The 144179-nt window shown below is 47.8% G+C and overlaps 1 protein-coding gene and 1 long non-coding RNA gene across 4 annotated transcripts; one reads left to right on the forward strand and one right to left on the reverse strand.

Moving 5' to 3' along the window:
- The first annotated feature begins 5558 nt into the window (after window positions 1-5558).
- On the forward strand, window positions 5559-16133 carry LOC142840909 (uncharacterized). Of its 3 annotated transcripts, none has more exons than XR_012908981.1 (7): window positions 5559-6362; window positions 7259-7388; window positions 7551-7834; window positions 9349-9431; window positions 9566-9686; window positions 10141-10713; window positions 15172-16133. It is a non-coding gene; the product is annotated as an uncharacterized LOC142840909 (long non-coding RNA). The 3 variants fall into 3 exon arrangements; XR_012908982.1 differs by having other exon boundaries at window positions 10401-10713; XR_012908980.1 differs by having other exon boundaries at window positions 9566-10713.
- A 1589-nt stretch (window positions 16134-17722) lies between these two features.
- On the reverse strand, window positions 17723-82875 carry Ccdc60 (coiled-coil domain containing 60). Its single transcript, XM_075976124.1, has 13 exons — window positions 82709-82875; window positions 67900-68070; window positions 63797-63904; window positions 57079-57186; window positions 44558-44648; window positions 38071-38290; window positions 34435-34519; window positions 30939-31010; window positions 28199-28261; window positions 27450-27572; window positions 25297-25428; window positions 21259-21448; window positions 17723-17824 (listed from the first exon to the last, which is right to left on the reverse strand). Exons 1-13 carry the CDS (start codon window positions 82873-82875, stop codon window positions 17723-17725), a joined length of 1632 nt encoding a protein of 543 aa, XP_075832239.1.
- Between the last annotated feature and the right edge of the window lie 61304 nt (window positions 82876-144179).

The following is a 144179-nucleotide window of genomic DNA, read 5'->3' on the forward strand; positions in this document are numbered from 1 at the left end:
CTCCCATTCAAATACCAACCAGGCCTGACTCTACTTAGATTGGGCGTGTTTAGAGTGGTATGGCTGTAAACACAAGAGATATTCTTTCTTTGTTTGTTTCTCTTCTCTCTCCTTCCTCCGTCCCTCCCTTCGTGTGTGTGTAGGTGTGTGTGTGTGCGTGTATGTGTGTGTGTGTATGTAGGTGCATGTGTGTGCGTGCGTGTGTATGTAGGTATGTGTATGTGTGTGCATGCATGTGTGTATGTAGGCGTGTGTAGATGTGTATGTGTGTGTAGGTGTGCGTGTGTGTATGTAGGCATGTGTAGGTGCATGTGTGTGCATGTGTGTGCATGTGCGTGCGTGTAAGTGTGCATGTGTGTACATACGTGTGCATGTAGGTGTTTGTGTAGGTGTGTGTGTGTGTGTGTGTGTGCACGCACACACGCCTGCAGGGGCCAGAGGAGGGCATCTATGTAGAAATAGGAGTGGCGGGCTCCTGATTATTACCTGAAATAATTACATGGAAACTGTATTCTTTTAAACACTGCCTGGCCCATTAGCTTTAGCCTCTTATTGGCAAATTCTCACATCTTGCTTTAACCCATATTTATTAATCTGTGTAGCACCACGAGGTGCTGGCTTACCAGGAAGGATCTTAACCTACGTCCATCTTGGAGAGGAGAGCTATATCGTCTGTCTGAATCTGCTTCTTTCTCCCAGAATTCTGTTCTGTCTACTCCATCTACCTAATTTTCTGCCCTATCAAAGGGCCAAGGCAGTTTCTTTATTAACCAATGAAAGTAACACATAGACAGATGACCCTCCTCCATCATTTCCCCTTTTTCTGTTTAAACAAAAAAGAAAGGCTTTAACTTTAACATAGTAAAATTACATATAATAAAACAGTTATCAAACAAGAATTACAGTTACAATATTTATATCTATTTTATCTTTTGTCATAACTAAGGAAAACTATAACTAAATAACTAACCATTCTTCAACTTCATCAAAGACTCTAGAAGGATATAATATTACCTAAGCAAACAAGAAATAAGCAACTTCCAAACTCTATAAATGACAGAGACATCTCACTTCCTGTACAGTCACCCAAAGTTCCTCTGTACCATTGGGGCATCCATCTTCGGCCTACAGGCCCATAGTTTCTAGCAGACATCTCCATGAAGCAGGAAATTTCAAAGGCAGTTCATTCACTTTCTGCTGTGTCCTGCAGAATGTCTCGCAGACTCTTTCATGAACCAGGAACCTCGAAAGACCATCTCACCTTTAGACAAGTTCAGCAGTCCTCTCTCTGGGGGTTCTTTATATCCAGTTTATGCATCAGTCCAGGTAAGGGCAGTTTTTTGCCCAAATGGATATCAAACTCCATAAGGAGCCTCTTCGGTGCCCATCTTCCTCTTGAAGTAGATGGTGCTGCCAGGAGCAGATGTGTCTCATTGTCATGAAAAGTCCTAAGTTATTAAAACATTTTAAATGCCATATTCTGCAGCCTTTGAAAAATATGAAGAATGCCTATCTAACTGAAATATATCTCTATATATCTAGAAAATCTAACTAACATAACTACAAGCTTTACTATTATAGATGATTATTCATTAGCAACCTATATTTCCTAATTATACATTACATTTTTAAATGAACTACACAATCACAATACCTTAATCAAGATCAGAAATACATATACATAAAACAAAATTGACCTTAAAATCCATACCAATGTAAATTATTCATATCTATATCACACCTAATGCCCTGGTGCTGGGTTACAGGTGGTTGTGAGCCGCCTGACAGGTGCTGGGAACCACACCTGCAAGAGCAGTAAATCGCCTTGACCACGGAGTCATCTCCCAGCGATAGGCGTGTTCTTAGAGAGCTGCACTCTGCTCTCAACGGAGACGTTCCCAGAAGAGCACTGGCTACACTTTTCCTGAATTCAAAGCCTTCTAGCAGTGATTTTCCCAGAACTAAACACCTCCTTCACCTCCTTCCTCCTCAGATTTCCTATAATGAACCCGACCTTTCTCCAAAGAGCAGCTGAGCAATACTTTGATGGCTTGAAGAATCTATTTGCATCTCGTGGTAAAAGTCTATTTGTTCCCCGTGATGAAAATCTATTTGCACCTCCTCCTTTAGTCTACAAAGTGGAATGAAATATCAGGGCCAAATTTTAAATCATAAAGCAATACATGAATGTGGGTTGTGCTTCTCCTCTATATACTACACATGCATAAGGCTTAATAATCTGTGTGACTTTAATATATACATATACATACACTTTTCTATACATAGCACATCAAGAAATAAAATGTATTTACCATTTAGTCAACTCTGTGCGAACTCACTGCAGGATCTTGGGTGGTTTTAAATCATTGGTGCTTTCTGCCTGAGAAACCTCAGAGGGCTTCTGGCTCCAGGGTGGGTCATCTTTGGTTTAAAAATGCTGGGCTCAGTGCTAGGTGCTAACACCCCAGACCGCAATGGCTTTCAAAGCATGCTACTTGTTGACTCCATTCTGCTTTTTCTAGAGACACAGCCTGGCATCCTTCTCTGGTATTAGCCCCCTGTAGTGTTTAAAGATAATGTCTATCTTGCCCCAGGACTAGGGCAAGGAGGACGGGAAGTGAAGGTGGGAGACAACCTTCTGACTAATGGCTTCTTTCTGGAGACGTCTCCCGGATGCAGCTGTAGCAGTGGGCAGGTTGTCTGGGAGCCAGGTCTATGCGGACATCAGCATGCTCTCCCAGGTGCACCTGTAGGTGTGCAGGTTACCTGGGAGCCAGGTCTAGGCGGGCATCAGCAAGTTCTTCCTATGTGGACTCTGCATAGAAGTGGTGGACACTCGGGGAGCTGGAGGAAGGGCACATTGGGAGGGCTCATGGAAGGAGAACATCTCAATGACATTTTACTAGTCATGGTTTCTGATGGAGGCCTGTGGCCTTGAGGTTCTTTTTGGGGACATAAAAGAACAACCAAAAGAGCCCATTAGTGTTGGTGGAGGTGGTGATGGTGGTGACAATAACCGCTGTCTGTCTCTCTTCTGCTACTTTTTCTTGTGACAAAACTCATAGACGCATATGCACACTTAAAACTATAGATACGGAAACAGAGTTCTGCCCTCCCCCGAGAGAGCCATCAGCCAAATCTGGGAAATGTCTCCTGCTCGGGGATGGTCCTGGAAATGTGGACAGAGGCAGCACAAATCCAACGAGTGGAATGTTTTCAGGCAATGACAATGCTGATAAAGAAAATAAAATAGAGCTCCCGAGTAACCTGATGGGAGGCGAGTTTAGCAAGACACGGCCATTCTTCACGGGGCAGGGCAGGCTGCTTTCAAGGTCCTCTACTCCTCCACACCCGCCCTCCTCTTCCATTCAGATCTAATTATGTGTCATCTGTCCTACGATGTGATTGTGATGGACGACCTGTGTTGTAACCTTATTTTTTTTCACTTAATATAGTGTGAGAAGCTTTCTGTTTCATGATTTATTCATCTGCATCATTAATTTTATAGCTGCAGAGCCATTTATCACATGGGCCGTAACATCCTTATGTGAGCCCCCTGTGATTTCAGGTAGCTGCTGCAGTGAGTTGAGGGGACAATGCCTCTGAGGGTCTCTTTTGTTAGTGATATTCTTGTCAGTTCATGCTTCAGTGGTCCCAAGCTTAGACCCTCACAATGAATTGGCTCTCTGGCTCCATCTTACATACTTCTGCTAAGGTTTTCTTTTTTACCTCTGGTCATATCCTCCTCTGGCTTCCTGCACAGCACAATCTTCACAACTTAGTTTGATCGCTTTGCCTGGGGCACCAACACCAAGGGGTGGCTTGAAGAAACCCACCCAGGAAAAATATTCAACGTCCCTAGTCACCACGGAAATGCAGATCAGAACCACAATGGAATGCCACCTCCCGCTGGTTAGGATAGGTGTCCAGACCAGCAACAATACAGAGGATAACACGTTGGTGAGGATGCAGAGAAACCGCTAGAAAAGTTGCTTATGCTTCAGTGCTGGGGAAAGCAGTGAGGTGCTACCTCAACAGGCTAAACACAGAATTCTGCCACACCCATCGACTCCATTCCTGCCTGGACACCCCGCAAGAACTGAAAATGATTCTGATAGGTACATGTTCACCACTGGTCCCTGACGCTTTGCTCAGAAGAGCAGAGAGGTGTTGCATCTGCAGATAAATGGACGAGCAAGATGTGGCTTATCTACATAAGGGGATACTGTTCAACAAAGGGATGGAGTTTGGTACAGTTCTTGAAAGCCCAGTGCCAAAGGATAGAAGCCAGTTTAAGGAGGTGGAAAGGAAACCAGGGGTTAACATGATCTTGGGGATGGAAAGTCATTGCCCAATAGGTAGAGCTTCTGTTCATGTGATGGAAGAGATTGAGGAAGCAGGTGGTGGTAATGGGTGTACAAAAACACGAATGTAATTAATGTCATCAAATTATGTACTTAACACGTCTAAAAGGAAGCCTGGTATAGTGCTGCATGCTGGTAATTCTAGCACTCAGGAGGCAGAGGCAGGTAGAGCTCCGAGTTCAAAGATAGCCTGGTCTACATAGTGAACTCCAGGTCAGTCAGGCTATATAGAGACCGTGTTTCAAAAGCAATGTTAAAAGGGAGAATTTTAAGTTACAGATATTTTACAAGAAGAAAACTGGGTGGCTTGACCACTGCCTCTGTGGTTTGCTGGTGTGGCTTTTTTCACTCTGGTCCCTTCCAGGAAACTCCCCTTCCCTCCCCTTCCCTCCCCTTCCCTCCCCTTCCCTTCCCTTTTCTGTCCTCTCCCCTCCTTTCCTTCCTTCCTGCAGAGGCCAGAAGAGAACAATTGGATAGTCTTCTCTATAGCTCTCCACCTGTCCTTTTGAGACAGGGTCCCTTCACTGAACCTGGAGCTAGGCTGGCAGCCAGTGAGTCCCAGTGATCCTCCCTCCTCCCTCTCCTCTCCCTCCTTCCCATCTCTTTTCCTCCCTCTGTTCCTCCTTCCTTCCTTTTAATAGGTTCTGAACATTCAACCCAGGCTAGCCTTGAATCCTTAAATCCTCCTGCTTCAGCCACGCGAGTGGTAGGTTTGCGGATTTGTGCCACTGTGCCTTGCCTTGTTTTTGTAGTGCTGTAGATATCCAGAACTAGAGTCTTGCACATCCAGAGCCAAGCAGTCTACCAGTGACCCACGCCCACATTTTTGGTACCCATCAGTCTTCCATTTCTTCCTACAAGTTGCATCTCCAATGGCAACTCCTTCCTCAGTGACTGTCCTGATTGCCACACTCAGTGTTCTTAGACACACAATCCTTCATTTATTTATCTGCCAGGGTCTGTGTTACTTGGATTGTTGGCTTGAGAGTGTTCAATGGACAGAAGGGCCTGACTTTGCTCATTTCTACACGATGCATTCAACAGATATTTATTGAGAGTATATTAGATGTCGTCCTGGAACACATACTGGTTCCCCATAACAGTGTGATTAAGTTAAGGGACTGGGGAGATGGTTCAGTGGTTAAAGCGCTTGCTGAAAGAGTTTGAGGATTAGAGTTCAGGCCCCCAGAATCCACATACATGCCGAGTGGACATCTCCATGTCTGCCTGTAATTCCTGACAGATCTTGAAGATGGGATCCCCAGAGTGAGCTGGCTGAGGAAACGAGTCATATCAGTGAGCTCTGGATTTGGTTGAGAGACCCTGTATCAGTGACTAAGGTGGAAGACTGACAGAGGAAGACTCCCAGCATCATCCTTGGGCCTCCACACACATGCTCACTGCACACATGTGTGCCCCCAAACATGAAAATACATGCATACCTACACACATGCGCATGATGAAAAGAGAGAGAGCGATGCCATTCCGTAAGAACTCCCTTCTTCTCTGCTTCCTGTGCTGATTTTTGGAAGCGGTGGGCTATGACAAGTACTTCTTCCTTCCTTCTGGGAAAAGGTGGCCTTCTATGTTTGGGAAATAGTTTCTAGCTTTAGTCCATGTGATCTGAACCACCTGACATGTTTGCTTATGGTCTTTCCCTGTTATTGACTGTTGATGGTGAAATACAGATGGCCCGAGCTGATCACCCAGATCTGCCCTGGGATATTTGAAATCAAATCAAACAGGAGTGGAGGGAACCTTCCCATCCTTGGCACTGAAGATCTATGAGCAGCTTTGCCCTTCACTGTCTTCGTTCAGGTGACACAGTCTTGTCACACTCTCTTCTCTCTGAAATTGCCCCGAGTTAGGATCCTGTTGCCGGCAGTCACGTTGTTGCATCTCTCGGAGCCACAGTCTCCTGGCTGGAAAGCTCCCATGCTGACTCCTCCCTCACAGGGTTGCCGGGGACGACAGCGCCCGGAAAGGCGCCTAACAAAGGTGGGTGCAGCATGGCAGTCTGGGTTTTCATTATTTTACTGGAGCGGAGGGGTTGGCCAACAGTTAGCACGTACTGCTCTTGCAGAGGGCCCAGGCCTGGTTCCCAGCACCCACGCAACCATGTTGAAAGCCTCATTTACAGTAGTATGTGTGTGTGTCCATGTATGTCCATGTCCATATGTGTGAAAGACACAGGGGGCAGGATGACCCTCTTTCATGTTCCATCTGTTTCCTTGCGGCAGGGTCTCTTACTGAGCCTGGAGCAAGGCTTATGACCAGAAACTCTCCTTTTTGCTGGGACCCTCCTGTTATTGGCCCATGTGTAGCCATGCCTACAGAGGACAGATGGGGACATCAATTCCCCCTTGGAGCTGAAGTCACAGGTGGTCGTGAGCCAGCTAAAGTGAATTCTGAGATTTGAACTCTGATCTTCTTCAAGAGCAATACATGATTTTAACCACTGAGCCCTTGTTCCAGGCCTTCCTCCTACTTTTTTTTTCAGATGTCTTGCTGGCCTGGAACTCACCAAGTAGGCTGGACTGGATGGCCAGCAAGCCACAAGAATCCTAGTAACTCCACCTTCCCAGCACTGGATTATAAGCACATGTTTGTTTGTGGGTCTGGGGCTGGAACTCAGGTCGTCCTCTTGGCAGAGCAAGTACTTTACCAGCTGAGCTATTGCATCTCAGGTAGCCCAGGCTAGCCTTGAACTAAGCTAAGGGTGATCTTGAATTTCCAATCCTCCTGCATCTGCCCCCTGAGTGCTGAGGTTAGAAATACAATCTTCTATGGTGTAATATCGCTATTTATAGTCATTGTGCAGTGCACCGGAGAACCAGGCCTCTCTCCACCTAACTACCTGCAATTTTGTGTTTTCTGACTGGCATCTCTTCCAGCCTTCCCTGATGTCTGGTGATCTTCCTTGAGCTTTTCTGATAGTCTACTTTCCACAGAAGAGAGGAGAGGGATCAAGTGGAGTTTGTCCTTCTGAGCCTGGTTATGTCCTCTTGATTCATGTATGTTATGGTACGGTAGGATTTCACCTTTCATGGATGGATCATATTCCATCATGTATACTTGTTACCTGTTCATCTGTTGGCAGACACATATGATATGATGTCATATCTCGGCTGCTGGGGAACAATACTGTAATAGGCATGAATGTGCCGATGTGTTTTTGATATGCAGATTGCACTTCATTCAGATACATCTCTGTAATGTGCCTGGTGAATCCCTGAAGGAAGCAAAGAGTCGGTTTATGATTAGACAACATGATGCCGGTACGGATACCCGCTGAGCCTGCTGAAACCAGGCTGCACCAGATGTCTGCAGGACCATGACGAGATCATTACGGCCGGTATCAACTGTCCAGGGAACCCAACTAGTTAGCGATGGAACTGGTTCTATAACTGTTTCTGCCAACATCCCACTGTTGTGTGGGCTTTATATGATATGGTCCTGAGGTCAGAGAGGTGAGTACCCTTGCCTTCACTTTCATAGCTTGTGTGCCAGCTGGGGTGCTTGTATGTGGCTCGTGTGTCAGTACACGCCTGGATGGCTGTGTGTGTTGGCCTTCCTACCAGCCTGTGCTGGCGGATCAACCATGTTTTATCCGCCCATGCCTCCTCTTCTACCTCCTGACCATCTATCACCGTCCTTTGTTCCTGGGCTCAGAGCTAGGACCTCATACACATGATAATTTCTATTTTTTTTTTGAGGAGCATCCATACTGTCTGCTGTAATGGCTCACATTAGTTCACACCCTGGGTAACTGCAGGATCTGTACTGTTTTCTGCAATGGCTTATGCTAGCTTACATCTGACTAACCCTGCAGGGATCTGCTTTTCTCCACACTCATTCCTACGCTGGCTTTTTTTTTTACACTAGCCATTTTGATAGTATCGTGATAACAGCTCCTCCCTGAATCAATGTCCATTGTGCACGAGACCATGTCTCTGGACTGTGGGACTCTAGTGCATCAAGACAGGTTTGCTCCTGTCAGCAGAACTGAAAAGAGAGATACCATTTATGTGTCTTTATGCTGGCATCCCTATCTGTCTGGTCGATGACAATTTGGGTTCTGAAGACCCCTTCTCGTTTTCAGTCACTTCTCACACAGTGTCTCCACTGTGGGGGTCGAGACACCGATGGGCTTGTCCCTCTGGCCGTGTTCCCACTACTCCAGCTGCTAGGTTTTCAGTGCGTATCTCCAAGGCTTAATTGAATCCAGCTTCTCTGTTACCAAATTCTGAAAACTAGTTGGGGTGAAGTGTTCGGGGAAATGGGCTCTACTGTTTCATCAGTTAAAGTTTCAAGAAATTGAAAGTACCGAATGAGCTGCCAGGCCTGAACCTGATTCCTAGGTGGCTCACCCGTGCTCGCTGGAGAAGGCACACTGATGTGTCTACTAGGCACTCTGGGAATACACTTGGAAGAAGTCTTGCCCCCGCTACAGTGTTTAGTGGCACCCAGTAGGTCTGGGTTGTGTATTTTAAATATACTGTGAAGTTTTCATGAGCGTAAGACTAGCAAACGCTGACATTACGGTTACTGTGTGCTACATGCTGTTGGTCCTGAACAGTCTACTCACTCCTAACGAAACGGTTAGGCTCTCCCGAGCAGTTAAAATGAGTCTTGATGCTCAGACAACACTCGGCACCACTGGAATCAGAATCTCTGGACTGGGGACGATTCTAAAGCTCTCTAAGGGATTCAAATGTAAAGTCGTGTGCAAGAATCATTTAATCCTCACAGTGAGTTCATTAACCAAGTGTTCGCCACTCCCAATGCGCAGGTGTGGAAACTTACAGCTGTGACTTGCCCAAGGTCACACAGACAGTAAATGTCAGAGGTATGATTGGAATCTGTCTGTCTGGTCCAAGGGCAAGCTTTAGTAGAGCCTGAGCCTGTGGGAGTACAAGGACATAAATGAGTCTTTCTTAGTCCCTCTGTCTCTGTCTCCCCATCTCTCCATCTCTCTCATTAGGCTGGAGGAGCTGGAGCCTTGGGGCAATGTTCTATCTCAGGGTATCTGCAGGGTGAGAAGCAGACAGAGCAGCGTGAACACAGGTGAGAGTTCCTTCTTCAGGAGGAAGATTCAGTCTCCCTTATCTCCAGGACAAAGAATTCAAGCCACAGGAGGTAAATTGCACCTGATTGGCTGTTGCTGGGGATTTTCAGTCTCTGGCATACTGTTTTCCTAGGCAACACAGCGTCTGTTGGAAGATAAGCTGGGATGCCCAGGAGGAGACAAAGGAGGAATGTAACTAGGAAGCCAGTGAATGAAGGACAAGCCAGGATCCCCCATCTGGCTGCGCTGCTCAGGTACAGAGGGAACAGGGCTGACGCCATAGGCACACTTTATGCTTTGGATAAACGGGAAAGGGACCTTAGAGGGATCGCAGACCTGTACAGTAAGACCCGCTTCCTGCACTGAGGATGAGAAGACAAGATGGCCCCACAATCCCCTTCATCCTGTGGCATGTACACCCACCCTTGGGTTTCCTGTTGGGATTGATACCAGCCAAGTGGTTCTGTTCTAAGTGCAGGATGAGTGGGGGGCACCAGAGTGCAAGGGTTTGAGTGGAAATGCTCCCCCACAGGCTCATATGTCTGGACACCTGGTCTCCAGATGGAGGCGCTGTTTTGAAAGACTGTGGAATCATTAAAAGGTTGAGCCTTGCTGGAGGAAGTACACTGTGGGGGGAGGCAGGGAGTGGATCTTGATGCTTTAGAGCCAGTTCCAAGCTCTGTCTATACTGCTTCCTCACTGCCCAAGCAATGGGACCAACCACTCAGACTCCTGCTACCACTGCCTTCCTAACCATGATGGACTGAACCCTCTCAAACTGGGACAGAACCCTCTCATACTGGGACGTTGCTTTGGTCCAGTGTTTTGTCACAGCTGGGAAACGTCACTAATGCACAGAGTCCATCACATCCAAGCCAGAACACCCTCTCACTAGGACAGCTGCGAATATGGTGTGGCGTTTGTTTCTGCTCCCTAACGAGCCATTTTGGGCGTCTCCTCTACTCCAGAGACCATTCAGCTAGGAAACTCAGACGCTGGAGCAGATCTTCGCAAGCAGACACACGGGTTGACTTTGACGGCAACTCCCGTCTTATGTGGGTTTCATGCTCTTTTACGTACAAATTGGCACCGTCACAGCTGCTGCAAGAGCGTGCAAGAGTGAGCAAAAGAATGTCCACATTCCTCTCCTTTCCCTTCTCTCTCGATTGATGTGGATTTAACTCAGGATTTTCTCTCAGCTTCACTTGCATGATCTGATGATGGCAGACTCCCCTCCTTCCTCAGGAGAGAGTCCTAGAATTCACCTGCGCCCGTACACAGGTTTGTTTGTTTTTCCTCTCTCTCTCTCTCTCTCTCTCTCTCTCTCTCTCTCTCTCTCTCTCTCTCTCTCCTATTGCACTCACTAGGCATCTTTTGTTGCGAGTGAAGAAAAACAGGTTGGATCTGGTTTAAGCAGAGACCAATTTGTTATCTCCTGTAGCTGAACAGTTTAAGGGTGTTCAAGGCAGCCCAGATTTGAAAATTTCTTGACTTTTTCTATGATGGTGTCCCTGTGTGGTAGCTCCCAGAAGCCTTAGGAGAGTTAATTTTTTGTTTTGTAGGGACGGGGTCTTGTTCTGTAGTCCAGGCCCATCTTGAATGAGAGATTCTCCTGTCTCTGCCTCCTGGGGGTGAGGAGGACACCACCCTGGCTTGCTCTGTCTGTGGTCAGAAGTTCCAGAAGACAGCAAATAGTCTTCTGGATTCAGGAAGTCCAGGGACTGGCTTGCACTGGTCCTTTGAGTGATCATTCCAGATGCACCCACAATGAGCAAAGAACTCTAATGCCTGGACTGACCAGGTCTGGGTCACATGACCATACCAAACCTGGGTTGGAAACACTTTCTGATTCACAGTGAAGGAGATTCCAGAGGTGGGAGGTTCAATACCTGTGATGGCTAATCTTGGTTGTTAATTTGACTTAATTAACCATCTGGAATTAACTAAAGAACACTTCTGGGCACTTCTTTGAGGGGTTTTCTTGATCGGTTTATCTGAAGTGGGAAGGCCCACCCTAAGTATGGGTGACACCTTCCACTGACAACCCAGGCAACAGGGAGACTGCAGAAGAAAGCCTTGCTTTTTGCCTGCTTGCCTTTACTCTTGTTGACAAGTTCATCTATCCTGTTTGTGTGGCTGCCACATTCCTATACTGATATTAGATGCTTCTCCAGGCTTCTAACCAAAGACCAGTAGCTTTCCAGGAACCCTCCAGACCGTTGGTGTCATACTGGCGCTGACACATCCAGTCCTGTGGACCTAACAGTGGATTCTCAACCTCTCCATTGTGAGTCAGCCATTGCTGGACTACCTAGGCCGTATTGTGTAAGCCAGACTAATAAATCCCCATTAATACGCTGACATGTTTTAGTTCTGTTTCAACTAAAGAAGACATGCCAGGTGGGGGCAAACTGTGTTCTTTCCTTTGGCTTACTTTTCTTGCCAGAGGCTCACCTGCAGAGTTGGAAGGGCATGAGCCTTTGAATGATAACTTTCTCCCGCCATGCACCTGTGTTGCTAAGTACCCAGAGGTAGGTTGTGCGTCACTGGCTTGTCCTCAAAATACAAGCTACAGCTTCAGGCATCCTTAGGCTACATACACTTTTGCCCAACTTTGGGGATTCCCACTAGTCACCCTCAGGTCTAAAAACATTTATTAGAACAACTTGGAACACTCAGCAGAGCATGGCAGCTATGTTGGTGGTTTGTTGTTATTACAGTAATTATCATTATTCTTATTATTATTATCATCATCATTATCATCATCATCATCATCATCATCATCGTCGTCGTCGTCGTCATTACCACACCACCATTGTCATCGTCATCAGCATGAAGGGTTCTCTCCCTGAATGGACACGATTGACTGGATCATTGATTCTGTGACTAAATTTGGTCTTACATGACTATTTGATGGCTAGAAGTTCCAACCTCCTAACACATAGCTGATCTTTCTTGAGTGACTAGCCCTCAATATAAAAGTAGGAGCCCAGTGTGGGTCACCAATCTGCAGGAACTTAAGGGTGATTTCTGCATCCTGTGAGGAACTAAGAAACATTTATCACTTGAGGAGATTGAAAGTTTGGATGTTCCTCTCAGGGACTGGGAATGAAGATGAGATAAAGAGGTTATTCCTTACTCTCTTCTGTGCTGTATGCCAACTTCTCTCCAGGCCTGGAGGTCAACTTTCCCTGTTGATGCCTCTGGGTGTAGAGCCAACTCTGGCACAGGCTTTCAGCCTCTTCACACGCCTCATCAGGGCCTCCTCTGGGTGCCCTCCTGAACACTGCCCTCATTCCTCTTCACACGCCTCATCAGGGCCTCCTCTGGGGTGCCCTCCTGAACACTGCCCTCATTCCCAGTCGTGGTTCTTCCCATGTCTGTGATCTTGGAAGCGTTAGCTCTGCATGCCTCAGTTTCTTCATCAGTGAAATATGGGTGCTTTCAGCTCGCCTAAGATGGTTCTTTGTCTAGGATGCCTTCTCTGGAGGGTGCTTTTGGGTATTTGTAACTGGGATTCCCATCCCTTCCTTTCCTTGGAAATATTTTACTCTGTGGGCTTAATTTTGTTCCCATCATAAAAGTGGTGCATATGAAATCTCAACAATGTGGTTGCCTAAATAACACCAGCATAACCAGTATGCCAACATGGATGGGGGACATTTCACAAGGCCCCGTCCCTAGGTGGAGAGCTATAGGTGATTGGTGGTTGCTGAGAGAGGAGAATCAGTCTTCTTCAGGGATGACAAACCCTTGCTGGGTTATCCAATCCAGTGGTCAGCCTTAAACACTCTACAAGCAACACCTGCTGGACTTGACAGATTATCTGTCTATCTACCTATGTATGTATCTATGTATGTATCTATTATCTATCTATCTATCTATCTATCTATCTATCTATCTATCTATCATCTATCTATCTATCTATCTATCTATCTATCTATCTACCTATCATCTATCTATCTATCTATTGGAGGTCATAGATTTGAGAGGGAGTAGGTGCCACAGAAGGTATTGGAGGGAGCAGAGGGATGGGTGGAAATAATGTAAATCCAGTACTCATGTGTGAAACTCTCAAAAAAAAACTTTAAGTTACAAAGTCCAGATAGATGTCTTTTTGGTCTCTGGGTTGGGATCATGTGACTTGAGCTTTATAATCAGTCTTTATGTTCTCAGAGGTAGTGATGAAGGGTTCAGAATCAGACACTAGTGCAGGCATGTGAGGACAGCGACTGATGAATTGTCCTTGACATGCGAGACTGGGGATGTGGGACTGTGTGCTCTACCCACACCCCATTCCCTGTCTCCACTGCCACTGTTGCCATCTCTAGTGTGCACTGAGTTCTTACTATGAGCTGGATGCTACACACAGGCATCCGCGTGGGCTCTGGAGTGTTCTCTGCACTTGTCAGATGCGATGCCCTTCAAGGCCATACAGGGAGTGGGAGCTGGAAGTTTAAGTAGTAATGAAAACAGTTTTCTGGTTGGGGTCACCACAGCATGAGGAATTGTATTAAAGGGCTGCAGCGTTATGGGGGTTGAGAACCGCCGGCTTAGGGCCATGCCTGGCATGCGGCACACAGAGACATCCTGCTCACTCCGTTGTTCATCACCGTCTCTTGCTGGTGCTCACACAGAATATCTCTGGGTTGACCCGAAGCTACTGGGTACAGTGTGGCTGCTACTGTCATTGAGGGTGGGCCCGCAATGTGGAGGGGATGGTTACTACCTGGTTGGCACTGTGAGGTTTTACCCTGTGCATATGTTCTTTTTCCATGAAAAAACAGTCAATGCCATCTAAACATCTAAGCAGATACTGAAATCATTCTAGTTTGTCAGTGCTCCCAGTGTGTTCTTTTGGAAACAATAGAAAGCGTGTCTTCTTTAAACTCACCCTGAAGCAGGGGTCCATAGACTATGACTTCTTGGCCTAAATCTGGCCTGTGGTTTGCTTTGATGTGATTTTGTTTTAATGTCTTTTAAAGACATATATAGAACTGGGCATACTGGTACACACTTGGGATCCCAATGTTTGAGATGCAGAGGCAGGAGGGTCAGGAGTTCAAGGTCAGCTTCAGATATGCAAGCAAACTGAAGATCCCCGTGGGCTTCACGAGACCCTGGTCTCACAACCAAATGAAGAACTGTATGTATAAACAGAAAATCCAGACAAAAGAGGCAGTTTTAGAAGCTATAATAGCAGATACACAGATGGCTCGGGCAATCTAGGGGGATAGTGACTTTGAGGACCAGACTATCGCTGCTCTCTCAGATTCTGTTAAAGCTTTTCACTCCAAAATTATTTCTCCCTGGGGCTCTTTGAGCCCGAGAGCTGGGGATATGATGCATTGGCTGCTGTCCCTTGTTCCTGCTATGTTTTAGTACCCCCTCCCCCTCATTCCTCTATGTGAGCTTGTTACTCCTAGTCTGAGCTTGTAGGTCTCGTAATTGCTAACAGTGGCTGCCTTCCTTTTTGGCAAGACAGTTACACTTTGCTCGAGGGCATAGTGAAAACAATCCTAACGGCTGAGCAGCTGCCACTAGATGGCGCTATAGCTCTGAGAACTAAGCTGAGAAGGCACCTAGCGTGGAGGAAGTTGGAAGTCCTGTGGTTTTAGGCTAATTCCTGTCACAGACAGACCTCATTCTAGACTAGACTCTGGCACAAACTATGTGTCGGTCTTCATGTGCTTAATTATAAAAATGGGTATTTTGGTGACTCCCTCTTTACCGCTGCAGAGTTGCCGTGAACGCCTGGGAGACGAGACTTTGAGGACTGCATGAGATAGTGCACCCGTGAACGCCTGGGAGGCTGCACGAGACAAGTGCATCCGTGTGCTCGCCAAAGCCATTCCTTGGGCACACTTCTTCAGACACAGCAACCTTTGTGACCTCCTTGTGTGACAACAATGAGGACCTGGGACAGGGGCGGCAGTGGGGAAACTGGGAGAATTAGCCAAGGACCAGCTTGACCAAAGGGGTTTGGAGGCACAGCTACGTAGAGGCAAAAAATTCTAGGGTGCCATAGTGCACTCAGGACAGCTGCAGCTGCAAATGCTGCACTTTTATTTCAAAAGACTACTGGGAAGGATTTGTTTTTTTTTTAAATTATTATTATAAATGATAATCATTTGAGGAGGAAGCTGATTGAACATGATACGATGTATGCAAGTTATAAGAAAATCTCCTGGTATAATATGTACAGTTCTAATGTTTTTATGGAATTACGTGTCAGCTACAAATAAGTTCAGAGGCTAGGGAGATGCTCCGTCAGTGAGGCGCTGCAAACCTGAGGCCCCACTCCAGACCCACAATGCCCATGTCCAGAAGCCAGGCAGGGAAGTAGGTGCTTAGAATCCCTGTGTTGGGAGCAGCTTGCCAGCCAGTCAGCCTAGGTGACTCAGCAAACCCCAGCTTCAGTGAGAGACCCTGCCTCAAAAATATAAACCTGAAGGATGTCAGTGTTTGCCAACCTGACACAAACCTGGGCATAGCTGGGAAGAGAGACTGAGCTGAGGAACTGCCCTCACCACTTTAACGGGTGGGCGGTGGGCGAGTCTGCGGGGGATTTTCTTGGTTGTTAATTGATGCAGGAGGCCCAATCCACTGTGAGTGGTGCCACTCCAGGCAGCCGCAAGCAGTGCTCTTTGTGGCCTTTGCTTCAGTTCCTGCCTTGAGTCAATGTCTTGGACTTTCTTAATGATGGACGATTCCTTGTAAACCAAATAAATCTTTTCCTTCCCAAGTGGCTTTTGGTCAGTGCTTTATTTATTATTAGTTTCTAATCTCTTCTGGATGGCCTGGAACTAAAGGTGTGTGCCACCTGGCCTGACAGAGTGTTTTATCTTAGCAATACAAAACAAACGAAGACAGAGAGTGCTGGAAAAACACACTCGGCATTGACTTCTGGCCTATGTGTATGCACACATATGCGTCAATATATGTACACACACACACACACACACACACACACACACACACACACACACACACAAACCCATACAAGCAAAAATAAATTTAAATAAAAAAAAGTGTAAGAATTCTTGTGAGCCTCTGCCTCACTGTCTGCAGAATAGGAAGGACGAAAGAGCCAGTCTGTAGTGGCTGTGCAGACTCCCATGGTCCACGTCAGGTGTTTGCACGCTGTGCAGAAGGAAGCAGCCCATTGGTAAAGGGCACACTGTAGCAGTGGCTCTGTGCTTTTGTGATTCTGTCCTCAGGCCCCTCTCTCCCTCATCTCATCTCTCCTCTCACACCTTACTTATCTGTCTCTACCCATGGGACAGGACAACATCCTGACATCAAGCTCTGACTTCTATATGTGTCATGCACAGCTGCATACACATGGGCATGTGTACATGCCACTTCTATATGAACATTGCAGTTACCCATCCATCATCATCCATCCACCCGTCCATCTACCCACCCACCCATGCACCCACCCATCCATCCACTCATCCATCCATCCATCCATCCATCCACTCATCCATCCATCCATAATCTACCCATCCATCCATCCATCCATCCATCCATCCACCCACCCATCCATCCATAATCTACCCATCCATCCATCCATCCATCCATCCATCCATCCATCCATCCACCCACCCACCTACCCATCCATCCCATCCATCCATCCACCCATCCATTTATCCATCTAGCCATTCATTCATTTATTCATCCATTTTCCATGCATTTATTAATCTCTTTACCAATCCATTTATTCATCTGCCTATATTTATATTTATTTGTCCATCCACCTATACATCTACCTATTTATCCAGCTCTCTACCCATTCATTTATTCATCCGTTTGTCCATCTATCCAAAACAATACAGGTGACTGAAATACCGAAAACAACATTCCAGCTCCAGTGGCATGGAATGGGTACATCATTTGTGTCTACTCAGGAAAGCTATCTTATATGCTAGTATACATAATTATACGATACAGCACTGGGCTGCCAATGCAAAACCTCAGCAAGTGATAACTTGTTCTCCTAAGATCTGACTGCCACAGCCTGAACTCTTCCGTAGGCAGATATGAAATATCCAACTCGATTTTATTAAATAGGATTTTCAGGTGTGGTGAGGGAGTCTGAAAGAGTAGGCAGAGTCAGAGTGGGACAGTGAGCAGAGGCGGGAAGATGGTGGGGAGGGTCCGGTCGGGTCACGTGGTGCCATCATCTCTTTTTAGATGTGTCTTCTGCTCATCTCACTGCTCCGTGGTGGCCCAGGCTGGACTCAGGAACACGGCGCTGGCTTGCCCTCCTCACGGGGCGTGGCCCCAGCTATGTGGGGAGAGTGTAATGCCGGAGAGGCGTATTAACCCGGGTCTGGAGCCAGCTGATGTAGTCCTCTAGCGGCATATGGATGATGTGTTCGCGCACAAACTGCGGAGTAAACAGAGCGGTACTCAGGGTCTGGATTGAAAGCTAGACTAGACTGCCCCTCCGCCAGTCTCTGTTTGACATTCCAGATGACTTCATCATTGGAATCCAAGATGACCCCAATGATTCAGACATTCATATTTAGGTTGCTGCAAAAGTAGTTGAGACTTTGTGCTGTTGAAATTTATCATTTGACACGAATACATTCTTAAATAAATGTGGTTATGTTATATACCATTTACTGACTAGTTCTTCATTTAATTGATGATGATTTATTGTCTATTTTAGACTACAGAAATGATGTTAGTCAGGAGACAAACTTGAGTTATTTTTTTTTCTGGAAAACATTATTATTTTATATGTATGAGTTGCATGTATGTGCCCATGAAGGTCAGAAGAAGTCATCAGATTCCTATGAACTGGAGTTACATGTGGATGGCCATGTGAGGGCTGGCAATTGAACCCAGGCCCTTGGAGAGAGCAGCCAGGGATCTTAACTGCTGAGCCATCTCTGCAATCATATGAGTGATGTTCTGATTTGAATTTAAAATAGGTCTTAAAGCAGCAGAGAGGAGGCATTTGGCCCAGGACCTTCTAATGAATGGCCCGCGAGGGGGTGGTTCAAGGAGACAAGGCAATGGCTGGTTGAGGGCATTCATTGCAGCTGACTCTCTACAAACAAATTGAGAAAGTTCTTGTTTGACCTGTTGATTTCTCTTATTATGCCCAGCAACAACACCCATTTCTCAGTTGGATTGTGATAACAGCCAAAAACAGGACAGGACAGGACAGGACAACTATGACCATTTCCGGGACGTGGCTGGAAAGACAGTCTGAAGAACGTCCCAAAGCTAGACTTGTCATGGCCACTGTTTGTTGGGCTGCTGCCAGCCTGGCCCACAACAGAATTCTGAACCCATTACACTTGAGAACCTTCCAGGGGATCTGGTGCCTTCTTCTGACTCTCGCAGGATCGAACATTCTTGTGGTGCTCATAGATACACATACACAAAACACACATGTACATAAGTAAAAATACATCTTGAACAAAGAGAACCCCTGAACTTTGCTGTGATGCCTGTTCTTGGCTGTCAATTTGACTACACCTGGAATTAACTAAAAGCTGAGCAGCTGGGTATACATGTGAGGGTTTTTTCATAATTAAAGCAGTTAAAGAGAGAAGACCCCCTTTTAAACTGGATCTTTTGAGGTGGTAAAATATATCTTTAATCCGGGCCACGCCTTCTGCTGGCCACCTGTGTAAAGGACATGGAGGAAGGAAGTACTCTGCCTGCTTGCTCTTGCTCTCACCGGCATTAGAGTCTACTTCTTGGAGATTTGAGCATATACTGAAAACCAGCCAAGACACCCAGCTTCATGGACTGAGAAATGACTGGAATGTTGTGCCTTCCATGGGTAGACAGTTACTGTTGCATTGGCTGGACTACAACATGTAAGTCATCCTATTCTCTCTCTCTCTCTCTCTCTCTCTCTCTCTCTCTCTCTCTCTCTCTCTCTCTCTCTCTCTCACACACACACACACACACACACACACACATTCTATAAATTAGGTTGTTTTGGAGAACCCTGGTTAATGCATTTGCTTTTTGCCAATAGACCAATGCTTCAAAAGTTGAAGGAGGCTGGGTGGTGGTGGCACTCGTCTTTAATCCCAGCACTCGGGAGGCAGAGGCAGGTGGATCTTTGTGAGTTCAAGGCCAGCCTGGTCTACAAGAGCTAGTTCCAGGACAGGTTCCAAAGCTACAGAGAAACCCTGTCTCAAAAAAAAAAAAAGTTGAATGAAGCGGGCTATGGAATTTGGGGCTCTGGAGTTTGGACTATGGAGTTTGGGGCTTGGAGTTTGGGCTATGGAGTTTGGGGCTATGGAGTTTGGGGGAATTGGAGTTTGGGTCTATGGGGTTTGGGGTTATGGAGTTTGGGGCTTGGGGTTTGGGCTATGGAGTTTGGGGCTATGGAGTTTGGGGCTATGGAGTTTGGGGCTATGGAGTTTGGGGCTATGGAGTTTGGGCTATGGAGTTTGGGCTATGGAGTTTGGGGCTATGGAGTTTGGGGCTATGGAGTTTGGGCTATGGAGTTTGGGCTATGGAGTTTGGGCTATGGAGTTTGGGCTATGGAATTTGGGCTATGGAGTTTGGGCTATGGAGATTGGGGCTATGGAGTTTGGGGCTATGGAGTTTGGGGCTATGGAGTTTGGGGCTATGGCACTATGGGGCATGTTCCCCCACTACATTTCCCTAACCTGCCAACTGATGACTGCTTCTTCAGTTGTCTGAAGAATCTTAGAATGAGACTGAGACTGAGGGCTGTCTCTTCCTGTTTTATAATCCTCTCTAGTTCTGGGATTAAGGGTGCTCACTACTACTGCCTGGTTTCTATGGCAAGCTAGCAGGGTTACTGAAATTAAAGGTGTGTGTCATTGCTGCTTGGTCTGCAAGGCTGGCCAGTATAGCTGTTTTACTTTTCTGATCTTCAGACAAGCTTTATTTATTAAAATACAAATGAAATGGCACTACAGATATGGCTAAGCTGTCAGGGATGACCTTGGGCTCGCCTGTAGCCCAGCAGGCACTGGACTGGTCATCCTTCTGCCAGCCTCCAGAGCAGCTGCGATTACAGACCTGGACCACCTCTGGCTCCATAAGCATCTTTAACCTTTTTTTGGCATCCTACTGCTGTTATCTTAGACGTCCTGTGCCTTCAGGGATGGCAGTGATGGGAAAGCTTCTCAGCGCCCTTGAAAAGAGCCCTGAAGCTCTCCCTTGACCTGCACAGGTCTTCTCGGGCTGACAGTCACCTCCTTGATCAATTTCTGCCACACCCAATGACTTGCAATGCATTTCTCCAACAAGTCAGGCTGTGTCTTGCTGGTGTGTGTGTGTGTGTGTGTGTGTTACATGTGCTGTCTTCTCCTTACTCTGCTCTTTTGCCTTCTCTTCACGATTCTGACTTCTCAGTGTTCAAGTCCAAGATTAAACCTTAGCTTTCCCATTTGCCCTGGTTAGTGAGGTCTTCTATAAGTTAAACCAGATTTCCTCAGTATCATCTCATTAACATGTCAATTCTGTGTTGGCAAATTTGGTCTGGTGCATGAGGTTTCTCATTCCCCACAAACACCAGTGAGGGCCACGCTGCTGGCCTGGCAACCATCTGCAGTTTCAGAAGCACACTCTGAGTTAATTTGGATGGCTTAACCCACTTGCATCCCTTCCTAACCTCCTAGTCTCCAGGGAGTACTGCTTACTCTGTTGAGCCTTGGAGCTGCCACTGAACAACCAAATAGAGCAGAGCTCACAGAGGGCAGGCTCTCGCTATTTCGGGATGGTTGGGTTCACTGCACTTAAGCAGTGCTTGGATGTTGGAAGATGACTGAAGGAAGGCACCTGAGGCATTGGGACGGAAGGGGCATTGGTTATTACCTCGATGGCCACCGCAAGGTCTGGAGAGCACAGCTCCCAGATCCGCAGGTCCTGGAGCACCTTCAGGAGGACATGCGGCCGGATCCTCAGGTCTAGGTTCTCTCCAAACTTCTGCAGTTTTGTCAGGACCTTCTTTGCAGGCCGGAAGTTCTTCAGATCCTCAGGGAGTTTGGATAACAGATCAAAGTACCTTCAAATCCAAGAGGAGAGAGCTGGTTAGAGAGGCCCTGGTGTGTGGATCTGGGTCCCCATTACCTTAGAGAGGCCCCGGGATGGGGTCTGGACCCCTTGGATCCTCCTTTATTTTCCTCTCTACTCTTGGGATTTTTTGAGGCATCATGACACTCTACATGGGCCCTGTCCTCTACACCCAGCTTTTGTAAGGTCATACACAAGGCAAGGATTTATGTTTAAGGGTAGCCAGCTTCTGTTTCACTTGCATGCTTTAAAAGACTGAATTCCAGAGATCCACAGACAAGCACTGCGCTGAGCTCCCAGAGTCTTGCTGACGAAAGGGAGGAGGGAGTGTACCAATTGGGGGGTCACGATGGGGGAACCTACCCACAGAGACAGCTGACCTGAGCTCGTGGGAGATCATAGACACTGGACCAACAGTTAGGGAGACTGCATGGAACTGACCTAGCTCTCTGAATGTGTGTGACAATTGTGTAGCTTGGCCTCTTAGTAAGGCTTCTAACGGTGAGAGCAGGATTTCTCCCTGGCACTTAGCTGACTTTTGGTAACCTATATCCTGATGGAGGAGGGTCATCTGTCTATGTGCTACTCTCATTTGTTAATAAAGAAACTGCTTTGGCTTTTTGATAGGGCAGGATTTAGTTAGGTGGAGTAGACAGAACAGAATGCTGGGAGAAAGAAAGCATAGTTGGTCAGATGCCATGGAGCCAGCTACCAGGTCAGACATGCTGAATCTTTCCCGGTAAGCCACCACCTCGTGGTGCTACACAGATTATTAGAAATGGGTTAATCAAGATGTGAGAATTAGCCAATAAGAGGCTGAAACTAATGGGCCAGGCAGTGTTTAAATGAATACAATTTCCATGTAATTATTCCGGGACATAAACTACAATTTCCCATGCCAGATTACCTCATCCCACTTAGATATAAGGGGAGGAGCTCAGTCCTGTCTCAACTTGATGTGCCATGCTTATTGCAAACCTGTGGGAGTCCTGCCCCTTTCTGAATGGAAATGATGGTGATGGAGATGAAGAAAATGATGGTGGTGGTGATGGAGATGATGGTGGTGATGGAGTTGATGGTGGTGCTGGAGATGATGGTGGTGATGGACATGATCGTGGTGATGTTGAAGATAATGGTGATGGAGATGATGGTGGTGGAGATGATGGTGCTGAAGATGATGGTAGTGATAGTGTTGATAGTGTTGATAGTGTTGATGGTGATGATGGTGTTGATGGAGTTGAAAGATGATAGAGATGATGATGATTGTGGGGATGCAGATAATGGTAGTGATAGAGATGATGATGGTGGTGATGGAGATGATGGAGATGATGGTGGTAATAGAGATGATGATGGTGGTGATGGAAATGATGGTGATGATAGAGATAATGATGGTCATGGTGGTGATGATGATGATGGAGATGATGGTGGAGATGATGGTGGTAATAGAGATGATGATGGTGGTGATGGAAATGATGGTGATGATAGAGATAATGATGATCATGGTGGTGATGATGATGATGGAGATGATGGTGGAGATGATGGTGGTAATAGAGATGATGATGGTGGTGATGGAAATGATGACCTGTGCATTTCCCATCTCCATGATAACAAGCTCAGCTGACAGGCTGTGTGTTTCACGCTACCACTGGGAATGCACTGTTGAGATGGCAGAGACAGTTGGGTCCTGGCCTATTTCTGTCTAACCTACTTACCCACCTTAGATCTATGAGCATGCTTTAACTGTGGTCAGGGCTTACTTAAGACAAATGGTGCATGTGTTTAGAAAGTGCTTGTCACACATGTCTGACAACCTGAGTTTGATCCCAGAGCCCACAAAAGGGTTGAAGGAGAGAAAAGAACCCACAAAGTTGTTCCCTTAACTCTGCACATGCCCCCATCTTTTTGTCTCTCTCAGTCTTCCACATGCACTAATAATAATAATAATAATTCAATTATAGAATTATGACATAATTTATAGTAATGGTGATGAAAAGTGCCTTCTTCCACCTCATATGTACCACTGTGCCTGTGTACTTATGTCAAGACTAGCTTGACCCAGCAAACATTCTTGGATACTCACCTTTGTACTTGTGGTATGCGTTTGTATATTTATTCATGTGTCTTTGTGTAGCATGAGTCCCCATGAAAGCATGAACTTTGTCTGAGCTACTCAGCACATAGCGCTGAACTAACTGTGCCGGGCAGATAGTAGGCGTCCAATAGTTATTATCAGAAAGAGTGGATGAGTGAGAAGCCTAGCTGAGCACACTTGTTGGCAGGCTGTGGTTCATTTGGCTTGATTTTAATGATGCTATGGAGGGTGCTTGTTTCCCCGTAATGATACCAAAAGCCCCATCATTAGAGACGCTGGCTGAGCCCCACTGTGGGAGGCTCAACACTAACTTCCCACTCCAATATCTTTGTGGGGGTTAGTTTATTACCCTTCCACTTTCCTTCCCAAAGGGGAGGCTATAAACTCACTCTCCCTCCCCCTTACATAAGGCACCTTTGGGAGCCCATGTAACTCCGGGGACAGTTGCTACTCATGAGACAGCAAAGACCTGGGCGTGTGAGGCACTGCGGGTGGTTCCCACATCTCCCCTACAGCTCAGGGTCTCTCTGGCAAGTTCCTACTTCATGTCAATAACAATGTGGGAGGGAATGTAGGTCCATCTTTCCATTTTCTCATCTTTTAAAAAAGATTTTGTTTTCCTCCATCCTGGCAGAATGGAGTTCATGACACACAATGTGTCAGCCTCTAGTTCAATATTACATGCGAATGGCAGTTCTGAGACCAGACCGAGGTTCGTGTCCTATGCTCGCCACTTACAGACAGTATGGCCTGGGACAAGTGAGCCGACTGCGCTGAGACTCAGTTTCGTATGTATCTTTAAGGATTTGGGGGATAAAATATGAAACATTAAATTTTCTTAGGGCAACCTCTGCCATTCACCAGCCACGCGGTTCATAGTGATTTCTTACGGTTGGTCAGTATTTCCTTTACATTTTGAAATATCTTATTTTAATTGAAGTCATCACTGAACTTTTTTCTAGGGTACTTGTGTAACATATCAGGACTTTTTTATTTGCTCTTTTGTCTTTTTGAGACAGAGCCTCACTATGTAGCTGGGTTACCGGGAACTTATCGTGGAGACCAGACCGGTCTTGATGCCTTCTGAGTGCTGAGATTAAAGCAGTGTGGCACTACACCCAGCAAGTGTCAGAACTTCTCCGCAGTGTATGCTGTCCCGACTGCATGCATTTGTGTACAGCGCCTAACGTCCCAATGTAGATGCTTAGTACATCCACCAAGTATTCATCTCGTCTCCATAGGGAGCGACTCAACATCCTCCCTCCAGTTATTCTGAAATACTCAGTGCCATCCCCTGCCATGCAGCGGACCCCAGCCCTCCCCTGCTGCTATCTGTCTGTCCTCTCGCATGTGCTGGGGCACAGTGTTCCCAGGGGTATGCAGTGATAACCTCAGAGAACTAAGGCTCTGTAGACATTTGGTTGACAGGTGTGTGTGTGTGAGTGTGCGGGTGTGTGTGTGTGAGTGTGCGAATGCTGGTGTGTGTGTGTGTGCGCGCGCGCGCGCGCGTGCACACGGGAGGGGTGGTAAATGAGCTCTCCTTATTTCTAAGCCTGGGTCAAAATCGCAGCAACTATGAAGACCAGGACAGGTTTTATGACACATGGTTGTGAAGCTGACAGGTTCTTTCCTGATTGTGTTTTGATTTGGGGGACCCAATTGGGGATACCTCTAAGCCACTGAAGAACCCTGGAATTGACCGTGATGTAATGCTAAGGGGCCATCTTGTCTGGTCCTCAGGGTCTTACCAGTGGTCCGCAATCTCTTCTGCATCGCCCTTTATCAAAGGGACCTGGTGCCTCATCTTTGATATATCCTTTTGGAAATTCGAGACGAGAACAAAAGAGTGGAACTTCTGGAGACTCCGTTCTTCTTGGCGCCTATGGAGTGGTGTGAAGAAGTGGGAGAGGAATTAGAGACACAGACACCCCCCCCCCCCCCCGACTTTAGCTACGGGGCGGGTGAGCACTTTCAGAAGCCATAGCTCTCTCCAATGTGCTGAAGTGATTTCATCGTCTCTGAATTCTGTGTGCAGAGCATTGAGCGTTCTGCCGGGCACACAGGGGTGCTGAACGCATGCTGGTTGTTCTCTTCCATTTTGCACACAGCCCTCTCTCCAAAGAGAATCCAGGTTGTGATGATGCTCATGCCTAATGCCCCTCATCCAGCATCCAGTGCTTTCCATCTCACTTGGAATAAGGAACTTAGAGGAACTTATTCCTAAAAGTCCCAGCTAATCCAGTTTCTACACTTTCCAACTGCATCATCATGCTCAGAATTCTGAGCCTCTTCCTCACAATCAGGGCCTTTGGGACAAAGTGTGATCTCCACACTAGGAGGGGGCAGGCCAGTGAAGCCTTTTGGATCTGGACTCTGTCTAGCTCTCTGATCTCTCCGTAAGCATCCCAAGAGCCAGTCACAGCTGATACCAGGCAGTTCCATCCTATGCTCTGGGACTGCTTTTCCTTGGAGTTCCTCTTAATTTTCTAGCCAGATTCTCTGGGTTTGGATCCCACCTTTATTGTTTTGTAACGACACAATTCATTGTGTTGTCATGTACAGGGCCTTTGGTACAAGACTTCTCTGAGTGTGCTTATAGCATCTGTAGGGGGATTAAAGCCCCTCACCTGTGGGGCTGTTGGGAACCATAAATGGTGCATAACTAACTGCAAAGCTCTCAGCTCACTGAGTGGAGGACGCTGCCTTACATGGTACCCTGGAGATGGCACTGTCATTAGTTAACCTGAGAATCTCTCCTTCGTTAAGATGATCAGGTGACTTTCCCAGGTCAGGAAGTGTATGTGATTCTCCTCTGTATGCTATGAATATGTTTTATTACCATTGGTTAATAAAGAAGCTGATTTGGCCTATGGTAGGGCAGAATAGAGCTGCATGCAGGGGTGGGGGGGGACTAAATTGAATGCAGGGGAAAGAAGGTGGAGTCAGGGAGAAGCCACTTAGCTGCCGAAGGAGAGACGCCAGAACCTTACTGGTAAGTCACTGCCTGGTTGTAATACACAGATTATTAGAAATGGGTTCATTTAAGATACAAGAGATAGCTAGAAATACGTCTGAGCCATCAGTCAAGCAGTGTTGTAATTAATATAGTTTTGTGTGATTATTCAGGTCTGGATGGCCGGCAAACGAATGTTCACTCTTTGATTACAAGGAAGGACACCCACTCTCCATGTTTCTGAGTCTTCTGCTCATCCCCACCATCGCTGGCCCTCACTGCCCTAGGTGGTAGATTTTCGTGTACTCACCTGTCTCTGTAGATGGTGAGTTCTGAGCAGGAAGGGGGTGTGAGTTCCCTGGGCCCATGGTCACCTTAGTTTGGGGAGGGCTTTAGTGGGGACAAGGAGGGTTCCTGTGGCCTGTTAATGTTGAACTCCACTGACAGCATTCTGACTGTATGTGATGTGGTGGTTCCTATCAGAGTTCCCGGGGGCCTGCCACCTGGAACACTTCTCTTCCTAGTTTCTTCTCTTCTGGGTTCCTCTGCTTCCTTCATGGTCATCGTAAAGCCACCTTGTCAGAAAGGACTTCCCTGATTACCCAACCTGAATCGGGGTCCCTAGTTTCTGGCCTTCTTCCCTTCTCCTCTCTCTTCCTCTTCCTCATCTTCCTCCTCATCCCCTCTTGCTTCCCTCTCCCTCTTTCTCCTTTGCTGCCCCCCCCCATCCATCCATCTTCCTCAGACATAACATCTGTTTTCTTCCCACATGGGGTGAATCTAAGTTGTGTCTCTCTGTGGATGCAGTGATTTTGTTTCTGTTTCTCCCCAAGGGTGGCGAAGGCGTCTCCCTGTCACTCCAGCTCCAGCTCCAGCACTGGATACATGCTGAACATGCAGTACCAGGTACAAGCCCTTGCAATGGGCTGGACATGTGTCTGCCCTTACTTTATGAGGATTTCCATCTTGTCTTGTAGGCAGAAGCCGGCCTCCTGGGCTACGCTGTAAAACTTGGCCCGCATACTGCTACACACGCCAGTCTTGCATTGGATGATGTCCCGGTTAGCACGGCTGTGGACAAGAGAAACCACTGAGAAATGGGGTCCAATGCACACTCCTGGTAGCCTCATGGGTCTCACTGGCCTCTGTGAGCCCAATAAACCCTCAAGTGGGAACTGCTAGTGTCCAACTGTGCTCTCTGTTTCCAGCTGACACCTCCCCCAGCATCCTTTGGAGGTTGGAAGAATGGGCAGTGACTCAGGCCTTATACACAAGCCACAGTGAGCTAGCTTCAGCTGGATCCCAGCGGATGCCAAGGATAGCGAGCCTCCAACTCCAGATTCTCCACTTCTCAGCTGTGTGACCTCAATCGGGACATTGCGTGTGGCCAACTCTCAACCTGTTACTCTGTAAAATGAGATGAGGCTGTGGCCTGTCAGGGTTGGGCTTGAGGAATAAACAATGCTGCAAATGTAGGACGCAGCCTGGGGTGCTTGGTGCTGCAGAGGGATTTCATGTCGTATTCCACAGGGCTGCTCAGGATCTGGTTTGTGAGACCCTTGTCCCTCTTTCCTGTCTATGGATTGGGGAATCTGGTCTGTACTGAGCTTTTCCCATAAGCCTGGGAGACCAAGGATGCAGTTACCATGGTGAGGTCTCCCTCCTGCCCACGATGTGCCGCTCCCCACCTGACTTACCCCTTTGACTTCTTCTGCGTCACCATGATGTGGCTTTCTCCACTGGTAGTGCTGGATCTCTCACTGAAACACCAAGGGACAATTTCCGATTGTTTTTCATCAGGGGTTCCTCTGAGGCCCCCAGAACTCAGGCGCAGAGAACACTCTCACCTGGGGACCAGGACTCAGTGCCCCTCATCTCCAATCTTGGACTTTGCTTCTGTCATCTTTCTGCCTGGAGTGTCTTTCTTGTCTCTCTCTCACCATCCCTACTGCTATTTCGTCTCATGGTCCATAGTGAGTCCTATATCCTTAGACTCTTTGACCTTTTGTGTCCGTGTAGTGTGGGGATCACATGCTATCTTCAATAGCGACAGGTGCATGCCGGGACAGGGGTGGCTGAGTCTTCCCGTGTTATGTCTGGTGTTCCTCACTCCAGACCGACACTTCACTCGAGGAGACACTTTGCTAAACTGGGTCCCTGTGACAGCTAATTTTACTACACCTGGAACTAAACTAAACCCAAGTGGCTGGGCACACCTGTGAGGGGATTTCTTAATTGCATCATTTAAGATGGGAAGACCCACACTAAATCTTGATTGTTTGAGGTGGGAAGACTCACCTCAAATCTGGGCCCACTCCTGTTGCCATCACACAGAGAAGGAAATGCAGGGAGGAAGTCTGCTTTTCCTCCCTCTTGGTCATCTCTCCCGCTGCTGAGTCATTCCTTCACTGCTGTGAGAACCCCTTTCTTCGGGATGCCAACATAGGCTGAGGGTCAGCCGAGATGTCCGGCCTCGTGGACTGTACAAGTACTAGATTCCTGGCCTTTCCTTAGGGGGGCAGCTGTTGTTGGACGAGCCAGGCCACCGCCTTAGCCAGTCTACAAAACTCCCCTTTAGAGAAGCAGATTCTGCCATCAGTTCTGTTCCTAAGACCTTTGACTGACATCTGCATTGAGCTGAAGACCCAGGTGATAAGAATCCAGAGTCTAGATTCAGAGTCCGGCCTGGCTGTCAGTCACCTCTGGAATCACTCAGCTTATCACATCCTTGGAGCCATTCTAGGTATGGACCAATTAGACCCCTTGCACGACTGTTCCACCCCATGACTGTAGCCAGACCAGCTTCCGCAAAGAGATGGCCACTCCAGATCAGATCCAACACTCCATGCTGCCTTTCTGCCTTTCTCCCAGGACATTTGTGTGTGTGTGTGTGTGTGTGTGTGTGTGTGTGTACGTACATGCACATACACGCACATGTGTGTATGTCTGTGTTATAAACACATGCCGCCACACTCTGCTTTTAATGTGGGTCCTGGGGATTAAGATTCAGGCCTTGATGCTTGCATGACAAGTACTTTTTATCAACCAAGTCATGTCCCGACCCATGAGCACCAGTTTTGCTTTTGAGACAGGGCCCTGCTATGTAGCTTTGGCTGGCTGGGAACTCCCTACGTTAACCAGGCTGGCCTTTAGCTCACAGATACCCGCCCATCTCTATCTCCTGAGCGTTAGGGTCAAAGGTGTGCGTCAACCCCACCTGGCACACTGAGTGACATTTGTTTCATTAGCGTTTGCTTACTGTATTATAAATTCTCAAAAATGGGGATAATTCAGGGGACCCCTGGAGGCAAACAGAGGAAAACATCTTCATCTCTGTTTTAACTGATTTCTTTTTTTTTCTCTTTTTAAAAATTTATTTATTTATTTTTTAATTTATTTATTTATTAAAGATTTCTGTCTCTTCCCCGCCACCGCCTCCCATTTCCCTCCCCCTTCCCCAATTAAGTCCCCCCACCAGCCCGAAAAGCAATCAGGGTTCCCTGTCCTGTGGGAAGTCCAAGGAACCCCCACCTCCATCCAGGTCTAGTAAGTTGAGCATCCAAACTGCCTAGGCTCCCACAAAGCCAGTGCGTGCAGTAGGATCAGAAACCCATTGCCATTGTTCTTGAGTTCTCAGTAGTCCTAACTGATTTCTAACTGAGATGGAAATGACGGGCATTTAGATGTCACATGGCAATCGTGGGATAGTCTCAAGAATCATTTGCACTAATGCTAATCCAAAGTCACAGTGTTTGCCAGCCCTCCTGTGAAGTCTTACTCTGTAATGCATCAGTGAGCTCCTAGAAGACTATGCCTCAAACTGGGAAGTGATCTAGTGACCTCACCACTGTAGATGCCTTCAGAATCCTCACAGTTTATAACGTGCATTTATAACATCCTTCTGGAAGGATTATCTAAGGCCCCAAAGCACAAGGATGCTCCAGTCAGGTGTTTGGGTGTGCAATGTATTTGTTTCATTTGCTTATTGAAGCTTCCGGACCTGGGCACAGCTCCTGGGCCACAGAGGGGACTGACTCCATGTCATGTGACAGGCTACTCAAAGGGAAGGAGGGAAGCTGATTCAGAGTGGGGTCCTCCAGGCCCGTGCATATGTGGCACGCAGTGTCAGGCTGCGGATCTCAAACAGGCAAAACAGAATTGGACCTTAAAATAGACGAGAAGGGGGTCCTGGGCCACGTTTCGTCATGGATGGAAGAGTTTAGTGGAAAGCATGGAATATAAACGTTGAAGAGAAGTGTCTGGGTATTTGCTGCCAGCCCAACATCAAAAGGATCTTACTTGTAGAGAGGTCAAAAGAAGGAGAGGTGCCCCTCTCAGCCCTTCTGTCCCAGCATCTGTGTGCTGGCCCTGGGTCAGGACCAGCTTCCCTGCCTCTCCACCCTGTTTCTAGTTGCTGGAGGTTTTAGAATTCCCTACCTGGACTTGTAGACGGTCGGCAATTCCTTCCAGCCAGAATCGCTCTTGATTTGCTTGACTGCGTTCAGGATGCTACAAAACAAGAGGAGTCTTGTAACAAAGGCTCAGGTTCCAGCAGGTGTCTGTGCTAGGACCAGTTGTCTCCTCCCAGAATAAGCTACAGAGTCACAGTGGAGGGAACACCTGGGGAAGTCTGCTGAGAACACAGATTCTGGGCCACATGTATGTTCAGAGACTTGGCTGTCCTGGGCGAAATTGTGCTCAGAAACCATATGTAGAAGCCCTCATTTTCCTAGACTCAGACACACTGACAGACGCCAGCATGATCCACCTACTCTGGAGAATTGTAGAACCCCAGAATTGTACACAGACACTATAGAATTGCACCATACTCAAAAACTCACAATTTAATACACACATACACACACACACACACACGGGCACACATATGCATGCGTGCACACACACCACAATTATATACACATTTTTAGAATTAAAAACACCCAGAATTTCACAATACACAACAATTGCACACACATGTACAGACAGATGGGGAATTTGAAAAGCATACCTAGAATTCCACACTTGCCTTGAGTTACATCCTTCTCTAGAGTTCCACACTCATCTAGAATTTCACCCTCACCTAGACTTCCACACTTGCCTAGACTTCCACACTCACCTAGACTTCATCTACAATTTCACACCTCTAGAATCACAGTTCTCCTAGAATCCCCCCATCACACTCCACACAAAAGCCAGAACTACATACTGACTGATGTGGGAGAGCCAACATTGTGGGTGGTGCCATCCTCCAGGCAGATGGTCCTGGGTGGTCTAAGAAAGCAAAGCAAGCAAGCCGTGGGAGCAAGCCAGTAGGCAGCGTTCTTCCTCGGCCTCTTCTTTAGCTTTAGCCTCCAGGTTTCTGCCTTGACTTCTCTCAGCACTGGGCTGTGGCCTGGGGTTGTAAGCCGATTTTGGTCAGTGTTTCATCATGGCAGGAGAAAGCCACCTAGAACATGTGACCATGGTGACAGCTGATCCACCTGCCTCAGCAAATGCTGTAAATGCTCCTGTATAAAGAGCAGAAGTCATGACTGTGCTCACTGCTCCTGCTGCAACTATTGGCTGCTAACTGAATGCCAGGAAAAAGCTGGAGTATTAGTAAGTGCATTATATCCCTAGATGCTCTGAGGACTCATGGAGATAGACGCGACTTCCGGAAAATTCCTAGGATTTTGCACGAACAGTATGACTTAATTCTCACTACGGCCATTTTGGGTAAGTTGCTGAGGTGCTTCTTTTTACAGTTGTGACAAGACTCGGGAAGCAACTTGATCACACAGAAACTGAGTAATGGGATGGAGATACTCACTAGTCTATGGGGTCCCAAAGCTGTGCCTTGGTGCTTAGGACTGAGACATCAGTCCTCAGCATCAGGCTTCATCTGACTCAAAAGCTCTACTCAAGCCTTTGAGCTTGTCACCTTTGTCTGTCGCTACTGCTGATGGGGCGAGTGCCTTACAGGTCAACTGTCTCAGAATGCCTCCACATGCATTCTGAGGGGGTGGGTCCGAGTTGAGGCTGCAGCGGACAGATTCATCATTAACACGCGGAGGTGGGGTGTGATGTATTCGAAAACACCGGAGAAGGGTAATTACAGCACTAACGAGAACCAATAAGTCATGGCTGGTGTCCCAGTCGGCTGAGGCTAGTGATAAACCTCTTCTTGGGCTCCGTTTATTTTCTGTAAATAATTTGCTTGCTCGGGGGGATTTACACTGGAGACGGGATCTCTGACTCTACCTGCATTTTCTCTGGAGAATTTATAGAGGCCGCAGGTCCATGGGCAGGACTTTCCCCCAGAAGACGGACACCTCAGCTTCAAGTTCAACACTATTCTCTTATGAGCCAGCTATTCTAGTAGCTGCTGGGAGCATCAAGGTTGCCCATGCTTTTTAGGGTGAGACTACAAACCCTCCAGGTGAGGGTTTCCAAGATGAAGCTCACCAATGTATGCTTTTCTCTGCCCCATTCTGGCCGTGTCCCGCTCCCTGATGATGCTGCACACAGCTGACTGTACATGGCTGACTGAATGTTCCACCCTCCCTGCCCCGTGGGTCTATCACCTTTGATAGGCAGGCCTTTCCCTGGCTGACTTCATCTCAAATCTCAGCTTAAAGTTTCCCCCAGAGAAAGAAGAAACTCTCATGAGTTTCTAGATCAATGACCCCTTTTGTGTTAGGGTCTTGCTATGTAACCCAGGCTGGCTTCAAACTCAAGATCTTTCCACCTCCCACTTCTGAGTAATGAGATCACAGGCATGTGCCACCATGCTCGTATTATATTTTGTTTCTCTGTCTTTTTTTTTCTCTCCCTACAGTACTGGGGATGGAGCCCAAGGCTTTACACACTGAGTGATTTCTAACTCAAAGCTCTTTTGCTTATTTTTGTCAACTCCATCCCTGGAGACAATTTATCTTGACCATATTCTTCCAAACTCCCTCCTCCTAACCCCCCTCCCCCTACTGGACACCCCTCAACACATGCCTTCCAACCTCCATGCCCCCCCTCTCTTTATAAAGATTTATTTATTATGTATCCAATGTTCTGTCTGCATACCAGAAGAGGACACCAGATCTTATTACAGGTGGTTGTGAGCCACCACGTGGCTGCTGGGAATTGAACTCAGGACCTCTCTGTAAGAGCAGTCAGTGCTCTTAACCTCTAAGCCATCTCTCCAGCACCCCCTCTCTTTTTGTGTAACCCACTGAGTCTATTTAATACTGCCAGCTGGAATGCTGACTGATCACGATGGCTTGATCTTGTTCGGATCTTATGCATGTCACCATAGCTACAGGACGTTTATGAATGCCACAGCCATGCCTTTTCCTGAAGACTGCACTCCAGGGCACCCCTCCCCACCCTCCAGCTCTTACCCTCTTCCCACCCCCTCTTTGGTAATGTTCCACGAGCCTTGCAGGAAGTTGATAGACGCGTCTGATTTAGAGCAAGCAATCCAAAGTACAATCACTTGTGCTCGTCGCTGTGACTAGTTCTGAGTCTCTGTGTTAACTACTGCCCACTGCAGAAGCAGCTTCTCTGGCCAACATTGACAGCAGTATTGTTTTATGTAAAAACCCTAGGTTTTTAAATTCTAAGTTTCCAAGTTCTTCCTTGCGCACATAGTTTACACATAGTCATAAATACTCATGAGAAGGGTGAGTACCAGCCCACAGGGTCCCAGACAGACAGAGTGGTCAAGACATCAGAAATTTCTAGATTTACATCACCACCCACCAGCTGTGTAGCCATTAGAAAGTAGTTTAGCCTCTCTGCCTCCTTTGTACAGATGGTTGCTTCCTCCTCTAGGGGTTCTTGTAAGAATCCAGGGCAGTCCACACATGCACAGTTCACAGCTCAGTGGACTGGCTGAATCACGAGCTGGTGATAGCTACTGTGGCTCTCATGGCTATTTGACTGAGTTAAGGGAACGTACCTGGGATCTTTCTTCTGCAGCTCAGACATCAGCACGATCGCTCTTCGGGCGTCTTCCCGGACCATCTCCAGGAGCTTCTGCAGGTCTGATGGAAAAGGAGACAGGATGGTGCAAGAGTCAGGGGGTCAGACAGGGACCCCATTCTTCCCCAAAAGGGGCAGCTTATAGGGTCTAGGAGGTCACACTCCCTGACTTAAAACTATCCCATGATTCTTGGCTAAAGAGATCTACCTGATTTGATAAACTTTGAAGGGTTTTTTAAATTAATTTATTTTTGCTTGTGATGTATACCTGTTTCTTTCTCTCTCTCTCTCTCTCTCTCTCTCTCTCTCTCTCTCTCTCTCTCTCTCTCTCTCTCTCTGTAATACATACTTACATGTGGGGGGCATGCATGAGGCCAGAGGCCAATATGGGGTGTCTTTGATCTCTACCCCATGTTTTGAGACAAGAATCTGTTACTGAACCTGGAGTTTCCTGACTGACTAGACCGCCTGACCAGCAAAGCCTAGAGAGCCTCTTGTCTCTCTCTGCTGGGCACTGAAATTGCTGGCTTTTTCAGTGGCTGAGGGGAATGAACTGATACCTCATGCTTGCTTGGCACGCGGTTAACCGACTGAGCCGTCTTTCCAGCTCCTCTGCTGCAGCCAGAGAAAACTGTCTCAGATTCTGACAATCAATATTGTCTGGGAAACCCCGACTATTTTCCAAACTGGCCGAATCCAGATCACAATTGTATTTTGCCTGATTTGAGGAGAGTGTCAGCTTTTGAAAACAAAGTTTTTGCGTCAACATTCAGATCCCTATAGTTCTTTTGGAAAGAATCTAAGTCATGACCTCATTGTCCTCATTCCTGCCTCTCACTGGCTGATTTTTTTCAGCAGGCTTGGGGCTTCCACACCCTTCCCCATGCCAGTGGACCCTTGTCATGATTTTGAAGTGAAATAACCCTTCGTGTGTTGAAGGCTTGGCTCCAGTGCATGGCGCTGTTGAGGACGGCAGGAGTCACGGGGGGTGCAGGCGTTGCCAGTGTGCTAATCCAACGGCAACTCACGCTGAACGAGCTTCTAGGAGCCCCGGTGGAGTCGGAGGAAGTAGGTTAGTGGGAGCGTACATCTCACAGGACTCACCTTGGTCCAGCCCCTTCCTTTCCACTCACTCAGCTCCCTGTCACTGCGAGGTGGGAACCTCTGAGTGATGCTCTCATTTGCCATATTCCTGAAGCAATGGTGTCGGTGCCCGTGAAACGAAACCCTTGCAGCACAACAGACCCCACCTCTGTCAAGCAGTTCCTTCAGGTTTCTTAGTGATGGAAAGTGGTGGAAGCCCCCTCTCTTCAGGTCTCAGCCCAATGATCGGGATGCGAGACGCTTCTGTGAACCATCCTAGCTGGGCTAGTACCACTCCAACTCGATGGGAAGACAGAGGTGTCTCTCCAGCTCAGCCCTCACGGCCATTGTCTTCCTCTTCCCTGCGACCTTAGTCATCCTCCCACTCAGAGCTTCCCTGTTTACTGCCGTCCTTGTTTTCCTTACGTGCACCACCACCCATTCCTTCCACATCCTGTGCTTGCAACACACAGACATTGAAGGAAGAAGGTTCCAGAAATTCAGAGGAATCAGTCTCTCACTCACTTCCATCCAGAGTGGCTCTGAGAGCTCTGAGTCCTCCTTGGGCCCTTGTTGACAGGTCCTGACTCTCTGAACTTCTGGAGTTTGCACTTTGGCTCTGATAAGCCAGGGACTGTCCAGACCCTAGGTCAACTCTGATCTCCCTGAATCTAAACAGCACCCAGTCTTTGCCAGTTCTTCCCAGGCCACCCTGCCTCAGATGTCAAACTTCTTCTTCCACCTGTTTGGGACAGGCTCCCTTTGCCATTTTCCTGCCGTGTGTATGAGGCAAGCTAGCCCATGAGGTCCCAGGAATAATTTTGCCTTGGTCTCCTGTCTTTCTGTGGGGATGCTGGGATTACAGAGATTTGAGCTATGCATCCGACTTTTGTATGGCTCTGGGGATTTGAACTCAAATCTTTGTTCTTGCAGGGACGGTACTTCTACCCACTGAGGTCCCTCTACATATCTGATTGAGCATATACTTGCTTAGTGCAGGAAATCCTGAGGTCGGAGGTCTCCTTACCCTTGGATAGTATTCATGGTTTTGGATTTCTTCCTTAAACAAAGACCCATAGCTTTCAGTAGACTCCCAAGGACTCTAAGTCCAAATGTGAATTACTAAAGATCACGGATACGAGAAAACACATCTTTGTGCAGATTTGTGCCTCTGAGGTTTAGACTGGGGAGGGACAATGATGGGCATGTCTTCTGATGGGTTGATAGAAGCATTTTAAAGTTGTTATAGAATATTATTTTAAGATGTGTTACATTTGTTTATGCTGTAGAATATTTGTTTAATGATGCAAAGATGTGTGGTGTTCCTTTATGTTGCATTTGTTTAATTCTGTGAAGCTGTGTTACTTTGACAGCCTAAAGCACCTGATTGGTCTAATAAGAGATGAACAGCCAATAGGGAGCCAGGAGAAAGGATAGGTGGAGCTGGCAGGCAGAGAGAATAAATAGAGGGAGAAATCTGGGAGGAGGGGAGGAAGGAGTAAGAAAAGAAGGGGCCAGCCCCCCAGCCCCTCAGCTCCCCAGCCCCTCAGTTCCCCAGCCCCCCAGCTCCCCAGCCCCCCAACCCCCCAGTCCCCAGCCGTCCACCCAGCCCTCTAGCCCCCAACCCCCCAGACCCCAGCCCACAGCCACACAGCCAGCCATGGGGTAGGAGTGGAAGGAAGATTGGCAGAAGTAAGAAAAGGGAAAAGCCTGGAGGCCAAAGATAGATGGGAGAATTTAAACTAAGAAAAACTGGTGAGAAACAAGTCAAGCTAGGCCAGGCATTTGTAAGTAAGAGTTACGTCTCTCTGTATTTATTTGGGAGCTGGGTTGTGGGTTCCCCAAAAGAGCAAAAGCAAAGAACCAAAAGAGTAAAAAAGTAAAAACAAACCAACAGAAAGCAATGACACAAGCCAGACTGTGACGATGGATGCAGAGATGTTTTGTCAGCTTGGGACATTGCTGCCGCGTACATCTGACAATGTATGGCTAAGATGAGCGGTGTCTTTAGCTGGGCGGGGTGGCCTATATACACCTTTCCAGTGTCCGGGAGACTGAGGCCGGAAGACTGGGAGCCACAGCTCACCCTGGGCTTTGTAAGCAGTTGTAGCTCTCTGACACAAAAGGGCCCAAGCCAAGCAGAAAACAACACATCTGTAAACCTGTGGAAAACCATGGGCTGAATGTGAAGAATGTGGGAAAATAATTTCTATACGTATGAAATGTGGAAAGAATAAACCTTTACAGAAAAACAAGATAAATAAGAATAGAGTTTCAAGTGTTAGGAAAGCAAATGGTGATTGTGTCTGTGGGGGAATGGCTCAGTGTAACACAATTTAAAGGGGACATTTTCAGCCTTTTGGGGCAGGCAGGGCTGTCAAGGAAAGGGACTCAAAGATACTGAACAAGGCAGGTGGTCGAGACTTTTGACCTCTGTGTCTCTGCTGAGAAGGGCTGTGGGTAAGGCAGGAGAAGTTCAAAGACTACAAATAAAAAGGCAGACAGTGGTGGGATCTTAGGTAGGACTTACTGACGTGGAGAGCTTCTTCGTCTTGCTTAGTTGACCATGATTCAGTGTCTTCAATGTCTTTGCTGGCCACACTTGGGGGTTCATCAGAGCCGGGGTTCACAGATATCATGCTGCTCTGGGGAGAAGAACCCCCACTGGTCCGGGTCAGACTGAGAGTGGAGCCCCGTCGGCTGGGTTTGCGGCTGGCTGTGCGAATTGTGGGGATTTTGAATTTCTTGGTCTGAAGGAAAGAGAGAAAAGAGAGGATGTCAGAGAGGATGGGGGAATAAAGGAAGGGGAAAGAAAGGGGGACAGGAAGGAGGAAGGAAGCAAGGAAAGAAAAGGAAAGTGGTATTTCTTTTTTTATATTTCATATTTTTGGTTTTTTTTTATTGAGTTATTTTTTCACTTTTTATTGATTTTATTGAGCTCTACATTTTTCTCTGCTCCCCTCCCTTTCTCTCTCCTCCCCTTCAACCCTCTCCCATGGTCCCCACGCTCCCAATTTACTCAGGAGATCTTGTCTTTTTCTATTTCCCATATAGATTAGATCTATGTATGTCTCTCTTAGGGTCCTCATTGTTGTCTAGGTTCTCTGGGATTGTGATTTATTGGCTGGCTTTCTTTGCTTTATGTCTAAAAGCCACTTATGAGTGAGTACATATGATATTTGTCTTTCTGGGTCTGGGTTACCTCACTCAAGTGATGTTTTTAGGCTCCATCCTTTTTCCTGCAGATTTCAAGATGCCTTTTTTTCCTGCTGTGTAGTACTCCATTGTGTAAATGTACCACATTTTCCTTATCAATTCTTCCATCAAGGGGCATTTAGGTTGTTTCCAGGTTCTGGCTATGACAAACAAAGCTTCTACGAACATAGTTGAGCACATGTCCTTGTAACACGATTGAGCATCCTTTGGATATATACCCAAAAGTGGTATTGCTGGGTCCTGAGGAAGCTTGTTTCCTAATTTTCTGAGAAATCACCACACTGACATCCAAAGGGGCTGTACCATCTTGTACTCCCACCAGCAATGCAGAAGTGTTTCCTTTACCCCACATCCTCTCCAGCATAAGTTGTCATCAGTGTTTTTGACCTTGGCTATTCTTACAGGTGTAAGATGGAATCTCAGAGTTGTTTTGATTTGCATTTCTCTGATGGCTAAGGATTTTGAGCATTTCCTTAAGTGTCTTTTAGCCATTTTAGAGTCCTCTGTTGAGAGTTCTCTGTTTAGGTCTGTACCCCATTTTTTTATTGGATTATTGTTTTTTTTTTGGCTGACCAGTTTCTTGAATTCTTTGTATATTTTGGAGATCAGCCCTCTGTCCGATGTGGGGTTAGTTAATATCTTTTCCTATTCTGTAGGCTGCCATTTTGTCTTGTTGACTGTGTTCTTTGCTTTACAGAAGCTTTTCAGTTTCTGGAGGTCCCATTTATTAATTGTTTCTCTCAGTGTCTGTGCTGCTGGGGTTATTATTTAGGAAGTGGTTCCTTGTGCCATGTGTACTTCCCACTTTCTCTTCTAATAGGTTCAGTGTGGCTGGCTTTATGTTGAGGTCTTTGATCCATTTGGACTTAAGTTTTGTGCATGGTGATAGATATGAATCTATTTGCATTCTTCTGCATGTTGATATCCAGTTATGCCAGCACCATTTGTTAAGTATGCTTTCTTTTTTCCATTTTATATTTTTTGCTTCTTTGTCAAAAATTAGGTGTTCATGGGTGTGTGGATTAATATCTGGGTCTTTGGTTCTATTGGCCCTCCTGTCTGTTCTTATGCCAGTACCAGGCTGTGGGAAGTGGTATTTCCAATCCCTGATGAGGTCAAGGTGAGGGGGTCAAAGGACTCAATTCCTCCTGGCTCCTTGAAAGCACCATGGACAGAGACTGGACCTGGAGCGACCAGTGTCACCAACCAAGATGATCAGAATATGTTCTTTTTTTGTGTGTGTCACTGCAAGTCCCCTTAACCCTGTACTAATGATTGTTAATGTCACCTAAGATGCCATGGAGATTGTAGAGAGGTGACAGAGCTTAGTGTGTGTGCATGCTTGTGTGTATGTGTGCATGTGTGTATGCATGTCTGTTAGTGAAAGAAGAGGGCAGAGAAAGACAAGCAGAGTCCTGCTCTATTGTCCTCCATCTTATTCCCTTGAGGAAGGGTCTTTCCTTGGTCCTGGAGCCAAGCAGGCAGCCAGCAAGTCCCAGTGATCCTCCTGTCTCCACCACTCTCTCCACAGTGCTGGGAATGCAAGCACCATACCTGGTGGTTAATCTAAGTGGTGGGGATCCGAACTCAGGTCGTTATGCTTGTGCGTCATGCCTTCTTACTTAGCGAGCCATCTCCCCAGCCCCAGAAATAATTTTCCTTGAGAGCTTTTAAAATGAAGGTGCTTTGGAGATTCAGGTTGGTGCCATATTTGTATGAAACTCCTAATATTTAATGTTCTGGGAATGAAGGCAGCAGGGAGCAGAGGGGATCCTGAAGGCCACACCAAGATTTAACACCATGACACTAGGTGAGAATTACACTCAACACGTTTGCTTCCAGCGATTAATGGCACTGAAGCACAAGTGTTGTTGGTAATGTTTTAGGACCTTGAATATAGGCGGAACTTCCCTGTATTAGAAGCGGGGAGGGATTTCTTGGTTGCACAGAGGAAGGGAAAAGGTGCGGGAAGAGGAGGGGGTAGGGTTGTGGGCCTTCTCCTCCCATTCCTTCCTTTGCTTTGCTTCTTTCCCCATGTTTTCTGGAAAAAATTTGCACAGTCAGAAGGCGACTTCAGCATGCAACAGGTTGGGGGTGGGGGTGGAGTTTGGACTGGTTTTATCCTGTTCTCCAAGTCAGTTTCAGGGTTACAAAATGATGGTGCTGGGGAATTCCACCTCGAGAGCTTTTGGCACTTAGGAGGCTTCCCTGGTCCTGACCCTGCTGCTTGGCCAGGACCTGGTCAGCCTGACAGGACACTCTACACCCCTGCCACCCTGTGAGAGAGGATGTTAGAGCTCAGGGATAGCAGGGACACGCAGAGGTCACCTTCCTGCTTCAGCAGCCACTTCTGAGTCCCAGGTGCTGGGGGACAACACCGTTGTGGAAGGTTTAACAGATTGTGTCTCAGGGAGGTGGGATTTCATCTTGTGCTCTTGCGGTTGCCCCTATTTAACATTCAGTTAGCCGACCCAGCCAGGGACCCAAGTGAAGGGCTGACTCTTCTGACTGAGAGTGAGGGAAAGAGAATGGTGGGGGGATGTGATGGGCTTCAGTCTGTCATTTGCCCTTTATCGAACTGACTTTCCCGGACTTCAGGCCCAGATGCTTTTCTGGCTTTCACAGTTTGCTCAGGAGTGATGTGATGTGACCCAGCTGCCACATTCTGTCTCAGGGGGACTGGCTTTTTCTCTTCTCTTCTCTTCTCTTCTCTTCTCTTCTCTTCTCTTCTCTTCTCTTCTCTTCTCTTCTCTTCTCTTCTCTTCTCTCTCCCTCCCTCCCTCCCTCCCTCCCTCCCTCCCTCCCTCCCTCCCTCCCTCCTTCCCTCCCTCCCTCCCTTTCGGGGGAGGATGTTTCTTTTTCTTTTTTTTAAAGGGGAAGTTTCCCCTGAGTGAATTTCTATGAAGCAGGGATTGGGTGCAATGGGGAGACATATTTAGCTCCCCAAGGTTTTATTTGTTTGTTTTTTTGTTTTGTTTTACAAATTTGGAGACTTTTATAGAAAAAAAAACCTAGTGTTTGGCTTTTGTAGAAAATAATGCAGCCTGCCTGGGCTCCCATTTGCATGCCCTGATGAGAGTCTCTCAGCCCAATGGGGGACTGCCCGCTAGGGTGTCTTTCCAGGGCTCCACTTTACAGAGGGATAAACTGAGGTCCGGTGAGGAAAAGAAAGGGCTTGTCCAAAGTCACGAAGTGGGACGAGCCAGAGTAGGTGCTCCAGTGTCCTGCCACCCCCAGACTGGACTACACCACCGCCAGGGCCTGACCCACACACTCTGCAGGAGACTTGATTGGGAGAATTCTACAGTAGTGGTACTGAACATTCTGGAAGGACACTTTTTAAATTTTTTTAACCAAAGGCTCATGGCGCCTGTTCCTTTGTGGTCTCTAGAGACAGATGCACACAGTGTCTCCATAGCAACTTTGTGTGAGAAAACAAAGGCTGGTGCTTTTCGGGTCCTCGAGGATGCTGACAACAGAGCAGGAAACAACAGAACAGTCCTATCATGGGAGTGTGACCCTGAAAAACCTGATGTTTAACACACAGGGGCAAGGTGACCCTCGCTAAGAATGGGGCCCTGTGGGATGTTAGGACGGTAGCATGGAGTAACATTTAAAGAAACTGGCCTTTTTGTCAGTATGCTGAGAAGTGTTTCCCAAAACATGCACATATTAGGTGTGTGTGTGTTTGTGTGTGTGTGTATGCGTGCGCGTGCGCATGGTCAGAAGGCAAACTTGCTGGAGTTGGTTCTTTTATTCTATCATGCAGGTCCTAGAGATCAAATTCAGGGCATCTGCCTTCACGGCAAGAGCCTCTACTGTTGAGTCTTCTTGTCTGCTCCTTCTTCAGTGAATTTGCATATCCTTTCCCTGAGCTACTCACTAATGCTGTGGTAGGTGGTGTGGGCACTGTGTGTGAGGTGGTGTGGGCACTGTGTGTGAGGTGGTGTGGGCACTGTGTGTGAGGTGGGCACTGTGTGTGAGGTGAAGTGGGTACTGTGTGTGAGGTGGACACTGTGTGTTTGGTGAGGTGGGCACTGTGTGTGAGGTGGTGTGGGCACTGTGTGTTTGGTGAGGTGGACACTGTGTGTGAGGTGGTGTGGGCACTGTGTGTGAGGTGAAGTGGGCACTGTGTGTGAGGTGAAGTGGGTACTGTGTGTGAGGTGGGGTGGGCTCTGTATGTTAGGTGGGGTGGGCTCTGTGTGTGAGGTGAGGTGGGCTCTGTGTGTGAGGTGAGGTGGACACTGTGTGTGAGGTGAGGTGGGCACTGTGTGTGAGGTGGGCACTGTGTGGTAGGTGAGGTGGGTACTGTGTGTGAGGTGGGGTGGGCTCTGTATGTTAGGTGGGGTGGGCTCTGTGTGGTAGGTGGGGTGGGCACTGTGTCTGAGGTGGGATGGGCTCTGTATGTTAGGTGAAGTGGGTACTGTGTGTGAGGTGGGCACTGTGTGTTTGGTGAGGTGGGCACTGTGTGTTTGGTGAGGTGGGCACTGTGTGTGAGGTGGGCACTGTGTGTTTGGTGAGGTGGGCACTGTGTGTTTGGTGAGGTGGGCACTGTGTGTTTGGTGAGGTGGGCACTGTGTGTGGGGTGGGCACTGTGTGTTTGGTGAGGTGGGCACTGTGTGTTTGGTGAGGTGGGCACTGTGTGTTTGGTGAGGTGGGCACTGTGTGTTTGGTGAGGTGGGCACTGTGTGTTTGGTGAGGTGGGCACTGTGTGTTTGGTGAGGTGGGCACTGTGTGTTTGGTGAGGTGGGCACTGTGTGTTTGGTGAGGTGGGCACTGTGTGTTTGGTGAGGTGGGCACTGTGTGTGAGGTGGGCACTGTGTGTGGGGTGGGATGGGCTCTGTATGTTAGGTGGTGTGGGCACTGTGTGTGAGGTGAAGTGGGCACTGTGTGTGGGGTGGGCACTGTGTCTGAGGTGGGATGGGCTCTGTATGTTAGGTGGTGTGGGCACTGTGTGTGAGGTGAAGTGGGTACTGTGTGTGAGGTGGGCACTGTGTGTTTGGTGAGGTGGACACTGTGTGTGAGGTGGGGTGGGCTCTGTATGTTAGGTGGGGTGGGCTCTGTGTGGTAGGTGGGGTGGGCTCTGTATGTTAGGTGGGGTGGGCACTGTGTGCGGTAGGTGGGGTGGGCACTGTGTGCGGTAGGTGGGGTGGTACTGTATTGTTTCTATGCGTGAGGGACAGGATCTATATCCACCCCAGCTGCATAGCTATGTTTTCCATAAGCAGACAAAGGTCTGTTTGTTGTCTCTATTATCTGGGTGCTCATTTACTGAGTAGATGTCCTTGGGCATTGGGGATGGGCAAAGCTTGGGTTGAAGGTAACAGACTTCAAAATACCTTCTTAATAGTGAAGACACATGTGACTTGGAAGAATATCCTACATAGTGAGTGGATGGGGAGAGAGAACGAGAGAGAGAGAGAGAGAGAGAGAGAGAGAGAGAGAGAGAGAGAGAGAGAGAGAGAGACAGAGAGACAGAGAAACAGAAAGAGAGACAGACAGAGAGACTACTGACTAAAAGCTAGAGTTGTGTCCGTTTCTTTCTAGTAACATGTGTCCATCCCCGCCTTTCCTCTCTTTTTCTATTGTGTCTGGCCAAATGTCATTTTCCCTATAATCCCCAGATAACTATTTTAATTAAAATTTACAAAAAATATCCAGTAGCATGTGGTTTTTCCTCTGCTTGGGAAATCACCTAGACTTTTATAAATAACCTTTCCCACGGTAGACTGTCTGTGGGATGCATGCTTCTCCCCCTGGCTGGGGCTTGGGCTCTCAAGGTAGAGTGGGCTCCTGGTTACCTTTGGCGCGGTGACAAAGTGATCCCACCTCTGCCCCATGGACTTGTCCTTGTTGTGCTTCTTTATTGTGCTCTTGCTGCCACCCGGGTCCCTGTGTGACAAACAGCTTTAATGAGTTTTCAGTTCGCAGTCTTGGCTTATTACAAGCCCCACCCCCCCCCCATCCTACAGGAACACAATAAATTCAGGCTGAAAGAACGGTCTCTAGTATGATTTTTCTCCCCCTACTGCTTTGTTTTGGGAGGGGGAGCAGTTCTGCAATGGTGGGGTTTTTAGGCTAAGAGAGACCACCTTTTCCTGGGTGAGGACTGTGGGAGGCAAGGTATATTTGCATGAGCTCTGGACTTGGGCCCTTTTATGGAGTGAGTCCAGGGTGAGGCTGTGGTTATGGTGGTGGTGGACAGGAAAGTGACCTCCTTTCTGCATCTGTGCCTTGCCCGCTCATCACTGGCACCAGCATCAGGAACACTGAAGAGTATCTGAGAGCGCAGTGAGGCCGGATGTCCCGGGAGGATGGGTGTGGGCGTGCAGAGTCACACAGTGACCAGAGTCACTGAAGCACTCTGTACCAGATGCTTCTGGGCTCTCAGGGAATCATCTCCATTGCTGCCACCTTGAGCCAGAGTCGTTAGCACTGCCCTCTGCAGCTCAGGAAAGGACCCGAACTTCAGGCCCCTCCCTCACCCAGGTCCCTGCCACGGGGTTCTGTACATCTCTTAATCTGTGATCTTGAATTATTTTTATTAGAGTGCCCTCCTCCTCAGCATCATATTCTTCCCTCATGGTCTGGGAACTTTCTGGATAAAGACTAAAGCTCAACAGGCTTTGTGGGTGACTCCCTTCCTCACAGAGTGCCACCAAATTTATCATGTTGGCATTTTTGAATGCGCTATGTTGCGTGTGTTTCCATAACCCTTCCAATGGTCAGATGAACGGAACTTAAGGTCCGTGTCTCATGATGTGGAGCTCCGAGAAGCAGACCCACAGGCTGTCACCAATAAGAAAAGGGACTCTTCTGCCCCTCGAGGCAGAGCCTGTTGGGTATGTAGCAGTTCACAACCGTAACACAAGAAACAGACCCTAAGGTAGGAGCCAGGCTGGGGTGGGGGTCGGATGTGCCTCCAAGCTTTTTGTAAGACTTGGTGTTTGATTACACAATAAAAAGCTCTGAATAATTAACAGAGAAGTTCATTTGAGTTGGTTCTGCTTGCTTGTCCCCTGAGTAATCAAATTAGGGAATATTTAAAATCCAGCCGGAGGAAGGAGCGGAGCTCCAGCCGTATACACAGTGTTTAAACAGTGCTGCTTCTGAAGCCTGATTTCAGGCTAACCAACAGGCAGCTTTGCTGTTCCACGGTATCTTTCATGACCACGGGGCTTTTGGCTTTCTCCTTTGCTAAGGCAGCCCCTGCTGAGCTGCCAATGCCTTCTTGAAGTTCAAAAGCAACCTCCTTCTCCTTTCAAAATTAAATCTGGGCCCAGACAAGCTTTTGAAATCTTAAATATTCAGGTCCAATCAGGAAGATAGAAGCCTTCCGCTAATGCTGACTTCCAAGGCGACCTGAAGTCTATTGCGACTTCAAGCAGCAGGCTAAAGGAACTAAAGCGGCATCTGGATCCCTGCAGACCTTGGGAAGCCCTCCACGCTCCCTCTGCAAAGCTATTGGTAAAGGAGAGGCCGGGTTAGGCAGGACCGGTCTCTCTGATGCCTCATTTTCAGTAGCAAATAAACCCCACCGGAGGATCAACAGATGGGAGGAAAGATCAAAGGCAGCTGGAACAGGGAAGTACACCCTGCACCTTGCCCCGGAGGCTAAAAGCGAGTTGGTGAACCCTCCCTATGAGCGCTGTTCACCAAATGAAACCCCACTTCCCTGTCCCCTGAATTTGGGTGTCTCTCTGTGACTTGCTTTGTTAAAAAAATACGTGGCCATAGAATGACAGTGGCTCTTGAGGCAGATGGGTTCTCAGCCTGTCCCGAAGGAGCAGATTCCTTGTTTTGTTGATAGTGAGAGCTGAGTTAGACAGGATCTCTATCTTCCTGGTTCCCTGCATGGCCATAGTGAGAAAGGCCCTGGTGTCGGGTGTGGAGGCTGAGCCAAAAGCCAGTTTCAGAGGTGGGGAGGACGAAGGGATGACTGCTCATTTAGCACATTTGACTGATTTGTTCTGAGACTTTGGGTGTCTGTCCTTGAGTATCAGAAACTGCTGTTCTGCTGGAGTTTACCTGACCCGGCCTTCTGTGTGTGTGTGTGTGTGTGTGTGAGAGAGAGAGAGAGAGAGAGAGACAGAGAGAGAGAGAGAGAGACAGAGAGACAGAGAGAGAGACAGAGAGACAGAGAGAGAGACAGAGAGACAGAGAGAGAGAGAGAGATTTGTGCAGGGTTATTTAGCTTCTCCAAGCCTCAGGCCCAATTTGTACCAACTATAAGATGGGGCTAAGGGCCTGAGCTGGGCCGATAGATCGTGTGGGTGTGAAAAGAAATGAGTCTCAAATGGGCAAATCCAGTTCAGCTATTACAAAGATAACACACTTTCATCAGAGGAGATCCTGGCATGGCTTTGAGAAGGAGCTGGCAATGGTGGGAAGCGAGGTGGGGCAGGCAGCTCTTAAGGGGAGAAAGCTATGATTTTCAGACCATCATTTTTTCCCTGCTGATGCTTTCTGGGGGTGATCATTTCCCAGAAATCAAGGGGAGAGAGCCCTGGCTCATCTCTTTAAACGGTATCCTCCAAGCACATTTTGTTCTCGGAGGTCACTTGACGATGTCTATCTGTCGGGGCAATCAGAACAATTTTCGCACACACTTACTCTCACTTTCTCAGCTCCAATTTAGGGTAAAGTGTGTTCTTCTCAAGATGAAAATCTCGTGGGCTGGTTAGAATGTGCTCCAGGCTCTGTGGCTGAGGGGAGAAAGTGCTGATTACATGCCAGGGAGGCCGCAGTGGTCCAACCTCTTGGGATCTTCCAGGCCTGGTAGCCCTGTCCTACTTTCCTCGGAAATAAGGTAACTGGATGACTGTGCTGTGTTCTTCCACTCCTGAGATCTGAGACTTGAGTATCAGAGCCAGGAGGGATGCTCTCGTGTTGGCTGGGAGGAGGAGAGTGGGAGGCAAAGCAGGTGTTTCACTCAGAATGCCCATGCTAAGAGCATCTTCCTTGATGATCAAACTGAAAGCAAGCCTTTCTCCTCACTGAAATATCACCCACCAGATTCCTTGGAATTGTGCTTGTTGCTACTGCAGATTTTTTTTAAATTCCACTTATTTTATGTATATGAGTGTTTGCCTGTGGTCTGTGCACCACATGCATGCCAGGTTCCCACGGAGGTCAGAATCAGGCATTGGGTCCCCTGGAACTGGAGTTACAGATGGCTTTGAACCACCACGCGGTTGCTAGGAACCAAACTCTGGTCCTCTGCAAGGATACGTGCTCTTTGTCTGTGGGTCGTCCCTCTAGACTGGCAGATTATCTTGGTCTTTGCATGTTTATTATTGATTGCATCCTTCAGCCCCTTCCCTGGGATGGAAGGTCCAGTGGGCAGTGGTGTGGCCCACTTCCTTTACCGTGATAGTCCCAGCAGTGATTGGGAATGGCCCCACATGACAAAAGAGCCTCATTTAAATATAGAAATAGTTAAATTAGAGAATTGCTTATTATGTGGGCTGTTCAGAATACTGCTGCTTGTTTTCACAGGGATGAAAACCTAATCTCTGGAGTGTAGTCATTGATAACCTCCGAGGCAGGGAGGGTTCAGATGATGGAGGAAGGTCATTGGCTAATAAAGGAACTGCCTTGGTCCATTTTATTGGTTAGAACATAGGTAGGTGGAGTAAACAGAACAGAATGCTGGGAGGAAGAGGAAGTGAGCTCAGACTCCACAGTTCTCCTCTCGGGAGCAGACGCTTCAGAGAGATGCCATGCTCTCCGCTCCCGGAAAGATGCATGCGATGAAGCTCCGACCCAGGATGGACGTAGGCTAGAATCTTCCCGGTAAGACCAGTGCTACACAGATGATAAGAAATAGGCTAGTCCAGGTGCGAGAGTTAGCCTAGAAGAGGCTAGATAGAAATGGGCCAAGCAGTGTTTAAATGAATACAGTTTGTGTGTTGTTATTTCAGGCATAAGCTAGCCAAGCGGCTGGGGTGCTGGGGACGCAGCCCCACCACTCCTATTACAACATTCAGATGCAGAAGGGTTCTTCTTCTGTTAAGTCAAAGAGCACGCATTTACACAGTCTGCAACTGCAAAATTACATGTTCAGCACAACTCTGAAACTATTTTATAGGAGAAAACTTACTCTATATGTAAGGTTCGATCAGATCCAGCAGTGTCACATTCTAGAAGCCTGTCCCAGATGGTGGTGGTGTTTTAGATTTGGAACCTTTAGGAGGAGGCACCACTGGTAGCAAGAGGTCACTGGACCTGAGTGTCTGGACTCAAAGTTAGGATTAGCGGGAGCTTGCTAGAATGCAGATTCTCAGGCCCCACCCAGATCTACGAGCTCAGCAGTTTCACTGCACCAAGATCTTCAGTTACTTTGCTATACTGCATAGATCGAGAAGCCTTGCACTCACGGGAATGTTGTCTACAGTATAAAGCAAGCAGCATATACTTGGCTCATAAAAGCCGGTCTTCCACCCACCTGGTTCTCTGACAAGGCCCATGCTGTCTGTCTGGGACAGCCTGAGCTAACAAGACTTAGATAACCACACTGCTTTTGTGTTCTTCCTGCATGGTAAACCAGTGACTGTTGACTGCCCTCTCTGCTCCTTGAGGCTTGCCACCATTGGTGAGAGCTGCCATGACCTTATTCCCCAGCCTTTGTGTCTTGAGTTCCCAGTAACCATGGATATCATCTATTGGTAGTAGAACTCTCTTCATACCTCTTTCTTTCTTTCTTTCTTTCTTTCTTTCTTTCTTTCTTTCTTTCTTTCTTTCTTACTATTTCTGGGTCTTGAGGCAGATTGATTCCCAATTTTCTGAGAAACCGCCATATTGATTTTCAAAGTGGCTATATAAGATTGCACTTCCACCAGCAATGGAGGAGTATTTCCCTTACTCCACATCCTTTCCAGCACAAGTTGTTATCAGTGTTTTTTCTCTTGGCCATTCTTACAGGTGCAAGATGGAATCTCAGAGTTGTTTGATTTGCATTTCTCTAATAACTAAGAATGCTGAACATTTTCTTGAGTGTCTTTCAGCCTTTTTAGATTCCTCTGTTGAAAGTTCTCTGTTTAGATCTGTGCCCCATTTTTATTGGATCATTTGGTCTTTTGATATTTAGTTTCTTTGTATAATTTGGAGATCAATCCTCTGTCTGATGTGGGGTTGGTGAAGATCTTTTCCCATTCTGTAAGTTGTCATTTTGTCTTGTTGACTGTATCCTTTGCTTTACAGAAGTTTTTCAGTTTCAAGAGGTCCCATTTATTGTTTCTCTAAGTGTCTGTGCTACCAGGGTTATATTTAGGAAGTGGTCTTCTGTGCCAATGTATTCAAGGCCATTTCCCACTTTCTTTTTTATGAGGCTCAGTGTGGTGGATTTTATATTGAGATCCTTGATCCATTTAGACTTGAGTTTTATGCATGGGGATAGATATGGATCTATTTTCATTCTTCTATTTGTTGACATCCAGTTATGCCAGCACCATTTGTTGAAGAAGCTTTCTTTTACCCACTTTATAGTCTTAACTTCTTTGTAAAAAAAAAGTCAGGTGTTCATAGGTGTATCATAGGGTTGATATCAGGGCTTCAATTTGATTCCTTTGGTCCACCTGTCTGTTTTTAATGCCAATATCAAATTATTTTCATTACTATAGCTCTAGAGTAGAGCTTGAAGTCAGGAAGGTTGATGCCTCCAGAAACTCCTTTATTGTACAGGATTGTTTTGGCTGTTCTGAGTTTTTTTTTCTGTTTTTCCTTATGAAGTTGAGTATTGACCTTTTGAGGACTATGAACAATTTTTTGGAGGGATTTTGATGAGTATTTCATTGAATCTGTGGATTACTTTTGGTAAGATTGCCATTTTTCTATGTTAATTCTACCTATTCAAGAGCATAGGAGATTGTTCCATTTTTGATGAGTTCTTCAATTTCTTTCTTCAAAGACTTAAAGTTCTTATCAGAGTTACCCCAAGATATTTTATATTATTCATGGCTATTGTAAAGGGCGATGTTTCTCTGATTTCTTTCTCAGCCCCTTTGTCATCTGTATATAGGAAGGCTACTGACTTTTTTGAGTTAATCTTGTATCCTGCTACTACTATACTGACGGTGTTTATCAACTGTAGTAGTTCCCTGGTAGAATTTTTGGGGTCACTTATGTATACTATCATATCATCAGCAAATAGAGAAAGTTTGACTTCTTTTTTTTCCAATTTGTATCCCCTTGGTCTCCTTTTGTTGTCTCGTTGCTCTAGCTAGAACTTCAAGTACCATATTGAATAGTTATGGAGAGAGTGGACAGCCTTTCCTTGTTCCTGATTTCAGTGGGATCACTTTGAGTTTCTCTCCATTTAGTTTGATGTTGGTTGTTGGCTTGCTGTATATTGCCTTTATTATGCTTAGGTATGTTCCTTGTATCCCTGCTCTCTCCACAACCTTTATCATGAAGGAGTGTTGAATCTTGTTGAAGACTTTTTCAGCATCTAATGAGATGATCATGTGGTTTATTTTCTTTCAGTTTGTTCATATGATGAATTACTTTGACGGATTATTTTATGTTGAACCATCCCTGCATCTCTGGGATGAAGCCTACTCGATCATGGTGGATGATTTTTCTATGTTCTTGGATTTGGTTTGCCAGTATTTTATTGAGTATTTTTGCATCAATGTTCATGAGGGAGATTGGCTTGTAATTATCTATCTTAGTTATTATGTCTTTGTGTGGTTTGGGTGTCAGGTAACTATAGCCTCATAAAAAGAGTTTGGCAATGTTCCTTTTGTTTCTATTGTGTGGAACAATCTGAGAAGTATTGGTGTTAGCTCTTTGAAGTTCTAGTAGAATTCTGCGCTGAAACCATCTGGCCATGGACTTTTTTTTGCTTGGGAGACTTTTGATGGCTGTTTTTATTTCCATAAGGGTTATATGTCTATTTAATTTGTTTATCTGGTCTTGATTTAATTTTGGTATGTGGTACTTATCCAGAAAATCATCCATTTCCTTTAAATTTTTCAATTTTGTGGAGTACAAGTTTTAAAAGTATGATCTGATAATTCTCTGGATTTCCTCAATGTCTATAGTTATATATCTTCTTTTCATTTCTGATTTTGTTAATTTGCATATTATCAGTCTTTTGGTTAGTTTGGATAAAGGTTTGTCTATCTTGTTGATTTTCTCAAAGAACCAACTCTTTGGTTCATTGATTCTTTGTATTGTTTTCTTTGTTTCTATTTTACTGATTTCAGCTCTCAATTTGATTATTTCCTGTCATTTATTCCTCCTGGATGAGTCTGCTTTTTTTTTGTTCTAGAGTTTTCAGTTTTTCTGTTAATTTGCTAGTGTGGGATTTCTCTAGTTTCTTCATGTAGACATTTAGTGCTATGAACTTTCCTCTTAACACTGCTTTCATTGTGTTCAATAGATTTGGGCATGCTGAGCTGTTATTTTCATTGAATTTTAGGAAGTCTTTAAATTATTTATTTCTTCCTTGACACAATAGTGATTCAGTTGAGCACTGTTCAATTTCTATAAGTTTATGGGCTTTCTGCAATTAGTGTTGTTGTTGAATTCTAACTTTAAGCCATGGTGAGCCGATAAGATACAGGAGGCTATTTAATTTTTTTTTTGTATCTGTTAAGGTTTGCTTTGTTACTATGTGGTTGATTTTAGAGAAGATTCCATGGGGTGCTAAGAAGGTATATTCTTTTGCATTTGAGTGGAATGTCTTATAGATGTCTGTTAGGCTCATTTGAGTTAGGTCTTTTATTTCTCTGTTAAGTTTCTGTCTGGAAGACCTGTCCAGTGATGAGAGTGGGTGTTGAAGTCTCCCACTATTAGTGTGTAGTGCTTGATGTGTGATTTAAACTTTAGTAATTTTTTTTTACATATGAGGGTGCCCTTGTATTTAGGGCACAGATGTTCAGAATTGGAACTTCATCTTGATTGATTTTTCCTGTGATGAATATGAAATGACCTTCTTCATCTCTTTTGATTGATTTTAGTTTGAAGTCCATTTTGTTAGATATTAAGATAGCAACAACAGCTTGTTTCTTAGGTCCATTTGACTGGAAAATTTTTTTCCCAACCCTTTATTCTGAGGTAATGTCTATCTTTGTAGTTGAAGTGTGTTTCTTGCCTGCAGCAGAAGGATGGATTTTGTTTTTGCATCTAATCTGTTAGCCTATATAACTTATAGGTGAATTGAGTCCATTTATATTAAGGGATAATAATGACCAGAGATTGTTAGTTTGTGTTATTTTTGTTTTTGTTGTTGCTGGTGGTATTGTGTGTGTGTGTGTTTCTCTTTTTAAGTATTTGCTTGTGTGATATTATTTATTGCCTGTGTTTTTTGTGAATGTAGCTAAACTAACTTCCTTGGGCTGGAGTTTACCTTCTAGTACTTTCTGTAGGACTGGATTTGTGGATAGGTATTGTTTAAATCTCATTTTTTCATGGAATATTTTGTTTTCTCTGTCTATGAATTGACAGCAGTGCTGGTATAGTAGTCTGGGCTGGTGCCCATGGTCTCTTAATGTCTGCATAATGCCTGACCAGGACCTTCTAACTTTCATTGTTTCCATTGAGAAGTCAGATGTAATTCTAATCGGTCTGCCTTTATATGTTACTTGGCCTTTTTCCTTTGCAGCTTTTAATAATCTTTCTTTATTCTTTATGTTTAGTGTTTTGATTATTATGAGGCAAGGGGACTTTTTTTTTGGCCAGTCTATTTGTGTTCTGTAAACTTCTTGTATTTTTATAGCTAGGAAAGTTTTCTTCTATGATTTTGTTGGGAAAGTTTTCGTCTATGATTTTGTTGAATATATTTTTTATGTTTTTGAACTGGGCTTCTTCTCTTTTCATGGTGTCCCAGATTTTCTGGATATATATTGTGTTAAAAATTTGTTGGACTTAACATTTTCTTTGACCGCTGAATCTATTTCTTCTATCATACCTTCAACACCTGAGATTCTCTCTTCTCTCACTTATATCCTGTTATTTATGCTTGCATCTGTAGTTCCTAATCTTTTACCGAGATTTTCCATTTCCAGAGTTCCCTTGGTTTGTGTGTTTTTTAAATTGCCTCTACTTTGGTTTTTAAGTCTTGAACTGTTTCCTTCATCTGTTCGTTTGCTTTTTCTTGGTTTTCTTTAAGAGATTTGTTGATCTCTTCCATTTTTTTTTGTCTTTTCTTCCATTTCTTTAAGGGAATTTTTCATTTTCCCTTTAATAGCCTTAATCATCTTCATATAGCCATATTTAGTGCCATTTTCTTCTGCTTCATCTGCGTTGGGGTGTTCAGGTCTTCTTGCTATAGAACCACTAGTTTCTGGTGTTGTATTGCTCTTTGTGTTGTTTAGTGTATTCTTACCGTTTTGTCTACCCATCTCTTCCTCCGATTAGTATGGGTGGAGTCTGTGCTTCAGGGCGTCCCTCTTCCTTCAGTTGGAGTGGCTGGGGGCTGGGACTCCACTGAAATGTCCTTCAGGTGCAGGCAGGGCTGAGCCTCTGGTGATCGCTTCTCCAGGTGTAGAGGGGCCCTCTAGGTGCAAGTAATGTGGCTTTTTCGGTGATTGTTGCTCTGGGTATAGGTGGGGCTGAGGCTGAGGCTTCTGTGGTTGGATAGTTTCTGGAGGCCTCTGCTGTTGCCAAGGTCCAAGGTGGACAGGGACGCTCTCTCCCGGCATGGCCCTACTGGATTGAGGTCTCAGGGCATTAACGAGCACAGCTCTATCTGCTCTCTAGAGATTTTTTTTTCTTTTTGGATTTTTGAGACAGGGTTTCTCCGTAGCTTTTGATTCCTGTCCTGGAACTAGCTCTTGTAGACCAGGCTGGCCTCGAACTCACAGAGATCCGCCTGCCTCTGCCTCCCGAGTGCTGGGATTAAAGGCATGTACCACCACCGCCTGGCTCTCTCTAGAGATTTTTTATCTTCAATGACGTCACAGAATGAACATTCACTGTGTTTCTAGACATAAACTTGTCTGATTTTAGGAATAACTCTTTTGGGTCCGCAATGCATTTGGTAGGTACTGAAACACAGGCTAAGAGGTCAAGTGACGTGCCTGTGATCACACAGGTAGCAGGTGGCAGGGTGTGGACTTGTCTATGTTGAGTCCAAACTCTCAACTTTCTCCTCCAGAATTGGATGTTGAAGCTAGGGCTTTTGCACCAAGGTGTTACTCATGATTGACAAAGGCATTGGTGAAGATGGATACTCAAGGGCTCTTTCCAGTCTTCTGTTTTCAGACACAGTCATGTTAAGCTGCCCAGGCAGTCCTTGAACTTGAAATTTTCCTGCCTCAACTGCTCTAATTAGCTGTAGTAATGGGTCTAGGATAGAAGGTCGAACTGATGCCCAAACTCTTGATCCCAGTCACTCAAATCCACCTGGTTTTAGTCTTGGGAAGTTGATGTAATGGCATCAGGGTGAGACCTCAAAGATACACTAAATATCCAAGAGAAGACGTTCTGCTTTCTGACTAACTCAAAAGATGTTTTCATGTACTTTCTAGGGAACTTAACCCCATAATTAACAAAAATAACAACATCTATATTTATGAATCCTATATGTTGGTGTGCTGGGGCCAGTTCATACTGGTTATCACTGGCTATTAATAGTTCATGCACAAGGCTTCCAGCAGAAGGTATGGCCCAGATTACAGACTGGTTTTCCCAGCTCAAAAGATCTGGATTAAAGGTGTGTCTTCCTGCCTCATAGATCCAGATTAGAAGTAGTAGATCCCTCACAGGTATGAACCTCCATTTTGGAGTTTTATTTAATTCCAGATGTAGCCATATTGACAACTAAGGATAGCCATCACAGCTTCTCAGCTCTAAGTTCAACCACACACACCATAGTCATGAGGTTGAGATCAGCCATGGTGGGGTCCTCACATATTTAAATTACACAGATTGGCACTGTTATAAATCATGATCTCTGGGCCTTGAGAACAGGTAACTTAAGCCTTTAGAAGCATGTCTCCAACAACAAGTTAAAACATCCCACACGGAGAGCAGGCTCTATTGGAATACACCAACTCTAGCAAATACCCTGACTTCTCGTTGAGATCTTTCTGGGTGGCATTACCTCATCTGGTGGCCAGGTCTGGTCCTGGTTCCGTCTGCCAGGAGCCAGGAATGCTTAGATCTTCAGTGGGTTCTGCCTGATGCGTCCTGGTAAAATATTGCCTCCTAGTGTGATCTTACTTTTTTTTTTTAAATTGAAATTAGCAGCTTGCGCCCCCATTCTGAGGCATGGAGAAAGATGGATCCCAGGGACTCACCGCTGGCGAACTGTTCTATTCAACTCAGCCTGGGTATTCAGCGTACAAATCCAATTCCTCAAGGCAGGATTCTCTACCCTCTTTCACTGCTGTTGTTTCATTCGGGCAAACATCTGGGCCTCCCAAAGATGGCGTCTCTACAAGCCGAAAGCTATCTCTACAGCTCCTGAAACAGTGACTTCAAAGCTCTGGTGTGAGCCATCCCTGTGATGACACCACTTACATTTTCATGGATTAGTCAGCATTCTCCAGAGTTTCCATCTGGGTTTACCTAGCTGCTCCAGAACCTGGAACAAGTACCTTAGGTCTAAGTGGAGAAATAACCTTCAACATATATTTAAAAACCAACAGAACAAAATTCAAGCCAGTCAGCCAAACAATGACCCAGCCAATCAACCAACCCACCCACCAACCAATAACTAACTAACCAATTTACTTATTTAACCAGCCAATGAACCAACCCAACCAACCAACTTGCCCACCAATGAACCAATAAACCAACCAATAACTTACTCACCAACCAACCAGTGAACAAACCCCAACAGCGCACTCACTAATGAGACAGTGAACTGAGGAACTAACTCAAGCAAGCAAGCAAGCAAACAAAATCCCCCTGGACTAAAGGAGGAAAAAAAAGAACAAAGAACAAAGGTGTATGTGTGGGGGAGCAGTGGTGGCAGAGGTAGGGGGACATTCAGAAACAAGGTTGAGGGGACACAGGGAGATCAGGAGGAGCCTGAAATCTGCTTGTCGGTCCACAGTATGCTGGTGTAGCTTGCCCAGTTCTGTGGTGAAACTTTTCCCTCTGTGCCCCATTTTAAGCTACCGGTGCATTGCCACACGGCATCAGGAAGAGATGCTTATAAAGAAGTGTGTACAATGGACTCTGGAGAAAGTGTAGGAGCTGGCTCCAACTTACCTGGGTCTGGATTCATAGAGAGAGCACGCCAACTTCTAAAGCCATTCACCCACCAAAAGCACCAAAGTGAGGGAGCGGGTGGGAAGGGTGAGGTTCCCACCCCTTACCATCCAGGCGAATGCTAGTTTACAGTAGGATGCAGGGCCGCTGGCCTTACTTGGGATTCCAACAGGAAATCAAGGGCTTCATGGTGTGGTGGGTGTGGTCGATAGTCAGGGCCTCGAGGAGCCAGTGGAGAGCACACAGCTGGCGGTAGAGGGAATCCCTGCAGAGACAAGGGAGGAACACACTATAGAGACTGCAGCTGTGTTCGCTTCAGTGAGCACGCTGGCTTCAGTGAGCACGCTGGCACATGGGTAAGTATTTGGCCTCATTGCACACGAGGACCCTGGAGTTCAGGGGGGTTAGGGAAGCCACACAGTCATGTCATCGAGCCATGACTGAAGCTGAGCATCCTATTCCAGTTCCTCTGAATTTGTGTGTAGTGGGTAGCGTTTCCCCTGGCTGGAGACCATGACTCAGGCAAATAAAATGAGAACTGAAGGCAATTAATACTCCACTGATGTCCAGCCATTTATCTTATAAAAATGTAATAAATAGCTTGAGGGCATAAGAAAGCCTGGAAATGGGAAACAGCATTAGCTGGGTTGAAACGTAGCTGGCTACTGGAGAAAAACACACTGAGTGCATTATTTGAAAATGAAACAAAAACCACTGCCTAACAATATGTCTGACGGACATTTCTCATCGCTTGGAGACCTTACACTGTCCACAGCAAGCCAGACACCGACTGCTGTGCTTTTTCCGTATTATTTAATGTTTCCAACAACCTGGTGGGGTATGAATTATTATCTCCATTTTAGAGAAGGGGTTTTAGAGTACAACCAATTTTGCTCAAGATCATGCTACGCATTATGTTATGCAGAGATGGTGTTGGGGTGTTTGACTTAATGTTCAGGCAACCATTGTACCTGGGAGAGAGCTGAGACTCAGAGAGGGGCAGTGAGTCACCTGAGGTCACACAGCCAGCATTGGTGAGGATCTGAACTGCAGAGTGATTGCCCTAGAGACAGTGCCTTAGGGAGCTGAGCTCTGACTAGGAACTGATGAAACCAGTGTGTGGTGGTCCCTCTGCTGTGAGTGAGGCCAGGAGAGGGTCACCCCGCTGTCTGTGGTGTTCTCAGAAACAAGGTGCATTCCTGCAAGTTGCCTCTCCACCCCGCTTTCTTATCCTGCACTAATGGAATGGAGGCCTCCATTACCGAGCTTCATGGTAGCTCTTTCCTGAAAGTGTGCTGTGCCCAGACGCTGCTCCCCAGGGTGCTCCCCAGGGTTCCCAGGCCCCACTGCTCTCAGGAGCAGGAAGGGATGGTTTCACAGTGTCCAGGGAGATCTCTCCTCTCTTACAGTTTCCCCTGAGAGCCATCTGTCCGTGGACCCAGATTGGATTAGAGCAGTGCCCTCCTCCAGCCTCTCCTGCTAGGGAGGGTGTAGCTACCATGTTTGAGAACGACTAGCCACCTCATCCCATGTGTGTCTTCCACACTCCCCTCTGGATGAAGAAAAAGATTTCCCTTCTCCTATTTCCTAGGTAGGACTCTCCCACCTTCGGCATTATCTTGGGTCGCACTGCAGGTGACAGCATCGGTTTGTAGCTCTGTGTCTGGCAGTTAAACAATGAACTCCCTCCTCCCATTCTTCTCTGTTCTTCTCTCCTTTCCTTCTCCCTTCTTCCGTCTCTTCATTTCTCAGTTCCTTTGACTTGTTCCTTCTATCCTCCTCCTTCCTTCCCTTCCTCCTCCCCCTCCCTCCCTTCCTTTTTCCACCCCCTTTCCTTCTCCTTCCACCTCCAGTCTCTCAATCCATCCCTTTTTATTTTTGCCACCTCCATCCTAGTGATTTCTGAAAGTGCCCCAAACAAGTCAAAGCCGACCATCTCTACCCTTGCTCTCCAAACTCCCTAACCCACCTGTCACAGGCTTCATTGTGGGCCTTGGCGTTCTTACGTCAAAAATGTAAACCCAGCCTTTCTAAGCATGAGCGTATTTGAGATGTGACCTCTGAAGAGGCACTTCATTTTAGATGAGGCCATTTTAGAAGGCTCTAACCCAGTGCACCCATTGTTCTTAGTGCAAAGGGGAATATGGACACCTAAAGATTCTCCACGGCTACCACACAGAGAAAGGCACTGTGAACACACAGAGAGAGGACTGCTGTGTGGCCACAGGGAGATCAACCTCTTAGACTTCCAGTCCCCAGAACTGGGGGACAGTAAACCCCATTGTGTAAGGTTAGGCTATTCATGGGTGTGCCTACACCGTGTCCCCTTGTCTCTACACCTCAGGTGCCTGGCTTTATCACTGCTGCCTGCTGGTTTACTGTCCCTGCATGCACACCAATGGGCTCAGCATCTTTCTGGTTACTGGATGGAAGCTGGTGGGAGTCTCATGTTCGGGACGACTGAGACAATGTGTAGGGACAGCAGTTGCCCACAGGCACTGTAAACACCCTGAAGAGCGCTGCTATGAATGCTCACTCTCCGTGGATCACTCTCGTCCTCATGAATCTGGGAGGAGGGCACCATTAGCATCTGTTTTGTAGATTAAAAAAACCAAGGCACAAAGGACCATGAAACTCATCTACGGTCGGTCAGAACGTCAGCAGACAGCGGGGCTGGAAACTGAGTCCAGCCTCCTGAATCCCTGCTGTGAATAAAATGCTGATGTTTCCTGCTGGGGGTTGAGTCATTTGGTGGGGGGCTGTCAGGATCTGATAGATCTAGATAACTTACATAGAGTCGCAAACTCGGCACTCTGTCACCTAACCTTTAATGAACAACCTGGGAAATTAACAAAATCAAAGCCTTGAAGCCCACTTGATAGAAATCTGCTTTCCTCTCCAGGTTACAGAACTATAGCTCAGGTTTAAAGAGAAAACACTTGAACGCAAGGCACAGTAGGCAAAAGCTCCATGCGGGCTTACGCAAAGCTCACGTCTGCGTGCCCAGCGGTCACACACCTGAACAACTCCAGTAGGAATAGGTGCATGTGTGTGTGTGTGTATGTGTATATGTGTATGTGTGTATACGTATGTATGTGTATATGTGTGTATCTGTGTGTATGGGTATGTGTTTGTGTGTGTATGTGTGTGTGTTTGCGTGTGTGTATGTGTGTATACATGTGTGTATGTGTATCTGTGTGTATGTGTGTTTATGTGTGTATGTGTGTGTATATGTGTGTATGTGTGTGTATATGTGTGTGTGTGTGTGTGTGTGTATGTGTGTGTGTATGTGTGTGTGTGTGAACATCCCAGGGGTTGTGGACAGGGAGACAATAGTTTCCTCTCACCGGCTGCCAGACCGCATGTACAGTGCCGTCACAGCCATCTATGCCAGTATTCAATGGCAGATCTGGACACGGGGTGTGGGCACGCTTTACTGAGCGGGTATTTAGAAAGGCTGCTAGGGACAGCCTCATCATTTTAAAGAGATGGCAGGAATCTGTGTCTCAGTCTTCTAGACTGCCCCTCCCATTTGGAAAGGTAAAAGCCAAGTCTCCCCTGAGGTGATGGGATCGATCTCCACAGTTAATTCAGGAGTAGGAGCCAGCATTGGCATCAGTTGCACTGGGATGTGAGGCTAACCAGGCTCTGATCTACACCGCTGATGCGGCGGCTGACAGCTGAAGAGAAGACAAGCAGAACCTGCCCTCTTGTTCCCCACGGGCTCAGGGCTTGAGCTGATCTGGGAAAACTGTGAAACCTCTGGGACACGACTAGATGGCAGACAAAGGGCCCTGCGAGCTGTACCTTGGCTTGGCTCAGCCCGCACTCTTTGTTTTGTGATCAGCTCAGACATAAGCCATCTGCACGACACACCTACTGCCCTGCCTTCCCTCTAGGGTGGGCCGAATTCCTTCAGACTCAAGCAGAGTGATTTCTTCTTCCCTTCATTTTTTAATATTTTACAATGTTTTGATTATTACATTAGAGAATAACTAAATAATTAATCACTTAAAAGTAATTAACTAAATAATTCTTACAATTATTTAATGTGCTGGGGAAGGGAACAAGTGTCGTGCTGCATTTGTAGGGTCAGAGGACAAACTGCAAAGTCAGTCCTCCCCTTCCACCTTGCAACTTGTAGGAATCACACTCGGGCCATCAGACATGGCAGCAAGTGACTTTGCCTGTGGGCTGCCTGTGTTACTTTTGGTTAAGTATTCTGTCACGGGGGAAGAAAAATGAGTAATACAATTGATTACAAAAATGCTCTAGTTCATCGAGAGGGGGCTCAGTGGCTAAGAGCACTGACTGCTCTTCCAGAGGACCCAGGTTCGGTTCCCAGCACCCACAAGGGACTCCTGTAACTCCAGTTCCAGGGGATCTGCTGCCCTCTTCTGAGTCCTGAGGACACTGCACTCATGCACATGCGTGCACACACACAGATACTCTTATGTTCACAGTTCAAGAGTAATAAAAATAAATCTTTAAAACAGTCCAGTTCCTCCCCACTCTTCACTTTGCATGTTCTGTACTGTGATTTTGCTGCTTCATTTTATCTTTCCCTTGTGCCTTGTGTCTGCTCTGGCCTTTTGATTGGCTTGGCCAACAGAATGGTTGAGGACCACTGTGTCTTTTGTGAGCTTTGGCCTTAGGAAGCCTTGTGTTTAGGACCTTGTTCTTAGACTTCCTCTCGGATACAGTGAGAACAAGCCTATACCAGCCTGCACTAAATGCTGAGAGATGCATCTGTCTTCCTAGTCACCAAGGCAACCAGTCAAAGTGAAGACTGGTCCTGCCAAAGCCAGCCAGCTTCCAGTTTATCCAAGAAATGAACACAAACACGGAAGTATAACCAGCTGGAAGCAGCCAAGGTGGGTTCACCCAGCAATCTGTAGACGTGGAATCAATGAGAGGGGGTCCAAGACACTTCAAGCTGAGAAATACATTTATGCCCTTTCTATTCAATATGGCTAGAACCTTTCATGAGTCAAGGAAAAGAAATGGCCATCTTTAGTTTTGGGCAAGAGTTGTCAAGCTATAGCCCAGGAGTGGATTTATCCCTTGTTTCTATAAAGAAAGCCTTATTGGAACACAAACTATACAACCCATCCTTTTGCCTTTCATACTACAACTGTAAAGTAGTTCTGAGAGAGACCATGTGATGTGCAAAACCTAAGACCTTTACAACATACCTTATAGAGTAGCAATAAATATATACTATAGCATCCACTGTGGGTTCACAGCCACAATGGTAGTTTATCTAATATACCTGAGCTTGGAGCCAGGAATTAGAGTCCTATTGTGAGACCTCTGGCAGGGTTCACCTACCCCTGAAGTTTGCTTTCCCCATTTGGCATTGAAGGAAACTTTCTTCTCACTATACTGAAGCCTCATTGTTCAGATCAGATGAATGGGGAGTGTGGCCCATTTCTCTAGGCATGTCTTCCCATCTCCGGATGTATCCGTGGGAATGGTGGGGAGATGGGGGAATGCTTCCAACAGACACTGAGTGAGCATCACAAGGCCTGTTTTCCCAAGGGGATGCTTTAAGGGCTTCCAACTGAGGCTGCCACTGGAGTGCTCATCATAGATAGGGCACCAAGAAACCAGATAATGTCAATCAAAGGTGGGCAGGGGGTCAGTGGGATAAGGTGGGGTTAACCTGGACTATTGAGAAGGGATGAGGGTGTGTTCAGTGTTTGGTGCTGATGACAGTGATGATGGGAAATGATGATGATGGACGATGATGGTGATGGTGGTGGTGGTAACAGCCGCCTGGATCTTTTACCCATCAACTGAGTGCTTTTATTAATAATTTTAATATCTATTCCTGTGACTTTGCTCCTGGGTTACTCTGTGTGCAGGAGCCTTGACTTTCAAAATATGACATGAACTCCCCAAAGGCAAGGCCTTGGGATTTCCTTCCTACAGTGCACATGAAGAGAACTCGGAGTGTGACATCAGACAGACCTGACCTAAAGCCACAGAGGGTGACATGCTGTGTGTGCTTCTGCAGGGGGGTGAGGAAACACCTACGCAGCAGGGATCCCGAGGGCTGAGTGCACGTGGTGTCTACAGAGTGGTAGTTACTGCTGCAAAGGCTGTGGGAGAGTAATAAATCAGAGCGCGCCTGTGCCTTACCCTGAGGCTTGGAGGGACTGTGTAGTTTTGGACTGAGGGGCCATCTGTTCGTGTCTGCAGACATCTGTGGTCGTCACAGCTTGCGGGGTGAGGAGTGCTATTGACATCTGCGGGCAGAGGCCCGGGACGCTGCTTTTAAATATCTGGAGAGCCCTTTATAGCAAGGACTTCGCAGTCTCCAGATGCCAATAGTGCTGAAGTAAGAAGGTTATGCCTCTGCCTGAACTTTTCCAGGTGGAAAGCTGTGGACTTGTAGCTCTCAGAACAGACAGGAGAAGAACCAGATGACAAGGTTTCAGAAAGCGAGTGTGTGCTTAGGAAGTGTGACTAAGTCTCCGTGTGCTATAAGATGAGGAGGCCAGGCCATTAGGCCACAGACCACAGAGACTTTCCTGGGAAACAACTCTCTGAGTCTTCGGGGGGGGGGGTAATCGTGTCCCCCGAGCCTCAGCTGAGATGTGTTTTTGTGCAAGTTCTGCAGCGAGAGCTCAAGACGGATTTTTATCAAGCTTTGCAAACTATTTGTCATTCGAGGGTCTGCCTGGTGAGGGAAGGGGTGACTCTGGCCACATCTGATTTGCCACTGGGGTCTAATCCACCCAATTTATGGTATCTGTTTTCTGTTGGTTTTTATGAGCCAGGTTTGCTGGCTCCAGGTTCCTGGTCCCTTTCAAGAGGACAAAGGAGCAGCTAGGTGGCTCCTGACACGTTAACCCGTGGGGCCTGCTTACACGTGTGACTCAGGCAAGAAGGGAGCGATGATGCAGTTGTGGATGGGTGTGTACGGGCGGATAATGATGCCGGCCTCCAACTTCTTCAGCTTCTCACGCTCATAGGCCCTGAGGGAAGAGCAGAGGGGGGAGCTGAGTGAGCCAGAGGGAGCAGCTTTAGACCGCATCTAGCCAGAGCTTTTCACCTACAGTGTGCCTGGCAACCATGCCAGCTTTCTGGGTGACAATTCTAGAGGCAGTCCATGAACAGAGCATGTTAAGAGAAAACTACGCTTGCCCCACTAGAGGAGCCAAGAAAATAAACAAGGAGGTGAATCCTTTGTTCCAGAAACACCATGCTCGGTGCTGGAAACACTTCCTCAAGATTAAGACATGAAATACTTTTGTATTGGTTCCCACTGTTGTGACAAAGTACGCAAGCGAGGTAGATTGCCGGAGAAAGGATTTGCCTTGCTTGCCTCAGAGTTTCAGTGTATTGTGGCAGGGAGGGGTGGTGCATCATCTTCCCCTGCAGAGGCTCAGGAAGGAGGGAGAGGGAGAGAAACCTGTGGTGACTTGCTCTCTCAGTCTCCCCCTTTTATTCCATCTGGGCCCCCAGCCTGTGGGATGGTGTGGCCCACACCCAGGGAAGATCTCTGGGGAAACCCCCCTCCCAGACACACCCAGAGGTGGGCGCTGCAAATCTCCTAGGTGTTTCTCAACTCAGTCACGCTGCTAGCTGCTAATCCAGGACTGACTGGCACGCTCTTTGGCCGTGTTCTAGGAAGGGTGTTTTGAAACCATGGTTTAGTGTTTTTTTTTTTCCTTTGACCCTCGCAGAACTGGTTATCTCAGTTATAGAAAATGATTTTCTTTCAAATATTCCTGCATCACAGACATTTGTTTCTTATAACTGAATTTAGCTTGCAGGTGTGTTTTAATCAGACTTACGTGTGTGTGTGTGTGTGTGTGTGTGTGTGTGTATGTACACATGCAACTTAACCAACCATCCACATTTTAAATTTGAGAAACTTCATGTTAAACTTGTAAAGCTTTAGTTCTTGAAACCTTACAAGAAGCCTTCACTCTGGGCCGTCACCACCGAGCGTCAGCAGCAACGGAAGACTGGGGTGGGGGTCACTGCTTGTTTGGTTGGGTCATGCACCCCAGGCTTGAGCATCACTGTTTTCCCAGGCAGCTGTTCCCTTGAAGGGTTAATTGTTCAGGATTCTCATCTAAGTGCTTCCCTTACAGGATGGCTGATGGACTCTGGCTTCACTGCTAGCGATAGCTACTGACTGTCTTCTCTATGCAGGGGCAGGCAGCAGATGCAACATCAAAAGAGCCCGACACACCCCTTGCCTCCTGAGGTTTAGAGTCTTGTGGGGATGGGGGGAGTGGGAGTAACCCAGCACACAGTGGGACTCAGGGTGCATAGGGAGAGTACAACATTGGCTGTAGTGCCCTGAGGGAGTCATGACAGTTACAGAGAACAACACCCAGGTTTGTGGATAAACCTCCAATTGAGAGGTGGGTTCCCATGCTTTTCCCCTGTCCTTAGATCGTGGCTCCGGGGTGGGTTGACTCAACAGAAGTTGCCAGGAGTGATGTCATGTCAGATTCAAGGGTGAGAGGCCTCCCCTCCCTGCATCCTGTTGTTAGCCTGCTCTGTGATGAGGCCCACAGAGAGAGGCAGCAGGCCTGTGGGAGGGAGCCATCTCCTTGAGCCTAGCTCACCCTAGCTGGCGCCCAGTGAAGCAGCGACAGCCCTTTGATTGCAGACCTGTGAAAGTAGTATGTATTGCCCTGAGTTGGTAAGTTCTGGAGCTGGCACTTCATGGCTATAGCAGTGGGAACAGAAATAACTACTGAACAGAGATCTGAGGTTGAATGGAATTTAACTAGGTAAATAGAGGAGAGGATGGAGTTAGAATGGGAGGCAGCAGCAGGGGGCACGTGGCCAGAGGGGCTGGAGGAGGCTGTGTGCCACGGAGGCAGAAGCAGCCATCCGCTAACAAGATTGCCTGGGTGGGCCTGTAAGCTCCGCCCATACATTTGCCTTTGTCCACTGAGGAATGGACACCCTCGAGAGGGTGCTGTTGAGTTAAATTTCTCTTTGAAAAAGATCACCTCAGCTTCGTGTGAGGTCATGTTGGCACACACGTGAGAACCGAGCACCTTCCTCTAGGGAATTTGAGGACAATCTTGGGGTCACAGAGATAATTAAAAGAAAATCCCAGAATCTAGGTGCCCCATTTTTCTTGTCCATTGACTCTTGTTTGACCCTAGAGCTGGAAAACAAACAAACTAGAAAAAAAATCTCACTGGCTGTGTTCTGTTTTTCCGGCCTAACCATGTCTCCCGGAGTAAACAGAAATTAAGCCAGTCCTCATATTTCTGAATCTGTGGTTTGATGCCTTCTCTTGGCTCCAGTGATAGACAAATTCCACTCCCCCACCACCTTTTCGAACTGAATCTACGGCTGAAAACCCAGGTCACTGAGCGCAGCGGAGCCGAGCTTGCAGGAAGTGCTTCATTCTCCCATCTCCTGGCTTACTTTGTCAGGCTTGAAACTTTTGAGGGGAATTGCTTAGATCCCAAAGTGTGTGTGTGTGGGGGGGGGGTCGGGATGGGGCAAAAATAATCCCTTTCACTTTGTAAAAGCAAAAGATCAAACACTTGGTTAGAAAACATTGAGGAAGGAACACTTGTATTCTTGCGACTTCTGTATTGGAGTCATATTTGTAGAAGGGGGGGGTTCTTAGATGTAGGCTACCTTCATGGAAAATAAGATTTTTATGCAAAAAATATAAGGTTAACAGAAGCCCAGAGAGATGAAAATCACTTTGTTGTATTAGAGTCGCTGACAGGCGCTGAGCGGTCTTCACACGCTGTGATCTGGGTTGAGCTGCGCATCATTTCATGTAATCCTCAGAGGAAGGTTTTTCAGAATATCACCATTAGTTGTACAGTAAGTAAGCAGCTACCAGGTGATTCTGCTGGGCTGTTCGGGCGAGCGTTGCTAACTGGTTACGGTTGCAGCCGGTTTCTATTGCGTGCCTCCCCTGTTTGCTTTAGTGTTCCCTTTTCATCCCCAGAGTGTGCTCTGTCTTCACAGGATAAGTTTCCTGGAGCATTGTCTGTGATGACTGTTGAAGCCCATAGGCTTTGGGACCACTGGGTTTGTGGCTAAGGATGCTTCTAACCAGTGATGTCAGGGAAAATCTAACAGGTACCATTCAGACCATGTTTCTATCTCAAATGGCTAATGACTTCCCATTTTGTAGGAATATTGCACAGCAGACACTTGCCATGACTTCTGTGTTGGTGCTATGGTTCCTCTTACTGTCTTATCTATGTGAGCACCTCATCACAATGGAGCTGTTTGAGGATGGTCCTCCCCCAGCTGGGAGAAAGGCTTCCTGAAAGGGAAGGGGCTTTGCTCAGAAAACAGACCCTCTTCTGTGTACTGGCTTTGTGTGAGACCAGGGGCTGTAACCGGGGGGTGTAGGGCAGAGATGCTGACGTGGGGTAAAGTGATAAACGCAGGAGTGTGCGTTATGAGTGCCTGGAGAACAGACGGCACAGCAGGTGGTCGTCTGAAAGCTAAAGTACCAGGAGGAGCAGTACTGAAATGGGTGTTGAGCTGGGTGGTGGTGGCACAAGCGTTAATCCCAGCACTCAGGAGGCAAAGGCAGGTGGATCTCAGGTGAATTTGAGGCCAGCCTGGTCTACAGAGCAAGTTCCAAAACTACATGTAGAAACCCTGTCTCAAAAAATAAACAAAACAAACAAACAATAAAACAAAACAAAGAAGAAAAAAAAAAGGAAAATGGGAAGTACTGAGCTTTGGTTGGAAGGGGATATGGAGTGGGATCAGGAAAGGAGATGGAAAAGATGGGGGAGGTGTATTTGGGAACAAGCAAGATTCTTCTGTCGACCTTAGTATCATCAGATAGAAGGGTGGAAAGTGTGTTAGAAGATTCTTCACTTAATGTCAGAGAGTGAGGATGGCCAGGCAGGTTGGACAAGGCTGAAGAAGGAACTGAGTACCAGCCTAGGAAAGGGAAGCCACCCTGACTGAGCCATCAATGCTCAGGGTTCCTGAGGCTGCAGTCACTTACGTCAGCAGAGTGTCCCTGAACTGGAGATCTGAGAACTTCTTGGCTGGTTGGAATTTATTTAATTCTTCCTCCTGCAGCTTCTGGAGTAGCTGTTGCCTCTTTTTAACGGCGCTTTCCTCTTGCAGTATGCTAAAATACCCACGGCCTATCTTCACACACTGCATCAGGAAGCTGGAGAAAGAAGCAGAGGTGGGAGGTGGAGGAGAGAGACAGAGTCAGACAGACATGCAGGTGGATATAAAATGAGGGAGAATAACAGGTGGATGGATAAACAGATGGACAGAGATGAAGAGGCATACAGAGAGGAGGGGGCATAGAAAAGACAAGCTCTTAAATATATTAGGACAACATCCTTCAGTCTTAGGATCAACCATTTCTGAGGTCACCCTCATGCCCACAGAACAGGACCCTTATTAACAGATTGAGTGTGACATGTTCCTCACAGGCTCTTGCTTTTAGTATTTGGCTCTCCAGCTGGTGGTGCTACTTTGGGAGACTGTGGGGCTTTTGAGATGTGGGGGAGTAGCTGGTAAAAGTGGAGTAGCTGGCAGAAGTGGATTGTGGAGGACCTTTGAAGGTCCTGGTTCAGTTTCCTCTCACTGTGCTTCTTGGTTGCCTGAGATGTGAGTGGACTCTCTCACCTGCTCCTGCCACCAGCAACTGAGCTGCACTGTGTCCAGCCATCCCTGCCATGATGGATTGACACTATGAGCCTAAGGAGACCTTTCCTTCCTCAGATGGTTCCTGTCGGCTGTTTGTCATGGCCACATGGAAGAAACGAAGATCCCCTCTGCATTTCCAGAGTCAGGCAGACCTCAGCTTGGGTGCTGCATCCGTCTTTTACTAAGATCAGGGGCAGGGCATTTCATCCCTGGGAAGCTGTGTTCTGCCTCCCAACTGGTGTTTACGGGGTATGTTTCCTCTAGTGAGCTGCTAATGGATGCTGTGAGGAGACATAGAGATCCACAGCCTGGGCTAGGGAGGTGACTCAGTGAGCAAGGTGCCCACCATGCAAGTGTGAGGACCGGAGTTCAGGTCTCTGGAACCATGTAAGACCAGGGATGGCAGCATGCTCCCGGGTGTGCCAGAGACAGGCAGGGCCCTGAAGCTCACTAACCAGCCAGTCAAGCTGGATCGATACACACAGCTGCAGTGAGAGACCCTGCCTCAAAAACTAAAGATGAAGAATGATCAAAGAATATACCCAATGTTGACCTCAGGCCTCCCCATGAATGGAACTCATGAGCACACACCCCAGCATGCAAATGTGTAGAATGTGCACACACCCACAGTACCCATCACACACACACCAGCATGTGAATGTGCACACGCTCACAGTACCCATCACACACACACCAGCATGCAAATGTGCACACACCCACAGTACCCATCACACACACACCAGCATGTGAATGTGCACACACTCCCAGTACCCATCACACACACACCAGCATGCAAATGTGCACACACCCACAGTACCCATCACACACACACCAGCATGTGAATGTGCACACGCCCACAGTACCCATCACACACACACCAGCATGTGAATGTGCACACACCCACAGTACCCATCACACACACCAGCATGCAAATGTGCACACACCCACAGTACCCATCACACACACACCAGCATGCAAATGTGCACACGCTCACAGTACCCATCACACACACACCAGCATGCAAATGTGCACACACCCACAGTACCCATCACACACACACCAGCATGTGAATGTGCACACGCTCACAGTACCCATCACACACACACCAGCATGTGAATGTGCACACACCCACAGTACCCATCACACACACACCAGCATGTGAATGTGCACACGCTCACAGTACCCATCACACACACATTAGCATGTGAATGTGCACACGCTCACAGTACCCATCACACACACATTAGCATGCGAATGTGCACACGCTCACAGTACCCATCACACACATTAGCATGTGAATGTGCACACGCTCACAGTACCCATCACACACACATTAGCATGCAAATGTGCACACACCCACAGTACCCATCACACACACACCAGCATGCGAATGTGCACACACCCACAGTACCCATCACACACACACCAGCATGCGAATGTGCACACACCCACAGTACCCATCACACACACACCAGCATGCGAATGTGCACACACCCACAGTACCAATGACACACACACATTTTGCAAGCAACAGGATTAGAGATTTTCATATATCAGAAGAACAGCGGGTGCCAGGTCCTCAGAGGGGCTTGTCCGTGATCATCGATGGCTGAGCAGGTAGCACTAAGCGTCTGGGGTCTGGCCAAGGCTTCCTTCTTTTCAATTTGTAGACATACTCACATCTGTGAGCTGCTTAGACATCTAAGTTGTTACGTGTAGATGCCTGCTGTACCATGTGACCTGTGTTGGCATTATCAACCACAGTCCATTGATTATCCCTGATGCATATGGCCGCCCTCCTGTCTCTGACCCATCTTTACCAGAGGTAGGATTTGACAGCAATGAGCTGCATAGGAAGGGGTACGTGGGTGTCTGCCTGAGGCACTGTCGGGCAACACAGTGAACTACTGCCATGTTTCCTATATTTACACTTTGGGTCTGAAATTTAATTTGTTCTTCAAATCTTGATAAGCAACCTATATGTGGTTACTTGGGGATACAGTGTGAACAAGACACTAGGGCCTTTTGTACTCATGGCCTCTTACGAGAAAGACACAGAAAGTCAACAATAGCCCAGAGTCACGGGGAGAGAAGATTCCAGGTTTTCAGGGAGGGGCACCTAATTCAGACTAGAGGGCATTGGGAAACCTCTTTCAGGAGAAAGTGATATTTGACTTCCTTCTTCTTCCTGGTGTCTCACTGTGTAGACCACACTGGCCCCAAACTCAAAATTGTCTTGACTCAGCCTCTGAGTCCTGGGATCGCAAGAATACACCGCCATTTCTGGAACTGTTTAATTTCAGATGGAAATCTCAAGCACTGTTACATTTTGCTGTGACAAAGCATTGGGCAAAAGCAATTTATTATTATTATTATTATTGTTTGGTTCTCCGAGACAGGGTTTCTCTGTATGGTTCTGGCTGCCCTGGAACTCGCACTGGAGACAGAGTATTTCAGGTGGCAGCCAGGTGATTATTGTCATTGTGTCATTAATTGTCATTGTGCCAGAGTCTCTGGCTGGCCTTGACTGAAAACCTATTTCAGACATCAGTGTTGGGGACGGGCTGTACCAAGCATCAAGCATCGGCGTATGGAAGGTTCAGATAGGTGGGAAAGAATTGCACACAAACAAACGCGCTCCCCACAATTGCCAAAGGCTGTTGGGGGGTTTACCCAGAGAAACTGGGAGGAGGGCCTTCCTGGAGGAGGTGACAGGTATGGCTAGCAGGAGCTCACCAGGAGGAAGTGGGATCGGAGCGCTGATGATGAACTGGCCAGCTTACATGCAGAGCCCAGTCCACAGGTGGCTTGCTGTGGGGGAGCTGAAGCCCAGACCTTGCTTCCTGAAGTGAGCCTGGATTTCGGAGCTTCGGGGACTGTGCCTTCTAAAGATGTTTCGGGAATCTGCGAACATCTCACTGAGTGTTTGTGGGTGACTTTCTAAGCTAGTGAGTTCCACAGACAGGCTGGAGCTGGAAAACTTGAGGAAACCACTGAGTTTTCAGCCCTTCTCCAGCCAAGGCAGTCTGAATCCCAGATACTCTGCCTTCTGGAAGGGCCCAAGAGACAGGTGAACAGGGTTGGTGCGGGGATAGTCTAGACCGGATGCCAGACATCCCAGTCTATTCCGGGAACTTCAGACTGTGGGATCATTGAATGAGGTGTTCCCCAGATACCGCGGAGGCCCATTTAAAAATGCTTAATTTTATCTTGCAGATTCTCATTTAATTCCCTGTATGTTTCCTCCATCCTCCTCCTCATTATTGCTGATTGCTGATTACCAGGCTGTAAGCAGGATGAGAGCTATTTGCGGGGAAGAACAGCTTTTGGCTTTAAATCCGTTCTGGGTGGTGGTGGGGCTTTTGCTCACTGCTTCACAGGGTGGAAAGCTCCTTTAGCTGACATCAAAGAGAAGTGACACGCAGGGGGTGATTGTAGGCACCAGGGAAGGAGGCAGCTTACACAATGTAAAGTGTCCTCTGCCAGACACAACTTCCTCACTGTTGCATGGGGCGGTGCTTGCATTTTCATGTTCTCTGTAGGGGAGCTCACGAGTCCATTGGAAGCCAGTGGGAGGATGGCTTGCTGTGCTTACGGAAGACTCTGCATGGCTCAGGAGGATGGGGCAGAGGAACAGAAGCATGCCTTGAGAAGACAGAGGAAGGGATAGGTTCAAGTGCGAGTTTTGCTTTGTTACTTTTTGGGGTGTTGTGTGTGTTGTGTGCGTATGTGTGTGCAGTGTATGCATGTGTGTGTGCACGTGCCTGTGTGCAGAGGCCAAGGGAGGATGCCCTGTGTCCCGCTCTCTATCAATTTGTATCTTATTTCCTTGGCATAGATTCTCTCACTGATCCTGGAGCTAGGCTGGTGACCAGGGAACCCCAGTAGTCCCCCTGCCTCCTCCACGATGGTGGTGTTGGTGTCACAGGCAGGAGACTACCCTGGCTTCTTATGTGGGTTCCCGGATTTTAACTTGGGCCCTCACACTTATGCAGCGCACGACGGAACCTGCTGAGCTTTCTCTCTGTCCCTTGGATGGGTTTCAAAATAGCATTTGTTTTTATTTTTAATTGACATAATGATTGCACATGTTTTTGGGGTGCAGTGTGGTATCTCTGCACAAGTATGAATGGGTCATGACCATTCAGGGTAGGTGGCATGACCATCACCCCAGATGCTGCCTAGTTTTTGTGTTGGGAACATTCCAGCTCTCCTCTATGAGCTGTTTGCAAACACTCGGTTAGTGGTTGGCAATCAGCTACATCCTTCAGTGCTGTGGAGCCCCTGCAGTCCCAAGGCACCCCTGCGCCATTAGCCATCCTCTCCCCATCTTCCCTCGCTCATTCCCAGCCTCAGGTAATCACCATCTTGCTCCCTAATTCTAAGCCACTGACAGTTTTAGCTTCTGCTTATTTTAGGGCACCCCGCATTTGCTGTCCTGCACCTGATCCACTTGGCCCAACACAATCCCCTGCGCTTTCCCTGGGGTAATTATAAATAGTAAGTTCAGCACTTGGTTTAATTGTCAATTTGACCTTGTAGAATGAAGGGGAGCTGGCCCTCTGGGCACGCCTGTGGGGAATGATCTTGATTATGGTAACTGAGATGAGACAAGCTATCCCAATGACGGGTGAGATCATTTCATGGGCCGTGTCCTGTGCTGTATAAAAGTGGAGAGATCTGATTTAGTACTAGCATGCTCAGTGTATGCAGTCAAGCTGTCTTCTTCCTGGCTGAGGGTGTGGCCAACTGAAGAGCTGTCACTGTAACTTCCCCCGCCATGGTGGACTATAACCCGAAGCCATGAGCTGAGATCAATCCCCTTTTCCCTTGCGTTGCTTTGGTCAGTGTATTTCATCACAGCTGCAGGGGAAGACTACGAGAGACACATGTGTACGTATTCATTTGAAAGCATCTCACAGTGGAATCCTGGCTGGCCCCTCCATCTTGGGATCCTGCTGCATCCAATTTCCAAGTGCTAGGATTACAGGCTTGGCCACCTCAGCTGGCTTACGGAGCAGGTGAGCTTCAACTGTTTCAGTTCCAAATAGGACAGGCATTCATTAGCTCATGCCTCAAGAGGCTGTTGGGGGGATTCAGTGAGCCCTTGAATGTAGTGAGTTTAGTTTAACACCTATGACATAGGACCCAGTCATGGGGAGGGATGCTTTTTTTTTTAAAGATTTATTTATTTGTTTTATGCATGAGTGCTCTATCGGCATGCCTGACTTTATGCCAGATGGAGCGTCAGATCCCACTAGAGATGGTTGGGAGCCACCGTGTGGTTGCTGGGAATTGAACTCAGGACCTCTGGAAGAACAGGTGCGCCATCTCTCCAGCCCCGGGGAGGGATGCTTATTATGGTCAACCTGCTTAATGGTCCAGAGAGGCCAGTGTGATTGACAGACGAGAAAACAGAGGGGGAGGGTCATAGCAGGTGAAAAGTACAAGAGAAGGCATTAGAAAACCCAGGCCTTTAATGAAACCAGATCCCAAGCAGACCGGGCTGAGAGCAGGGTTGGAGCAACATCCACCCCAGCTGCCCACTCACTGTCAAGATAACTCAACTTTGGATACACAGTATCCAAGACTCACATCCTTACCCAGTGACTTTGTGGCTTCTGCTACTTAGTCTAAAGTTATGCTCCCAGAACTCTGTCATGTGGCACAGGTCACACATGAACCAAGCTTGCTTCCTGGGGGTGCAGGACTGCGCCTTCCTCTGAGGGCTTTGAAGAATAAACATTTGCTTGGTCTCTTGCGTCTGAAATTCTCTGCTTCAGACCTCTTCTGTAGTCAGTGCTTTAAAGACCCTAAAAGGATGGTCTGATTTCTTTGCTTCTCTCTCCTTCTCCCCCTCCCTCTCCCCCCTCTTGCCCCAGTGCCAAATCTACAGAGAAAACAGTAGGGTTGTTTCCTAAACATCATCTCCATCTCCAGGCTCCAGGCTCACATATTCAGTCGAAAGCGCTGGGTTTTTGTATCTCTTGCTGCTTGGTAAGCTGGCTTACCCTTGGGTCTGTGCTGTAGAATATATTTTAACACGTGGTGTGTTTGTTTATGCTGCTTTTGTTTAACTCCATGAAGCTGTGATTCTTTGCCTGTCTACAACACCTGATGGTCTAACAAAGAGCTGAATGGCCAATAGTGGGGCAGGAGAAAGGACAGGCGGGGCCAGCAGGCAGGCAGAGAGGATAAATAGGAGGAGAAATCTAGGAGAGGGAGGAGCAAGAGAAGAGAAGGAGAGGAGGATGTCAGGGGCCAACCACCCAGCCAGCTAGGGAGTAAGAGCGGAAGTTAAGACATACAGAAGAACTGCTAATAAGCCCAGAGGCGAAAGATAGGATAATTCAAGAAATGCTGGCCAAGAACAAGTCAAGCTAAGGCCAGGCATTCATAAGTAACAATAAGACTCCATGTGTGTGATTTATTTGGGAGCTGGGCGGTGGACCCGCAAAAGGGTCAAAAAAGTCCAAAGAGCAAAAGGCTAAGAGTAAAACAACCAACACCTGGTGTGCAGTCAGCCTTCTTCTCCTGGGGTCACGTTCTGCCCATCTAAGACCAAGCCGTAGCTCAGCAAATGTTCTCCTTGTCTGTCCTGTGTATTCAAGGTGGGGTATCCTTCCCAGTGGGGGCTCCTGGGTTGATTAGACGTGAACACGATGCTGTGCATGTGTGTGGAGGGAATCTTCTCGCTCGGGCCTATGAGAAGAGTGATAGCCACAATTATCTCACTAGACCCAGAAGAATGAGAAAGGCGGGAGCATATGCACAGGAGCCCAAGAACCCCAATGAGGTCACCTGATCCTAGAAACAAAGGGAGCATGTGCACAGGAGCCCGAGAACCCCAGTGAGGTCACCTGATCCTAGAAACAAAGGGAGCATGTGCACAGGAGCCCGAGAACCCCAGTGAGGTCACCTGATCCTAGAAACAAAGGGAGCATATGCACAGGAGCCGGAGAACCCCAGTGAGGTCACCTGATCCTAGAAACAAAGGGAGCATGTGCACAAGGAGCCCGAGAACTCCAGCCGAGATCACCTGACCCCAGAAACCTACATCTTACAAAAAATATGTATTGAAGATACTGAATTTTGGGAAGGCAGCTGATTACACAGCCCCAGGGTGAAACGGATGATTAAAACATCCACTGTAAAAATGAAATATTGTCTTATTGAAAAAAAAAAGAAAAAGAGGTGATGTGGGAAGTCTTTCTGTGTATGTGTTGCTCTTATTGATTAATGAATAAAGGTACTTTGGCCTATGGCAGGGCAGAATATAGCCAGGCTGGAAGAGATATAGAGAGAGTAGGCAGAGTCAGGGAGATCCCATTTGGCTGCTGAAGGAGGAGGACACGCTGGAACCTTACCAGTAGGCCACAGCCTCATGGCATTACACAGATTTATAGAAGTGGGTTAATTTAAGATGTAAGAGTTAGTTAATAAGAAGCCTGAGCTAATACACCAAACACTGTTGTAATTAATATAGTTTCTGTGTGGTTATTTGGGTCTGGGCTGCTGGGAACAAAAGAGCAGTCTCTGTTTACAAAGAGGAAAACATCTCTTATTTAATATTTAATCTTATTAGATTAAATATGATTATATGTTGATTCCATGTTAGAGGTGTTAAAATGTGGGAAAAATAAGCTTTTTTGACATGATAAGACATGTTAGGAAGAAAGCAGTTAACCTGGGCCATAGTAAAAGGGGGCCAGTAGTGAAGGGTGGGGCTATCAGGTAAAATGTCTGCTCTTCTCTGTAGGATAAAAGTCCCTCCACCCTGTGGTGTTGTGTTTATCAAACAGCTAGGTTGGACATAACAAGGGCATTTATTTCTGTTGGTTACTTTGCTTTCAGGACACAGAGTCTCAGGTTTCCCAGGCTGGCTTTGAACTTGCTGTGTAGCTGAGGATGGCCTGGAACCTCTGACCCTCCTTCCTCCACCTCCTGAACGCTGGCTAGAGCACAGACCACCATGTCCTGTTTCATGCTGTGCTGGTCATACCCACTAAGGTCACATAAGGTCATACCAACTAGGCTGCATCCCAGCCCATGGCTGCTAGCTTTTTTAACCAGCTTCACCTACTGGGAATGCTGCTGTTTGCTTTCCTGGTCCACAGAGTGTTCTGGTAGCATCAGCAGCTCCCAGGAACTAGTTAGGATGGAAGGCCTCCTCAGAATGGTTTGACTTACCACAATTTCCCCTGGGATGATGTTTTGAATGCCTGGTCCCAAGCTGGTGGCACTATTTTGGAAGGTTCTAGAAACTTTGTGAGGTGAGGAGGTCCAGGAGGCAGGAAAATGTCCTTAAAGGTTAAACACACCCTGCTTCCTGGTCCACTGTGATGGGATCAGCCTCTGCCACACACTCCCACACACTGCCAGGACTAAGTCAATCCACCAAGCCCTCCTGCCACAACAGACTGGAACCTTCTGAGATGATGAAGCACGATAACCCTTTCTTCCCGTGTGTGATCTTCGTCAGGTCGCAGCAATACAACAGTGACACCTGAATTTAGATGCACCCCTGGGTGATCAGTGAGCGCCCTGCAATTTTAGGAACCTCCGTCCAGCCATCCTCTTTTGCTTCTTATGAAAGAACTCTCTAAAAGGTAGTAGTCTGTCTGACTCATTGGTACCTGCTCTCCTTTCTCAGGTTTGAAAAGTAAGATTTTGACACACGCTGGCCATCGGGTCATCTTGGAAGCTCTTTCCGGGTCCTTGGATTGGATGGTTCCATCCTAGGAGGGCGCTCTGTGAGTTCTAAGCCTCCTGTGAGCTGAATCAGACTCCAGCCCCAGAAGCACTGGATGTCTCTGTATTTCTTCTGTTCCTGCTGCGGGAGGCCTGTGCTCCTGTAAACTAATTGCAGTCTGCATCCTGTATCAAGTCTCTAAACTCACCGTCTGCCTGCAGAGGTGCACCCTTTTATGTGGCTATGCATTTCCGCTTTCTCCTTGTTCCTCACAGCCCCCTCCCCATCCTGTTACCCCCGATTTCCCTTTAGATTCTGCATAGACATGGTATGACGCAATTTTTTTTGTGACTGACTTAGGTCACTCCACACAAACACCTTCTGGAATTGAAGGGAACCAGGACTGGGAGCACCCGGCATGCAGCTGGTTCTCATAGGAGGTTCCAGAGTGCTGTAGAGCTGAGGCAGGGTGTGTTGGGAACGAACAAGTGTGTGTGTGTGTGTGATGTGTGTGCCGTGTGTGTACATATGTGTCCAGTCTTTCTGTTAAGGAGGGAAGAAGACTAGCTGGGTCACTTTGTTGAGGACTAACAGCCCAAATGCACCTAAAAAAAAAAAAAAAAACCAATCCGACTTTTAATGGTGCTTTGGTTCTGCACCCAGCTATGGTTCTGCACCCAACTTTTAATGGTGCTATGGTTCTGCACCCAGCTATGGTTCTGCACCCAACTTTTAATGGTGCTATGGTTCTGCACCCAGCCAGTTTTCACTCATATTTCCCGTCTCCACCTACAAGAAATATGAGGCTATAAAGCCAGGAGTGCTTTGATGGGGAAGGCTGAATGACATTAAGATGGACAAACACTCCTGGCAATTGGATTTCAGGGTGTCCTGCTCTTGCAGAAGGTTATTGCCTACATGGGAAATTTTCACTTAACAAATTTTACTGTTTTCAAATAATAGCAGATAAATCAGTGTATTCCCAGCGTGCGGAGGCTGGAAGCTTAGAGAGCCTGCTTCATCTGGCTGGCTTACGCCTTGCTCTGTCGATCCACCCAGACGTATTGATTTTTGAGGAGAGCGGGGCAAGTGTGATGGAGAGTGGGCAGGATCTAAAACACCATCCTCCGCTTCTTGACTACTCAGGCAAGCTCGATGGGGCGGATTAATAACACAGCCCTGGTTTGGAGACATCAGAGTATATATTTTACATTTAAATTCCCTCCATTAGAATGCCCTGTTTATACAATAACTTAATAAATCTGGTCTGGCTGCCAAATTGACAAGAAGGTGAGAATCATTCATTAAAATGCAAATGCAATTGAGATGAAATTTGGGATATATTTATTACAGTAATTGAACCTCACTCATCTGTAATCATAACAGAGTTGGAACTGCCTTTCAGACAAAGGGACGGTGTGTATGAGCCCCTCCTGAGTTAACATCTTTGTCAGCGTGCAGATCAAAGCCCTCTCATATGTGCTAACGCTTCGCAGGGCGGCATTGCCCTCTTCTCGCTAGGACAAGACCCCCCCAGACACAGGTCAACTACACACACAAAGGGTTGCCCTGGCGGCATATTGTGTGAACAGCAAATTGGCTAAAAGCAAATCTGAGTGCTTATCGCGACCCTCTTCTGATTAAGCCAAACCCCTGGGTTGTTTGCTGATCGTCGAACATAAGCATGCAGGTGGGGGGTGCCAGGTGGGGGATTCCTGGAGTCAGGACTTCACCACTCAGACCACATCCAAGATGGATCTCCTTCCTGAATGACTGAACGATGGGCAAGCAGTTGGCATGTGAGACCTGGAGGACTTGAGCTCGAAGAAGGTGGTTGCCATTGGATACAAACAGGCATCTTCTGCAGCAGCTGTAGGAGGTGCCTCATGATGGCTCAAGTGAGACTCTGATCCAGGCACAGTAGTCACCTCAGTGTCCCCTCCCGTGCTCTGTGATGTCACAGTTTTCCATCCTCTGCTTATGAGGAAAAAAACCACAAAGAGGTCCAGTAGGTGAGGCATGGAGCGAGCAACCAGGGCAGTCTGAATTCAAACCTCCACAGCCTGACTCCAAGGAATGGCACCGAACAGCACAAGGAAGTGGTGTTGGCTTTGGACCAGTTAGTTGCTTCCTTGTTACCAAAGCTTGTGACCTTGGGTGAGTCATATCACCCCTTTGAGGTCTGTCTTTCTCACTGTAAAGCTGGGACTAATGGATACCAATCTCTTATGGTTTGAATGTGAGTTTCCCCTCCCCAGCCCCTGCCCCAGGCACATGAGTGAAGGCTTAGTCTCCAACTACTGTGCTGTTTGGGGAGGGTTTGGAGGCCTTGGGAGGTGGGACCTAGCAGGAGGAAGTATGGGGGAGAGGTTTTGGTGGTTATACCAGAAGCCCTATGTCTCTGCTTCCTGTCAGCCTAGAAGTGAAGGACAGACTCTGGCTCACACTGCTGCCTCTGAGGTGATCTGCTCAGTACACGAGGTCAAGAAGCCATGGGCATAACCCTCTGAGAACATGACACAAAATTCATCTCCCTGGCTGGGGGTTGACCCAACAGCAAAGTGTGTGCCATGCAAGACTGAGGAACTGAGTTCAGATCCCTGGTAACTGGGTGAAAAGTCAATGAGGCATCATTCACCTTTAACCCAAGCTCTGGGGAAGCAAAGAGAGTGAGACCCAGAAAGACATCCAACATTGACCTCTGGCTTCATCCTGTGTGTGTACATACATGAAACACCCCACAGTGCACATGGACACAACACTTACACACTAAAATATCTTTCCTCCTCTAAGCTTTTTGGTCAAATATTCGGTCAACACCCCATCCTAGGGTGTTGCTGAAGATTATATATGACAAGCAATTGTGAGACTGGATGGGTTTGATTGACAGCATCAGCTACTGCTTTTTTCTTCACCGCCATCATTCATCGCCGACTGGCACAATCGTTGATGCCTCGGGCGCTGTTAAGACTCTTGACTTGTTTGTCGCCAGGGCGATGGTTTGACTGCAAGCCCTGCAAGGCTTCTGGGCAGTGACACTTGTGCTGAGTGGCAAGCTTAGGAGGTTACCTTCCAGGAGGGATGGCAGGAACAGTCTAACCAGACCACAATGACTTGGGGATTTGGCGAATTGCGTTATGAAACGATCCACAAAGGTCTGTGAATCTGCTGTGTAGAGCGGTGGTGGGATTGAATGCTTGGTTCTCAAGTAGTAATGAAATTTATTAAACTAAAGGGCCGGGGAATTAACCCTGCTCCACTGAAGAAGGAGCTGTATGCAGACGCCATCTCATTATTTTAAGTGGTTTTCTTTTCTGGGTTTTAATTTAACCTCAATCGCTGGTTGTCACTAAAGAAAATAAAGAAAGAGAGGAATGAGGAGAAAAGAATAAAGGGTGGAAGGATGGAAGGAAGAGCCTGAGAGGCTCGTGCCAGCGCCTGGGAGGTTTTTCACAGGGGCCAGATGATCAGCGACTCAAACCTATTGGTTTAGACTGAGCAGACAGAGGTCACAGGTCACGGACTCTGTTAGACCTGGGAGTCCCACTTAAGGGGAGTTCATAGCTAGCCATGCATCATATCTGATTGTGCATTCAGCCCCTGTAAGTGTTTCTTGGTTTTCACTGGGGCAGCATAGGTGTCGAAGGCCCAGGGAACACTGCAGAAGAGGGATGGGAAGGTGGCCATAACTGGAAGACAGAGAAGAGTCCTGTGAATTGTTGCCTTAGGGACAAGACATGGTTTTGCAATTGTGAACACGCAAACAGCAGTTGTGGCTACCCACACTCGTTTGTGCACAAGACACATGCACACACATATACATCCATATACACAATACACACATATACATATACAAATATATATACATGCACAAACACATACATATATATACATACACACACCACATACATATACAGATGTGCACATATACACATACATATACTTACACAGACACAGACACACACACAACAAGGAAGTTAGGAAGTAGCAAGGTGATTAGTAGGGAAGGAGGGATGAATATGAGTTGGGGATAAGAAAGACTAGTGGGGTGACTTTGATCCCAATACACACATAAACTGTCAAAATGATAAAGGAAAAACCTCCTGACAAGTGAGGTTTTAGTGTTAAAGAGGCCGCCTATGATGTTGTTTGTAGGTATTCTGTAGTCTTTAGACCAGAAAAGTTCCTATAGGAGTTCTTTAAACAAAGTCAGATCAAAACTGCAAGTTAGAGGCTGGGGAGATAGCTCAGTGGTTAGGAGTGGCCTGCTGCTCTTGCAGAGGACCCAGGTTCAATTCCCAGCACCCATGTCTGGCATTCAGTTCCAGGGGATCTGAAAACCCTCTTCTGGCTTCCACAGGCACCTATACACTTGTGGCACACATTCATACACACACATACACACACACTCACACACACACACACACACTCACACACACACCCCTTTACAAAATAAAACCCCTAAAATCAAGGGGGAATTTGAAATTTGAGTCTCTGTCCCTGTTCTGTGACCACTCAAAATACAAATTTACTGCACAACAGTCCCCAGAGCCCACAAACTTTACCTGAAGGTCAGCCACCAAACCCAAGCGTGTGTGAGGAGGCAGCATACACTCAGGGGAGGTTCAGCTGGGATGTCCAGGCTCTGATTATAATTATTAACAACTAGCTGTGTGATAGAAACAGAACTGATCACTCTGCTTTGCCAGCTGGGGATACAAACCATGACCACTAGAATCTCTACACCACCACCGTCAGCAGCTCTTCTTGCACACTGCACACATCAGCACCACCAGCATCCTCACCACACACATCAGCACCTGTATCATCACCTCCACCAGAGTCCTCACCTCACACGTCAGCAATGTATCATCACCTCCACCAGAGTCCTCACCTCACACGTCAGCAATGTATCATCACCTCCACCAGAGTCCTGACCACACACATCACCTCCACCAGCATCCTCACCACACACATCACCTCCACCAGCATCCTCACCACACACATCACCTCCACCAGCATCCTCATCACAGACATCACCTCCACCAGCATCCTCATCACACACATCACCACCTGCATCATCACCTCCACCAGCATCCTCATCACACACATCACCACCTGCATCATCACCTCCACCAGCATCCTCATCACATACATCACCACCTGCATCATCACCTGTATCAGCATCCTCATCACACACATCACCACCTGCATCATCACCTCCACCAGCATCCTCATCACACACATCACCACCTGCATCATCACCTCCACCAGCATCCTCATCACACACATCACCACCTGCATCATCACCTCCACCAGCATCCTCATCACACACATCACCACCTGCATCATCACCTCCACCAGCATCCTCATCACACACATCACCACCTGCATCATCACCTCCACCAGCATCCTCATCACACACATCACCTCCACCAGCATCCTCATCACACACATCACCACCTGCATCATCACCTCCACCCGCATCCTCATCACACACATCACCACCTGCATCATCAACTCCACCAGCATCCTCATCACAAACATCACCACCTGCATCATCACCTCCACCAGCATCCTCATCACACACATCACCACCTGCATCATCACCTCCACCAGCATCCTTATCACAAACATCACCACCTGTATTGGCTCCAAGCCTGATTTCTTAGTGATTCTGCAAGACTGTATTATCATATCTGGCTTGTGAAAGATAGATACGGTACATTGGAAGGATTTTTTATTTTACTTTAGTTTTTATTTATTTATTATTTTTATTTTTTGGTTTTTCGAGACAGGGTTTCTCTGTGGTTTTGGAGCCTGTCCTGGAACTAGCTCTTGTAGACCAGGCTGGCCTTGAACTCACAGAGATCCGCCTGCCTCTGCCTCCCGAGTACTGGGATTAAAGGTGTGCGCCACCACCGCCCGGCTTGGAAGGATTTTTTAAAACTACCAAATGAATCCAATGCAGAATTCTCAGTTGAATATTTAAGCACCTTTAGAATGAAGAAAGATTGGTCCTTGCTACCTAAGCACTTTATGGCTAGTCATCGGGTCCACAGCAAGACCACTCATCATGCAGGAGGCAAACCCTGATGAGGAGAGGGTGGGAAAAATAAGATGCAAAAATTGTGAATGTCTATGAAAAACAGGAATCCTTTGGAGGCAGACACACGCTTGACTCCTCACACCATCTTCTCCCTCACTGTCTGGTGCATAGTAGGAACCTCAGAGGAGACACATGTTAGACCCCCTACATCCTCTTCTCCCTCACTGTCTGGCACACAGTAGGGACCTCAGAGGAGACACACATTAGACCCCTACACCTCCTTCTCCCTCACTGTCTGGCACACAGTAGGGACCTCAGAGAAGACACATGCTAGATAGACTTCTACGTCCCCTTCTCCCTCACTGTTTGGCACACAGTGGGGACCTCATATTATTTTCATCACCAATGAACAAAACAACCAATTTACTAAGCAAAGAAAAGAAAGGAAGATTAGGTCGGCAATTTCATTTCCTGTTTATGGTCCGTTTTATATTTCATTCGATTGTAACCCCAAGGCTGAGTATCGACAGTTCTGTTATTATCTATTGCCATAATTAGAGGCCAGCACCTCTGGCCACACTTCTCATGATTCACTGGTTCACACAAGACACCCGGCTTTCTCTGCGGATCGTACAAATCTCTCCCCTTTTACAAATTTACTGTCACTGAGTAAACGTGACCTAACCGCTTGCTGTTTGCACGCTTCCTGCCTGGTGCTCAGTGCAGTTTATCCCCCCCCCATCCTCCCTCCATCCCAGATAACTTTAGCAGGCACAGCTACTTTGCACAACTCAGGACAGACACAAACACTGACACTGGTCCTTCCCTTCAAAACTGTCCACTGTAGATAGATGCTGTCTGGCCTGGAGCCCTCACATCCTCCCTCCGTGTGCTCCTGGCTTGCTGTTGGGCACTGCTGTCCCTGAACCACATCGGAGGCTGAACAAAGGATCTGTGGAAGACTCTGGTTTTCAAAGGTGCAGAGAGAGGGGCATCCTAGAGACAGTTAGAGACAGAACCTGGACTGTTGTAAGGGGAGTGGGAAGCCCCTGGGTTCTCAACATCGTGTGCCAACGTAGGCACTGCTCAAGGACGTGTGTAGACTGGTGCATCTACCCAGAGACTGACAGCTTTACAAACGGCAGAGAGTAGCCAGAATGGTCCTGGGTCTCTATCCTGTTCCACTGGTATGTAGTCTTTCTACCTTACACCAATGATAACTCCTAAACACAAGGACTTCCTGCTTCCATGCTGGCTGGATCCCTTTGGTGTCAGTTCCCAAAGTGTCTCACCCAGGGCCAGGCTTCTGTGCCACAACCTTAGCTGTTATTTCCTCTCCCTCCTAATAGACCTTCTTACCCCTTTCTCTGTCCTCTCTCCTATCTTTCTGTGACTGGATTTGGACTCTCCTGAGAGATACACCTCTGGGTGTGTTTGTGAAGCGATTTCTGGAGAGACTTAACTAAGGGAGGGGACACCTACCTTGAATGTGGGCACCACACCCTGTGAGACAGGGAGGACACACGCTGAGCATTGGCACTCATGTCTCCTGACTGAGAGCAGAAAGTGACTCTTCAGATGTGACTGCTTCCCTCGCATTCTTGCTGTGTGTCCTATGTTCCCCATTACACTGTGAGCCACCTCAAATTCTTGTTCCCTTAGGCTGCTCCTGTCACAGCAGTGAAACAGGTGACAGGTTGCTTTCCTGTCTGCACAGTCCCTGTCTTCCAGTCTGCAGTTCAGCCCAGGCTTGTCCCTCCTTAACCTCTTCATTGCCCCCAGCTTTCCTAGCACCAGCAAGCACTGTGCCCTGCAGCCCTGCCTTTCCATATGTCCCCGTGCTTTGGTCATACCGTAACCCATGACACTTTTCCGGATTGTCGTCACCCCTCAGATTTTGCTTACTCACAAGCCCTACCACCCATGCTCACTGGCAGCGGCCCAGTGGGGTGAGCTGCCCCTGGGCCTGTGTACCTGTGGACTGCCAGCTGCCTTGCGTGGCCACAGGGTTCCCCGTCCCACTCCAGTGCTAGAGTGAGCTCTTGGGGAACCAGCACTTTGTAAACTCTGCTCTGTGTGCTGGCGTGGGGATTTTCACGTGGGGTGTGCTCCACAGAACACTGCTGCATGGCTAATGAGGCCGCTTGGGATTCTTGAATTTATAATAACAATTAAGCCCACGCCGACTTTGCCTGGCGTATAATGAGGGCATTTCTGGGCACACTCCCTTGCTCTTTGGGTGGAGCAGGCTGTAGAATTGTTTGTGCAGGAGCAGAGTGTTGGAAACAGTATCGAGAGGAATGGCTTACATACGTATATGTACATATAGATACACACACACACAAACATATATAAGGTATAAAAACAAATACACAAATATATATACACATACACACATAAATAATTTCTTTTCATTTACTGGGAGAAATGATCAAATGGAATGGCCCTCTGCATGACACTGAGGAACTTATTTCTTTTTTTTTTTTTTTTTGAGGAACTTATTTCTTTACACCATGATACAGCCTCTGACCTACTGCCCCATGGGAGATATATGTGGTGCCTAAACCCCCAAAGGAAGGGCAGATCCAGTGTTGATACCAGGTCACACAGCATGTGTGCATCCTCTCTCTGTCCACAGAGATACCACAGTCCCTGGAAATACTCCACAGTGGTTGTAGTGGAAGAAACTTATGGTTATCTTGTTGGAGGAGGATGCTGACCATGACTGCAACCTCCCTCCCACTCTCCTCCCCTCCCCTCCCCTCCCCCTCCTACCCAACACACTTCTCAGGTGAGCAGGTGCCTCGGCTCAGGGCTCCTCTTTAATTAATGTGAGTCAGCATTTGTACAAGAAGACCCGGATCTCTTCTGGAAGAAGAGGAAAAAAAAACCCCGCTGAGCGTCAACAAACAGTTCTCTGCGCATCCCAATTAGGGAGATTGCTGGAAGGCAGCTGGAGCCCCACCGTGGCTCTGTTTCTAAGCAACTGCCACTAGAAGTTCTCAACCTCATCCGAGAGGGAACATCACCAAGCCTAACTTGTTAACGAGCATATCGCATATCGTATTCTGCCTCTTCCTGCCCCCTCCCTCCCTCCCTCTGTTCTTGTCTATTTTACCCTCATCACATTTAGAAGCAGACTATGGCTTCGGGAGGTGTGTGTTGATGAAGCTGAGTATCCTCGAGGGTAGAGGCCCTGGCAGAGAGCTCAGGCTCGCAGGATCCCCTGATGAGAGCCATCATTTATGGTGCATGTTCTCTGTGTCCTGTGGGACTCCTGTCTTTTGCATTAATCCACTGAATTCCCGCAATGACCTCATCATTTGCGGGTACTATCATTTCAGAGATGGGAGGAGGGAAACCACTTGCCTAGCCTCACATAACGGGAAGACGACCACGCCAAGATTTCGACTCTGTCTGTTTGAATCCCAGAGCCACTTCCTCTCCCCATCCCTCTTCCTGTACTCCCCTTTCTTCTCCTCCTCCCATTGTATATATTTAAGATGAATAACTTCATGGCCCTATATTTGCACACAGGAAATAGTCACCATTGTCAAGATAATTAGCACATCCACATTTCCCCCCTCCCCCTCCCTTCAGTGGTGAGAACAGTTGGGATCTAACTGGTTAGTCGATTTCAAGCATTCAATGCAGCATAGGATCTGGACCCCAGCACGTCCTGCTACCTGTCAGCATCCAGCCAGGCACCTGCCACTGGCAAGCAGAAGTGCTGTATCGCGGGTGGAGGCAGAGTAGACATCACCTTTCAGCTCTGGGATGAGCTAGTGCCATGTATGAGCCATGCAGATAGGGATGCAAACCTCACCCCACAAGAGCCATCATTTTTCATTGGGTTCCAAGTGCTTAATGACTAAATGGAATGGGAGGGGTTGCTCTTCCCAGACCCACCAGGGTGGGCATTTAAAAATGCATTAGGAGGAGAGAGTAGCATTCCCCCGGACACACAAAGTCTGAAGCACCACTGGTTTATAATTTCAGGACAGACAACAGAACAAGGCATGGGACCACCAGCCGGAATTCTGCCCGGCTGACAGTTTGATGGCTGTCTGGAGACAGTCATGTCCTTAGGAATCTGCAGTGGCTTTCCCCTAAATAATATTCATAGAGGGGGAAGTGGGAAGGGGTATGATCAATTGCTTCTGTTAATAATTCACAATATCACTTTGTCTGTCACCACGAGAAAGCTTCTGATGGCCTCCAAAACACAGGGTGGATACTGGTCACTCTTTGTCCTAGCCAGGGTTCATTTCTAGGGACCCCAAAGAAGGCCACACTTCTCCCTAGGACCACAGGCAGTTCTCCCCGTTCACCTGGAGTCTGTTGGCCACTGTTCATCTGAAGATGTTCCCTAACTTCCTGACCCAGACGACTGAGCTGCCATTTGTTATCTTCCTTTGAGTGCTCATACATCAAGTCCTACCCCAGGGTCCAGCACGGAGCAGTAATGTACTAGAGCCCTCAGCCTCCCAGAGCCTTTCCTCAGCAGTCCCGAGAACGCTGCCTTCTCTGCCTGGGGTGTCTCTTCCACCTCCTCGTGCCCCTTTGCTCAGCCACAGCTTAGTATTAACTAGTCCAAAGGCAAATTTCCAAAAGGCAAATTAAAAATAAAAGACAAATTTACAAGGGCACCAGAGGAAGAAGTGAATGAGCCCAAACATGTGCCAGTGTGCATATGTACACATATACCTTCTCTGTAGTTTGCACACGGAGGGTGTGGAAGCCGGAGGGTGTGGAAGCCAGATAGCAGTCACCAGCTCAGGGTCAGGTGTCTTCCTTAGTCACTCTGCAATTCATCTGTTTGCTTTTAAAGTTGAACTTAAAGTATGTCTGTGTGCACATGCATGCGCATGTGTACATGCGTGCATGCTCATGCATGCATGTTTGCATTTGGGTGCCACAGATGAATACAGAATTCAGAAGACAGCTTAAGGAATTAGTTCCCTCCTTCAACCATGTGGATCCTGGGGACCACTAGGCCGTCAGGTTTGCCAGCAGGTGCTTTTATCAATCTGGATGGCCCTCTTAATGACCCTGGAATCAGTTCTATATTACAGGCATTTTTAAACATTGAATACTGAAGATTCAAACACAGGTCCTCTTGTTGTGCAGCTGGTATGCCATCAAACAGACGGAGCTACCTCCCAGGTCTCCCTTTGAGAGCTGTACCTAGTGACTCCCCCTTGCCCCCCATCTTTGTAAGCTCCCTCTTCTGCACCTAGTAACTTCCCCTTGCTCCCCAGCTTTGTAAGCTCTCCTCTTCTGCACCTGGTGACTCCCCCTTGCTCCCCATCTTTGTAAGTTCTCCTCTTCTGCACCTAGAGACTCCCCTTTGCCCCCCAGCTTTGTACACTCTTCCCTTTATCTTTCTATAACTGTTTTTTAGTAAAATGATGTCCAAGTGTGCAGCCTCTTGGATCCCGTGACACTGTGTTGTTCACTCTGTGACGCTTGCCCTAGCACATACACTGTGAGTGACATCTCAGCACACAGGCTACCCCGCCTGCTCAGCCCTTGGGCTTGGGTGATGGGAAGGCCTTCATGCACACCTCCTGGGCACTCAGGGCTGCTTTGCAGTAAACGTACATCTTGAGATGTCTCGAGACAAGGATAAGTTAAGTTCCTCGTTGGTGTGTAGCTACCACTTGGCTTTGTTAAAGTTCTTGGGAAACAGTTCTTATTCAAAGGCTATTGTATAAGACACCTCCTAGTTGGTGTCTATATTGCACCTACATTTCACCAGGAACTATTTTGGCAGCTACATGAGAGTCTGATGTGCTGCAGGGCTGTCTGTACACTTCCCTTAAATTGGACCCCTGAGTCTGGCAGTCAGAATTTCTTGACCCTCAAGCTCAGCTTCTGATACAGCCTCGGGGACCCGCAGGGACCACTCGTCTCCATGCTTCTGGCTGTTTGACTTTACTGTCTTGTTTTTTTTTTCTCATGGCAGAAAAAAAAATGCTTCTTCAGACTTTCTGGCTTGTTTTATTCTTGTTTTTTTAGTGGGATGTTTGGGGAGGATAAAGTTCATGGCTGTTTCTAAGGGGTCCTCTTGATGCAGAGCTGAGGTACGAGTGGCTGGCAGTGAAGCACTTGAGAGAGTTTTGGCCTTGGGGAAACACATCCTTCCACACCACTGTATGTTCATTGACATGCTTTGTGTGATCTAGGTGCCTCAGAAAAGGGGAAAATTGTGCTCTTCATATAAAATTTTCCAGCAAACAAAGGGCTGGGAAAATCTCAAGGCTGAGCCTTCTGGAAACCTGCAAGACTACCTTCCTTATGCTGTTGCCCGACTCTCTTTAAAAAGCTATGGTGATATGAATCATCAAGATGTTGGTCAAGAAGGGCCAGTGTGGTCTTTAAGGTCAAGGTGGTGTATTCTCTACAGCGGCACCTTGTGGCTGGGAGGAGCAATGGCTGTGTAGCGCCAATATTGTTCTCTCCGCTGAGTGTTGAAATCAACCAAAAGTTGTTTGTTGGAAAGTCAAGTGGGGAAGACAAAGCTCCTTGAGGGAGACACTCCATGCATAGCTCAAGGGGCTATCTTGAAAAAGTAAGAGGTGTGAATTGGTATTTGTGGTTTGTGCCATGAAAGAACCAGTCCTTATGCTCTAATTTCCTCACGGGCTCAAGGGTGAGGATGCAGGACATGGTCTGGCCACCTCTGGGGTGACCTTTGACCATCCCATTGATTAAAGCCATTGTCTCTGATAACAATAATATTGCTAAATCAAAGTAATGGCAAGAAAAGTGTTAACAATGGCGTCCAGCATGTGCTGTGGGGGCCACTGCCTTCCACGTTCTAGGGAGTGTCATAAAAATGATGTCCCCAAAGTATCTGCCTGTTATCTGACAAGACTCAGTGCCTGGAGCCCCTGAGCTGTGTGCTCTGGGCTACACCTTCTGACCATGCATCAGACAGGGGTGGACAGCTCAGGGCCCCTGAATGAAAGATGAGAAAGTCCCAGCTAGATGATTATTATCGCTCCCATTTTATGGATGAAGACAGTGATGCTCAGAGAGCGTGGGTGACCTGCCTGCCCACATTCAGACAGCTGGTGAATGGGTAATGAGCCAAGAGTCAGGCTGGCTCCTCCATTCTGTGGGCTTACACTGCCTGGCGATCACAGGACACAGGTGCCTAGGAGGCTAATGCGGGACTACGCTGGTTGCTGTGCACTTTGAGGACAGAGCTGCAGCTGAATGCCATCCCCCTGTGTGCAGGTGGGGTATGGGTTGCATAAGTCACAGCAATGTCACCTTTCTCGCCCGCTGGCTGTGAGACGACTGTATCCAACTTCCGAGCTTTGTACCCAAGCGCTGTACCAGCGTTCTCAGGCTAGCTTGGGAGCTTATTCACTGTCTGGCTTTTCCATGTAGCTTTATCTGACTTTGTATATATATGTTTGCATGTGTGAGTGTGTGTTCGCATGTGTGCAGAGCTCAGGGGTCTATGCTGAGGGTCTCCTCTCCACAGGCAGAGTTCTCACTGAACCTATAGCTTGCCATGAGGTCAGATGACTAGCCGGTGAGTCCTAAGGGTTTTCTTGTTTCTGCCTTCACAGTGCTGAGATTCCAGGCGCATGCTGCCATGCCTGGGGATTGAATCCGGGTCCTCTTGCTTGTGCAGCAAGCACTTTACTGACTAAGCCATGCCCCACTCCCCAGTCCTTACTTCATGTTTAAGTAAAATCAGAAGTGACAGGGACATGTCAGCTAATATTACAGAGAAGACTGAGGCAAAAAACGTTCTCAAAGATTGCCTAGGTTAGAGATACTGGCCATGGCCCATCTGAGAAAAACCACTATAGCAACCGGTTGGACATGCTGGTGGCTGTAGACATTAGAATGTTCAGCCTCTATCACGCTTTCAACGCTGGTGCCATGGGTGGTGGGAGTTTTAAGAGGTAGACCCTAGAGGGAGGCTTCTGGGGTGTGCTCTTGAGGGAGGGGCCCTGTGCTCCGTGTGCTTCCTGGCTGCTGTGTGGTGAGAAACAGTCTCTGCCGCATGCTCTCACAGGCTCCAAAGCAATGGGACCAAATGAGCAGGGATCGAGGCATCTGAGACCAGGAGCCAAGATACGCTTTATTTATATATTTATTTTAAAGACTGCTATCGCAGGTATTTTGTAATAGAAATGGAAAGATGATGGACATGCTGGCGTTAAAGGGATTGTGGAGCCCATGATGGCATTGGTAAGACTATGTATGATTTTGGCTAAAGAGTTCAGGGGTGAAAATGGATACCTAACTTTGACTGTAGCCCAGCTGGGCATCACCAGGGAATTTCAAGGTTGGTTTTTTTTCTTTCATGAATACTCTCTGCTTTCATTTGGATTCCACAATCCATTTATTTGCCGATGTTGATGGCACTAAAGTGCAAAGGGCAAGCGGTCGTGACGGAAGTGTCTCCAGCCTCGCAAACGCTATCCATTACTTGCCTTTCATTTTTGATCAGCAGTTTATTTTGTTTCAAGCATTTCTTAATTAACTGTTCTTCTTCAGCAGAAATACTGTACAAATCTTGAGGAATTCAGTTAAGAACTGCAGCGCTATGTGTATTTAGGGATCGAAATATATGATGAAGTATTCTGAAGATGTCTATCTAAGCATTGCTTTTGCAATAAGAGGAAAATTAAAATAGCCAAGAAGTCTAATGGTAAGAAATTGCTGTATAAATTAGGCTCCACTTTCATGGTGAAATGTATAAGCATTGATATGGTCATGATGTTCTCATGGATATTTGATATCAAATATCTTGGTGTTTTAGGTATGATAATGTTATGGTGTATGTATCTTGAAAAAGAATTCTTATCTTTTTGTATGACTGCCTAAATATTTATAGATAAAATATATAATGCTACAAAATAAGGGGGAAGAAGATTGTTGTGGTTGAAAGAAAATGGACCCCATAGGGAGTGGCACTATTAGGAGGTGCGGCCTTGTAGGAGAAAGTGTGTCACTGTGGGGGCTGGCTTTGAGGGCTCATACTCAGTGACACACAGTCCCATTCTGCTGCCTGCAGATTGAGATGTAGAACTCTCAGCCCTTCTCCAGCACCGTGTCTGTCGACACACTTCCATGCTTCCTGCCACGACAGTAATGGACTAAGCCTCTGAAACTGTAAGCTAGCCCTAATTAAATGATTTCCCTCATAAGAGCTGCTGTGGCCACGGTGTTGCTTCACAGCAACAGAAGCCCTAACGAAGACAAGGATGCTGTTTAAGTGGAGCACGTTGGCTTAGTTGTATTTTTATATATGAGTGACGTTTTCACAGGAGTTTGTTGTGTTTATTTGCCTTTGTAGATATTTAAATGTATTTATACTAAAATTTTTAAAAGATGAAACCATTTATGTACATTTGTTTAAATTATGGATGATATTAACAATCATTTTCTAAATTAAAGTCACATTACTAATAGTGTATTCAGAACCCTTCTTTTTATAAAAATATTTGTGTCTTTGTAAATGCACAGACAATCTCTGCATGTCGCCTTCTCAGCTGCGGTGGTTAACTTTCCTACACTCTACTATTTATATACTTTGAAAAGGCCTTTAAAACATTGGCCTGAGGGCTGGTGACATGGCTCAGTAGGTAAAAGAGCTTGCTGCCAAGCTCGACAACCCAAGTTCAATCCCTAGGTCCCACGTGGTGGGTGGAGAGGACCAACTCCTGAAAACTGTCTTCTGACCTTCACATATGAGCTGTGGCATGCGTGCCACTCACATAAAAGAAATGATGTAAAAAACCTGGGCTTGGGAACCTGATGACTGAATGATGTTATCTGCAAATGGCAAGCACATGCCAAACGGGTGAGCAGACAGCTTCACATCCCGATAGCATCCCGGTAGAAATGCCTGCATACGCTTAGAAAACACCGTCTTAAGAACGTTACCAGCAGCTCTCATCTCCCCAATGTGCACATAAACCAAATGTCCATCAGCACCAGAGCAGGGAATGCTGTTGCATTCACACAGAGAACAACACTTGATACAGGCGAAATGAGCGTCAAGTAAGTGCCATGAGTGAGTCCCTGCATCAGAATGGTGAGTGCCAAGGAGACCCGCCCACTCTATAAAGCCCAAGTGGGAGGAGTCAGGGCAGGGGCTTTGGAGGCTAGTGACTGGGGAGGTGGCTTAGAAAGCTGTGGGAGGTGTCTGTGTCCTTCCTATGGGTGCCAATTACACGTTCCCTTGGAAACAGCAGCTGCCTCAATGAGAGTCAAACCTTGGGGGAAGGTGCATCTCAGAACTGGTTCCCATGAGGATACAAAGGCCTGGTCAGGCCTGAGATCAGGACATTTGTGAAACAAATCTGTGAGGTCACCAGAACGACCCAAAATTGCTTTACAGCTCAATCTGTTCTCCATACTACCTTACACTCTGTCAGGAGCACATCCCAGTGAGCACCCCCTGCAGACATTGTCCTGGGAGCACATCCCAATGAGCACCCCTTGCAGACACTGTTCCTGGGAGCACATCCCAGTGAGCACCCCTTACAGACACTGTTCCTGGGAGCACATCCCAGTGAGCACCCCTTGCAGACACTGTTCCTGGGAGCACATCCCAATGAGCACCCCTTGCAGACACTGCTCCTGGGAGGACATCCCAATGAGCACCCCATTGCAGACACTGCTCCTGAGATTACGTCCTAATGAGCACCCCTTGCAGACACTGTTCCTGGGAGCACATCCCAGTGAGCACTCCCTGCAGACATTGTCCTGGGAGCACATCCCAATGAGCACCCCTTACAGACACTGTTCCTGGGAGCACATCCCAGTGAGCACCCCTTGCAGACACAGCTCCTGGGAGCACATCCCAATGAGCACCCCTTACAGACACTGTTCCTGGGAGCACATCCCAATGAGCACCCCTTGCAGGCACAGCTCTTGGGAGCACATCCCAGTGAGCACCCCTTGCAGACATTGTCCTGGGAGTACATCCCAATGAGCACCCCTTGCAGACATTGTCCTGGGAGCACATCCCAATGAGCACCCCTTGCAGACACTGCTCCTGAGATCACATCCCAATGAGCACCCCTTACAGACACTGCTCCTGGGAGCACATCCCAGTGAGCACCCCATTGCAGACACGGCTCCTGGGAGCACATCCCAATGAGCACCCCTTGTAGACACTGCTCCTGAGATCACATCCCAATGAGCACCCCTTACAGACACTGTTCCTGGGAGCACATCCCAATGAGCACCCCTTGCAGACACAGCTCTTGGGAGCACATCCCAGTGAGCACCCCTTGCAGATATTGTCCTGGGAGCACATCCCAATGAGCACCCCTTTTAGACACTGTTCCTGGGAGCACATCCCAGTGAGCACCCCTTACAGACACTGTTCCTGGGAGCACATCCCAGTGAGCACCCCTTACAGACACTGTTCCCGGGAGCACATCCCAGTGAGCACCCCTTGCAGACACAGCTCCGGAGAGCACATTCCAATGAGCACCCCTTGCAGACACTGTTCCTGGGAGCACATCCCAAGGAGCATTAATGCTACAACAGTAGCTGTGAGACCTGTACTCAGAAATGAGGGTTTTGGAGCCAGACAGCCATCATTCAGGCAGCAATGGTATCTGACCTAGAAGTGCGCTGAGCCAACACAGCCGCTTGGGGGCCAGTTGTGTGCACCCCTTTCCTGGTCTCTCTTCAGTGTCATCAGGCCAATGGTGGACACCAGCATGGTACCCGAGACATCAGCACACTCTATATAGCAAGACCTATTTACCCCACAGAGGGCTGCCTGGTGAATGCTGAGCAGTGTTCCATGGTCCCCCTCCAATGGTGGGTGGGGTGTTCGGGGCTGCACTTGACATGCACGTCTTTTCAAATGGGGTGGGAAACCTGTGAGAGTTCAGGCGGCAGCCGGTCCCATCCCCCATGCTTGTACTCGCGAGACTAAGCTGGAGTGCAGACCTGGTGTGGGACAGTGGTCTGTATTCTGTCAATTATATTTTAAATAAACATTGATTGGCCTGTAGCCAGGCAGGAAGTATAGGCAGGACAACCAGATAGGAAGGAGAGGCGGGTCAATGAGAACAGGAGAATTCTGGGAGGGAGGAAGGCCATTCCTCTGCAGTCCTGACCAGCCACAGAAGAAGCAAGATGTGACTGCCTTGCTGAAAAAGGTACTGAGCCACATGGCCAACACAGATAAGAATAATGGGCTAATAATGGGCTATATAAGTTATAAGAGTTAATAAGAAGCCTGAGCTAATGGACCAATCAGTGTGTAGTTGATGTAGACCTCTGTGTGATTTCTTTGGGACTTAACGACTGCGGGAACCAGGCAGGACAGAGACCCCGACAACACAGACTGTACACACACTACCTCCCTCCAACCCTTGTTGGTAGGCTCCCCCAGGAAAAGGATTCCATGTAAATCCTGGAAGGACCTGTTCTCAGAGTAGGCTGAGCTGGCCATGTCCAGCTGACGCCAGAAACAGATGGGATGGTTGGAACTGGTGTGTTCCACTGTCCAAATCTCCCCCCAGCCTGAAGCATCCAAGTCCCCTTCCAGGAGACTGTTGCCTGTGGAAGGCTCATGGCTGAGTTCCTCCCCAGACACTGCATGGGTTCAGAGGGATGACCCCTTGGGTTAATCTGGACACCTCTGAGGGAGCATTCCTAACTGCAGAGCTCTTAATGAGAGCAACCAAGGCATCTTTAGGGGCAGACCCCGGTTCCACTTCCCCATCTGTGCCCCTACTGTCTTACTTATCTTCATCTGAAACCTTCCCAAGAACCCACACTGGGAGTCAGGCAAAACCTGTGAGCTTTATACCAAAGTTTTAACGTGGGTTTTCCCTTCTTACCAGAAGTCACTTGAGATGCTCAGTCTTCCAAACTGCTACAAATAGAAGCTCACAGTTAGTTGTCTCGATGTCCAGACACATACAGAGGCTCCTATGCTACAGGGTGTCACAGAGCTTTAAGATGCTGCTGTGTCGGGACATGGTGACACTCACCTGTGATCACACCTACTCCCTAGGCTGAGGCAGGAGGATGTCAAGTTCAGGTCAGACTGGGTGACTTAGTGAAGCCCTATCTGAAAAAGATAAGAAAGAAAAAGATCTAGTATAGAGGTAAGGTAACCTAGGATGTGCAGGGTGGGGTGGGGCTGAGTTCAATACCTCAGAACCACAAAGCAAGCAAGCAAACTCGTACAGGAATGGAACTGGCAGTGTTTCCCAAATATAATCTGTGCATATGACATCCTCACAGTATATATAGGGTGGGTGTTCTCAGCTGTAGTGGGACACTCTGGGCAAGAAGATCTGTTTCCTATTATGTTTGTTCATTTGCTATCTGTTTGCGCACATGCGTGTGTGTGTGTGTGTGTGTGTGTGTGTGTGTGTGTGCGTGTGTGTGTGTTACACAGTCTGTGTATTCAGGTCAGAGGACAACTTGCAGGACTCAGTTCTTTCCTTCTGCCATTTGGGTCCTAGGGACCAAGCCCAGGTCACAGGCTTTTCCCCACTGAGTGATCTTCCTAGCTGGTGATGCATTTTCTTGAGCAGCTAGAGTGAAATAGGATTCTCTAAGTCTGTTGGGTTATGTTGGGGAGACAGAGAAATGATATTATGATTCTGTTGAAAATGACGGAAGATTTAGCATCATCGATCATCGGAATTTTATCTTCAGATTTCTTTGCTGATTGTAGTGGAAAGTACCGTGGCAAAAGAGGAACGGAAAGTAACTCAATCATGAATTGGCATATTTCCCTTCTCTCAGCTTTGGGTAACCTTCTTTCTCTCGTCTGTCTGTCTGTCTGTCTCTGTTTTCCTCCCCACCCCCACTTTCCTAAAGTCCTGGCAGGAAGTGCAGGAACCAAGGGCTAAGTCAACTCATATTTTTTGGGGGTGTCCAGCGAAGAGAAAAGCACACTTGTGCCCCACAGAGTTAGGACCTATACGCAGTCTCTGGTGCTGAGCAGGTGTTTGCCTGGCAAGGGTGAACTGATCTGGCTGATCAGGGCAGGGCAGGGCCTCAGGTTCCTGTCTCCTGGCCTCCCCGGTGTCTCAGAGTGCTGGAGGAACCAAGGAAAGAGGTGATTCCATGCAGGCTATGTTATCTTGTCCTTTACTTCACAGAGGCACTTGAGACAAGGGACTGAGTCCAGCCACTGGAGACGGCAGAGAAATGGGACAGCTGGTCCAAGTTCCTGGAGCAAATAGGAGATGGACTGGGCTGCTTGCTCTCTAAACCGTGCGTCGTTTGTTGGATCTGGGAATATTTTCAGATAGTCTCAGGAAACTCAGCAAAAAAACAACAAAGCCGTCTTTGTTGGTCTGTTACCCCTCACCTGTTCCCATACATCTCAGCTTTATTCGCCTTCTCTTCTCCTCCTCTGATAACCAGCCTGGGAGCGAGGGGATCGGGTGGATTCGTACGGCCACCCAGCTAATGGCAGGCAGTGGTAGGATGTGGACCCAGTTCCAAATCCAGCCAACTTCTGACTACAGCACATGAACTCCCCAAGTCTCACTATAAAAATGGCCACATTGTTACTTATCTAAGAGAATCTCACAAACAACGACAAAGGATCAAAGGTCCCCGAGAGCTGGTGTTTTTGTTTGAACACTTGGTCCTCTGGCCCGGTTCTTTTTGGGATGTGAGATGCTATGAGGAAGACAACCTCGAGGAGAGGAATAGAAACAGACGTTTACCCTCAGCAGACAGTGTTTCAAGGAAAAGCAGAGGAGAAATTTACCTGGGGACTCTGGTTTACTAGAGGCATCTGATACACGGAGACACCAAGACAGACAAGGAATGGGCAGGGTACCTAGGTCACAGCCATGATGGTAAAAATGCAATTAGCTTGAGCCAGGTTCCTTCAGCATGGGTGTGTGGCTGGGTTTATTAATTCTGAGTCAGGACACGGGCCAAATGTTTGTCCTCACAGAACATACAAGGGACTCATTAATAGCAACTTTGCTGGCTGTGGGGACATGGGGGAGATGTGATTGGCATAGATCTGTCTTTGGGTACAATCCAGAAATTCTAACTAGGACTATACCCAATGCATCCACCGGCACACAAATCTCAGCTCTTAAACAATTCTGGGGTTTTAAGACAAGACCTAAAGGGTGGCAGGAGAAGCAAAGGAAAGACTCAGCGTTGGACTTTGGGGCTATAGATGCAAGGCCCAAGGCATGGGACGACAGGATGCAAAAGCCAGAGGCGGACGAGCTCAGCGGATGCCCAAGCTCAGCAATAAAGCTTCACATGTTTAAATTCACTGATTAAAACCTAGTCTCATCCAGAGAGGGATTCTGATGAGGTGGGTCCCTCCTGCTGATCCATTTTACTCCAAACCCCAATTCCAATTAATAAAATGTTATTTTCAGACCACAGTCTTCCCCTGCAGCTTCTGCTTTAGAGATGAGAAACCGAGACCCGTGCCTTGACAACACCCATGGTAAATGGCTGAGAACCCCAAACCAAACCTGCACTGAAAGGAAAACAGCACTCTGATTTGTTAGTGATGTCTGTCATGGGCTCAAGGTACTTGGGCCATGTATCTGTAATTCTGCACTTAACTGTTTTCAGTCCAGTGATAAACTTTATAGCGTATTTGGGGAGTGGGGCGGGGAGATGGGTGAGGTGGAAAGATGGCTTGCTGAGCAAGTCTGAAGACCTGAGTCTGGATCTTCAGCCCTCGTGTACAAAGTGAGGCAGGGCTGCATGCATTCCTGTAACTCAGATGCACCGAAGGCCGAGACAGCAGGACCCTGGAGGCTTGCTGGCTTCCAGCTTCATTGAGAGGCTCTGTCTCAGAGAGCAAGGCTGTGAATGGAGGAGCAGGACACTTGGAACCTGCTCTAGCCTCTGAATGTGCGTGCACCCACTCACAAAGGGACACACACTCACTATATCCACGGGGGAGGGGGAGAGAGCGTGTGCCAGCTCACTCTACTTATAAACCCAGATTCAAATCATACTTCCAAGTGAATACCAATGACATATCAAACATCATTAACTTATAAAAATAGCCTGAGAAATGGTCTGGGGTAGTAAAAAGCACTTCATTTCCTTCTGACTTTATGAGCTAGGAAGCTCATTTCATTCGAGTTCCTTGGTTGGCGAGCCAATCCCTAAAGAATGGTATCTTCTAAGAGATCGTGGGCAGGAGACCAGGGATATGGCAGCCCTCATGGAAAACCAAGGTCAGAGAGTTCCTAGACAGGCATTTAGACCACTCCTGGGGGGTATGGTCTCTTGGCTGAGCCAGCCACAGTGCAAGGGCCGCCCCTTTCCTTCCTCCCCTTCCTCCCTCCCCTCCCCTTCTGTGTCTTCTTTGTCTTCTCTACTTCTTCCTAATTCACTTCTCCATTTCTTCTCTGTGCTGGGCTTCCGCTCAGCACAGTAAACCTTCTCTACCCCTCAGCTTTACCGTGGTACCTCTGGCTCCCCCACCTTTTATATAGTCTGGCACCTTTCTCTCCCATTGCTAGCTGCTTGGCTCTGACATGGTTTCTGTTGTGTGAGATGTGGGTATGCTGTGAAGATAATCTTTAGTTTCTAGTTTGTAGTTCCAAGTCTCAGGGTCACGTGTGTGACTGCAACAGACAGAAAAAGTGGTCCCCAGTGTCTAGCCTCTTGCACGGAGCCTTTGCAGATCTTATTCTCTGTGAGTGGGATCTCTACTCTCCCATAATCGGGGCTGGGATGAGGCTTACTTTGTCCACAGAATATGGCAGAAGTGATGCTTCACCACTTCCCAAACCAAATCTCAAGGTCTCGCTGAGGACCTCACTCACCACCCGGAGACAGGTCCAGTAAAGCTTGAGAATGAGACAACACTGTGTTCCGACCACAGCCATCCTTGGCTTGCCTATATCTGCATGACCTCTGAATGCAGTCAGCAGAGTCATTCTCTCAATTCTCCACTAGTTACAGATGTTCGAGGGAGTCCAGGAGAGTTCAGAGGTGTCCTGGTAGCCTTAACCGTCAACTTGACATATCTTAGAGTCATCTGAGAGGAAAGCCTTGATCGAGAAATTGTCTGGCTCACTCGGCCCACGGGAATGTCTGTGAGAGGCCGGTTGTCTTGATTGCTAATGGATGTACCAGGATTCAGCCCACTGTGGGCGACACCATCCCTAGGCAGGTAGTCCTGGTCTGTATTAGAAAGCTAGGTACAAGGCTGGAGAGATGGCTCGGGGTTAAGAGCACTGCCGACTCTTCCAGAGGACTCAGGTTATATTCACAGCACTCACATGGTGGCTAACAGCAATCTAGTTCCAGGGGACCCAACACCTTCTTGTGGCCTCTGCAGGTACCAGACACACATGTATATAGACATACATGCAGTCAAAACACACCCACCACACACAAAATAATAACAAAGTGCTAATTAAAAGAGAATGGGATATTAAACTTTGTTACCTTCTTCATACAGTAAATACAAATCTCACTGGCATTGACCATGAAAATAAATGTAAGCATTTAAAATGTTCTTAAAACCATAGAAAAATTCTTCCCTCGTTTGTATTATTTCTTTGAGAATTTCATATATTGTATTTTGATCAAATTCAACCCATCCTTGAGCTCCTTCCAAATCCATCTCTTTTCCTACCCACTCAACTTTGTGTTTCTTTTGTGACTTCACTTTTTTAACCCATCAAGTATAGTTCGTGTGGCCCAGAGATTCTTGAATGTGTGGCCTTTCATTGGATGGAATAGGTTGGTTTTGATCTTCAGCCAGCAGAAGTTTTGAAAAGCGCTCAAGGCTACATCCTATAATTTGCTGTAGCATTGGCAACACTTTTAGTATTAGATGAAAATGAGTTCTATGGTGAACAATCTCTCTTTGGGTTGAGAGAATCTATGAAAAGCCAGAAGTTACAATTGTAAGCAATCATGAACCCATAGGTGGTAAGCAGTGGTCCTCCATGGGTCCTACCTGGAGTCCTTCGATTCTCTGCAGTGATGGTCTGTGACCCGGAAGTATAAGCCAAATCAGGCTTCCCCACCAAGTGACTTTGATACGGAGTGTTTCATCACAGAGACTCTAGGACACCAGCTTAACCACAGGCTCACAATTTCAAATAGATTGTGGGATTCATCTTGGCTGGCAAGCTGACTGGACTGAGAAGTGAAACACTTTGGGGTTTATCTGTGAGGGTCTTTCCACAGGGAAAATCAGCTAAGGTGTAGGGATCTCATAATATGGCCAGTTCCTATAGGTTGTGGAGCCAGACAGACAAAAGGGGAAAGGAGGAGCCCACAGAGCAACCATTCTCTCTCTTCCTGTCTGCTAAGACCCCGTGTGTGTGCATGTGCCTGTGTATGTGTCTATGGTGTGTGTGTGTGTGTGTGTGTGTGTGTGTGTATGTGCATGATATATCTCTATGTATGTGTGTCTCTATGTATATATGGATCTGTTATGTATGTGTACGTGTGTCTCTGTGTATGTGTGTGTATCTTTGTGTTTTTTGTGTATATGTGTGTGTGCCCTTGTGTATTTGTGTGTGTGCGTGTGTGTATGATGTATATGGTGTATGTATGTGTCTGCATGTGTGTGTGTGTATGTGTGTGTGTGTGTGTGTGTACCATCTTTTACTAGCATGTTCTTCCTTAGTGTTAACTAAGTTATCAGGATGAACAAGGAAATTAACCCATCCCATGAATACTTGTTTGGTACCACAACACAGACAATGTGAGCTCTTACATCCTCTCAGGAAGACATGAACATGGCATTAGGTCTTAAGCCACAAGGATGCTACTTTCCCCCTTTGCTCCCACACCCAATGGCTCTGCCCCCAGGGAAACTCTGAGTCCATCCTCCCATGCTTTTTCCTGACTCAGGCTGGTGTCATCTCTCACCATAGCCTTTCAGGCTGTTTCTGTGAAGTGGGAAAAATTCTTTTTTTTTTTAATTAGACCATCCCCTCTTGCTCAGAACCGTCCAATGGTTCTCCAAATGTTTCAAAGCTTCCCTAATAGTCAGCTCCATCTCTTGCTTCTCCTGCCCTGTCTTACCCTGCTCCTCCACACAGGCCTTCTCGACCCACCAGCATGTCCAGCAGGATGACATCATCATCAACTCAACCCATGCTCTGAAGTACTCCACCTGCCTGCCCTGTGTGTGAATGGCCCTCTCTCATTAGATACCAGGCCCATGATCTCTGTGTGTAAATCATTACAAAGCAGCCTCAGCACCACCTTGGTGTGTCTATTTCCAACCCCGTTTGCTCACTGACACGTGACTGCGTCCCGTTACAAAGCAGACCCCCACCTCTCACCAAGGACGAGAGGCTCGAGTTTTGTTCACTGTTTTCAGGACGCCTCTGGCCATGTCTGCGAGGGTGTTTGCAGAACGCTTGACTGGGCAGTGGGGACCCACTCTGAATGTGGGGCTGTACTATTTCTAGTCCGTGGAATGGAGTCCTGAAGTGAACAAGAGGAAAAGTGGAGGAAACGGCAGAGCAGCAGCCTTTCTCCCTCTGCTTCCCCACTGTGGATGCGGTGTGACCTCACATAGCGGCTAGCACACGGCTGCCTGGCATAGCTGGCTTTATCCTCAATGTGAGCCTCCCTGGCATGGCGGGCTGTATCCTCAACCGCGAGCCTCCCTGGCATGGCAGGCTGTATGTGAGCCACAGCAGTTTTTCCTTCCCGGAGTTGTTCTTGTCAGGGATTTACTGCAGCAACAAGAAGACTAACAAATGGATACAGATCCGAAGGATGCGTGAGCATCTTCCTGTCACCGTAATGAAACACTTGAGGTAGTACCCTTAGAAAGGTTTATTTCACCTCTTGGTTTCAGAATTCCCACAAGTGAACAGGTCCACTCTTTGGGCCTCTGGTGAGATGTGACGGGCAGGACTATCTGCTTTTTGAACTAGGAAGTGAAAAGGGTAGAAGAGGCGAGGTCTCAAATCCCTTCTGAGACAGCGCTACACCTCTAACGACCTAAGTACTTCCCACTAGTCTCCACCTCCTAAAAGTTCCACTGTTCCCCCAAAAAACACTACACAGGGCACCAAGCGTACGTGGCCGTGGAGTATCAACCTGCAGGAGAGACGTATTTACCGCAACACAAAGAGCTTCTTCCTTTGCCCCCAGAGCCACCTCAGCTATTTCCAGTTGCCTTGCTTTTGCTGTGTACTGAATGCCGTTGGCAAAACAGTGCCTCAGACCTAAATATGTGCAGAATCTATGCCCTGCTGGGTCTACTGTGGGGCAGAGGGGCTGGAAATCCATCCCCATCCGTAGGCGCCTGGGCCCAGCTACATGGTGTCATAGGTAGATCATGGCTTTGGGTGGAGCATTTCTGTGACAGGTATGTTTGCTTTCCTCAAGGCGCATGTGCCATCAAGAGTCAGTGGAGGAAAATACACTATTGGTTCCCAGGATGGGCAGAGAACTGGGCCCACGAGCAGTGGTCAACTTGTGCTAGGAGAGAGGCAGCAATACAGAGTAGCCCAGGCTGCTCTTCCCCACCCAAAATCTGGGGGAACAAACAATACAGAGTAGCCCAGGCTGCTCTTCCCACCCAACATCTGGGGGAACAGACAATGCAGAGTAGCCCAGGCTGCTCTTCCAAACCCAACATCTGGGGGAACAGACAATACAGAGTAGCCCAGGCTGCTCTTCCCCACCCAACATCTGAGGGAACAGGCAGTGCAGAGTAGCCCGGGCTGCTCTTCCCACCCAACATCTGGGGGAGCAGGCAAGGAGAAAGCAGTTAGGGCTCTATTGTTTTTTAGTATCATGTTAAACTGGCCACAAAGCCAGGGATGGTGTGACTGAATTATAAGAAGGCCGGGGCATTAAATAAAAATCCAAGATAAGGGGTGGGAGAGGTTGGCTCAAGTTGGCTCTATTCTAATAGGAGGCAATATGGGTTGAAGAAACAGTAGAAGAGATAACATCTCTTTTGCTAACAATTCACCTCACTTAATAATGGAGATGGACTCATTGTGTGTGCATGTGTGTGGACATGTGTGCACGTAAAAATGTGTGCACTCTGTGTAGCAACTCTCTGCAAGGCAACTTTCCCTGGAAAACGGAACAACTCCCCCTGAAGGGGATTTCCCGATTCCTTAACTGTCAGTGGTCCCCCGCCAGCATGACCGGGTGGAACTTCTCAATGCAGTTTCTTAGTTTCTTGCTTGTGGTTCTTCTGTGTGTCCTTGCCTTCTTCTCTTGTTCATGGTCATCAGTCAAGCAGGCTGACCCTGCCATCTGATGAGGATGTTAAATCCTAGCCATTCTGGATCTGTGAGGATTGTGTCAGGCAGCAGTGACAGACTCCCTGTCAACCGAAGGATGTCGGAAGAACCAAGCAGCACCTGCCCTTCAAGTCCCAGTCTCCTGAGCTGGCGCTGCGCCTTTGTCTTTCTTGAGGCTCATCCCAGGGGTGTGTCAGTGAGTATTCACCAGCCAGTTCCCGGGGTGGGACAGGAGGCAGAAAAGCTCTGATTGGCTTACTGATTTCCATCCCATAAACATTCCTGTAGTGGCTGATTTGGGGTAAGATGGCGTCAGGAGACCCAGAGCTGAGAGGGCATTGGCTTCAGTCCTCTGTGTTCATTATTTCTCTGCTCCTGGGCTCCTGGGCTAGAACACCCCAACTGCAATCAGCTTAGGAGAGGAAGGCTTTGTGTTGACTGATAGTTCTGGGGGGAGGCAGTCAGTCATGGTGGGGAAGGTGCGGCCACAGCAGCATTAGGTTGGCCTGGCTGTCAGGAAGCAGAGAGAGGACAGGAAATGTGGCCAAGTCATAAAACCTCAAGGTGTATCCTAATGACTTATCTCCTCCCAAAATAGCGTCACCAACTGGGGACCACATGTTCAGACATGTGTGCCTGTGGACATTTCTCTTCAAACTGCAATGCTCCCTCCCTAGCATTTGCCACACAAATGTTTTAATCACCAGTAACCATGAGAAACTAGATAAGAATCAAAGTCTAAAGGCATCAAGAGGAGTGGGGGTGGGGAGGTGGGGTAGTACACTTGCTGGGCAATCCTGAGCATCCGTGGAAAAAACTAAAAGTGGCTGCATGCCCAAGTAGAGGCAGGGGGATTGCTAGAGGGGTGTCACTGACAACCAGCCCAGCTCTAGCTTCAGTGAGAGACCTTGTCTCAGGGAATAGGTAGAAAGTGCCAGAGCAAAACATCCAATGTCTTCCCTTAGTATCTATGTGTGTGCATGGGCATCACATGCACATATACACAAATGTGTACACATCACACACACATACACATATGCACACACACGTACACACAATAGTCATGCACACACATGCACACACACACGAACACACACAACACTCACACACACAACTCACAAGCACACACACATGTACATACAATCTCATACACACATGCACTCATACACACATGCACTCACACACAACACACATACACTCACACATATGTGCACACATGTGCACACACACGGGATGGCTCTTCGGTACTTATTTGTGTTTTAATATTTATTTAATTATAAATTTAAGTAATAGCTGTGTTTAATAAGCAACTTGCACATTTCCTGAAAATTTAATGATGGGTTCTAGGTACAAGTGGGTTCAGCCATGCTTGTCAGCCTCCTGAGCCTGGGTCACCCTGGTTTTGGTAGGGATCTTGGACTCACACAGATCCAGGCACCCACAGACATCTATGGCACTACCAGCTGCTACTAGGAAATGCACAGATGATTGTGGGGACCTCACTTGGTCCTCTTCCAGGGGCCTCTCTGTTGCATCTGCTGCTAAGAACAGGCATGGTCGGGCTCAGCAATCGAGCATGCAGCTGCCCTTGCAGAGGACCTGAGTTTGGTTCCTAACACCCAAGTCACAAATGTCTGTAACTCCAGCTCATGGTATCTGATCGCCTTCTTCTGGCTTCTGAAGGCCCTGGACTCACAAGAACAAATGCACATGTGCACATAATCCCCCTGGACTCACAAGAACAAATGCACATGTGCACATAATTGAAAATAAAAATAAAATCTTAAAAAGTGGACATGGATATAATCAATTGATAAACACAGGATCAATCAATTCTGTGTTTGGGTGTTTTGGGGCCCAGCATCCTGTTGGACCCAACATCCTGTAAAGCCTGGGATATCTTGCACGTGGCACCATGGAGGAACTTAGAGCAAGGCTCTTTTGGGATATTCCTCCTCAACCACAAAATCCTCATTTTTTCCCCTGCTACAGCTTCTGCCAGGAAGTCTTGGCTTCTATATCTCACCTCTCACTGTTCTCCAGAGCCCCATGGTTCCCAAGGGACCAGCCACGAAAGCCGTCATAACATGGCTTTGGACACGGCCAATATGTCTCAACCGTGGATTCAGATAGTCGAGTTCACAGGCCACCTGTTGGTTGGCCCCGAACTGGGGACATCACCTGCAGAACTGCAGCATCAATCGTGATGCTACTGAACTGCGGGGCTGCCTTCACAGAGCGCCAGGGGTTGTGTGTGCTGTTTTCCCACAGCTGTGGAGGCTGAAGTCCAAGAACACGGCATGGGAAGGCTGGGTTTGTCCTGGAAAAACTCTTCCTGGTTTGCGGGACGACCACCTGCTTGTTTTGTCCTTATGTGGTTCTGTGCATGAATTTCTGATGTTTCCCATCTTCTCTTAAGAGCACAGACCGGATAAGGACACTCTTGACCTCATTTAACCTCAATTCCCTCTTTAGTGGCCCCTGTTTCAAATAAAGTCACACAGAACTTCAACGCCAGAACTTTCTCTCCAGGGTAGAGGTGGGAGGAGTAATTCATTCCCAGGGAAGACAGACACTGAAACCTGGCTGGTGCACATTAGTGCTGTGTGCTTCAGCTGGGAGCCACACAATGGCTTTCTAATTGTTCATTGTTCTTCATTTCTCCACCTTCATCTTGTAGAATGTTCTAGTTTGCTCTTTGCGGCTGTAACAAAACACTAACCGAAAGCAACTTGGGGGAGGAAAGGGGTTATCTGGCTCACAGCCCCAGGCTATCGTCCATTGTTTTGGGAAAGTCGAGGCAGGGACTTGAAGCAGCTGGTCACGTGCCATCCACAGTCGTAGGCAGACAGAAATAAATGCATGCATGCTTACTGCTCATCTTACTCTTTCCTTGTCGTTTAGTCCAGGGCCCAGACCATGGAGTAATGCTACACACAGTCAGGGTGATCTCATCTCAATTAACTCAAGAAAAACCCTTCACAGGCACGGTCACGGGCTGACCTACTCTAGACAGATGAGACACTCTTGAGATCCTCTTTCTGGGTGATTCCACACTGAGTTAGCAGACAATCAAAGCAAAACATCACACTAACTTAGCTATGTCTCTAGCCCTAAATGCTATTTTTTTAATTGAATACAATTTGAGTGATAGTATTTTGGGTTAAGTAAAACATTAATGGAATTGCTTCCATATGTTCCTTTTCTAGTGTGGATAGTCACAAACTTAAAGATTACATCATGGCATGGCCCCTGGAGAGCAGGCAGTGCCACCCCTCAGATGGAGAGGGAATGTTGCTCTTGGGGTCCTTTCTTGGCCCCCTGCTTAGCTCCATTACCTATTTGCCATGCCCTCCCTTCCATCCTGCACCTGGGCTCAGCATCAGTTCACACTGCAGGGCAGAGGCAGGGAACCTTCCAGGTGATGAGGGGTGGAGAAAGGTGACTGTGCCCTCCTTGTGGTCCAGCTTGGATGGGCGGTATCTGAGAACACCACCCTGTGCTCACACGTGAGTGTCTAGAATACCACCCTGTGCTCACACGTGTCTAGAACATCACCCTGTGCTCACACGTGTCTAGAACATCACCCTGTGCTCACACGTGTCTAGAACACCACCCTGTGCTCACACGTGAGTGTCTAGAACACCACCCTGTGCTCACACGTGAGTGTCTAGAACACCACCCTGTGCCACACTGTGAGTGTTTTATGCCAAAGCAAATGGATGAAAGATGTTACCACCTCTCACTCCACCCTGAGTTGTTAAACCCAAAGACCTATTTCACTCTCCTGCCAGTTCTCTGAAAAGAGCTAAAAGGAGGAGAGAGGAAAAAGGTTTATCTAGGGGCCAAGAAGATGGCTCAGTTGTTAGAGAGCTTGCCACCAAGTGTGAGGACCCCAGAAACCCACATAAATGCCAGTTGGACTTGATGGAGGCCTCTAATTCTCCCTGAGATGTAAAACCAAAACAGATCCCTGTCTCTGATCTTTCCAAGGTCACATCCTTGTAAGTATTCCAGCAGATGTCTAGGGAAAGGCTTATCCCCCCGCCCTGCCCTGTCCCCAGCCCTACTGTAGGGTCCGTTGGCGCACAAGTCATTCCTTACAGGGCTCACTCACCGGCTTCGAATAAGATCCTTTTTGAGGTTTACTATTTCCTTGTCTAAATACCTGATGTTCTTCACCACTGTCTTCTCTGTGACCTGATGGGAAGGCAGGAGATGACAGGAAAGGGGACATTAACACAGTACACAGTTGTTCCAGCTGGAGTCTGAAAACAGAGCTCCTGTACCCGAGATAATCAATTTGCAAAGAGAAAAGTTCACCCCAGCTCGTGATTTGGGAGGCTCTGGGCTGTGGTGCTTGGCCCTGTTTTGCTTTGGAGCTGTATCAGGGTTGGGGTGTGTGGTATGGTGGAATGGATCACTTCATGACTGGGACGCGAAAGGGAGAAGGGTATGCACCCAGTGACCCAGAGACCTCCTGCTGGGCTTCACCTCTCCACAGTTCCACACTGAGGACCAGGTCATCCATCATCAGAACTGTAGCGCTGCCTGTCCAGGTTGGGAGAGCTCAGGCATCTGAGTTCATCTTTCCATGGTAGGGGCCATTTGGCACAGTGGCATGGTGAGGGCTCTGAGGAAGGTAACCCTGGCCAGTTGTGTGGATTGAAACAAATCATTCCGACTCTCCGGGCTGGTCAGTGTTTTCAGGAGAATGGGGGAGTGGTCTCTAGCCCCAGATTCCTGACATTTGACAGTAAATGGGAGGAACCAGAGAGCTCAGCAATGAAAGGAGCCAGCCCGGATGGACTGAGTTGGAGCCCCAGAATCCCCATGCAGGGAGCAGAGAACAGACCCCTAACTATGCTCAGACCTCCATGTGTGTGCAGTGGTGTGTGTATGTCCCACCAACCACAGATAAATAAATAAAAATATAACTTAAAATTGAGAAAAAAGAAAGAACAGGGACTTTAAAAAATTATTACTATTTGTATCAATGGCGGTTGAGTTTTAACTGAATTCCTTCCCCGCTAGTGGCTTTGACTCCTTTATGCTCTCAGCAGGATCTTAGTGGTGGGGTATCCAGGGAATACAAATAGTGACTTTCTCTTTCACCTTTTTATTAGTCTTAACCAGACTCTGGATAAATCATACAATCCACAACTTCATTAGACAGAAGTTGATACCATGTCAACTTTTAAAAAGATGATTTAATTAATTATAGTTTATATAAAAGCTGCCTTTCTAAGGACCCTATTTGGAGAAATACTCATCAGAATATTACCCTGCTTTGAAGTTAATTCCCCCTTAAGATCTTTTGTAAGTAAAACGAAATGCTAAGAAATGACAAGAAAATGTGTCCCCTCGGATAAAGCTTGTGGGAAACCCATGGTGAAAGCCTTGCAGAAGAACTGTTCACCAAGGCCTTCCAGGTGCTCTAGGAGGAAGAATGCCCTTAGATCTAACATCTGCAGGTAAGCATCCTGCAAGAGAATATTCCTGACAGATGAGGAAGTGCCTGGGCAAGATCATCCAGTTGCTTCTGAAGGCAAACAGCCTGCACATCTCATGAGAGAAGACAGACTCAACAATTTTGGCCCATCTAGATGGCGGAGTACTATACAGCAATTAAAAGTGGTAAGAGATACTTCATTGATTTGTGCTTTGCATTCTTGGAGTAAGAGAACAAGTTAGGAATCACCATTTACGAGAGAGTTCTATTTTTACTTTAAAAAATGGAAATATGCTTTTCAAAGACATGGAAGGACATGGCTCCCAGACACAGTGTTTCCTCATGGGGGTGGGGCTGTGGTAGGCTTTGTTTCTTTTTTCTTACCTGATGTAGATATCATATGACTTTGCAGTAGATATGAGCTAGTTATATTATCAACGAGGAGAAGAGCTTCAAAAAGTGGCAAAATAGGGGCTAGCGAGATGACTTAAGAGCTCTATCTGCTCTTGCAACCATACAGCATCTCACAACCATCTGTAACTCTAGTACCAGGGGACACATGCCCTCCTCTGGTTTCCATGGGCACATACATGCACGTAGGACATGTTAACCCATGAAAGCATACACAGACACACAGGAAAAAAGACAAAGTTTCACAAAGCCCTATGGGTAGTACTGTACTGGAAGGATTTTTCAAAGACACAGAGATAGATAGATAGATAGATAGATAGATAGATAGATAGATAGATAGATAGATAGACAGACAGACAGACAGAGAAGGGGAGCAGAGATAGACACCCAGACACAGAACATTGTTGATGGGTGGGAAGAGGTGAGGTGTGTTTTCTGTGGTCACATCTCAGAACGGGGTTGTGATGCCCATTGCTCTGGAATCAGAGCAGAGAGGAGAGGGGAGGAAAGAGGGAGGAGAGGAGAGGAGAGGGGAGGAAAAAGAGGGGAGGAGAGGAGAGGTGAGGAGAGGGGAGGAAAGAGAGGGGAGGAGAGGAGAGGGGACAGAGGAGAGAGGGGACAGAGGGGAGGAGAGGAGAGCAGAGGAAAGGAGAGAGGGGAGGAGAGGAGAGAGGGGACAGAGGGGAGGAGAGGAAAGCAGAGGAGAGGAGAGAGGGGACAGAGGGGAGGAGAGGAGAGCAGAGAAGAGGAGAGGGGACAGAGGAGAGAGGGGACAGAGGGCAGGAGAGGAGAGCAGAGGAAAGGAGAGAGGGGAGGAGAGGAGAGAGGGGACAGAGGGGAGGAGAGGAAAGCAGAGGAGAGGAGAGAGGGGACAGAGGGGAGGAGAGGAGAGCAGAGAAGAGGAGAGGGGACAGAGGAGAGAGGGGACAGAGGGCAGGAGAGGAGAGCAGAGGAAAGGAGAGAGGGGAGGAGAGGAGAGAGGGGACAAAGGGGAGGAGAGGAGGAAAGGGGGAAGGGGCAGAGAGGAGAGGGAAGAATACTTGTGCCTGAGGAAGTAACCCTGGCAAGTGGATGGGCAATGGATGGTGGGAGTATGGAGAGAGGGCAGAGGGCAGTTCTGGACCACACGACACTTGGTCATTTCCTCCTTCATTAGCCCATGTGTGTCGCCACGCAAGGTGGCTCAGAAGAAGGAGGAAGAATGTGTGCTAGTTCCCCAAGTGTTTATGGTGGGGCTGCTTCTTGTCCGCTGAAGAGCAGGTGGGTGGTCCATGGCTCCAGATGCATCAGTTAAACTCTGGACTTCATGGAGGTGTTGAGCTGCACCCAGGCAGCCATTCTGCTTTTCAATTTGGCTAAAACCTTCAGTCCTGAGATGCATCAGGCATCATTTTTCCAGCAGTTGGGGTGCATGGGAGATGAGGCTCTACTGCAGGCTGTGAGAACATTCTGAACATGTGTCCTACGACAACTTCACACGTGTTTATAGTGAGCTCTGGAGACCACCCGTGCCCTTCGCTCCTCCCACCTCCACCAGCTGTCATTTCTACCAAGTCCCTTTCCTAGATTCATGACGTTTCCTTTCATTTTGTGATCCATTTTATTTAACCGGGACATCTGTGTGACTATTGGAATGGGGTTACCTATTGGAGCCTGATGGTGTCGCCATGGGTACTTGACTGAAGGCAATGGGATCAATTAACAGAAGCTGTTCAGCCATGAGGGAGAGGGCCCCTGCACTCCTCTGCCCTTGTCTTGCTGCAGCTGAACCCATTTCCATGCAGACTCATGGCTGTCATTCCCAGTTGTTGAGAATTTGTGACTGCGATGTGCCCAGAAGGTGGAATTTCCCAACCCTTCTCCCTATCTACTAGATGGGAGTTTGAGGTGTAACTGCACTGTTGATTAAAGAGCATCTGTATCAGATATAAAAGGTGTGTGGAGCTGTCTTGAACAAGCTCAACCAGGTATGAAATAATGGAGTCACAAAGTTTAGCTCTAGCCATGATCAGCAATCAATCAGATCCTGGGTGATGTAATTTACTCATTTCAGTACTCCAGAGTGCTTCAAACTTTGGCTGAGTATTAGTGGTAAACCCATCACCCCTGACCCTAGGGGACAGACAGTGAGCTGGCCCTGGCCAGCGTGTGAAGACGAGAACATTCTCAAACTGTTATCTAATAGTTATTTGTTCTTTTCTCACATGCCCAGTGTTTCCTTGCCATCTTTTTTTTTTAATATTTACTTTATGTGTATGGATCTTTGGCCTGCTTGTGTTTGTGTGTACCACACCTGTGAAGTGTCCTCAGAGGCCAGAAGAGGGCACCAGATTCCCTGGAACTGGAACTGTGAGCTGGTATGTGAGTGCTGAGCCATCCCTCCAGCCCCCTCACCCTTTTGATATCAATTCACCGCTTAGCAATTCCCCCCACTGCAGCATTGTGTATCTTAAGGCTCCCAACTGTACTAGCAGCAGGGATGACTCTGAATGGCTGGTGACAAATAGTGCCAATGTGCCCCTAAAGTCAGTGGCTGACCTCAGGTGGTCATGCGAGCCAGTCTGAGCAAGTGAGATGCAAGTGGATATTCCTACAGGTGTCTGGAGGGTGTGACTCATATTTCTTAACAAATCGCTGGCAGAGATGGTCCCTTTCCACATTGTCTATAAAGGAAAATGCAAAACAACCTTTCTGAGCTGTTGGCAGCCATTCTGGGGCCACGAGGAGACCCTGCCTCAGGCCAAGGAGAATTTGGTGGGAGGCGAAGATCAGAGTCGGGTCTTGGGTGTCACACTTACCAGAACCACGGCTCCCATGACTGTCCCCTCTATTCCGTCACCAAGCATGGATGGGTTTTCCTGTCCCCACAACCATACATTCTCCACCTGAAGTCTGTTCCATCCTTGGGATGGCCCTTGCAGGCAGAAGACTGAGAATGACTTTAGCTAGTGCTTCCCCATTGTCCCCTCTCAGGAGAGACCAAGATCAGGCAGACTGGCTGCAGAAAGAGCAAATGTTCTGAGCCAGAGTTGTCTGAATCCTCTCCTTTTGAGCTCCCCACTGTCTCTCCCTTGAAGGACCATGTAACTTTCTTGAGATATATAATCAATATATCATGGCGTATGCATGAACGAGGGAGAAAGAAGCTCCCCTTGTCCTGGCAGAAAGGTCAGACATGTTCATCTCTGTTGCTGGAACGGTGGTATACCTATGAGCCTCTCAGATGCCTTATGTTATACCCTCCTTGTGACGCCGAGGCTGTGTGTGTGTGTGTCATGTGTGTGTTGTGTCTTTTGTGGGGGGTGATGTGTGTATGCGTGTGTGTGGGTGGTGTGTCTGTGTAATGTGTGTGTGGGTGATATGTGTATGTGCGGAGGGGGGTGATGTGTGTGCGCATGGAAGCGATGTGTTTGTGTGTGTTGTGTGTGTTGTGTATTTTGTGTTAGGGTGATGCATGTATGTGTGTGAGGGGTGATGTGTCTGTGTAATGCGTGTGTGGGCGACATGTGTATGTGCAGGGTGTGGTGATGTGTGTGTGCATGGGGGCGATGTGTGTGTGTGTGTGTGTGTGTGTGTGTATCACTCCCATTGCTGAGAGACAGCAGAGAGAAGCTGTGTAAAGGAAGAAGGGTTTGTCTGGGCTCCTGATCTCAGAGGTTTCTATCTGTGGCTGCTCTGGTAGAAAGCAGAGGAGTCAGTCACAGCAGAGGGGCCTGGGGGAGGGAGGGAAGGTGTTTCCCTCAAGGCAGCCTGAGAGAGGGAGGGGAGAGGGAGGGGAGAAAGAGAGAGAAGTGATAGGTAAGGGGGAGGGAGAGGGAAGGTATAAATAGAAGGAGGGGTGGTATAGGGAAAGGATAGAGGGAGGGGGCAAAGAGAGGGGGGCTGGGAATAAGGAATTGGCTTCAAGCCTCTAGTCTTTTACTCCAGGTGCCACTTCCTAGTTTCCTCACCTCTCCCATGCCACCATCAAGTCATAGACCCATCGATGGATTTGGTCCTGACTGAAGCATCACAATTCAGTTAGTGCCTAAGAGACCCACCTCTGAACATGACATAGGGGCTGGAGCTATCAGCACATAGTCTGCACATGTGTGTGCATGTGCTGTGTGCATATGCACATGTGTGTGTGGTGCGGGAGAATTGTCTGTATTCTGTCAATCATGTTTTAAATAAATGCTGATTGATCAGGCAGGAAGTATAGGCAGGTCAACCACACAGGAAGTAGAGGTGGGGCAAGGAGAAAAGGAGAATGCTGGAAAGGAGGAAGCCCATTCTTCCCATTCCTGCCCATCCACCAAAGAAGCAGGATGTTATTGCCCCACTGAGAAAGGTACTGACCCATGTGGCTAACATAGATAAGAATAATGGGTTAATATAAGTGATAAGAGCTAATAAGAAGCCTGAGCTAATGGGCCAATCAGTTTTATAACTTATGGAGATCTCTGTGTGACTTTCTCTGGAACTAAACAGCTGGGGGACAGGGCGGGACAGAAGCCCCAAGCATCCTGGCCCTCGTGTTACATGTGTGGATGCATAAGTACATGCACATGCGGGTAGGTGCAGGTGTGTGTGTGTGTGCATAAGTGCTGTGAGCTGCAAGTATTACACAATAAAAGTACAGCCGACAGATCCGACAGAGTCACAGGAGTATGATCTGGTGGGAAACCTGATTTGCAAAGCTTTGGGAACACTTGTCTTCTGGATCCCTTCCATAATGGCAGTGTATAAATCACTCTTTACACCTGACTTTTCCTGTCCTGGCAACTGGATACATTCCCCACGCTGTGGATCCCTGGTGTGAGAGCAGTCCCTCAGCCACACCTTTGTTCTCATAGTCAAATCTACAAAGCCAGTCCCCCACGATTATCCTTATTGACAAGAAAGGAGCAGGAGGCACTGAGCAGAGATACAGTGTGTCTGCTCTTACTGATAAACAGGTCTGGGTGGCTCTGAGTTCTCTAGTAAGGTGCAATTTACTGGCCTTTGCTCCACCATAACAAGCTATTAGTATTCTGTGCTTCGCTTCACCTTCCATTTGACACAAGGACTTAGTCTAGGAAACTAACGGTTTGCACTTTTGCCCCTAAAATAGACAGGAAAAAACCTTGGGTGGCTAAACCAGCCCCAGAGAAGGAAATTCCTTCTCACCTGGTTGCCGGCAGGGACCCTGTTGGAGCTGGAAGCAAAGTCTCCAAGGGAATTTTCTTTAACTCAGCCAACAAGACACTGATGCAAATCAAGCACTTTCACCTGCGGTTGCAAGGCTGTGTTCCCAGCCACAGGGAGAGGAAGCGCAACAGCAGGGCCGTGGCTTTCCACAATCATTAACCACAAACTTCTAGCTTAACTAGTTATACATAAGAAATATAGCCAGTGCACGAAACTTTTTCTTAGAACTTTGTGTTGATTCTTAATTAATCCTCCTGGTATCTGCCGGGGAGCTTCACAGCCACGCCTCCTCCTCTGAGATGTAAGGCTCCTTGCACCTCTTTGTCAGATTTACTTGTTTATGTGATTCTGTGAACTGCATGCTTGTTAACTATGTCTGTATGTATATAGAAACAACACCTTATGGGATGGGTAGAACAGCAAAGAACAGCAAGGAAGGACAGCGAGGAACACAGGGAGGAACATCGCAAGGAAACATCAAGAGAGTGTTAGAGAGAGCATAGAAAAGCAAATGGGAAACGATAAAAGACGTAGGTGAGCTATTTTATTTTAATTTCCCTCAGATATCATTAGCCAGTTTTCGCCCGCTATGGCAATCCTTCTGAGTCCTGAGAGGCATAGTGGGGCTTAACCCCAACATAAACCTTGATACATGATGGAGGTGGGTCTTGTATCTATTTGTTGCTTTCATTGGTTAACTAATAAAGAAAACTGCTTGACCTGATAGGACAAAAAATTAGGTAGGTGGAGTAGACAAAACAAAATGCTAGGAGAAAGAAGATGAGTCAGGGAGTCGCCATGATTCTCCCACTCCAGAAAGACGCAGGTTAAGATCTTCCCTGGTCAGCCACCTCGTGGGCTACACAGATTATTAAAAATGGGTTAGATCAATATGTAAGAGCTAGTCAATAAGAGGCTAAAACTAATGGGCCAGGCAGTGTTTAAAAAAATACAGTTTCTGTGTAATTATTTCAGGTATAAAGCTAGTCGTGCGGGTGGTCCGATGCCAGGAACGTAGCCCACTGCTCCAATTACAAAGATATATAAGCACATGTGGGTGGGTGGAAGTGTGTACACAGGTGTGTGCATTGCTGTGATGTAGGTAGGCAGGTGTGTGCACAAGTGTGTGCATTGCTGTGATGTAGCTAGGCAGGTGTGTGCACAAGTGTGTGCATTGCCGTGATGTAGGTAGGCAGGTGTGTGCACAAGTGTGTGCATTGCCGTGATGTAGGTAGGCAGGTGTGTGCACAGGTGTGTGCATTGCTGTGATGTAGGTAGGCATGTGTGTGCACAAGTGTGTGCATTGCTGTGATGTAGGTAGGCAGGTGTGTGCACAAGTGTGTGCATTGCTGTGATGTAGGTAGGCAGGTGTGTGCACAAGTGTGTGCATTGCCGTGATGTAGGTAGGTGCAGGTGTTTGCACAGGTGTGTGCATTGCTGTGATGTAGGTAGGCAGGTGTGTGCACAAGTGTGTGCATTGCTGTGATGTAGGTAGGCAGGTGTTTGCACAGGTGTGTGCATTGCCGTGATGTAGGTAGGTGCAGGTGTTTGCACAGGTGTGTGCATTGCCGTGATGTAGGTAGGTGCAGGTGTGTGCACAAGTGTGTGCATATGCACATGCAGGTGTGTGCACGACTGTGGGTGTGTACCTGGGAGCTGTGTACCTGGAGGCCAGAGAACACCTGGGGTGCTGGTCCTCAAGTGCATTCCACTTTTTTGGAAGCAGGGCCTGGGGTGTTACTAAGTAAGCTAGCCTGGCTAGCCAGCCAGCTTCCAGGGATGCCCCTCACCCTTGCCCAGCCACTCTACCATTGCTGGATTGTATGTGGCACCGTGCTTGGCTTTTTACGTAGGTTCTGGGATCAAACACAGGCCCTCATGCCTGCAAGGTAAGTGTTTTATTCAGAGAGCCATCACCTCAGCTACCACATGAAAACCTTTTCAGGGGGACGCTTAGTAACCAAACCATGGCAAGGTTTAACTCTGAAGTATATTTTAGAATTTCTACTTTATTCTTAAATTATGTGCACACACAGCCTGTGCAGGTGAGTGTGGGTACCCACTGAGACTGGAAAGAAGAGGATATTGGGTCCCCTGGAGCTTGTGAGTTGTGAGTGAGCCAGTGTGGGTGCTGGGAACTGAATTCGGGTTCTGTGGAAGACCAGAGACGCTCCTAATCACGGATTCATTTGTCCAGCCTGTGAGTGAAACCTGCCCGTGTATCAGGGATCTACGCAGCCACACTAGAAACAATCCATACAGCTATGTTAGAGGATCCGCAGCCCTGTCCTTGGCCTGCCACCTCTAGGAGACAAGATGTGCCTCGTGGCTCTGCAACTCTGTCAGTGCTGCAGGCTCCTCAGAAGCCACTCAGCGTTCTGTTTTTAAATGACAGTCACAATCCACAAGTGATAATCCTCTGGAAGACGGAGTCGTGATTCTCAGGACACATGTGAGTATCATTTGATGTGAACCAAGTCAAAAGTTTACGAAGCCCTCAGAATTACCCTTCTAGAGGGACTCTTGCTTTGTAGTCCAGCAAATCCTCAAACACACAGTCCTTCTGCCTCAGCCTCCCAGGTGCAGACTCCACCTCGGGCCCCCAAATTACTTCTTTTTACAATTACTATAGAGGTCACTTAGCCTCAAAAGTATAACCCCAGTCCGAGGGCAGCACAGATGACGGTGTCTCATGCGATGCTAATGGGGCTGGGTTGTAACTCCCTGGTAGCACACTTTGCCTAGCAGTGCAGAAACAGCAGCAATAGCAGCAGCAAGAACAGCAAGGGAGATTGCAGTGGAGCTGCACAGTGACGTCATAGGGCAATGCAGTACTCCTGGACAGTAATGCTGGAGTCAGGATCTCCTACTCCGCCACTTATGTAAGAATGCTCTAGGGGCCAGCTCCATGGCTAACGGGCTTGCTGCACAAGCTTAAAGACCCAGGTTCAGATCCCCAGAACACACACAATTGCCAGCTAGGCATGGCAGCCCTTCTGTAACGCCAGCCTGGGAAGGGGGAGGTGTGGGACCCCCAGAGCAGACTGTATAGCAAGACTAGCCACATCAGTGAGCTCTGGATTTGACTGAAAGTCCTTGCCTTATTGAATAAGGGGGGAGAGCAATGGAGGGTGGGTGCCGACATCAGCCTCAGACCTCCACACGTGCACACCCATGTGCGTGTCACACCCACGTGCATGTACACACACACACTCGTATCCCTACGTGCACCCCAATATACAAGTAATCACACATGCGCAAAAGACATACATACATGCACACCATATATAAAAATGAAAATAAGATTAGACAGTACAGTCAGTGCAACTCCGCAGGACACAGTCTATGTTACCGACTTATTGCATTTTCCTGATTTTGAGAATGCACTTCCCCTATCTACGAAAGACCGTTCGCTCTCAGACTGCTGTTGTACCGGCAGCAGCCTTGGGGGTCCTGTGTTTAGCCAGCCTCTTGATTGTATTGTTTTCTCCTGTGATGGATTTAATAGAGGGCGATTTTGTTCATCAAGTCCTGAGCAACAGGGATCTCTTTCTCTCTCTCGCACACATACACAGGCAGGCTGTACCACATAGGATTGTAAGAGTGCAGTCTATGCTGCCTGTGCAATGCCTGTGGGACCCAACAGTGCGTTCTTCAGATGTCACCATGGAGAGCAGGGCATAGCTGTGTGCACCCTGCCCCCAGCAATCCCACTGCCATCCGAAGATGTCTACCACAGCAGTGTCCATCACCCCGCAGGAACCTCGATGCCCAGCAAACAGGCATTGTGGGGCTAAGCCATGGTTTGCCCAGAAAATAAAATGGTTCAGTTCTGTTGCTAATGTTTCATGTTCTGGTAGATTTTGTTTATTGTTCTGAAAGAGTGGCAGTAGGCTATAATTTCAATGCAAATGTCGCTGATATGACATAAAGAAATGAGACCCTAGAGAGTGCTCATATTTCCTTTGTCTAGAAATTTCTAACAATTTTCTACCATCTCATACAGATTTTTTTTAATTAATGGCAAAAAATTTATGTCATAATAGAATAATCTGGAAGTAAACACAATAAATCAACAATGAGATGTCATATCAGGGTGTCTGAATTATAAGTTAATTAAGCAATCATTTTGACTTGGGTTTTTCCTTTTCATAATTTTCTGTAATTTACATATATTAATTCTAATTAAATAATGGTGTCTTTCGTGTTTGTAGAACAGTTTTTGACTAATTCTCTTGATGCAGAAAAACATAAATGTTTAATGCTGATTTCAGAGGCATTGTGGAAGGTCCTGGGATGGTGGGGATTCTATGCATGGTATCAGGCAGGCTCTGGAAGGGACACCAAGGCTCATGGCACGCAGTTCCGCGGACGGAGCGCAGCATTAGAGAGCAGCTACAGTGTCAGCAGACCTGGGAAGTCACCCAGGAACAGCAAAGAACCTCTGCAGGTTGGCCACCCTTAGGGCAGGACTAGGGGCAGGGGTCCTGAGAAACCCTGGAGTTGGCCTGCCTGGACTCCTGGGAAAGTCGGTTCATTGCAAGTGCTGAGAGACAGATGGAGGAACCCTGTACCTTCCCTTCATCCTATCCTTCAATTTCCTACTGTAACTTTCCATTGTTTGAACCTAGGGATCCTGGGGAATGTAGTTTTGTAATGATGGGCTCCTATGTCAAGAAATGGACATGAAGGCCCAAAGGAGATGTTTTGTGGGTTATGGCATGGGTGTAGGAATTGGGTCATAGCTGAGACTGGGTTTTAGCAAGGCATAAGTGGCCTTGGCACCAGACTACTTTTGCACCAGAAAGCCAGTTCTCGCTGGCTTTAGATGGTCCTTTGATCCTAAGCCAGCACTCCCAGGATTTCCCATAGCTTTGAGGAACACCTGGATCTGAGTCTTCATCAAAAGCCAATGTATATATATTCCACATTTTCTTCATCCATTCTTCCATTGAAGGGCATCTAGGTTGTTTTCAGGTTCTGGCTATTACAAATAATACTGCTATGAACATAGTTGAACAAATGCTCTTGTCATATGATAGGGCATCTCTTAGGTATATTCCCAGGAGTGGTATTGCTGGGACCAGGGGTAGGTTGATCCTGAATTTCCTGAGAAACCGAAACACTGATTTCCAAAGTGGTTGCACAAGATTGCATTCCCACCAGCAATGGATGAGGGTACCCCTTCCTCCACAGCCTCTCCAGCAAAGGCTATCATTGGAGTTTTTTATTTTAGCCATTCTGACAGGTGTAAGCTGATATCTCAAAGTTGTTTTGATTTGCATTTCCCTGATCGCTAAAGGGAGAAGGGGAGGATGGGGGGAACTTGGGGAAAAAGGATGATTGGGATCAGGGAAGGTTAGATAGGGGAGCACGGAAGCACAATTCGTAGTTAAGGGAGCCACCTTAGGGTTGGCAAGAGACTTGAACCTAGAGTGGCTCCCAGGAGCCCAAGGCGATGTCCCCAGTTAGTTCCTTGGGCAGCTGAGGATAAGGAACCTGAAATGACCCTATCCTATAGCAATACTGATGAATATCTTGCATATCACCATAGACCTTTCATCTGGTGATGGATGGAGATAGAGACAGAGACCCACACTGGAGCTCCCAAGGTCCCAATGAGGAGCAGAAGGAGGGAGAACATGAGCAAAGAAGTCGGGACCATGAGGGGTGCACCCACCCACTGAGACAGTGGAGCTGATCTATTGGGAGCTCATCAAGGCCAGCTGGACTGTGACTGAAAAAGCATGGGATAAAACTGGACTCTCTGAACATGGCGAACAATGAGGGCTGATGAGAAGCCAAGGACAATGGCACAGGGTTTTGATCCTACTTAATGTGCTGGCTTTGTGGGAGCCTAGCCAGGTTGGATGTTCACCTTCCTAGATATGGATGGAGGGGGGAGGACCTTGGACTTACCACAGGGCAAGGAACCCTGACTGCTCTTTGGACTAGAGAGGGAGGGGGAGAGGAGTAGGGGGAGGGAGAGAAGGGTGGGAGGAGGGGGAGAAGGATGGGAGGAGGCGGAAACTTGTTTTTTTTTTTCCTTTTCTCAATAAAAAAAAGGCCAATGTGTTAGTCAGCTTTCTGCCACTATGACCAACACCAGGAGTGGCAGTCATTTTTATTAAGAAAAAAGGTTTATTTTGGCTCACAGTCTTGGTCCACGATAGACTGGGCAGAACAAATGGTGGAAGAACACAGAAAAGCAAACTCTTACCTCATGATGGCCAAGTGAAAGAGAGAGTGAGAGGGACACCCGGGCCCCACATCTCCTTAAGGGGCATGCCCCAAAGACCTAAAGACCTCCTCGGGAGTGCTGGCCCCTTAAAGATTCCATAAAACGGTAGTGTCAAACCTTTAACACACGAGCCTCGTGGGACATTTCAGATCCATGATTCGAGGGTACCTACAACCCTCTTCTGTGCCCCTTCCTTTCCTGGGAACTACTGAATGTTCGTATCCTTATAGGCCTTCACCTCCTCCCTTAGAATGCATCTGAGCCAGGTCCCTCTTGCCTTGTGTCCTGGCCTTCCATGTAAACATTGATACTGGGTCACAATACCCAGGGGACACAACTCCCAAACAAGTTCACACTGAAGAATTTATCCTCGTTACAAAGCTGGAAAACATCATAGAAAGTTAGGGAAAGATTTAAAAAATTAGGAGAGTAAGTACCATGCGAATGGTACTCCGTGCTTTTTGATTTGGGTTATGACAGCCTGGTTTCAGGAGACCCATTTTAGAGACAGTTCACTTTGATTGCCGGTCCCTGCTCTCTTTGGATATGTCATTGGCTTTTGGAGCCTTTAGTTTTCCTGGTGATCTCTAATCATGAGTGGTGGCATTGTTCTCTGTATCCTGGAACAGAGTCATGTCTCTGCCCTGCGGGTGTCTGCCTCCACAGGTGCCAACAGCATCCCACGTCTGCTGGTGTGAGGTGTGCAAGGGAGACTGTTTGAACAAGGCAGTGTGGTGTCTGTGATGGGGCAGGCTAGCCTAGGCTGATGGGTGTGAGGAGGTGGCAAGTGTGTGGCCTCTTTAGACAGCCACTTAGAAGAGAAGGGCTTCACTATCAGCAGGAGGCCTGGCTCTGTGGTGTAGGATCTGACTGCTGCTGGCTGAGCCACACCCAGAGACTCAGTTTCCCCATCTGGTCAGTGGCGCTCATGTTAATCCTAACAGAACATCCACCTATTTGCTACCTGTCATTCTATCGACATTCTTCCTCAAATGTGTGACGTCATCTGCGCCACACTGCACTTCTGTGTTGAAAGGGATTGGTGGAGCCTCAGGAAGGTGAAAAAGATATGATGCCATCAAGTGGCAAAGCCTGGGCGTGGACATGGGCTCACGTGACATCACAGCGTTCTCTCTTTGTGAAGGGCGTTCGTTACTGCAGTCCAGGCTTGACTTAAACTCATGATCCTCCTGCCTCAGCTTCCCAAGTGCTGGGAGTACACCATAGTCAGCAAGTGTGTGTTGTTAGTAACAAGAGCATTCCTGCCCTATTAGTGTGCTCTTTTGCATGCAGGGATGAGCTGTCGGTTTGAAGATAGCTTATTCACCAGATGCTTGGTCGATTTCACCATAAAGATCTCTATGGGCAGAAAATCAGCGTGGTTTACTGAAGGTCATGGCCAGAGAGCTGGTCTTCTAAATCCCTGTTTTCTCTGTTTTGTGAAAGGGTGTTCCAAACGCATCTCCTTTAGACCTTAAAATATGATCTTCCTGGAGTCAGAGATAGATGGAAAGGAATTCCCGTTAAACGTGCCTGGGTGGATGTAGACATCGGGGAACAGCCGGGATCTCCACGGAGCTGGGAGGGGAAGGGAGACTGTTTGAAAAGAGATCAGTGGTGAGCAAGTGAGAGACTGGGCAAATTCCAGACTGTTCTGGGGACAGACTGCAGGAGGCTGCTGGCGGTTAAGCATTTGATGGTGACTTTGTGGTGGGGTGGGCGGTTTTCTTTGCAGAGATTTTATTTTATTATTTTAAAGATTTATTTATTTATTATGTGTATTATCAATATTCTGTCTGCGTGTATGGCTGCAGGCCAGAAGAGGGCACTAGACCTCATTACAGATGGTTGTGAGCCACCATGTGGTTGCTGGGAATTGAACTCAGGACCTTTGGAAGAGCAGGCAGTGCTCTTAACCACTGAGCCATCTCTCCAGCCCCGAGATTTTTTTTTTATTGTTGTCTGAGTCAGGGTCTCTAGTGCTGTGATGGAACACCATGACCAAATGCAACTCAGGCTGGACAGGGTTTGTTCAAGTTATACTTCCACATCACTGTCCACCACGAGAGAAGTCAGGACAGGACCCTGGAGGCAGGACCTGAAGCAGAGGCCACGGAGGATCTCTGCTGGCTGACTTGCTTTATGTGGCTTGCTCAACTTATACAGGGGTGGCACTGCCCACAGGGGGCTGGACCTTTGCACAGCATTCACTAATCAAGACAATGTCCCCATAGTCAAGCCTACAGGCTAATTGTCGAGAGGCATTTTCTTAGTGAAGAGTCCCCTCTTCTTAGATAGGTCCAGGTTTGAGTCACATTGACAAGAGAAAACAAAAACTAACTAGATAGAGAATGCGACTGTCTTCTCGGGTTGGGGGTAAGAAAGTTCCTGCTAAGAACCTGGGGAGGAATTTGGGGGTGTGAAGGGTGCAGGTGGCTTGCAGCCACAGTCCTGGGGAGAAGGCCCCTTCTCTCTTGGCTCTGTTTCAGAACAAGTAAAGAGATGTCTGCGTCGCAGGGTGATAACTCATTATAGAGGGGACAAGGTACCTCTGATGTGGTAAGGCCTGTGGATCCTGCAGGACCTCTCTGGTTATGCTGTGCCCCTGATGTGTGGACTTGCTTTGTGTTTTTGGAGCATCCTTCCCTTACTGTCCCAGCTCACGCTGCTTCCTTTCACCTCCCAAGGAACCTCCTAGGCATCCTTATGCCCTGAAAGGGCACCCCAGGACCCTAGACACAGACTGACTTCTTCAGGGTCACGAAGACACTTGTGTGAGGTGCAGCCCCTGCTCTCACCACCCTTCTCTGATGCAGAGGTCATCAAACTGTGACCTTCTGTATCAGGCATGGCCAAACCCTTGTGGAACTGCTGTCCGTGGGTCTGTCCTGTTCCAACAGCTGCCTTGAGGAAACGTGTCTCTTCCCCAAAGACTTCTTCCTGTTGTCTTCTCTCCCAGCGTTGGTCTCAACCACTGCCAGCTGCAGACAACACACACAGTCTCCCTCTCTTTGCTCTTGTTTCTTTTGAGCACTGATGCAGGCAGGGTATCGGGGCTCTGAGAAACTCCACCCCGTGCTTGGTCCAGGGAGCTTAGCCAAGCTTGCCAAGTGGACGTTTCTGCCGCTGTGTCATGAGCACCTGTGGCTTCTACACGTCGAGCACAGACCACGAGTTAAAAAGCAAATAATTCCAGAGAGTATATGAGAATGCTTCCAACAACCTCATTACTGACTGTAGAGTAAAAGGGACAACCAGGAAACAGACCAATCACTGAGCACCCCGACTCTGAACCCAGCGTCAGAGAAAGAAACACACCCCGGATCTGAGACCCGGGCCAGGGAGAGAAACATCTTTATCCCTGAACCCAGGACTAAAGACATGTGCCCTGGCTCTGAAACTAGTGTCAAAGAAACACACTTTGTTCTCAGAATCAGAGCCAGTGAAAGAAATATGCCCTGCTCCTAAGATTAGAGTCAAAAAGCTAAAAGGAACCAGTGGAAGAAACACATTTTGGCCATGAAGTCACAGCCATCTCTGCCTGTGACCAGCTAAACTGACCAATCTCTGAGCAGGGAAAAACTAACCAATCCCTCTTCTCCCTGGGAAACTCTACTCCTAAGAAGCCCTATATAAGCCTCTCAACCCCTTCAGTTAAAGGCTGCCATGGAGCTGCTTTTAATTCCTTCCTTGCAGAGGCAGCCATTCTCCTCGATTCCTCTTTCCCAAATCTCCTTCTCAAAAGAGTCTTGGGCAACGACCTTCATTTGCTGGTGCAGACTAGAAGAACCTGGCTGGGATGTCCCTTAGGGTACTCAGCTGAAAAACCTTGCTGAGACGCCCCAACAAGGCGGAGCAGAACAGAAGAACCTTGCTATGATGCTCCTTAAGGGAGGCTGAGGAAGGCCATTCGGGAAGCACGACTAGTTTTTGCTGGAGCTGGAGTAGATTGCTACCTTTCTGCAGAGGGCTTCCCTTTAGCAGAGTGTTAGCAGAAGAAGAAACATCTTGGGCCGGAGAAGAAGCAGGCAGTTCTGCGAGGAACAGAGCAGAACTCAGCTGTAGCGGGTCTCCAGAAGAGCAGGATCCCTATATCCTGCGGGGAGACCATCCCCACCACACCCCAGCTACAGGTAGCCTGACTCCTGTACTCCAGGGCTGAGCTGTCCTATTGCGGCTCTAAGCATATCCTGGCTTCCTGATAAGTCAGGATATCCCTGCAACACTAGTGGAACACCTTCCCCCACACTGACAGCTGTATCAAGGGCTTCCAGGTCAGCAAGGGCAGCAATGTGGAGATATATCGTTAGGTGGCGCTAGAAGCCATCACTTCCAATCAGTCTCCCTTTGATCTATCTGTCAGCTCTGAGTGTCTCAGCTCTCATTTGACTGAAATGGAAATCGGCTGCCAAAATCCTTGAGGTGCCACCAGCCAAGGCACTAGATAAAAAACAAATAATATAACAAGATAATCACACACGATCTTTTGAAAGACGAGTTGTAGGGGTCAGTGGTACGGTTATCAGATACTGGTGACCCCGAGTCCCCGTGAGTGGCTGGGGGATGACCTTCATAACCCTGGATGAACGTAAGGACATAGGATCCGGTATAGTGCTCAGGTTTCGTGTGTCCGGGGATGCACGATGCTTCTTGGGAAACAAGGACTTTAGCTCCAGCACCAGCTCCCATCTACCTGCCAGCAGCCATGGCTTTCTGGAGCCCGCGCCCCCACCCCGGCCTGAGGTCCAATCTTATCAGAAGAATTTCTGTAATTGATTAGCAATGTCTTCCATGGTCGCTGGAGGAATCAGCATGACCAAGGAAACATGATTGCCAATCAGATCACCACCCAAAGTTGAGTGGCCTGCACCCGCAAACTGCGAGCCCAAATATACCCTTCCACCTTTGAGTTGCTTCAGGCAGGAGCTAACTCAGCCTCCCATGGGTACCTGGCTTTTCAACCTCAGCTTTCCCATGGAAAGCGTGTAATCTTCCACTGGAACTGAGCTTAAGCTGCTGGCAAGACAGGAAAGAACTAAGGAACAAAAGAGCTGTCTGGGGTTGGCTGGGGTATGACCCTGGGCACAAGCTTCTGTGCGACTACAGGGTTCGTGGGGTGTGATTTCCACAGCGCCTTCCTCGGGATGCTAGGCAGTGCCCATTTCCAAAGACCTCCATAGGAGACAGAGATAGGCAAGGATAGCCCAGTCCTTGCTTCTGTGGGTCCTGTTGGGTTGAGGCTGGCCTTGAACTTGTGGTCTTTCCTCTACCTGCCGAGTACTGAGATAACAATACCTTGAGTTTGCAGCCACCTGTGGATGTGGTGGAGGATTTGTGGCCTGAGCTGGGCAGTAGAAGCTAGGTGACCCACTCTCAGTGGGGTGGTGCCACACAGACACCAGGCATAGCCGTGAAGTGTCTCTGAGCCCCCACTCTCAGTTCTGCTGTCCCTTCCCCTCCCTTTCCTGAAGTAGGTCATGGAAGCTGGAACTGATCTCTAAGCCAGAAAATCTGGAGAAAGTGCCTCTCAAAGCCCCACCAAGGGCCTCCCTCATGTGACAAGTGTCTGCCCCATATCTGAGTGTGTGTTTGTGTGTGTGTGTGTGTGTGTGTGAGAGAGAGAGAGAGAGAGAGACATCTGAGCAGTCCTAGCTGAAATCTAAACACTAATTTATTAACATCTACCATTCATCTTTCTGCCCAGTCATTTTTCTCTGCCATGATCTATTTCTTTGATCAGACTCAGCATAAAAACACACAGATCCTGGGTCTTCCGGCCATCATCCCAAGGACTCAAGTGTCCTGTGGTGAATGCGCCCCATCTTTGTCCTGCCAGTCTTTTTTGCTACAGGCTACGGCCATGGTTCTGGAGCTGGGTGACAGGAGACATTACCTCTCTTCCCCTCGAGGCATTTTAGAAGGAGACATGCAGCTAGTGGGAGCCTGGGTAGAGAGTATGATTGGAGGTTGGGTGAAAGGCGGGTCACGTAGGTTCTCCTGATGACAGAAGACAGGAAAGAATGTGCCTAAAGCTGGTGACGCCATGAAGAGGCCATGAGAGTTTACTTAGCAAAGTCAATTTAGAAGTGAGGACCCCGGCCAAGTACTGAAGATAATGCAGTGAAGTCCATTTCATTAAAAAAAAAAATCCACGTAGTGTTTCTAAATGACTAAAATCAGACGAAGGAGAGGCAGCTAAGAACATGTCACTTCTGTCTGTCCAGTAAGCTGTTCACATTCTTCTCTGTAGATGACTAGGGTTACCAAGCTTTGTGGATCCTTCTAGAGTTTACATAAACATGCGCACAAAACCACACCACAGACCACAGACACACCACATAGACACACACACACATACACATACCTACCACACACAAATATACACACACCTACCATACACAAATACACACACACATACACACACCTATAACACACACACACCTCATACACATGCACACACACACACACACACACACACACACACCACATACACATATGTCCAAGTTTTGTTTTCTCCTACATCTGTTTCTGGTATGGAGCTTCCAAGATGGCTCCAGCAACCCATTTCCACCTCCTTGTATAATCCCGCCCCTTAGAAGGTGGCTGGGCCCAGCAGCTCTCTTGGAATCAGTAGGAAATGACAGAAATGGTGACTTCTGGAATTGGGCAGCAGAGCAAACATGGCTTCTACCTAGGGCATTGACTTTTGCTTTGGGAGAATCCAGCTTCCTGATCGTGAGGCTTGGCTTTCAAAGAGATCCATGTAACTAGGAGTTGAAATCTCTGCTAAGGCCAGTGAGCACCTGCTACCTGCTAACGGCCATATCAGTGAGCTCAGAAGCTCCCTCTCCACACAGTGAGCCTGAGGACTATTGGGGTGGAGACAGCCTACGTCAGAGGCCTGCATCCGAGCACACCTGGATTCCCAGGCCGCAGCAGCTGGAGATGATAAATGTTTGTTGTCTTAAGACACCCATTTCTGGAGCAACCTTCAACACTGTAATACATCATGGAGATGCAATCATGGGGCACTGGGCTCTCCCCAGAAGCAGGCGGTTCTTGGGGTTCTATAAACTTATTTAATTCTCTTCAGGGTTGAATCACGGCTTTAAAAGAACTCGACCATGGCAGTCTCAAGGCTTTCCAAGGTGTGCCCTGGCCTGTCACTCCACTTACCACAGGGGACAGCCGACAGTAGACTGACTGTAATTATTAACGTGTTACTGGGACAGATTTGTGTGATTCACTGTGACTTTTCCATACATGTAAACGTGTTTTTTCATTTCTACCCTACCTTCTACCCTTTCTTGATTTCTTCTTGCCTCCAGGTTCCCTTCCACAATGGTCTATGATCTTCCTTCAGATCACCCTTTAAATTTTTTCATATATGATATTGAAAGCATATTTGTATGTCTTTTATATGTGTATGTATATGAGTCTAAGACATATGCATGTGCCTTATTATCCCTTGAGGCAGGCTCTGTCATGAAGCTGGAGCTCAGATGGCAGCCAATGAGGTCCAGAGATATCTCCTCTGCCCAGTGCTGGTGTTAAAGGTGTGTGCATTGCCCTGCCCAACTGTCTGGGTGCCAGGGATTTGAACTCACGCTGTCATGCCTATCTATGCAGCAAGCACTCACACCCTCAGGGCCATCTCCCAGTCGCTGCTATTTCTTTCTGTGTTTGGCTTATTACACTTAACATAGTATCTTCTGGTTCCACTCCCTAAGAACAACCTAAATGCAGTCTTCTATTATAGATGTATTACTCAAACCAAGCCTATCATATACGTGAGTAATCTTTGCTTTGTCCACTCCTCTGTTGATCTGCATCTAGGGCTATTGGGAGCTGTGCCCCAGGAAGGGTATAGCCGGGTATCATTGTGGCATGCTGACTTCATTTCCTTCAGATGTAATATCAAGAAGGTACACAGTTGGAACACGAGGTAGTTCCAATTTCAGATATATGAGGGACCTCTGTCTTGATTGCCACAGTGGCTGCTCTAATTTATATCCCCCCAATAGTGTATGATTTCCCTTTACCCACACTTCCCTTTCTTGTTAGACTTTGTTTTTGTTGTTGAGACTTAAATTGGTATTTATACTATATTTTGCATCTTATTTTAATTCCTCAGTGTACTTGATCATACAGCTTCTCCATTGCCATGCTCCGTGCCCATGTCTTTGTTAAGGAGTCCCTTCCGTCACTCCAGACATCCCTTGTGTGTTCTCTGCTGGCCCTGGCAGCTTCACTGGGATTGGTCTGGCACCGTTTACGATGAACAGATGTGTGTCCTCAGCTGTACTCAGCCATATTTTGAGCCGGGTATGTTCTGGACAGCAAAGGGAACGAAGACAGTGACTGAGGGGGTGGACAACCCAGCTGCAGCTGTGGTACCCTCACATCTCAGTCCCCGGAGGAAGAGCCTAACCCTTAGTATGTTGCTTCCTATAGCTCCCCAGCTTCAGTCCATGGTTCACAGGTGGGTCAAAGTTTGAGGTTCAAGATTTTGCTTATGTTTATAAAGTCAAAAGGGAAGTTGACAACTCCGGTTTAAAAGCTCTTCACTGTATTAGGCTTAGCTCTTTTCCTTCTTGCATTCATATTTTAAACACAAGGTCTAAAGTCACCAATCTGAGTGGCTCTTCTTTTTCATGCTGCAAATTGGGTCTCCTCTCTCTCCTCTTGTCTCCAACCATGCAACTTGTGCAGGGAATGTGACCTTGTCACACTGCATCTTTGGTCTAGGGAACAGTGCCAAGCACTGAGTGGCTTCTTGGCAGTCGTTGGTGCAGTTAGTGGATGAATGGACGTGATCATTGATTCATTGATTTTTAACTCTTGGACTCAACCCAGGGATAAAGCCTGGGAGACCAAGCCACAGTGAGGCACTAGGTAAGACTGCAGTTGAGCCTCGCAATGCAGAAGCAGTACAAGGTGTTCAGAGGCCTGGTAAGATGCCCATCCACAGGAGGAGGGGCCAGCGATGCTCTCTCTATGGCGGGCAGAGAAGGGAACACTTGTATGTAACATATTTTAAGAAGTTATAGGATTCGAGGCTGGAGAGATGACTCAGTGGTTAAGAACACTGGCTACTCTTGCAGAGGACCTGTGTTTGGTCCCCAGCACCTACACGACAGCTCCCAACTGTTTCTAATTCCAGTTCCAGGGGAGCAGACTCCCTCTTCTGGTCTCATAAGGTACCATGCATACGGTGTACATACATACCTACACTCAGGCAAAACACTTGTGTACACAAAATGAAAATAAAGCTTTTGAAAAATTATAGAACCCAGAGAGGAACTAAAGGTGGCATAACCTTTGAGGGGATGGGCTCTGGGCTAAGAAGTGGTGTAAGAACACAAAGGAGCATGAACTCGTCTCTCACAGTGGGTCGCCGAAGCCCTGAATGTACGTGAGCTGAAAAATGGAGGTAGAACTTGGGATCATGTGTGCGTATTGACTGCTTCTGTGTCTCTGGGATAGGATGCCTGGCAGAGATGAGCTAAGGGATGAAGATTCACCTTGACTCATGGTCTCAGTGCATCCCAGCCGCAGTGTGTGGCATACACTGTTCGCCTCATGGTAGACAAGGAAGCAGAGTGCAGGGCGAGAACTAGACCCCCCAGGGACCAATGCTTGCCATTAGACCCCACCAAGGGGCAGTATGAATGATATGGCTTCTCCAACCAAGCGGGAAGCTCTAGGAGTAGATCTTAACTGGCATGGCCAAAGGGTGGAAAGTGGTCTTCCTTTCCAGGTTCTTCCTCAGCACGAGAACGTGGAGGACACTTTCCTGAAGGTGGGCTCTTTGAGGGAGGTGTGTCTTGCACAAACTGTGACCCAACCAACATCTTTCTTCAGGCCAGTCAGACAGGAGGGAGGGTGGGAAAGGCACACCCTGCTGTGGCTAGGTTTCCCTCTCAATATCCCAGCTCCCACTACGGGGTCTGCTTCTTTGCTTATGACGTTGGCTTTGAATAAACTTCAGCTCAGCTCGGCTTTCAAACTCCTTCTTGCCTTTTGGGTCCTTTAATTGGTGAGGGAAACAAACCCAGTCTTGTACCCCTAGATGTCCATACCACATCTGGAAGCTTCCATGGCCTCCCAAACACAGCTCTGCTGGTTGAGGAGAAAATTTCCAAACCATGAACCCACAGGAGACAGTTCTACACTCAAAGTATGACACCCTAAGAGTCAGAGTTGGCTAGCGGGATGGAGGTGTGAAGGATGGGGGTGGGGGATGGGAGGGGCTCCTGTTCTTCAGAACATCTCCTGCGGCATGTTCAAGTTCGTTATGTTTTTATAAAAAAAAATGAAAGAGTTTGAGAACCCTAGTTGGAATTAAAATACAGATCCCCAGTTTGTCCCCACAAAAATCAACAAGCAGAGAGAGCCCCGGCAATATCCTTCCTCATTTCAGAGTCAAGATGAAATTAATTTGGAAAAGAAAATACAGCCAGGGAGGAGAGTTACCAATGTCAAGAAATCCAGGGAAATGTAATTGAGTAGGAATTATCTCCTTAATAACTTCTGACCAAATCAATAACAAGGCTGGATGAGAAGCCACAGTCGCCACCAATGGGTATCAAGCTGCTGGGGAGCAAACTGTGGTTCGGACTTGTTTGACAAGCAAAGCGCCTTCCCTTCCACAGTTAGCAAACACTGTTCCCAGGGGTAGGGTAAGGCAGGACAGGACAAGGCTGTGGCTTGCAGTCACCAGCACACTGTTATAAGATGTGAAATGCTGAACCAAGGAGAGCCCTTCAAAGAAGGGGGACGGGGTGCCTTTGATAGCATCAAATCCTCACCTCTATGCCTTCCTGGGACCGAGGCAAGTTCACCATGCAAATTAGAGAGAGGTGACCAAGTGCCAGAGAAGCAGGGGAACTGCTCCATTATCACGCACAGCCTCCAGGCAGGGCTGCAAAGACTTCTTAACTCTATCTTGGATACCTAGAGGGAGAAGGTGGGGATCTGGGCTGGGAGAGGCCTGCTGGGGGCCACTTCTCAGATCTCCAGGACAGGAACACTTCTCAGATCTCTCAGAGTTAGGTTTTATCTGGAACTGACTCAAAGCTGACCGGCTCTGCCTAACCCCACACCTCCCTCATCTCCACAGCACTGGAGTCTCCTGATGACCGGCTACGGTCTCCTTGCTCTTCTCCCACACTCCGCACCTTATTCCATGCTCTCCCAGGACTTACACTTGTCAACAAATCATCCTCACTGCCCAAGACATTGGATTTGATTCAAAAAGAAAAAGGAAAAAAAAAGACAACAAAAAACAAAAACAGAAACCCAGACCAATAACTAACAACAACAACAACAAAACAAAAGGACTTTCATCTGGGCATGGTCGCTGACACCTACAATACCAGAGCACAGGAGGCAGAGACAGGAGGATGTCTATCAGTTTGCAGCCAGCCTGGCTTACATAGTGAGTTTCAACCTAGCCAAGGCTATGTAATGAGACCTTGATTCAAATCCCTGACCCTCCACTCCCAATAAAAAAGCTCAAGCCCCCCACCCACCACCACACTACACACACCTTCCCTTAGAGCCGCTTCAGAGAGTGTCATGGGTGGGAAAGACAGCTGTGGCTGTGCCGTGTCATGTGGGCTCTGGGCAAGGAGGATCAGCAAGGAGGAAGGGCAGTCAGGGTTAAAGGAAGTGACTCCCAAATCTGAGCAGGCTCTCGAGGTACTGGCACTGAGAAGATGCGAGACAACGGATATGCTGATGAGCCCGATCTCATCCCTGCACAGTGGAGTTACACAACAGAACATCCGCTGTACCCCAGCAATAGGCACACTTTTCATTCGTCATTTACACGTAAGATAGGCAAGAAGGAGGGGGATCGTGTACCAACAGCGTGTGCAGAGGTGAGCCAGACCTGAAGGAGGTTCAACCCAAAAGCAGCACTCAAACAGGGCTGGGGAGGGGAGAGCGTTGACCGATGAGGAGGGAGGTCGGGGATCTCTCCTGGGGAGACAGCCAGATTGTCAGCTGTGGCCTTCTTGATATAAAGCCACTAATACCATCGCAGAAGTCCCATACTCAGAACGTCACCCAGTTCTAAGCATTCCCAAAGGCCCTGCCTCCATTAGCATGAACCTAGGACTTTGTGGATTGACTTTGCAGTACATGGTTTTTTGGGAGACACACGCAAACCACAGCAGGCTCACATCCAACCTGTGTATGAGAGATGCAGTCTCTGTTCTTCCTTCTTCTGTAACAGAACATTCATAAGGACACACAGCTGGAGACAAGACAACATAGAGCCTCGCCAGCCTGCAGGCCACCTAGTAGTGTGCGCCAAGTCAAAAAGGAGGGTGTGGGATGGAACTCTCTGTGCCCACAGCCCAGAGTCCCTGACAGAGGGGACAACACTGTGAGTTTAAGTTCCCTGGGGTGCAGAACAGAAATAGTTACAGGGCCACCTCACAGGGCCACGGTAGAGATTCAGCCAGCTGATACATAAGGAACGTTTTCAGGACGGACCTAGGTTTATGGCGGGCTGGGGGGGGAGGGCGCAAGAAATGCCAGCTGTTAATGTAATTGTTGTAATTAATAAGATGTACTGTTAATAAAGCAATAAAGTACAGGTGAGCCGCCACAGGACCTCGGGCTAGGTACGGAATTACAGTGGCTGTTGGTCCGTTGGGTCCCTCAGTGAGGTAGGGTTATTATCTGCCCTCTGCTCCTGACACCAGAGCTTTATGAGGATTAATTAGAAGTTTTACAATGTGCTGTGCACTTTGATGATCTATAAGCAGAGAAGTGTGGTGGTGGAATAGTTCTATAATCCCCGTTACCGAGGGTCTTGAGTTGCTTTACTTGTGTTTAAGGGAAAGGAAGCCCAATCTTCTGCAGGCGCGCACATCCCTCTGAGTTGAATGAAAGAAGGCTAAGCATTGATTGTCCACCATCACTTTAGAAATTCCCAGGCAGGGTGTCTGGACATCGTTGGATGACCTCCGAGCCCAAATAAGGGGAAATATGGAAGGAGAGCCTGAGATTTGGGGGGCATTTGAGCTCCCTCATGGCCAAGGCCCCATCAGGTTTGCTAGTGGATCTCCAGCCTTGAGATGGGGGTTGACATGCAGCAACTACTAAGTAAATGCTTAACGGATGGACACAGGGGTAGACAGACGAGACAGTGGGGGACAGACAGATGGGAAGAAGGATGGATGGATAAACAGCAAAGAGACGGTAGACAGGTGGAGATAATGACCGACGTTGAGAAGAAGAAATGACGAATAGAGAGCAGGAGGCAAGGGGGTAGAGAGACAGGCGGATGAGCAGATGGGCGGATATGTGAGCTGAGAAAAGGATGGATGGACAGGGATGGGCAAACATATGGGTGCAGAGATAGAGGGATAGACACAGGCGTGGGCGGATGGAATGCTCAGCCCCTGGAGAAAGGGCAGATTTGAACTCATAGACTTGGGTCAGAAGTAGGAGAGTCACAACAGGGATTGGAAAAGAAGTATCACAACCCCGAGGGACACTTGACCTCACGAAGACAGACAGACTTACTTGGGTTAACAGCTGAGTGATCACTGGTCTTTAGTTCTCTTTCCTAGTCTAGTGATGTGTAAATATAGCTTCCCTCTTAATCACTCCATCTGAGAGCCACATAGATTCCTGGTACCTTGAGCTATGAAAACCAACTTGTAGACTAATTTCCACTAAGATGGGAATGGCGGGAGGCATTATTCAACTGTGCAAGTGGAGTGGGGGCAATGCTCGATACAAACAGAGGTGTGGCGAAGAGTGTGACGTCGGGTGTGTATGAGGTGTCAGAGTCTCATTCTTAGGTCAGCAACTGTAGCCTCTGATTCTAAGCAGGCGGGAGGGACCTGCTGGCTGAGGAGATGCCCAGTCGCACCTGCATGGGAAGAGGCAGGTGGCCACAGGCAGGATGGGGGACAGCTGAGGCTGGACAGGCTGTGCCAGCCTTGCCTGCCCAGCTACATCTTCAGAGTCTCACTGTGGGGTTCTCAGGGGGAACAGGGTCCCTCTTGATACCCTGATCTCTGCTCCTTAGTTTCTGGATTTCCCCTTAAGTGTAATTGTAGTTAAAATGGAAAACAAAAGTCCTCCAAGTATTTAAAAAGGAAAACCTGGAGTCTATCACTGAACTGGGAATCCCCTGATTTAGCTAGACTGGCTGGCCAGCGAGCCCCCAGGAGCCTCCTGTCTCTACCTCCCCAGAGCTAAGATTAGAGTTGTCCACTGCCATGCCTGGCTTTTTGACCTAGGTTCTAGGGATCTTAAACCAGGTCCCCAAGATCTTTAAAAACTCAGCCACCTCAATAGTCCTGTATTCCCTCACTAATTTTCTAACTCCTTCTCTGAGGAACTTTCTTGGGTATCATACAGCTGTGGATCCCAGTTCAGCTTCACCCTTCCGTGACCCTGGGTAGATGATAATCCTCCCTTCCATAAAAGCAGAGATGTTAGAAATATCGCCTTTCTCTTTTGAGGTGTGGGGAGACTTGCAGATAATGAATTTGAGGCGCCTTGCACAGCACCTGGCATTTAGAGTGTGCCTAATAAACGCTGGCTGCTAAGGCAATTATGAGCTCTGCTAATGGGCTCCTCCGTCCTGAAGGCCCTTCCCAGATGAAACCTCCCTAGAAAAGGCCAGTGTGCATTGCGACAAGCGTAAGACTCAAAAGGAATCCTTGAGGTGGGCAGGCGGTTACTGTGGCAAACAGCATCTGTGACTGTGTTCATCAGAAAATGGAGGGATAGCAAGTGTCTGGACCAAGCTCCCTTCCAACCACCTTCGTGGATTACCAGTTCTCTCTTCTTGGGGACAGGCCCTCACGGAAGTCCTCGGTAGGGCACCACACCCTTCTTCTGCAGCACCCATGGTTCCTTCCTTCTCTACCTGGCTTTCCTCAACACCCTGTTGTTGTTGGAGGCTGCTCATTCATTTCCTGGCAGACCAGACTCCCGAAATAATCACACAGAAATCTATACTAATTAAAGCACTGCTTGGCCCATCACTTAGGCATACTGCTAGTTAGCTCTTATATCTTAAATTATATCTTAAATTTCTGTTAATCTGTGTATTGCCATGTGGCTATGGCCTACCGGTAAAGTTCCATCCGGCACCCAGCATCTGTCTCTTGCGGCAGCTCCATGGCTTCTCCTTGACTCCACCTACTCTCTCTATATATATCTCTGAATTTCCCACCTGGATTTATTCTGTTAAGCTATTGGCTGAAAGCAGCTTTATTCATTAACCAATAAAAGCAACATAGAAACAGAAGGACTTCCCACACCACCCTGCACTTTTCATAGTTCGTGTGGATTGAACAGAGTTCTTCAGTATTCATATCCCTATTTCTGAGATCTGGGACTGGGATGGTATCTTAGATAGTGTTTCTATTGCTGTGAAGAGACACCATGACCATGGCAACTCTTTTGAGGAAAACATTTAATCAGGGTGGTGGCTTACAGTTTCAGAGGTTCAGTCAATTATCGCCATGGCGGGGAGCATGGCGGCATGCAGGCAGACGTGGTGCTGGAGGAGTAGCTGAGAGTCCTATATCTTGCAGGCATTAGGAAATGGATTGAGACACTAGCGGTGTCCCGAGCATAGGAAACCTCAAAGCCTGCCCCCATAGTGACTCACTTCCTCCAACAAGGCCACACCTACTCCTACAAAGCCACACCTCCTAATAGTGCCACTCCTTTTGAAGCTTATGGAAGTCAACTACATTCAAACTACCACAGATGAAATTTTATTTTTCTTAATGATAATACCCGAGGAAAGCAGGAAAAGCAGGGTTTACTCTGCCTTGCTGGCTGAGCATTACAGTCCAATGTGGTGGCTAGTGTGTGGGCAGCGGGCTACACTGCATTCATGGCCAGGAAGCAGAGATGGGTGCCAGCACTCAGCTCATTTCTACCTCCTACCCCCTTTTTATTCAGTCCAGGACCATAGCCTGTAGCTTGGTGCTGCCTACATTCAGGGAGAGTCCATCCACCTCATTTAATCCTGTCTGGAAAGGCTCAGAGGTGTGCTTCCATGGCGGTTCTAAACCTGGTCGAGTTGATGGTGAAGATGAACGAACCATCAGAGGGATCTTATCTGTACAGTGGGTCTTTGCAGATACAACGAGGCAAGTGTGGTGGGATGGGGGGGGGGTGCTGTGCAATCACCGGAAACCCTAACTGGGAGGAAGGTCGGGAGCACAGTCTCCCTCTAGAGAAGATCGATCTTGTTGACTCACGCTTAGGACCGCCAGCTTCCTCAACTGTCAGGGATGAGATTTCTGCTGCTTGAATGACCTCACTGTAGATATCTGATCGTAGTAGCCACAGAGAAGGAATGCATCATCTTTCTATGTACAGACTTTGTTTGCCTTACTTAGAACCCTTCAATAACTCCCTGCTAGCCTCAGAATAAAGTTTCATTCCTCTACTCCCACACACACTGTCCTGAAGCCTCTGAGTTACCTGCAACACGCTGGGTTCCTGGGCGCACATTAGGTCCCCTGGAGGCAATGCCTTTCTCTGTCTCCTCTTTCTACGTCATTCCTTTCACTTCCTCTACTCCCCCTTTAACACTCCACTTGAATTGCACTATCACGACACCTTCCTAAGCATGCTGTCCTTCAGTTCTTTCTTGAGTGGCTGGCTTCTTTGTGGCCATGCCCCCACAGCACCCAGCCCAATGTCTCTTCTTGGGACACCAAGTTCATCCATCACAGACCTTGTTGCTGGTGAATGCTTCCTAGACAAGCTGGGAACAGAGCTTTCCTTGCCTTCTCAAGGGGTCAGTGCATGCTTTGGGGGGCTGAATGACTGTGAAATGTATAATAAATACAGAGCTAAGTGAATCACTTGATGTGAGATGTGACAGCTGGGGGTGGCTGCCTCAACTTCCGTGATCATACTTGGGGAGAACCATCAGCCATGTGGCTATTCATAACTATGATCACCTAGCACATGCTTCTGCTACCTGTGAGAACCACTGCTTTCTGTGCTCCTGTGAGCTGTCCTCCCCTAGTTTTCTTATGGCTATGAAGAGGCAACACGACCAAGGCAACTGATAGAAAAGAGAGTTTACGGGGTGGGGGGAGCTTGCTTATACTTTCAGAGAGTTAGTCTATGGCCGGCAGGAGGGAAACATAGCACTGGAACTGTAGCTGAGAGCTCAGATTTTGAGACACAGCCCTGAGAAACACAGAGAGAGAAACAGAGCCAGAGACAGAGCCAGAGACTAGGAATGGTGAGGGCTTTGGAACCTCAAAGCCCACCCCCAGCAACACAGCCCCTCCAATAAGATCATACCTCCCGATCCTTCTCAAACAGTTTGAACAAGGATGGGACTGGCTATTTAAACACGTGAGCCTATGGGGGTCATTGTTACCTAAATCAGCACCTACTCCATTCTGGGAGGATTCAGAGCATTCACCTGAGGTTTGAGAGAATGTTTGGGAGCAGTAAGAGATGCTCAGACTCAGTAGGAACCAGAGACTGGCCCCTGTATGTGGTGTGACGATGTAAACACAGGATCCCATGTGCCATGAATTACACTTCACTTCCTCCACAGACAACAAAAGGAACTGCAGGAAATGGTCTGAAGCTAAGGGAATGGGCAACAGAGCAAGAATGAGTGCAGGCTTCAAACCTTTGACCTCTTCTTTCTGGTGGCATGACCTTGGTCAGGTCCTTTATTCTCTTTGAGTCTCGGTGTTTTTGTGTCTACACTGGTGAGTTTGCTGAGTCATATCTACCCTGGGGTATGGCTGTGACACCTGGAGTGCCTAGCCTGCCTGACAGGAAGCAAGCTATCAGCAAACAGTATTTACTGTATTTTCAAAGTCTAGCAGGGATATGATTAGTTCAACAAACATTTCATGGGGCGTATGAAGGGCCTGCTGGTGGAGAGGGATCTTGGGATTTGAGAACGCATATGCTTAACATGCCAATGGTGGAAACATGGGCACAAGAAATGAAGATGCTGGAGAAAGAACTGAAGGAGTGTGTGCTTAATAGTGATGTCATTTAAGTTGTCTCTACAAGAGCACACACACAGAGAGAGAGAAGAGAGAGAGAGAGAGAGAGAGAGAGAGAGAGAGAGAGAGAGAGAGAGAGAGAGAATGTTTGTGGATGCACACGTGTGTGCTAGTGTACTTGCTTTCAGAATCTTCTAGAAGGTTCTTTTTAAAGTTTGATGACTTCGGTGTAAGCCCGATGAGCCACAGAAGGCCACCTGACCTTCTGTGATTCTGCCCCGCCACCAAGGCGAGCTCCATCAAACGCATGCATGCTTCCTTGCTGCCTGTTCTTTGCTGAGAATGTCACACAGGAGCAGGAAGCTCAGACAGCTGACATTTCCCTTCCTCCTGAAACCCGTCTACTTGTGGGAACAGGGACGCCACTTGGGGCTTCTTTCTAAGCCACTGGCAGAGAAATGTCATTTACACATGCTCCCCGTCGCTGGCTGGCCAAGTTGCTGTGAACTCACTGCACACCCCAAAGGCTGTTTACAGAGGCTATTTAAGCCACATAAACACCCTCACTGCTTAATGGAGGCACAGGTCCCTGCGATGTACAGGTTTGGACATTTAGTATAAGTGGAGATGCAGGAAAAATACTGTGTTCACAGGATCCCAAAAGGCGAAGCGGAAGACTACAGGAAGGATGAAGTGAAAGACGGATGGACGAACTCTTCCTCTCTACAGCCTGTGCACTCCTGCCCCTCCCTCCCCACCCCTGCCTCTGAAGCTGTGTTTGCAGCAGTAGGCACCTCATCTCGGAAATGGCCCAGATCTCATTTTAACGAGTGCACATGATTGAGTTTGTCTAGCTAGAGATTTAATGACCTGTAAAATGTGCCCTGAGCACCTGGCAACCCTCAAATGCTCTTATATGCAGTGCTTGCACCTTGCAAACTCCAGGTCTAGGCTGGGAATGTTGCACTTGGCTTGGTTTAGAGGGCAGAGTTTAATGCCCCAGAGAGAAAACATTGTACCAGTCTGTGGCCCGTGTGTTGTAACTGAACACCAAGTAGCACGTGGGGGTCCTGACGCAATCATCCATTCCCTCACTCGTTCATCCCATAGATATTTACTGAGCATCCATGTTGCTAGGCTTTGCAGTGTTGGGACTCACGATAGTGTGTTTGACCTGATGTGTAGTCTGCACCTTGTGGTTCAGTGAGACATCAACGGGGGCGCTCTCATCTGATCTCAGCTACCACCCTCCAAGGTCCATGCACTCCCCACTGAACAGCACTTTCCTTTGAGTGAAAACCTTCCTCCAGGAGAGCCTGGGGAGAAACAAGATGTCAAGTGTCTGGGAGAATGGAAAGTGCAGGACTCTGGAAGGCCCCTCCTTGGTTTTGCTAACAGAGCTAATAGCTGCTGGTAGAGAGGGTCAAAGTCGGGGTCGGGATTGGGGTGAGGCTGGGGTGGACAGGTAGCTCTGACCTGCTAGACTGAAGAGGGGAGATGTCTCGCCTTGGCTGAGCTGCCCGCAAGCTGTGCAGAGATCTCCATGACTGCACTTTTTGGGGGTCGGCGGCGATGTTAGGGTGGACTTTTAAGGAGATGTAACTGATTTTCTGAGTCACCCCTGCTCCTGAAAGTGGACCCTCATCCACTCAAGTTAGGACAGGTCACTCGGTTGGACTTCAGGGTGCTCATTGCTTTGGTCTGTCATGTGTTCCCTTTCTGGGTTGGGTAGGCATGTGGCAAAGTCTGTCACACAACACTTAACATTGCTGGTTTTAATTCTTGGGCTTTTTTGAGGGAAGCCAGGTCCTCATTCATATGAAGAGTGTCCTCAAGAGGGCTGTTGGGACAGCTTAATCAGTAAAAGTGCTTTGCCTTGCAAGCATGAATTTTGAGTTTGAACCCCCTACCCTCCTGAGAGGGTTGAGCATGATGGTGTGTTCTTGTCATTTCCATGTTGGTGATGTGGGGACAGGCGGGTCCCTGTACTCACTGGTCAGCCAGCCTAGCCTGATCCATGAGCTCTGGGCTAATGACAAGATCCCATCTCCAGGAAATAGGGAGAATTGCTTCCCTGAGAGGACTCCCTGGTCCCCACACTCACACACGTCCATGTCCACGCTGTCCTCACACACTCACACACATGTCCATGCCCACGCCGTCCTCACACACATGTCCATGTCCACTCTGTCCTCACACACTCACACACATGTCCATGCCCACGCTGTCCTCACACACTCACACATGTCCATGCCCACGCTGTCCTCACACACTCACACATGTCCATGCCCACGCTGTCCTCACACTCACACACATGTCCATGCCCACGCTGTCCTCACACACTCACACACATGTCCATGCCCACGCTGTCCTCACACACTCACACACGTCCATGTCCACGCTGTCCTCACACACTCACACACATGTCCATGCCCACGCTGTCCTCACACACTCACACACATGTCCATGCCCACGCTGTCCTCACACACTCACACATGTCCATGCCCACGCTGTCCTCACACACTCACACACATGTCCATGCCCACGCTGTCCTCACACACTCACACACATGTCCATGCCCACGCTGTCCTCACACACTCACACATGTCCATGTCCACGCTGTCCTCACACACTCACACACGTGTCCATGCCCACGCTGTCCTCACACACTCACACATGTCCATGCCCACGCTGTCCTCACACACTCACACACATGTCCATGCCCACACTCACACACATGTCCATGTCCACGCTGTCCTCACACACTCACACATGTCCATGTCCACGCTGTCCTCACACACTCACACACATGTCCATGCCCACACTCACACACATGTCCATGCCCACGCTGTCCTCACACACTCACACACATGTCCATGCCCACGCCGTGCCCACACTCACACACATGTCCATGCCCACGCTGTCCTCACACACATGTCCATGCCCACGCTGTCCTCACACACTCACACACGTCCATGCCCACGCCGTGCCCACACTCACACACATGTCCATGCCATGTCCCCACTCGTCTACATGCACAGATGTGTGTAGGGGCAGAGAGTATGACCTAGTGTTGAGCTGCACGCTTGGGCTTGAGCCTCAGTTGTACAGATGAAAAAAAATTGCCAAGGCTGGTGGGCCTCACCATGAGATTCTCAAGGGAGAAGCCTGGGTTAAGAGTCCTTTGCTCCTGTAAGGTAACGCAAGCTGAGCTGCTGTAAGTTGCAAAGTAGTGGACAATCTCACAAGAGGAATTTAGGGAGGCAGGGCTCCTCTGAGGGGGAGCAGCCACACCCGCTAATCATTAAAGAGATGAATACAGGAGGAAGGTTGGGAGGGAAGAAGGGAGGAAGGGAGGGAGGGAAGGAGGGAGGGAGGGAGGGAGGGAGGGAGGGAGGGAGGGAGAGTCAGAACAGAAAGCAATACCATTCGTTTCCTGTCCTCAGACCGCAGCTTCGAGAAGTCCCATTTTGTCTTCTACCCCAGAACTCCTCAGACCTTTTGTACTGGGGCAAAGTCCTCTTTAGACCTCTGGAAAGGTTTGTGCTCTTTATGTCTGAGGAGACCAGGGGTGCCTGGCTTTGGAATTGCAGCACTGGCGGGGTCCCGTCCTGTATTTTGGCCTCTGCCCTTTGCAGTATTGTAGAGAGAACTGCACAAGGAGTGAAGGAACAGAATGCATGGGGTCCTGAGCACACATTCATCCCTAGCATGCCACTTGCAGGCTGCAGGTCCCTGCTGCAGAAGGCAACCAGGAGGTGGCAACCCCAGGCAAGCATTTCTGCAGGACTCAGAAGGAGAAAGGCAGGGGACCTTTACTGATTAAACATAGGAAATCTCTTTCAACCTATCCATCAAAATTCTCTAAGCTGTCTTTAGCTGTGTGCCCACTGCTGAGCACACCAGGCTCCAACAGATAGTTCCAAACCCATGGTCACACAGACAGCCCTGGCTAGTCTCCGTGGTCACAAAATCAAATGCATAGTCATGAACATGAGAGATTTGCGGGGAGGAATGGGGTTGTGACAGGGGTGGTAGGGAGGTTGGGGGTGAGCGTGCTTGATGTATATTTTGTACATATGTAGAACTGTCTAAAATCAAATTTAGTTAAAAAAATTCTCAGGCTGGAGAAACGGCTCAGAGGTCAAGTCTATGTCATGCAAGTGTGTGGACGAGAGAGAAGATGCCCAGGACCCATGAAAATGTCTGTGTGGTTTTTCAATGTTGGAAGGATGAGACGGGGGCAAGCTTGCTAGCTAGAGCATCCATATTGGAGAACTCTGAGTTTGATGGGGAGACCCTGCGCTGTTGAATAAGGTGGAATAGTGATTGGGATGACGCCTGACATCAGCCTCAGGCACACACAGGCACCCACGCATTCACAAAAGAAAACACATGCACACACACG

The sequence above is a fragment of the Microtus pennsylvanicus genome, chromosome 1 (assembly GCF_037038515.1).
Source record: "Microtus pennsylvanicus isolate mMicPen1 chromosome 1, mMicPen1.hap1, whole genome shotgun sequence".
In the NCBI taxonomy this organism is placed as follows: domain Eukaryota; kingdom Metazoa; phylum Chordata; class Mammalia; order Rodentia; family Cricetidae; genus Microtus; species Microtus pennsylvanicus.

What these genes read in the sequence shown, in the direction of transcription:
- Ccdc60 (XM_075976124.1), bottom strand. Translation starts at nt 82,875, where the DNA reads ATGCTGGTGGAGGTGATGATGCAGGTGGTGATGTGTGTGATGAGGATG. An exon ending in TTCTTGCCTGAGTCACACGT is followed by an intron (nt 57,187 to 63,796) that starts GTAAGCAGGCCC and finishes TTGTCTCTGCAG; the next exon opens with GGATTCCCTCTACCGCCAGC. An exon ending in AAGATGGAAATCCTCATAAA is followed by an intron (nt 25,429 to 27,449) that starts GTAAGGGCAGAC and finishes ACCACTCCATAG; the next exon opens with GCGCCAAGAAGAACGGAGTC.